The 144179-nt window shown below is 47.6% G+C and overlaps 1 protein-coding gene across 4 annotated transcripts; it reads left to right on the top strand.

Annotated features, from left to right (window-relative positions):
• The first annotated feature begins 77452 nt into the window (after positions 1 to 77452).
• Positions 77453 to 124545, top strand: SFXN1 (sideroflexin 1). 4 transcript variants are annotated; one of them, XM_066591269.1, is made up of 11 exons: positions 77453 to 77695; positions 94309 to 94481; positions 100882 to 101052; positions 109351 to 109449; positions 113418 to 113493; positions 116032 to 116117; positions 117772 to 117899; positions 120164 to 120213; positions 120304 to 120353; positions 121245 to 121292; positions 124113 to 124545. In XM_066591269.1, the coding sequence occupies exons 2-11, from the start codon at positions 94318 to 94320 to the stop codon at positions 124207 to 124209; spliced, it is 969 nt and encodes a 322-aa protein (XP_066447366.1). In that variant the 5' UTR covers positions 77453 to 77695; positions 94309 to 94317; the 3' UTR covers positions 124210 to 124545. The 4 variants fall into 4 exon arrangements, with proteins under 4 accessions (XP_066447366.1, XP_066447367.1, XP_066447365.1 ...); XM_066591270.1 differs by lacking the exon at positions 77453 to 77695 and adding an exon at positions 77860 to 77870; XM_066591268.1 differs by lacking the exon at positions 77453 to 77695 and adding an exon at positions 81936 to 82018.
• Positions 124546 to 144179: the final 19634 nt, after the last annotated feature.

Genomic DNA, 144179 nt, shown 5'->3' with positions numbered 1-144179 from the left:
CGGGGGACCGTCTCCAGAAAAGGGGCGGGTCCCGCCAAAAAACAAAAAGCAAAGAGGGATGTGGGCGGAAGCGGGGGACCGTCGCCAGAAAAGGGGCGGGTCCCGCCAAAAAACAAAAAGCAAAGAGGGATGCGGGCGGAAGCGGGGGACCTTCGCCAGAAAAGGGGTCGGTCCCGCCAAAAAGCAAAAAGGGATGAGGGTGGAGCGGGGGACCGTCGAAGCAAAGAGGAGTGCGGGCGGAAGCGGGGGACCGTCGCCAGAAAAAGGGCCGGTACCGCCAAAAAGCAAAGAGGGATGCGGGCGGAAGCGGGGGACCGTCACCAGAAAGAGGGCCGGTCCCGCCAAAAAGCAAAGAGGGTTGCGGGCAAAAGCGGGGGACCGTCGCCAGAAAAAGGGCCGGTCCCGCCAAAAAGCAAAGAGGGATGCGGGCGGAAGCGGGGGACCGTCGCCAGAAAAGGGGCCGGTCCCGCCAAAAAGCAAAGAGGGATGCGGGCGGAAGCGGGGGACCGTCGCCAGAAAAAGGGCCGGTCCCGCCAAAAAGCAAAGAGGGATGCGGGCGGAAGCGGGGGACCGTCGCCAGAAAAAGGGCCGGTCCCGCCAAAAAGCAAAGAGGGATGTGGGCGGAAGCGGGGGACCGTCGCCAGAAAAAGGGCCGGTCCCGCCAAAAAGCATAGAGGGATGCGAGCGGAAGCGGGGGACTGTCGCCAGAAAAAGGGCCGGTCCCGCCAAAATGCAAAGAGGGATGAGGGTGGAACGGGGGACCGTCGAAGCAAAGAGGAGTGCGGGCGGAAGCGGGGGACCGTCGCCAGAAAAAGGGCCGGTCCCGCCAAAAAGCAAAGAGGGATGCGGGCGGAAGCGGGGGACAGTCGCCAAAAAAAGGGCCGGTCCCGCCAAAAAGCAAAGAGGGATGCGGGCGGAAGCGGGGGACCGTCGCCAGAAAAAGGGGCCGGTCCCGCCAAAAAGCAAAGAGGGATGCGGGCGGAACGGGGGACCGTCGCCAGAAAGAGGGCCGGTCCCGCCAAAAAGCAAAGAGGGATGCGGGCGGAAGCGGGGGACCGTCGACAGAAAAAGGGCCGGTCCCGCCAAAAAGCGAAGAGGAATGCGGGCGGAAGCGGGGGACCGTCGCCAGAAAAAGGGCCGGTCCCACCAAAAAGCAAAGAGGGAAGCGGGCGGAAGCGGGGGACCGTCACCAGAAAGAGGGCCGGTCCCGCCAAAAAGCAAAGAGGGTTGCGGGCAAAAGCGGGGGACCGTCGACAGAAAAAGGGCCGGTCCCGCCAAAAAGCAAAGAGGGATGCGGGCGGAAGCGGGGGACCGTCGCCAGAAAAAGGGCCGGTCCCACCAAAAAGCAAAGAGGGATGCGGGCGGATGCGGGGGACCGTCGCCAGATAGAGGGCCGGTCCCGCCAAAAAGCAAAGAGGGATGCGGGCAGAAGCGGGGGACCGTCGCCAGAAAAAGGGCAGGTCCCGCCAGAAAGCAAAGAGGGATGCGGACAGAAGCGGGGGACCGTCGCCAGAGAAAGGGCCGGTCCCGCCAAAAAGCAAAGAGGGATGCGGGCGGAAGCGGGGGACTGTCGCCAGAATAAGGGCCGGTCCCGCCAAAAAGCAAAGAGGGATGCAGGCGGAAGCGGAGGACCGTCGCCAGAAAAAGCGCCACTCCCGCCAAAAAGCAAAGAGGGATGCGGGCGGAAGCGGGGGACCGTCGCCAGAAAAGGGGACGGTCCCGCCAAAAAGCAAAGAGGGATGCGGGCGGAAGTGGGGGACCGTCGCCAGAAAGAGGGCTGGTCCCGCCAAAAAGCAAAGAGGGATGCGGGCGGAAGCGGGGGACCGTCGCCAGAAAAAGGGCCGGTCCAGCCAAGAAGCAAAGAGGGATGCGGGCGGAAGCGGAGGACCGTCGCCAGAAAAAGGGCCGGTCCCGCCAAAAAGCAAAGAGGGATGCGGGCGGAAGCGGGGGACCGTCTCCAGAAAAGGGGCCGATCCCGCAAAAAAGCAAAGAGGGATGTGGGCGGAAGCGGGGGACCGTCGCCAGAAAAGGGGCCGGTCCCGCCAAAAAGCAAAGAGGGATGCGGGCGGAAGCGGGGGAACGTCGCCAGAAAAGGGGCCGGTCCCGCCAAAAAGCAAAGAGGGATGCGGGCGGAAGCGGGGGACCGTCACCAGAAAGAGGGCCGGTCCCGCCAAAAAGCAAAGAGGGTTGCGGGCAAAAGCGGGGGACCGTCGCCAGAAAATGGGCCGGTCCCGCCAAAAAGCAAAGAGGGATGCGGGCGGAAGCGGGGGACCGTCGCCAGAAAAAGGGCCGGTTCTGCCAAAAAGCAAAGAGGGATGCGGGCGGATGCGGGGGACCGTCGCCAGATAGAGGGCCGGTCCCGCCAAAAAGCAAAGAGGGATGCGGGCAGAAGCGGGGGACCGTCGCCAGAAAAAGGGCAGGTCCCGCCAAAAAGCAAAGAGGGATGCGGGCGGAAGCGGGGGACCGTCGCCAAAAAAAGGGCTGGTCCCGCCAAAAAGCAAAGAGGGATGCGGGCGGAAGCGGGGGACCGTCGCCAGAAAAAGGGGCCGGTCCCGCCAAAAAGCAAAGAGGGATGCGGGCGGAAGCGGGGGACCGTCGCCAGAAAAAGGGCCGGTCCCGCCAAAAAGCAAAGAGGGATGCGGGCGGAAGCGGGGGACCGTCGCCAGAAAAAGGGGCCGGTCCCGCCAAAAAGCAAAGAGGGATGCGGGCGAAGCGGGGGACCGTCGCCAGAAAGAGGGCCGGTCCCGCCAAAAAGCAAAGAGGGATGCGGGCGGAAGCGGGGGACCGTCGACAGAAAAAGGGCCTGTCCTGCCAAAAAGCGAAGAGGAATGCGGGCGGAAGCGGGGGACCGTCGCCAGAAAAAGGTCCGGTCCCGCCAAAAAGCAAAGAGGGATGCGGGCGGATGCGGGGGACCGTCACCAGAAAGAGGGCCGGTCCCGCCAAAAAGCAAAGAGGGTTGCGGGCAAAAGCGGGGAACCATCGCCAGAAAAAGGGCCGGTCCCGCCAAAAAGCAAAGAGGGATGCGGGCGGAAGCGGGGGACCGTCGACAGAAAAAGGGCCTGTCCTGCCAAAAAGCGAAGAGGAATGCGGGCGGAAGCGGGGGACCGTCGCCAGAAAAAGGGCCGGTCCCGCCAAAAAGCAAAGAGGGATGCGGGCGGCAGCGGGGGACCGTCACCAGAAAGAGGGCCGGTCCCGCCAAAAAGCAAAGAGGGTTGCGGGCAAAAGCGGGGAACCATCGCCAGAAAAAGGGCCGGTCCCGCCACAAAGCAAAGAGGGATGCGGGCGGAAGCGGGGGACCGTCGCCAGAAAGAGGGCTGGTCCCGCCAAAAAGCAAAGAGGGACGCGGGCGGAAGCGGGGGACCTTCGACAGAAAAAGGGCCGGTCCCGCCAAAAAGCAAAGAGGGATGCGGGCGGAAGCGGGGGACCGTCGCCAGAAAAAGGGCCGGTCCCACCAAAAAGCAAAGAGGGATGCGGGCGGATGCGGGGGACCGTCGCCAGATAGAGGACCGGTCCCGCCAAAAAGCAAAGAGGGATGCGGGCAGAAGCGGGGGACCGTCGCCAGACAAAGGGCCGGTCCCGCCAAAAAGCAAAGAGGGATGCGGGCGGAAGCGGGGGACCGTCGCCAGAAAAGGGGACGGTCCCGCCAAAAAGCAAGGAGGGATGCTGGCGGAAGCGGGGGACCGTCGCCAGAAAGAGGGCTGGTCCCGCAAAAAAGCAAAGAGGGATGTGGGCGGAAGCGGGGGACCGTCGCCAGAAAAGGGGCGGGTCCCGCCAAAAAACAAAAAGCAAAGAGGGATGCGGGCGGAAGCGGGGTACCGTCGCCAGAAAAGGGGCCGGTCCCGCCAAAAAGCAAAGAGGGATGCGGGCGGAAGCGGGGGACCGTCGCCAGAAAAGGGGCCGGTTCCGCTAAAAAGCAAAGAGGGATGCGGGCGGAAGCGGGAGACCGTCGCCAGAAAGAGGGCCGGTCCCGCCAAAAAGCAAAGAGGGATGCGGGCGGAAGCGGGGGACTGTCGCAAGATAAAGGGCCGGTCCCGCCAAAAAGCAAAGAGGGATGCGGGCGGAAGCGGGGTACCATCGCCAGAAAAGGGGCCAGTCCCGCCAAAAAGCAAAGAGGGATACGGGCGGAAGCGGGGGACCGTCGCCAGAAAAAAGGCCATTCCCGCCAAAAAGCAAAGAGAGACGCGGGCGGAAGCGGGGGTCCGTCGCCAGAAAAGGGGCCGGTCCCGCCAAAAAGCAAAGAGGGACACGGGCGGAAGCGGAGGACCGTCGCCAGAAAGAGGGCCCGTCCCGCCAAAAAGCAAAGAGGGACGCGGGCGGAAGCGGGGGACCGTCGCCAGAAAAGGGGCCGGTCCCGCCATAAAGCAAAGAGGGATGCGGGTGGAAGCGGGGGACCGTCGCCAGAAAAAGGGCCGATCCCGCCAAAAAGCAAAGAGGGATGCGGACAGAAGCGGGGGACCATCGCCAGAAAAAGGGCCGATCCCGCCAAAAGCAAAAAGGTATGCGGTCAGGAGCAGGGGACCGTCGCCAGAAAAAGGGCAGATCCCGCCAAAAGCAAAAAGGTAAGCAGACAGAAGCGGTGACCGTCGCCAGAAAAAAGGGAAGGTCCCGCCAAAAACAAAGAGGGATTCGGACGAAAATAGGGGACCGTCGCTGGAAAGAGGGCAGTCCCACCAAAGACAGAGAGTGTTGCGTACGGAAGCCGGGGACCGTCGCTAGAATATGGACCTTCTGATTTAATATTCAGAGCCAGTGTAGAAAATCCACCTTGAATGCAGGTACTCTTACGTAGCTACAGGCAATATTTTATCAACGACAGCAACAACATTTGTAGGAGAACTGCGATAAAAGCACAAATTCTGGAAAGACGCACAGTTTTTGCCATGTGGTCATTCCTGCTACACCTTCACCGTTTCATGTGTAAATGTGTGCCTTAGGCTATATTCACACTGTGTTTTTCTGAAGTGTAGAAGAAAAAAACATGCTTTTTTGTTTTAAGAAAACTTTTTAAACGTTTTTTTTTTACTGCAATTTTTTTTCACTGCATATCAGAAACGCATGAAAAAGACACAAAAAATGCTCAGTGTGACTGCAGAATAAAGCAATCACTGTACAATCCCCCCATATAAAAGGGCTTCCCATAATATCTAACAATCAGCTGTTCACTATATAAACATGAAGACACAATTAGTCTAGACAGATGTGAAAAATAAGATGCAGAAACAAAAACACTTATCTGCGAATGTCCACTTAGAGCGTCCAGAAGCTCCTCTCGGACAGGGATGATGTACGCGGCTATCAGCGAGTAACAGCGGCTATATCCACGTAACGTCCACCTAGAGCGTCCAGAAGCTCCTCTCGGACAGGGATGATGTATGCGGCTATCAGTAGTTATATCCACGTAACGTCCACCTAGAGCGTCCAGAAGCTCCTCTCGGACGGGGATGATGTACGCGACTATCAGCGAGTAACAGCGGCTATATCCACGTAACGTCCACCTAGAGCGTCCAGAAGCTCCTCTCGGGCAGGGATGATGTACACAGCTAACGATGAGGAGATGTTAAGGTGTAGCAGAGGCAGCAGAGCTCAGGTGACTGTTGTAGTGCCGATGCTGCAGGAACTGCCTGTGTAGATGGGTTCTATCTGCATCTAGAACTGGAAACCGCTGTGACCTCATAAGGTCTCCATGGAAATAGCTGCACAGTGGGCCTGGACTGTCCGGAGACCCCCCAAAACCAGCAAATTTCTATACACATTTTAGGCAAATTTCACACAAATTAAAATTTTGCACTAAAATCCACAACAAATTCTGCACATGATTTTTGTGAGGATTTTGGTGCAGATTTCACTCGTGTTGAGATGAATAAAATACACCCTGAAATATCCACAACATACAGAGCATGCTGGGAACGCGAGAACCGCAGCGAGATGCCAATCCTCAGCAGATTTTCCACCCTGTGAGTGAAATCCCCATTCACCAGCATTTTACTGTGCAACCAAATTGATGCAACCAGCACACAATGTGTTAAACCAGACTTCCTCCAATATTTGGCTAGAAGTACTAACGAAGTGTTCCATATGTAGACCAGCGTTATGCAATTTATGTCGCCAATTCTGTCAGAATCCTAAAAAACGCAACACTGTGGGGTTTTCACCATTGCAAGATCAGATCCGCATGACAATTCAGGGTAACGCAATCTCGTAGGCCAACGCTGCAGGGGGATCACAGCGCAATTTAGCACAAACAGGTGATACATTAAAACAGTGGAGTTTTCTCTTCCGGTGCTACAAGCGTCCCCCACCGCTCTCCTGCCCCCTGATGCCAGCGCTACCAACTTCCTCCACCGCTCTGTTGCCTCCCGATGCCGGCGCTACCAAAGTCCTCCACCGCTCTCCTGCACCCTGATGCCGGCACTACCAACGTCCTTTACCGCTCTCTTGTCTCCTGATGCCAGTGCTACCAGTTTCCTCCACCACTCTGCTGCCCCCCGATGACGGCGCTGCCAGCATCCTCCACCCTTCTCTGGGATCAAAACTGTCTAAAAGAAACTCTGTCCTGGTTGCCCATAGCAACCAATCACAGCACAGTTTTGATTTCTGAAACTGCTCTAGTAAAATGACAGCTGCGCTCTGATTGGTTGCTATGGGCAACAAGGCCTGTTTGTCTTCTAGATATATTACATAAATGAGGCCCTCTGTTCTTCTTGACATGTCCACACCACACGTGTCCTCTGCATTCATGCTGTATTGGTGACATGTCTACACCACACGTGACCTCTGCATCCATGCTGTAGTGGTAACATGTTCGTACTACACAAGACCTCTGCATCCATGCTGTAGCGGTGACATGTCCGTACCACGTGTCCTCTGCATCCATGCTGTAGCAATGGCATGTCTACACCACACATGTCCTCTGCATCCATGCTGTAGCAGTGACATGTCCACACCACACATGTCCTCTGCATCCATGCTGTAGCGGTGACATGTCCATACCACACGTGTCCTCTGCATCCATGCTGTAGCGGTGACATGTCCATACCACACGTGTCCTCTGCATCCATGCTGTAGTGGTAACATGTCTGCACCACACAAGACCTCTGCATCCATGCTGTAGCGGTAACATGTCTGCACCACATGTGTCCTCTGCATACATGCTGTAATGGTGACATGTCCACAGCACGCGTGACCTCTGCATCTATGCTGTAAGAGTAATAGAGAACGGCCGGGGACAAGGGACGTATTGGCAGAGGAGCGGCGAGTATTAATCCTCTTGTTATTTTACACCATTGTAGACTGTTCTTTATTCCTGGGATTGAACAATCCGACTATGGTGCCCACATACCCGCATACGATGCGGCGACCCGCAGTAATGGCCAAACCTGCAGGATGCTGCGATTACAAAATAAAGCCTCTGACCCAAGAAACGCCCGACTAAAGAAGAAAACCCCCCACAGAGGATCCCTGTATTGTTTATGGTGTTCCATACTTCGCTGTTGATCTGCTGCTAACATCCGGCCACAAGGTTTTATGGCAAAAATCACCCAGAAAAACGTCACTGAAAATGCACCTTTATTACGCTGGTGTAAAAGCGTCCTTAATAGAGATGAGCGAACACGTTCGGCTCCGCCCCTTTTTCGCCCAAACACCGAACTTTGCGAACACTTCAGTGTTCGGGCGAAAAAGTTCGGGGGCCGCCGTGGCAGCGCGGGGGGGTGCGGCGGGGAGTGGGGGGGAGAGGGAGAGAGAGAGGGCTCCCCCCTGTTCCCCGCTACTGCCGCCCGCGCCGCCGCGCATCTCCCCGCCCCCCGGCTGCACCCGGACACTTACGCGCGAACACTGCAGTGTTCGGCAAAGCCGGTGTCCGGGTGCGGATGTGTCCGTAACGGACACGTTCGCTCATCCCTAGTCCTTAACCCATTCCCGCAACAGGGCGTAAACTTACGTCCTGGAGATAGCGCGGGATCACATATGATCCAGCGCTATCCCGCAGCGGGAGCCGGCTGTCAGTCACAGCCGGCGTCTCGCTGCAGCAGTGGGGGGCATCGGAGATGCACCCGCCACTTTTAACCCCTTCCCTGCCGCGATCTAAGTAGATCGCGGCAGGGGAAGAGTTCACAGCGGGAGCGCGGCTCCCTCTGTGTCTCCGGCCGGAACTCGCGATGTCATCGCGAGAGCCCGGCCTGTCACCATGGCAACAGGACGCCAGACACTGGCGTCCTGTATTGCCTATGCCTGAGATCGCTGTATGAGCGATAAGGCATGGCAGAGCAGTAGCTCTGCCATGCCTTATGACAGCGATCATCAGGGCAGTGATTAAAGTCCCTCAGAGGGACGCAAACAGTGTAAAAAAAAAGAAAGATTTAAAACATGAATTAAAAAAAATGTAAAAAAAAAGAGTAAAAAAAACATTTTTTATGCTTTTTCTCAGATTAGCATAAAAAAAGGTAAAAAAAAAATAAAACCCCACATATTTGGTATTGTCGCGTCCGTAACGATGTGTACAATAAGTTGCACATGCTTTTCACTGTGCACCGAAAGAAACGCTAAAAAAAAAGCTAAAAAACTGAGGCAAAATGCTCATTTTTAGCATTTTGCCTCACTAAAAACGCAATAAAAGTGATCAAAAAAGTCGAATGTACGCCAAAATGGTACCAATAAAATCTACAGCTCGTCTCGCAAAAAATAAGCCCTCATAGAGCTCTGTACATCAAAAAATAAAAAAGTTACGTGACTTTGAATGCAGCAATTTAGAATAGAAAAAAGGTTTCCAAAAAAAAGGGTTTTTATTGCAGAAAAGTGGGAAAACCTAAAACAAATGTTAGAATGTTGGTATCGTTGTAACCGTACCGGTCTGCAGAAAAAATGGAAAGTCTCATTTATGCTGCATAATTAACGGTGTAAAAAAAAAATTAAAAAATCTATGGCAGAATTGATGCGTTTTCTCTCTCTGCTATCATTAAAAAAAATAAATAAAAATTTACAATATAGTCTATGTACCCAAAATTGGCATCGATAAAAACTACAGTTCGCCACGCAAAAAACAAGCCCTCATACGGCCGCGTCCACGGAAAAATAAAAAAGTTATGGTTTTTGAAAAATGGAGATGGAAAAATACCAAAAAATCGCTTGGTCCTCAACGCCAAAATAGGCCATGTCATGAAGGGGTTAAAGTGTCTTCACATGTCGCAGTCACAGTGCGGTTGAGAACCACATCAACGACCGCGTGTAGTTTTGCTGTGGTTTCGCGATGTTATCATTTACTTTAGGTTTCACCTGTGAAAATTATGTGGTCAAAACCATGTCTCACATCTGCGGTAAAACTGATGGGATTCTCAGATTTGGTGTGAATATACCCTTACACACAGCGCTCCGCACCATGTACTTTACACTGTATTTACACAGGCAAGTGCGATATAGGTCAGAGAAAATCAAATCTATATCTCAATAGTAAACCTGTGATTTTCAGGCTTCTGTGATACGTTTCCATGTTAGAAATTTGATAATCGCATCACTGCACGTACGTTTTTACGCATGTGAAAAAAAACCCAACGTGTTCAAATAGCTAAAATGGGAAAAAAGCATTGCACTCACATGCAAATAACATAGCATGTGAGTGTAATTTTTTTTTTTTTTTTCACGCTCCCATAGGAAAGCATGAGCAGTGGAATCGCCCCAAAATAGGACATGCTGCAATTCTTCGATCTGGCACTCAAGTGCACCATGAGGTTTTAACCAGTACATGCGCAATGAGTAACGCAAACCTGTCCACAAAAGGGACAGCTGTTCTATGCATGCACCAGTTGAAGACCTCACAGCACACACGCAAGACTTGGCAGCGCTACGTGGATGACTCCTACTGCATCATCCATCTCCAAGCAGGCGAGAGGGGTGGACTTTGGAATCGAGCAGGATACTAGCAGAGATGATTCAGCCCGCCCACATGACCATTCTGCTTATTTTGGCTATAAAGATGAAAAAAAATTTTTGAAATTGTTGTGTCTCCACTTTTATTTTTCCATTGACACGGCCGTATGAGGGCTTGTTCTTTGCGTGGCAAACTGCAGTTTTTATTGGTGCCATTTTTGTGTACATACAATGTATTGTAAAACTTTTAGAATTTTGTTTAGATGTCAGGAAAAGAAAATACATCAATTCTATTTTTTTAAAACATCGTTATAAATGACATAATTTTTTCTTGCGGGTCGATACGATTACAAAGATACCAAAATTATTATGTTTTGTTTTTCCACTTTTGCATTTTTTTTACCTTGTTGCATTCAGAGTCCCATAACTTTTTTATTTTCCATGGACGGAGGTCTGTGACAGGGCTTATTTAGACGACCGTATATTGGCCGGGTATTCACGCTGGCCGAAAAACGGCATCTCTCTCTGCAGGTGGAGGAGGCTGGAAGAGCCGGCAGCAGTGCTCTGAGCTCCCGCCCCCTCTCTACTTCCTCTCTGGGAATTAGCTCCACCCCTGCCCCACCTCCCCTCATTGCAAATACTGCAGAGGGGCGGGGAGGGGGTGGAGAGTTGGTGGAGAGGGGGCGGGAGCTCAGAGCACTGCTCCCAACTCTTGCAGCCTCCTCCCCCTGCAGAGAGGGACGCCGTATATCGGCCGGCGTGAATACGCAGCCGATATACAGTCGTCTGAATAAGCCCACAGCTTGTTTTTTCATTGGTACCATTTTGGGGTCAAACAGCTTTTCTGACCACTTTTACTGTGTTTTTTAGAAGGCAAAATGAAGAAAATAAGCATCTTGCCTCGTTTTTTTAACGTCTTTTTTAAAAAACCGTTTATTGTACAGGTGATTATGGATACGATGATACCAAATATGTAAAATTTATTTTTTATGCAAACGGGAAAGTGCGCAAAAAGGCTTTTTTGCCGAGTGTTTTTAATAGATTTTTTTACATTATTTTTAACTTTTTTTTTTACATATTTTTATGCCCTTGTAGGGAACAAGAGCTATAAAAGCTCTGATCACTATGATAATGCTTTGCAGTACTTGAATAGCAAGCACAGTCCATGAAAGGCCCAGGCACTAGAGTATGGTGTTTGTTTAGCATAGCAACCCATCAGCCCTCCGGTTTTCCCACTTTGAACTCTTTAGATGCCACAATGTACATTGATTGTGGCATGCAAGGGGTTAAGAGAAGGGACTGGTATTCTCATAAATTCCTGCTGTAGCAGTGGGAGACTGGCTATTAGTCACAGCTTGCTGCCACTGTGGTATGGCACGGGATTACTTCTGAACCCCTCGCCATCCACAGGACGGGAGTTTACATCCTGTTGCGTTAACTGCCACTCTGTCAGGGTGGAAACTTGGAGTTTTGCCCCCTGTGATGTTAAGGGGCTAAACTCCAATTACTAAGATATATAACTGTGGAAAACAGAGGACCGTCAATATTATAGAGTTGCTCTTGGATTACTTTACTGAAATGTAATGACAGGTTCCCTTTAAAGGGGTTGTTCCCAATTCTAGCTGTTTGCTGCAGGAAGCAGACTGCTCCATACATTGTACAGTGGCCCAGGTAGGTACTGCAGGCTGAGACTCATTCACTTCAATAGGGCTCATCCTGCAATACCAACTTGGGCCGCTGCACAATGTACAGAGCGGTCTGCTTCCTGCAGCTAAACAGCTAGAAGTGGGCTAACTTTTTTAAGAGTGAAAAGCAGCCTAACCGTACCGAGATGTCAGAGTCTGGTGTATTGCAGGATGTGTCTGTGACTTGGCGTACTTTTATATGGAGCGATTATTAGCTGGAATGAGTGAATGACGACCGAGTTATTTGCTTTCTTTCAAAGTATTTTTATTGCTTTTTTGTTAACATCACTTATACAGTTATTTCAAATATCATCGTGACTTGGATAACGCTATGAAAATACAACTTATGAAAATTAAACTGCAGTATATCTAAGTGCCTCAAATAATAAACTTCCTTTAACATCCAATTTATTTTGTCTGCGTTGTAACTTGTAGTTAACTTTTTGCAATAGGGGACGGGATTAGCGGGGTAGGAAGGAGGGGGGGGGGCGACAAACAGGGGAAGGCAGGGGTTAGTGCCGGGGCACTAGGTTGTGTACACTGTTTTGTCGTAGATACTCCTGGTTCGTCCAAGTCACTCACATGAACCCGTGTTTAGCCACCTCAGGAATCTAGGCGTGTTGCGTGTATCTATCCAGGCTGCCCACGTTCCGTAGAACTGGTCATATCCTGTCACCTCCTCCGCTAGCCTAAGTCTCTCCATGCGTTCTATCTCATCCATCGCCCCCACCCAAGCGCTTCTGGGTATACCTGAACTCTGTTTCCAAAATCTCGGTATCACTTGCCTTGTGGCCATGATGAAGAATCTCAGTATACCTTTTTGGAGAGATGGAGCGTCGCCTGAGGAGATGGATAGAAGCGCCAGTTCAGGTGTTAATGTGAGTGGTTCTCTACTTACTGCTACGAACAGGCGTTCCATGTCTTGCCAGATGGGTGTCACCATAGGGCACTCCCACCAAATGTGTAACATTGAGCCCGCTCCTGCCCGGCAACGCCAGCACACGTTCGGGGATGCGTGTAGTTTCTCTGGAGTCATGTACCATCGTGATATGATCTTAAAGTTTAGCTCTTGGAGCCTACTGGAGACAGACATTTTATGTGTGTGTTGGAATGCCTTGCTCCAGAGCTCCTCGGGGACCGGCCTGCCCAGCGTCTCCTCCCAGGCTCTTATCCACCTGGGTTGGTGATTTTCCAAGCTCTCATCCAGCAACTGATTGTAAAGTATTGAGACTGTATGTCTCGGGGTTTCCGTGGCACAACATAGCTTTTCGAAGGGAGTATAACTCATGTTCCATCCCGAGCTAGGTTTAATCTTTGTTAGATAACTGCGTAACTGAAGGTATTGCATCCATGCGCCCGGGGGGGGGCCCCCGTGTTCCCTCCAGGGACACTAGATCTTGTATGCCTCCGGGTTCTACCAACTCTCCCACCCTGGCCTCCCCTCCTGTTGGCATGAATCCCAATCTTCTCGCCAATAGTGTCGCCGGGAGTTGAGGATTCCCAACTAATGGTGTGAGGGGCCCCGGGACTGTTATCCTGCATCCTCCCCTCCACGCTCCCAGCATTGTTCTTATCATGCTTGATGCGTCTGCCTTTTCCCAATTGGTATTTCCTGGGATCCAGAAGACCCCCCTTGTCTCCACGATATTGTTTTCAGTTTCTATCTGCACCCAGAGTTTGTCTGTCCTATGGTGGAATAGATCTAGAATTAAGGTGCCTATGGTCGCTTTATGGTATAGACGCAAGTCCTGGAGTCCCACCCCCCCTTTTTTCTTCTGTTTTGTGAGACTTTTGTAGCTTAGTCTTTTGGCCCCTCCCTTCCATATGAACTTGAGCAGTTGACTTCTCAAGCTATTAAAGAAGTTACTCGGGGGGTTACATGGTGCGGTTTGGAAGATGTATAGCAATCTTGGAAGAATATCCATCTTAATCGTGTTCATTCTACCAAACCATGATAGTGGGGCACCCGTCCATCTCTCCAGATCCCCTTTCAAGGTTGTTAGAATGGGTTTATAGTTCAGCTCATATATCTGGGATAGATCTGATGGGATGTGGACCCCCAGGTATTTGAATGAGTTATATTTCCAAAGGAATGGGAAACCCGCCGCTAGGTCGTCAGCCTCCCTTCTGGGAATCGATACGTTGAGTATCACTGACTTCTGAGCATTGATTTTATAGTTGCTGAGTTTGCCAAATTTTGTAAATTCCTGCATGATGTTGGGAAGGCCTATTCGGGGCTCAGCTGCGTAGATTAAAAGATCGTCTGCGAAGAGTGAGGTTTTGTGTTCTTCACCTCCCACCCTTATTCCTTTAATCGAGGGATTACTTCTAATAGCATTAGCTAGTGTTTCCATCACTAGTATATAAAGGGTAGGTGACAGGGGGCACCCCTGGCGCGTGCCGTTCTTGATCTTAAAGGGGTCAGATAAGTTACCATTGACCCTGACCTGTGCCGAGGGGTCTCTATATAGTGCCATGATCCAAGCTAATGTCCTAGGTCCCATACCGACTTTCTGGAGTGTTGCCTCCAAAAATCTCCAGCTAACTCTGTCGAACGCTTTTTCTGCGTCGACAGAGAGCAAGCATAATGGGGTTTTCCTCCTCTTAACCCAATCTATTAGGGACAGGGTCCTGACGGCGTTGTCTCTCTTCCCGGTACGAAGCCGACCTGGTCCCCGTGTATAAGTCGGGGTATCAAGGTGCTCAGCCTGTTCGCTATGATTTTGGAAAAAAGTTTTAAGTCGCAGTTTATGAGCGATATCGGGCGGTAGTTGCCACACGCTAATGGGTCTTTCCCCGGTTTGGGAATTAGGACTATATGTGCTTGCAGGGCCTGTGGAGGGAAGGGGCAGCCCCGGGACACCGCGTTGAAGGCCCTCAAGATCACATCCGAGACCAAGCTCCCACATGCCTTGTAAAATCCCGGGGAGAACCCGTCCGGGCCTGGGCTCTTCCCCGTTTTGATTCCTTTCAATGCCTGAGTAAGCTCTTCCTCCTCAAAATCTCCCTCCATAGCCTGAGACTCCTCTGTAGAAAGGTGTCTCGTGACATGGAGCTCTAGGTACTCCTCTATCTTTTATGTTGGATGTCTGATTCCCTCTGTGCTTCGGGGATGTTGTATAGTGTGGAGTAAAATAGCCGGAATTCCTCCATTATTTCCCGTGGGGATTGTACTCGTTTCCCTGATGAGGAATTAATGGAATGTATGTGTGGTGGGGCCGATCTAGGGTGTAATGTTCTGGCCAGCCATCTGCCGCTTTTGTCACCGTATTCGTAGTAGCCGGCTTTGATTTTATCACTTCTGGCCAGGGCTTTTTGATCTAAGATATTTAAGATTTTGTGCCGGAGTTCTGATATTTCTGTTTGTAGGGCAGGGGTCGCTTGGGACTTATTTGACGTTTCTTTAGCATTTATTAGCTGGGTCAGTCTTGCTGTCTGATCTTTTTTGATTCTCGCTCCGTGGGATATGAACACCCCTCTCAATACACATTTCAAAGTTTCCCATTTTATCGGGGCGGGTGTAGGGTCATTAGCATGGTCTAGCTTGAAATTTTCTATCGTTTGTTTTATTTCGTTTAGGCAGGCCGTGTCCTCAAGCAAATGATCGTTAAGTCGCCATGTGGGTAGTTTCTTTTCTATACCCCCCGGACCCATGGATGCGAACACCGGGGAGTGGTCTGACCATAGAGATATGTCTAAGGAACACTGAGGGTCCCTGTGGAGTAGACTATGTGATACAAATATGTAATCAATTCTACTGTAAGAATTGTGTGCCATAGAATGAAAGCTGTAATCACGCTTACCCGGGTGGAGAGTGCGCCACAGGTCAATCAGGTTCATACTTGCTAGCGTTTTCTGAACCCTACGGATGGCTGGTCTGGTGAGTGCCGAGCGTCCCGTGGAGGAGTCTAGTCGGGGGTCGATGCACATGTTGAAATCGCCTCCCAGTATAATCTGGGTCCCCTCCGCGAAGTCCGCTAGTCCCCGAAGAGCTCTGGAAGCAAAAGCCACTTGTCCTTGATTAGGAAAATAAAAGTTGGCAATTGTGAAAATCCTGTTATCAATTGATACCTTTAGAAATATATATCTCCCATCTGTACCTATTTCTTGGGATAGGATGATAGGTGTTATGGATTTATGAAATGCTATGGAGACTCCACAGGTTTTATTCTCCGGGTGTGTGGCATGGAACCATGAGGGATAAAATTTGTTTTTCCCACATTCCGGAATTCCAGTACGTGGGAAGTGTATTTCTTGCAGCATGGCTATCGTAACCCGTTTCCTGTGGAGTCTGTACAGCACCTGGTTCCTTTTGTTAGGGCTGTTGAGCCCTTTTGTGTTAAAGGAGCATACATTTATTCTCTCCATCCTGTCGTATGGGGAGGTAGTAATGTGGGTCGGCAAGTACCACTGGTTGGGATCTTCTTCTTTCAGGGCACAACCTAGGTTGGGGAGGGGGAAGGGTCAAACACGAGGGTGAGGGGGAGAGGGAAGATAAGGGGAACATACATCCACTTGTAACATTTTGAAATCTGGTCATTTCTGGTATAAAGTGTGGTTCTAAGCTGGTACTTAATATTTGACTAGCGTCTTTGCAGCAACGCATTGCTGCGGTCCCTAGCGGGGGAGTAACTGAGTCCGGTCGGGTCTGGGTCCGGGCCTCGTCCACCCTCCCCACGGCGGCTGAAAAACATTGTGTAGGGCATCCAATCCTGTAAATCACTAAAATAGCGTGAGAGTAAGAGAGAGACGAAGTGGGGGGGGGGGGGGGGGGGGAGAGGGGAAGATATGAAAGATATAGAAAAGAAGGGCGAGTTGAGAACAGAGAGAGAGCATAAAGAGCGGTGCGCTCCCCGATTTGTCCAGCGGGAGTCTGTGGCCGGTTTCGGAGACACGGAAGGCAATGCAGTGTATGTTTCGGGAGTAAGATGTCTGTATTTTATCAGGGACGCCTGGATCTTTTAAGTCCTTCCGTTCCCAGGATGAGTCTGTTGCGTCACTTGGTCTTTGAGTCCAAACGGAAATCTTTTAAGTTATCTTAGGTGTGAGTCTCTCGTGGAATAGTGAATCGGCGTTTCCTTTCTTTCCTTAAGGTTGTTTCGTGTCCTCTTTACTTTCTCTGTTCGAGAGGTGCCCTGTTTGGAGTTCATTGTCTATGGGGTCTTTGTTGTTGGTCTCTGTCAGTCTCACTTGTTCTTCTTCGATTAGTGTCCACCACTTGCCACTGCCCCTTGGGTGGGGTGATTGTGGGGTAGCTCGTTTTCTGCCATTCCGGAAGTGTGACCATTGGCAGTTTGAGGACCGTAAGGAATTTAGGGAGGTCTCCGAGAGATCTGAAGGTGGCTGTCTCACTCCCTCTTCCCGCAACTAGTTGGAATGGGTATCCCCAGCGATAGGGGATTTCCCTCTCTTTAAGGAGTGCCAGTAATGGTCTAAGAGCTCTGCGTTGCTGTAACGTTTTCCTGGAGAGGTCGCGTAGAAATAGCAGGTTTTTCCCCCGGAATTTGATCGGTCCTTTGTTTCTGATCTGACGTAATATCTCCTCTTTTTCTTTGAAAAAATGGATCCGGCAAACTACGTCTCGTGGTTTTTCCGGGTCTATTGGTTTTGGGCCCAGGGCCCTGTGGATTCTATCAATTTCTATTATATCGTTCGGAGGTCTGCTGAGGAGGTCACCGAAGCATTTGGTAGCCCAGTTCTCTAGGTGTTTATTTTCAATTTCTTCACTTAAACCTCAGATTCTAATATTATTTCGTCTGTGGCGGTTCTCAATATCGTCAAGCTGGGTAGCTAGCTCTGCGATTTGGTTGGCGTGTTCGCTTAATATGTCATGATGTTCATTTATATATTGAAACATTTGTTCTTGTGTTTCTTCCGTTTCCTGTAAGCGATGACCCATATGTTGGATTTCTTTCTGCAAAGATTCCAGCGCGGTCCTTTGTGAGGAAGCGAACTGTGCAAAGTGCTTATCTAGGTCTGCCTTGGTGGGAATTGATCTGAGGTGCTCCTTCCAGTCCCAGTCATCTGTGGTGTTTCCGTTAGTTTGTTTAGGATTTCTCTTCTCTGCCTGGTCTTGGTTAGTAGTTAGGATCTGTTTGTCTGTTTTCTGTATGCTTTGCGGGTTCTTAACAGTGGCTGGGTATCTGTCATAGCTGTTTTTGTCGTTATCTATGTTGCGCCTGCTTGGCTGCGGTGGGCTGTTGCACCTTTCTGCCCCTCTTGTTGGGTCCCTGGTTGGGGGATCTGGCTGTCTCATTGGGCTTTGCATGGTGGCCTGGGGGCTTATCCTGCCCTTGTTCTCTTCCCTTCCAGGAGGTATGGGTGAGGGTCTCGGTGTGGTTGCCCACTCCTCCTCTTCTTCCCAGGTATGGTCCCTGGGTGAGGGTGACCTGTCTGTGCTGCCCTCTTTGTCCCCCATTTCCCCCCTTGCGCTGTGGGGTCTTGGATTAGCCTTTCTGGTGGTGGGGTGGCTTATGTGCGGTCCCTCCCCAGTACCTGTGTGACCTTCTGTCTCCCGCCGTGACTCCTGGGTTCCCGACGCTTCTCTCTGTGTCTGCAGGCCTCTGTGTCCCTCCACTTCCGGTTCAGAGGTTATGGAAGATGGCCGCCGGGCTCTGACTTCCGGCGCGGCTCTCCGCTCTCTCGGCTTCGGTGTCGGCTCCCGGCTCTTCTCCTCTGCTGGTAGGTGATACCCCGGGCGTGGGCGGAGGTCTGGAGCCGCTGTCGGGGGGGTCCCAGGGTCCGTCTGTGTGTCCGGCGCGTGGGGTGTTCGCGCGCTTTCTCCCGGCGCCATCTTGCCTTCTTCCGTTCCCGCCGCTCGGTCAGCTGTGCGTTGTGGGCTTGTGGGGTCTTCTCCTCTTGGTGGGGAGCCGTGCTCTACGTCCCGGTCTGCCGTACTTTCTGTCCGGCGTCTTCTCCCCTTCTCTTCCGTGGTTCCCTCCGGGTCTGCTGGGATCGCGCTCTCTCCTCTCTTCATGCGGCGCTCACCGCCGGCGGTCATGTAGCGGTCCAGGGGCCCGGAGTCTTCCTCCCTGGACCTGCTGGTGCTGGTTCCCCCTCTTCTCCTTGCCATGGCTCTGCTTGGGGAGTCTTTTGGTGGTTGGATGCCTCTTTTTAGACTCTTTTTGCCGCGGGGAAGACGGAGCGCAGGCACCACACGTCTTAACCCTCCATCAGTCAGGCCACGCCCCCGAGTTATTTGCTTTCAAACATCTGTTTACAGGCGCAGATCATCGGTAAAATTTTTTTGTAATTTTCTCGTCATAAATTGTTCAGTCAATTGTTGGTCTTCTCTGGGAAGTCTGGGAATGGCTGAGAATCAGGGGCGTAACTGTATAGAGCACATGTGTCAAACACAAGGCCCGCGGGCCGAATCCGGCCCGCTGCCTTGTGTTATGTGGCCCGCGGCGTGCCGATGGCCGCTCACCACTGTAGTGATTACCAGCTGGGGTGCCGCAGCTCCCCGCTGGTAATCACACTGACAGCTCTGGTCCCTTCTCCCCTGAGTCCCCTGCTCTTCAGTTCCGCAGGAGAGGACTCAGGGAGGAAGCGTGCCGTGCTGCTCACTGATGTCAGTGCACACCCGGACGCATATGAACTTTTTCCACAAGACTTCTGCACTTGTCAGCAATTCCAGCAATCTGATTGGGGAATCAGCCAACCCAGAGAACCAAACAACCAATCAGGTTGCTGGAATTGCTCAATAGTGCAGAAGTCTTGTGGGAAAAGTTCATATGCCACCCGGGCTCAGCACTGTTCCTCCTCGGATCGTGGAGGTAAGCACATGGCTGGGGAAGGGGGAAGTTAATATTGCTGCTGGGGGGTGAGGGTTAATATTGTTGTTGCTGGGAGAAGGTTAATAATGCTGATTGCTGCCGGGGCTGAGGGAGTTAATATTGCTGGTGTGTTGGGGGGTGGGGGTGGGGGTTAAATTGTTGCTGGCAGGGGGTTAATATTGCTGCGGGGGTCGGGTGGGGTGGTAATATTGCTGGTGGGGGTGAATATTGTTGCTGGCAGGGGGTTAATATTGCTGCGGGAGTCGGGTGGGGTGGTAATATTGCTGCTGGGAGGGGGTTAATATTGTTGCTGGCAGGGGGTTAATATTGCTGCCGGGTTGGGAAGGGGAGGAGGGGGGGGGGGGTGTTAATATTGCTGCTGGGTGGGTGGGGGTTAATACTGTTGCTGGGAGGGGGTTAATATTGGTGCAGGGGGGAGGGGTTAATATTGCTGTAGGGGTCGCTATTACTACTGGGGCCACTGTGGGGATCGCTATTACTAACTGGTCTACTGTGGGGGTCAATATTTTTACTGGGGCCCTTACTGTACTGTCTTATAATCGGCCCTTTGAAGTTCACCAAAAACCTGATGTGGCCCCTGGTGAAAATGAGTTTGACACCCCTGGTATAGAGGATGCAGGGGATGCGGTTGCACCCGGGCCCAGGAGCTTTAGGGGGCCCATAAGACCTCTCCTCTCCATATAGGGAGCCCAGTACAATGAATAAAGTATTATAGTTGGGGGCCCTGTTACAGGTTTTGCATCGGGGCCCAGGAGCTTCAAGTTACGCCTCTGCTGAGAATGGACTGGGAACGACTGAATGATAGCCTTTTACACAAAAAAACTGGCAAACGATAAATAATTTGTACGTTTACGTAAAATAAACAATATGTGAACGAATTACGGTTCATTATTCAATTGTTGAACAATAATTGTGCAGTGTAAACACGGACGTTTTCGCATGACTCAACGCTTATTTGAACAATAATCGTTCCATGTGAAAAGGACCCTGATTTGGCGCCCCGTTCATCAGCAAGTCTCCGTGTAGTTGCAGGAAGGCCAAAGCTATGAGGCAAGATGTTGCCGGCAGCTCCTCCTCAGCATCTGCTCAATGCTGCTCTGCGCTCTGATGCTGCGGGTAGTAAAGATGGGGGACAAATGACTTATTGTAGTAATAAACTATTGTGGTGACCCGAGCGGGAGGCCCGCCGCAACAACCATGGGGAAACAAGATGGAATGTCACAGGTGGCTCTGCGATCTCTCCCATTAGCGGTGCCAGCTTGGCCTAGCTGTACATAAACGTAGTATTAAAGAAGTAAATGTCACGTGACGCCAGCACCTCTTTTAGGGCTGTATTCATACGGTGCAAAATAAAGAGTCCACAGTCCAACAATACGTTTTCCAGAAAATCAACCGGAGGTACATGGTTCTACTTTACTCACAAGTAAAGTCGTATTATATTGTGCAGACATAACAATCTTCTTTACAGATATTCACTTCTCTTCCACACCTTCAATGTTACAGGCTTTTTAAGAGACACTCTTCCCTCTGAAGTTTAGATGTCTTCAGCCTCAGTTATCTGATAGACCATCCGTGGGTTATGCACTCCCGACTCATTAACAGCATTCACTCAAGTTTTCTATTTGGTTCTCAGACTTCTTAAAGGGGTTGTCCACCGCCGAAACTGATTTTTTTCCCCCCATGAATGCCCTGTAGAGGAGAAGCATCACACACTACAGCTTTACCCATAAAAAACTATATTTTGCTCACCTTTTTATTTATTTCCTTCCCTTTATAAAGCTTGTCTGAAGGATTTTTCAAAATGGCGCCGCTGGGTAGTTCCCATGATGCACTGCTGCCTTTCTCTCCTCAGTGCGCGCTCCCGATGACACCGGTCACATGACTGGAGGACCGGTGTCATGCATGCTTCACTGCTTTGAATGGAGCCGGCCGGCCCCATTCAAAGTAATGAGAGGGCAGGGAGAGCAGTGCGATCTGCTCCTACTGCTCTGACAGCAGTAGCAAGAGTTTCCTTCATCTCCCCGGCATGTCCCCTCATCACTGGACACTGTGAAAACAGTGTCCCAGTGTCCAATGATGAGGGGACATGCTGGGGAGATGAAGAAATCTCCTGCTACACCTGTCAGAGCAGTAGGAGCAGATCCTGATCTCTAGCGGCACTTTCAATAGCAGACGATGGTCTGCTATTGAAAGTGAAAGTAGCACTAAACATGCCCTACACACACACACACACACACACGCCCACCCCCCTTACAGTGCCCCCTCCACACTGCCCCCCCTCCACACTGTCCCCCTCCAGTTCCCCCCACAGCCCCCCCTTCACAGTGCCCACACACAATGCACCCCCCCACAATGACCTCCCCACAGTGCCACCAGCTACCCACCCCCCCCCTTCCCCACTCGGCATCTGACAGGCCGGCCGCCGTAACTACTAGCACCCCCCCCCCCCCCTTCCCCCGCTGCATCTGACAGCCCGACAGCACCCCCCATCCCCCCAAACCCCCCCCCTTCAGGTTCTTACCTTACCAAGAAGATCAAGCAGCAGCACGTCCCCTGCAGGCAGACCAGAGCTTCCCAGCCGCTGAAGCTCTACTGCACATGCGCAGTAGAGAGAACAACCAGGAAGCAAGAAGCGCGTCCCCGACGTCCCGTCAAGACCTGGAGCCGGCCCGACAAGAAGAACAGAAGACTTGTCGTAACCATGGACGATGGAGGAGCAACACAGGGGGGGGCACCCCTAAAGGTAAGTCAATAACTTCTGTTTGCATCATTTTCCATGCACAATGTATATTACAAAGTGCATGGAAATGGGCAAACAGAAGTAATGAGATGTAATGTTTCTGGCCGGACAACCCCTTTAAGTTTCGATGCAATTTTAACATTAGAAACTCCTATTAACTTTCTCCTGACAAAAATCGCGGGTAGCAGCGACGCGATGCTACACTTCTTCCAAGAAAAAAGCATCACTGACGCTACAAAATCATGTGTACATAGCAACAATATTGTAGCGATTCTGTAGCAGCGATATCGCTGTCGCCCGTGTAAAAGAGGCCTAAGGGTCCTTTTACATGGAGCGAGAAATCATTCGAACGTGCAAACAGTGACAGTCATTTGCTTTAAAATGCAGTTAGTTTACATGCAAAAATAATCTTTTAAATGTTTTTGTCATTCGCTCAATGTTTGATCTTCCAGAGGTCTGTGCCAGTCAGTGGGAACGACTGAATGAACTTTTTTTTTTGCATATAATGACTTGAAAACGACAGAATGATGATTTTTCTGTGTGTTGTGACAATGTCTGCGTGAGGGGTGGGGGTCGGCGACAACACAGAGGCTCATTCAGTCCGTGTAAAAGTCCAATTTACTTTTATTGTCTTCAATACTCAGCGGTAGCAAGAAAATCCAGTGCAAACACATCAGCCACTGGCAGCACATAAACTTAGTGCTATGAAACATAATAAACGCTTTACCATCAAGGCGCTAACTAAACAGTAGTTCCCTCACTACTAACACAGTTGCCTAGCACCACTACATGTACCCAACAAGGTGTCTGTTTGGAAGCGTCCTTCCCCATCAGACTCTTGGCCGTACTGCAGCCTGGTCTCCCACAGACATCAGGCTTTCCTTTTCCTTTCAGGGAGTATCTCCAACTCTCTGAGCCTGGCTCTGGTTCCCAGCATCAGCGCTGCTCTGGCTTGTTGCTCTGCCTCAGCTTGCAGCATGGGACTGAATGTGTTTGGAGTTTTTAGCTCCTCTAGACACACCCACACGGCTGTCCATGCTAATTAGCATACATTCAGCACGCAGAAGGCCTGGTTACAGCCCCCTGCAGGCCATTCTCTGCATAGCCTTGGCACACCGTGCAAAATGAACAACGACTGATAAAGGAACGCATTTTCATTTGTCGTCTAATCGTTAATCGTCTGCCATGTTTATACTGAACAACTATCTTTCAAATTTGTACGATCCAATAATTGTTTGAGTGATAATGGTTACGTGTAAAAGAGTCTTTATTTCCATCGTAGTCTGAACCTCCCACTCTCGTCTCCATGATTTTTCCCAAACAGCACCAGTTCTCTGGAATGCGCTAGTGTTCAGTTTGGGCTCTGCTATCCCAAAGACAAAAGATAGCAAGGAAACTTTGTGAAACCACCTTGAAGACCCATTAGGAAAGCAACCATCTTGAAGTCTCCAATTACCTCCCAACCATACTGATCGTACTTTAGAACTTGCAACAGGAATTTGACACTACTGTACTCCTCCTTGAGATGTGCAAAGTAAGCCAGTGGAAGGGATTAATGAAAACATTCAGACGTTTTCATTAATTGTGAACTGTATGGACATACGCTGCATTGTATAAGGACTTTGGCTCATGATTGGAAGGAATTTATTTTCTCACTGTGTATGTCCTTGAAATATTCGAAATTCAAAATCATATACTTTTAATTATCGATGTCCTGACTACAAAAGCAAACTTTTTTCAAAATGAGAGTTATTTGCCATTATATTTTACAATAAGCTAACAGGAACAAATAAACTTTTCTTAGACACAAAAACTGCATTGCCTAATGTTATGTAATGAATGTACTTAAAGTTTCAAATTTACAATGCTTCACCAGTTTCAAAGCTCCACTTGCTGTCGGTGAATGATCCTAATCTTGCATATAGAGTTACAGTTTTATACATTGTATCATTATGTATGCATAAACTACATCAGTCCAAGGTGTACAAAGCAGAAATATTTGGCCTGCTGATTAGTTGAAAGTGTCTCTCCATGATTCACAGCCCAATATCGCCCTTGCAGTTCTTCTGAAAATCCCTGGATGCAAAGCGTTTTCAAAAGAAAGCAGGCTCGCATCCCTATGGGACTGAAGGAATCCCCCATAGCGAGGAGAGAGAGGGAGGTGGAGGAATAGGGGATCTCCTACAGATCTTTCCATATTTGGAGAGATGGGGGGGGGGAGCTAAAGGGCTCCCCCAGGGCTTCCTGAGAGGACGGGGCTAGAGAGGGTTTTCATAGTGACTCCTCCCCAGCCAAGAGGGGGCGGGGCTGAAGGGTGGATCCTTCTAGCCCTGCCCCCTCTATTGGCTAGAGAGGAATCACTATGAGAACCCTCTCTAGTCCCGACCCCAGGGAATCCCTCTAGCCCCACCCCCTATCTCTCCAAATATGGGGAGATCACTAGAAGATCCCCTGTAGCTCCGCCCCTCTCTCTCTCCTCACTATGGGGGATTCCTTCAGCCTCGCAGGCTGTTTCGCGATCTTCTCCTATTGATTTCAATGGGGCCGGCGGGGGCTGCTGCTGGCCTGATTGAAAACAATGGGCGATATCACTAAAAGAAAGAACATGCTGCAATTTGTTTTCGGCATAGAAACGCAGTGCGGAGCTGTGCAGGAAAACATTGCGAATGTGAATGAACCCATTCAAAAGAATTGGTTTCATGTGTGTGTGAGATTTGTGTGTCTCGCAACACACAAGTCTTGCACAATTTTCTTGCCAGTGTGAAGGAGCCCTTAGGCTGCCTGTCTACGATATTCCGCCGCAGGGGAGCAGGGAGGAGAACTGACAGGTCTCCGCAATTTTCCGCGGTCAGCCTATCTATCAGATAGGCTTATCTGATAGATAGGTTGACCGCAAAAAATTGTGGCAAATCGCAGCATGCCACGATTTGAATCCCGCGAGTGGAGAATTACTATGATTCTTTGCTCGTGGACGTCGGGCTGCGCTTTCCATAGTTAAGTCTATGGAAAGCGTTCACTGCATTACCCGCGGCCACATTATCGCCACGGATAACACAGTGACATATTATCAGGACAGGAGGCTTACTCTTTCTCTCCTGATCTGATATCAGGTGTGTAGTGACCCAACTGTATGCTGGGTGGTAGAGTTGTTAAAGGGGTTGTCCCGCCATGACAAATGCAGCTATATACTTCTGTATGGCCATTACGAAGCACTTTGCAATATAATGTGTGCTTTGTAAATGAGCCATACAGAAGATATATACTTACCTGATCAGGTGCCCCCCCCCCCTATATTTACCTGTCCGTTGTCTATGGATACGACAAATCCAGCGGTGTCTCTGCATCTTCTAGTCACGCAGGCGCAGTAACTCTTGCCGACTGGTTGGGTCCTCGTGAACATGCCTGGTGCACGCGCATGTGCAGTCCGCTCACTCCATGGCAATGGCTTTACCGTTGCCAGCTGGCTCCCGCTGAAGAAGAAGAGCAGCTTTCACTGACGGACCGTTCTCAGCTGAACGGTAAGTATGAAGGGGGGTGCCAGGCTGCCACTGGTCCTGCGGGGGGTGGGGGATCGGGCTGTCACTCAGTGAGTGTTCCCCTTCCAGGAGCAGTACCATACAGATAACGAGGACTGTAGGGCCGGTGTTTCCTGCCTGACCTCAAATCTACTATCTTGCCTGCACAGGTGTGTTTACTCTGTAAAGTGACAAAGTTTTCAAGTAAAGTTTACCAGGCCCTGACCGTTCCCAGGGACTGAGGTACTTAATTACTATACAGTGTGTGGACTCTCTTTATTACCGCCGAGGTTTCATCCTGGTGGGTAAAGGAATGGTGGTGTCACATGACAACATATATTCCTGTTATACAGTATGTATATTGGCCATCCCTCTCCTATGGCTAACTAGAAGAGGCCCAGCGATGCTCCACCTGAAGCTGCATGTGTCCCTCTGGGGAGGAGTCTAGTAAGTGCCACCGTGACAAGTGACAGCTTTAACCTCCCAGCTCCTCAGCGAATGCCCTGTGTCCTGAGTTACCCTATGGGACGCTGCACTTGCACTGATGTCCTATTTTCTATGGAAAGCAAAAAGAAAATTGCACTCCCATGTAAATGCATGTGCAATGCGATCTGTATACTTTTACTATTGAGGGTAAACACCCACTTTTTGCTCGCGATTGTCGATGGGACTTTCTAATGTTAAAAACTGCAGTCCTGGCTGCTGGCAGATCACATGACTCTGCACCCAAATCCCACTGCGTTTGCCATGTGGACCAGAAGTTAGGCTCTATGCAAGTCTGAGAAACTCCCATTGAGGCATACGGGTAAGTGGGGGGTAAGGAAGAGGGAATTGGGCCAATAAAAGAAAAATCTTGTAGTGTTTCTTAAGTCCAATATGGTTATTACCTATGGGAACAGACTGCATCCCGAAGCACTGAAGTCACCTTCATGGTGCGGTATATTGGATACAGAGACGTAGACTTCTTTTATTTCACATTTTATTAATTCAGTGTAAAATACAGATATAAAACATTGTAATCCCACATGTAAAATGTACTGTACGTCGTCATGCTGATCTCTGGAAACATTAGTGTTTAGACGTTTTCTACATTCAACTTACAGCAAGACCCAGATACTGTACCTAGAGGTGGTCAGGCTACAGCGAGTATGTACTGCTTGTAACCCAGTGTCTTGACATTGAACACCACTTCTATATCACATTACCATTGGCCTTAGGTCTTGTCAGTTTCAGGACTGTGGGCTGGACGTTTTTCACACCACCCGTAATATGAGGCCGATTTAATCCATAGATGACATTCATGGGAAGGACAGCCTCACCAGCAAAGTCATTAGTGGAGAGCCAATCATGATCCATGACAGTAAAGACAATGCAGGCAGACTTCCTCCGACACTAATCTGACGAGACTGAGCTGTGGAAGACATTACAGTATATCAGGGGCACGCAGCTTATTTTACATATACTCATCAAGTGGAAAATGTAAAAAGTAAATCTATACAAAGTATACAGAGCAACATCTGCATGGAGTTTGCATGTTCCCTCTGTGCTTACACAGATTTCCTCCCAAACACTAACATACTTAAACGCGTTGTCTACTATGCACGGAGGGGCAAATTTACTATTGAATAGTACACCAGAAAACTGTCTTACATGCTTTACGGCACACTTATGATGTGACTTTTTTCAGTGGATGCAATTAAAAAAAATCAATACTTTTCCGGTTAGGAGTTGTGGCTTCACGGGAAAGGAGCACAACCTATCTGTGCCATTAGAAAGGGACCCTCCTAAGGGTGTGGAGTGCTGAAGAATATATCGCTGCCATATAAGCAACAGGAACTACATTTACATATGGGAACAATGCTGAGATGAAAAATAAAACCATGCTTTCTCTAAGAGCCCTCATCTGCCTCGCATTGCACTTTAGCCTATGGGATTCAGATGTAGGGTAAACCATAACGTAGGTGGAGCATGGGTCATGGAGTAAGCACTTCTAGACTCCTTACATGGTCCATAAAGAGAATGTGTAACAATGAAAACTCCCTTGCAGCTACTATAATGAGTAGAAAGCAGAAGAGCCAGATTCCAGTCATGTCATTATTATATCTGAACTCACTTTCACTCCCCGCAGTAAACCTGCAAACAATTTGTGCTCTGCATTATAATATATCCCCCAGACTCCTAAACTCTGACAAACACCACAGGGGACTCCTAGATGCTTCATTAGAATACAGTGCACAGGCTATTTGCAGGCTTGCTGCGGGGGAGTGAAAGTGAATTCAGAGATAATCATTACATCACTGAAGTTATCTCTCTTCAGCTACCCATCTATATATATAAAGACGAAAGCCCTCACTGACTCACTCACTGACTGACTGACTCACTGACTCACTCACTGACTCACTCGCCAAAAGTTTTCCAACTTCCCGATGTCGTAAAAACATGAAATTTGGTACAAGCATAGATTATCTCCAAAATAGGAAAAGTAATTGGATCCCAACTCGATTATTCAATTCTAGCGCAAAAGAATTGGAATCGAAATTTAACGTACATAATCTAAATCTCTCACTTCCCAATGTCATAGAAACGTAAAATTTGGCACAAGCATTGAATATGTCATAAATAGGAAAAGTTAATGGGTCGCAACTCGATTATTCAATCTATGCGCAAAAGAATTAGCGTCCAAATTTTACGTACAGAATCTAATTCTCTCACTTCCCGGTGTCATAGAAACTCGAAATTTGGCAGGAGCATTGATTATGTCATAAATAGGAAAAGCTAATGGGTACCAACTCGATTATTCAATTCTAAGCACCAAAGAATTAGTGTCCTATTTCTACGTACAGAATGTAATTTTCTCACTTTCCGGTGTCATAGAAACGTGAAATTTGGCACGAGCATTGATTATGTCATAAATAGGAAAAGCTAATGGGTCCCAACTCAATTATTCAATCCTATGCGCAAAAGAATTAGTGTCCAAATTTTATGTACGGAATGTAATTTTTTCACTTCCCAATGTCATAGAAACGTGAAATTTGGCACGAGCATTGATTATGTCATAAAAAGGAAAAGCTATTGGGTCCCAACTCAATTATTCAATTCTATGCGCAAAGAAATTAGCGTCCAAATTTTACATGCGGAATGTAATTTTCTCACTTTCCGGTGTCATAGAAACATGAAATTTGGCACGAGCATTGATTATGTCATAAATAGGAAAAGCTAATGGGTCCCAACTCGATTGTTCAATTCTATGTGCAAAAGAATTAGCGTCCAAATTTTACGTATGGAATGTAATTTTCTCACATTCCGGTGTCATAGAAACTTGAAATTTGGCACGAGCATTGATTATGTCATAAATAAGAAAAGCTAATGGGTCCCAACTCAATTATTCAATTCTATGCGCAAAAGAATTAGCGTCCAAATGTTATGTACGTAATGTAATTTTTTCACTTTTCGGTGTCATAGAAACGTGAAATTTGGCACGGGCATTGATTATGTCATAAATAAGAAAAGCTAATGGGTCCCAACTCGATTATTCAATTCTATGCGCAAAAGAATTAGTGTCCAAATTTTATGTACGGAATGTAATTTTCTCACTTACCAATGTCATAGAAACCTGAAATTTGGCACGAGCATTGATTATGTCATAAATAGGAAAAGCTAATGGGTCCCAACTCAATTATTCAATTCTAAGTGCAAAAGAATTAGCTTGCAAATTTTACGTATGAAATCTAATTCTCTCACTTCCTGATGTCATTTTATATAAAGGAAACGTTGCATGGTTACCTCCACGTGGTGTTTCCTGGGTAACGCAGAGAACTATGCAAAATGGTGAACATATGTTTTTCCGGTATCTCTAAAGTAACCACAACTACATAAGATTTTCCGTGTGAACACCAGATAAACACCAGTACCAAATTAACTCGGGCGAAGCCGGGTATATCAGCTAGTACATTATAATAGTTTAGTGACATTTTCCCTTTAAAATAGAAGAAAACTGTTACTCATATACTTACAAGTAAAACAGCTCATCATACACTGGGTGTAAAGTTTTAGCTTTAACTTGTGTTCGTTGACCTTTCACCATTGGGAAAATATGATGGGGACAGAGCTCAATGATGACGAAGGGATCACTAAGACCTATAGAATATTATAGCATTAGACATAGAAATCATCTGCAGATAGTCGATCACATATAGCATATATCTTAAAGAGGCTCCTAGTATACATAGCATATTATCATATGTACATTATATAATGCTGCAGAGATCATTAGAAGTAAACGGCCTTCTTTAAACTCTCGATACACAGTTGTTTGTGTCAAACTGTCACTTAGAGTACTGCTTTTTTGCAAATGCTGGCTGTAGACACAAATGCAACAGCACCCCCTTTCAAATTTTAAAGGGAACCCGTCAGCAGTTTTTGAGATAGACAGGGAGCATGATGGTCTAGCAATTTTTACAAGCATTCTACATATGTAGTTATTAAAATTGCAATTGTCTGATTCAACCCCAAAAACATACCTTCACAGCTGCATGTGCAATCTGTTACTTGGGCCCTCGAAGTCACTGTGGTGGAGCCAAAGCCTTCCCAATTGACTGTTTGTACAGGGACCATTTTGCTTACATTGACCCTCCATGTGCTTGTGACATCATACTAGAAGTGCTGCTGTAAAGGTTTTTTGGAGTGAACAGCACACAGACAATGTGGAGATGGACACAGAGCACAATAAGAGTTTGTCCCTCCCACTAGCTATTCCCCTCCTGCAGGCACTGAGATACAGTTTACCCCTCCTGCAGGCCCATAGCAGGCGGGCCTTCCTCCTCTCTAGGTCTCTGCGCTTATCCCCTAGCTGGGAGCTGAAATGAAGAAAATGAAGACACGGTGAGTAAACGGGATTCGTAAGTATGGCACTACCACCCCTCACCTCCCTACTTCCATCTCCCCCTCCTCCTAAGCAAATAAGAGGAGGTGAACCTCTCACTGCCGCTCCTTTAGGCTCTGACGCTGTGGTTGGCACTGCCTTACCCTGCGACATTACAGTTGCAGATCACTGGTCCTTTCAGGTACCACTAGCACTTTTGGGTCCTGTCATCGCAAAAGTGTAGATTTTTAACCATTTGTAGAGCTGCGCCATTTTATTGCTATGATTGTAAAGGCGGAAATGGCCTTTACTGATGGGCATTATGGACATGTTTTAGATCAGTGGTCCCCAACCTTTTTGGCACCAGGGACCGGCTTCAAGCAAGAACATTTTTACATGGCCCGGCAAGGTTGAGCGGGACATGGGCGGGGCTTTGGTTATATGGGGCGGGGTTATGAGGGGGGTTGGAGTTTAGTGCATTCTTATTTAATTATGACATTTAGAATGTCCTGGCAGTACACACATAGGGCAGTATATAATCTATCCCTCCCCCAGCACACACATAGGGCAACATGTAATTTATCCCCCCCCCCCCAGCACACACATAGGGCAGCATATAATTTATCTCCCCCCCAGTAATTAGCAGCCCCCCCCCCAGTAATTAGCAGCGCCTCTCCCTGTAATAAGTAGCCCCCCCTCAGTAATAAGCAGCCCCTCCCAGTAATAGGCAGCCCCCTCCCATAGTAATAGGCAGCCCCCCCTGTAGTAAGCAGCCCCCCCAGTAGTAAGCAGCCCCCCCAGTAGTAAGCAGCTTCCCCCAGTAGTAAGCAGCCCCCCCAGTAGTAAGCAGACTCCCCCAGTAGTAAGCAGCCCCCCCAGTAGTAAGAAGACCCCCCCAGTAATAACAGTAATAAGCAGCCCCCCCCCCCCAGTTGTAAGCAGCCCCCCCCATAATAAACAGCCCCCCCAGTTGTAAGCAGCCCCCCCCCCATTAGTAAGCAGCCCCCACCCCTCAGTAATAACTAGAACCCCCCCCCCTTCAACCCATATACTTACCTCCTCCCCGCTGTCATCGTCGGTCCCTCTCTGCTTGCCCAGACGTCAGTGTGCAGCCTGGCACGCTTCCTCCCCGAGTCCTCTCCTGCGGAACTAATGAGCAGGGAACTCGGGGAGGAGGTTCCTGGTTGCACACGGAGGTCAGTGTGTGCCGGGACCAGCGCGATTACCAGCGGGGAGCTGGGGCGCCCCCGCTGGTAATCGCCTCTGTGGTCAGCGGCGTCGGCACGCTGCGGGCCACATAGCACAAGGCAGCGGGCCCGATTCTGCCCGCAGGCCTTGTGTTTAGAAGAAAAGTTCCGCGGACCGGCGCTGACCTCCTAATGGCCCGGCCCCGGTCTGCGGACCGGTGGTTGGGGACCCCTGTTTTAGATGACGTGACAGCCGTTTGTCATCAGTATTTGCCTTTTGCGATCTACTGGGCAAATGTTGTCGGCATTTGTCCAATAGAAAATAATTGCAATACTGATGCAAATATGCTGATAGATCGTGAAAAGGCTGCAAACCTTCCACAGCAGAATTGGCTGCAGAAAATCCACAGGATTTTACAGAATCAGCAGAGTTGAAATCCATGACAAAGTTGGCCGGATTTGCACCAAAATCCAGAGCGGAATGCTTTACGATGAGGGAATGTAGCCTTTAGCTGTATAATTGGCAATGACCTTTTCTATTCCGTTGTCACCGGCATTTGGTATCTATGCAGTCTTAAAAAGATGTTTGTAATTTTTCAGATTAACAAATGATGAAAGTGATGAAGAAGAGTCGTCTGATGAGGATGAAGAAGAGGGTAGTAGTGATGCTGCGAAAGGAAGTGATGAAGCCTCTGGAGAGGAGAGTGAGGAGGAGGATGATAAGGCAGCCTGTAGTAAACCTGTTGTTTGGAAAGGAGTCAAAAAGAGACTCAGAGACTGAATTGGGAAAACCATGATCGTCACATCCCTCTGTATGAAATCATATATGTATAGTATTTTGTACTGTAAATGTACATGTTGAGTATTAAAATTAATTTAAATTTTCATTAGTCATCACATATAGGGCACTAATATTGATTTGTTTTAACCTTTGGTTGACAGCTGATGTACATCGGATATGCATGGGGTTTGTATGAAGTGGGCCCTATCTGGCTATTAACAAGTAAAGGCGCGTTTAGACAACGATTATCGCTCAAAAGCCGTCTTTTGAGTGATAACCGTTGTGTCTAATTACACTGACATTGTCCAGTTTTCGTTAAGCAGTCGCTAAACTTTCAGCGTGCTGAAAGATAGCGATCAGTTATCAGGCATTCACAGCGGAATACAGCTAATAATATTGTTTCAGTTGTATCCCGCTCGCTGAAGACAGGCGGGGGATATAAAGAACACAGCTGCCCAGCTGTGTTCTTCATCTCCCGCTCGGAGCGCTTGGCTGTATAACAGCCGGTCGCTCTGAGCAGGGAACAGCTGGATGCAGAAGACATGCAGCCCCGCTTGTTTTCTGCATCCCCCGCACGTTTGAGCAATCACCTTGCGCTGTAAATGGAAACCCGATTATTGCTCAAAAGACATCTTTTGAGTGATAGTAATTGTGTTTAAATGGGCCTTTACTAGATATGTGCAAGCACTCTTGGCAAGGTCAGTTACTCGAGCGAGCCTCGCTCATCTCGACTAACTGCCCTCTCCTCCGAGCGTGCGCGCGTGGTGGGGGGGGGGGGGGGGGGTGGGGGTGGAAGAGAGAGACATCCCGCTCCCCTCCGCTCTTCCCTGCCGACCCCCACTACCTCACCGAGCACGCTCGGAGAAGAAGGCAGTTACTTGAGATGAGCAAGGCTCGCTCAAGTAACTGACCTTACCGAGCGTGCTCTCTTATCTCTAGCCTTTACATCTTGTGGTCAGTACTGGCAGCAGCATTTAAATGGCCCAACAGAAGGGGCTCCCACTGTCTGCCGATCTCTGAGATCTCGGGGTGCCATTCATTGTGGAGGCCCGAGAGCTGCCATGGATTTTCGCCTATAGAATGTCTGCAAAAATACAATATACTGTGATACTGAGAAATTGCACTATGTTATAAGCATTCAAATGATTGCAAGTTTAAGTTCCCTGTGGGGACAAACAAAAAAATGTAAAAATTAGAAATCTGTTTACCTTAAGAAAAAAAAGGAAAGTTTCAACCCCCCCCCTTCTCATTTTTAACATTGGATTTATTAAAGTCCTATCAATGAATTTGTAAATCAAACAAAAAGATTTATCCCACACAGTGAAAAGAAATACACAACACTAAAATTGTGTTGTTTTTGGTCATCCTGTCTCGAAGAAAAGATTTAAGAAGCATTTAAAGAGTCATGATGTATCTGAAAATAATACCAATAGAAACTGCAGGATGTGCTGCAAACAAATGAGCCCTCCTACAGCCTCATCGACGGAAAAGTAAAGTCACGGGGTTAGAAGATGCCAATGAAACTTTTAGTACGTAACTTTTTTTTCTTTACAAAAAATATTTTTTTTGAAAGTAGTGAAAGAAAATATGGCCGTATCAAATGTATGCTTTATTCGTCCTGACCCACAGAATAAAGTCAGCATGTCACTTTTGCTGCATCAGGTATGCCGTAAACACAAGATGCCCCCCAAAATAGCACAAGGGCTTTTTCCATTTTATACCACGGAGAAATATTTTAAAGTTTTTCAGTACGATAAGTTGTACCATAAAAAACTACAGCTTGTCCTGCAAAAAACAAGACCTCGAGGCAGCTATGTCGATTGAAAAATTAATTTTTTTTTTTTAAGCCGGGCAACCGCTTTAATTTTTTTTTCAACAGCTGTCCATGCAATAAAATAATAAAAAATACAAACTGTGACCTCTGATTGGCTGCAGTGGTCACCTGACTTCCACTTTCAGTACAATCAGACCTCACAGGAGCTGCTGCACCGTTATCCAGGGGTAGAAGAAAGTTGTTTTGCGGGAAAACGCCTCAATGGAAATGGTGTCCACGGCATCGGGGATCCTGTGTGCTAAGGACACGGCTCCTACGGAGCAGGAGAGGTTGGTCCTATGGATGAGGAAGCCCAAGGTAACAGTAGTGCTGCATATTTCTTGTGTGACACCCTTGTGCTGGTGACATCGACGACGCCTGGAGTTCTGTGGTGTTCGGACGCAGCGCCTACAGAGTGGAAGGGGTCAGTGATGATTGCAGAAGGCCCATGAAACAAGTGCCTTATGGCCACCAGATCGGGGAGTTGCACATGACATGTATATGCTGGTCTGAGACGCCACATGATGGCAAACGCAGTGTATTATGCAGTGAAAAAACGTCCATGGGACTTACCCATAAGTTGTGATTGTGTAAGGAGATGCAGGGTTATGACACAATTCTATACAGCATGTGGAAGTGATGGGTACACATATGTATTTGCCTACTGACAGAGTTATACCCACATGCAGATCCGCGGCAGAATAGCCTTGGCATTCTGCTGTGCTTTTACAGCCATGTGAATACAACCTTCGGACATGTTCACATGTTGCAGATTTTCTGCTGCAGAGAAAAATCCACACTAAAATCTGCAATGATGCGCATTTGCCACAGATTTAACCCCCTCATTTGAAGAGTAGAAACTCGCTGTGAAAATTCGCAGCTCAAATAAAATGTTGCGGATTTAAATTCTGCGTCGCTTGTCATTTTATGCTGCAGGTCTTCCCCACAGCATGCGGACGGCGTTTCTTAAAATCCCATCTACTATCCATGTACTATAAATGCTGTGGATGTTTTCCACGTGAGAATGCACCTTAAGGCCACCTTCACACATGGCAGAGTCGCTGCGGCTTTCCGCAGGAAATTCACACCACATCCACAGCTAAATGGTGCCCATTTGGCTGCAGTTTTTTATTGCAGATCCTAACCCCTGTAGTTCAAGAATTGAATTCTGTAACATAAATGGACATTCTGCAGATTTGTCGCAGAAAATGTTCGCACCGTGTGAATATTTTTGAAAACTCCTGCCTCTGGATTGTACTGTAAGGCTGGGTTCAGATGGGGCGGAAATTCCGCCGGCAATCTTAAGGCCGAGCTTAAACACCAAAGTGGCCAAGATTTGCGCAACATGTAATGTCAGTAGCCCATTGATTTTTATTGGGCCACTCATACTTAGGTGTGTGAAAAAACACATCATTCACGTGAAAGAGAACTGCAGCATGCACTATAATGTTTGGAGATTGGCATCACGCAGCAAACAAACATCACTGTGTAGTTGTTGTGCAGCGCGCCGCTTCACACGGCCATAATAATGGTGGCCAAAAACAATTGTACTATATTTTTCAGTGTATCCTCCATATATATATGGCGGCAAATTCTGAATATGAATTCACATGAATAATGCGTCAAAAAGACGCGTACTTTGGAGGCAGAATTACCGTGGACATTCACACGTAGTGGAACCAGTGCGGATTTTCCGGAAGGAGAATTTGGACCAAAATCTGCATCAAATTCCATGTAAAAAAACCGCACAATTGGTGTGGACTTCGAAGGGGTGACGTCTGCTGCGGTGCCAAGTCAAAGGGCGAAATCTGTTGCAAATCTGTTTAATAAAATACAAAAAAAAATCAACAATGGTGCAGAATGTGATGTAAATATTCCGCTGTGGAAAACCTGCATCGATTCTGTTACGTGTACCCTATGGCTAGAATCACACAATCCAGAATTGCCGCGGAACTTCGGTGCAGACTTTCTGCAAGGAAATTCCACTGGCAATTCTAATCCCGGGATGAAGCAGCAAATTGGACGAGATTTGCAAAATTCTAGTCCACATGCTGTGGCCTAGCTGCGCTGAAATTAACATGGCGCACGGAAATCCAAGCCGCAGCATGTCAATATTATTGCCGTTTCCGCTGCGGCCAACTCTCTTCTTAATGGGGAAGAGCTGGCCGCAGAGGAATAAGCCGCTTGAAAACCCGCTGGACTTCAAGCTGCGGAAATCTTGTGAAATTTCCGTGCTGTCCCACTGCAGAAATTCACGTGAGATTTCTGCGGGATTTCCATCCTGTGTGACCGCAGCCTAAGGTCTCCCTCACACATGCGTTACGGTAAGCACCGCGATTTAAATCACGGTGGTTTGCCGCAATTTTACTTTCGCTTTTAGCCTCAGGGAGCTGCGGCTGACAGCGGAGTTTAACATACCTCACCATTGATGAGGTGCGCTAAACAGGCAAAAATAGAACAGCCACCGCTCGAAAATCGCGGCACTGCGATGGAGCTGCTGTATAAGCGGTCTCATTGAAAACAATTTTTTAATACAAAGGAAAAAGGGAGGAGTTAATGCAATTTATATGAATAATATCTACAATACATAGGTAAAAAGGATGAAAACGCCTGTGCTTGGTAATTTATGAGAAGAAATTCATCATGAGAAATTAGGGTAATACAATAGTGTTTAATTCATTCATGCATTTTTCCACCTGAACACCATAAGGCATTAAGCCTCAAGAGAGCGGTAAAACTGTATTAAAAAACTCCAGAAAAATGCATGCTGGGTCTTGGCCAAATAGTGCCTATAGTTGAAGAACAGGAAATTGCAAAGAAATTGCAAAACTGAAGCAAAAGATTGTCAGGACAGCACCAGGACTGACGATGAAATGGGTTAACCAGGCGTCCGCCATATAATGGGACACAGGCAGGATATCATTGCGCAGTACAAGTGTCTCTCCCTCGAGCGTCAGCTGTCTGAGGCTCCACAGTCCATCTTTACGTTGACTTTGGGCAAGAGATTTTGCCAATACTCTAGGACTGCATGATCTTTTCCGAATGTGACAACCAGGATCTTCATAAAGTCTAGCTGGATGGAGAAAGGGGACGTACTATGGACTCCAACCTCCCGCAGTTGACTTTGGCTCCTGTAGCTTGACCATATTGCTCACAGGTCCGGATAAGCAACATCACGAAGTTCAATGTCGAGCAAATACTTGGCCACCTGGTTCTCTGGATTTCTATGAATAGACTCTGTAAGGATAGACTCTGTAAAGAAATTCATGACACAAAAAAAAGAGAAGATGTGAAAGAAGGCAGTTTTATCTGAGCACAAAAGAGACCCAAGGTTAAGGACGGAAGCGGGGGACCGTCGCCAGAAAAAGGGCCGGCCCCGCCAAAAAGCAAAGAAGGATGCGGGCGGAAGCGGGGGACCGTCGCCAGAAAAAGGGCCGGTCCCGCCAAAAAGCAAAGAGGGATGCGGGCGGAAGCGAGGGACCGTCGCCAGAAAAAGGGCCGGTCCCGCCAAAAAGCAAAGAGGGATGCGGGCGAAAGCGTGGGACTGTCGCCAGAAAAAGGGCCGGTCCAGCCAAAAAAGCAAAGAGGGATGCGGGCGGAAGCGTGGGACCGTCGCCAGAAAAAGGGCTGGTCCCGCCAAAAAGCAAAGAGGGATGCGGGCGGAAGCGGGGGACCATCGCCAGAAAAGGGGCCGGTCCCGCCAAAAGCAAAGAGGGATGCGGGCGGAAGCGGAGACCGTCGCCAGAAAAGGGGCCGGTCCCGACAAAAAGCAAAGAGGGATGCGGGCGGAAGCGGGGGACCGTCACCAGAAAAAGGGCCGGTCCCGCCAAAAAGCAAAGAGGGTTGCAGGCGGAAGCGGGGAACCGTCGCAAGAAAGAGGGCCGGTCCCACCAAAAAGCAAAGAGGGATGCAGGCGGAAGCGGGGGACCGTCGCCAGAAAGACGGCCGGTCCCGCCAAAAAGCAAAGAGGGATGCGGGCGGAAGCGTGGGACTGTTGCCAGAAAAAGGGCCGGTCCCGCCAAAAAAGCAAAGAGGGATGCGGGCGGAAGCGTGGGACCGTCGCCAGAAAAAGGGCTGGTTCCGCCAAAAAGCAAAGAGGGATGCGGGCGGAAGCGGAGACCGTCGCCAGAAAAGGGGCCGGTCCCGCCAAAAAGCAAAGAGGGATGCGGGCGGAAGCGGGGGACCGTCGCCAGAAAAGGGGCCTGTCCCGCCAAAAAGCAAAGAGGGATGCGGGCGGAAGCGGGGGACCGTCGCCAGAAAAGGGGCCGGTCCCGCCAAAAACAAAGAGGGATGCGGGCGGAAGCGTCACCAGAAAAGGGGCCGGTCCCGCCAAAAAGCAAAGAGGGATGCGGGCGGAAGCGTGGGACCGTCGCCAGAAAAGGGGCCGGTCCTGCCAAAAAGCAAAGAGGGATGCGGGCGTAAGCAGGGGACCGTCGCCAGAAAATGGGCCGGTCCCGCCAAAAAGCAAAGAGGGATGCGGGCGGAAGCGGGGAACCGTCGCCAGAAAAAGGGGTGGTCCTGCCAAAAGCAAAGAAGGATGCGGGCGGAAGCGGGGGACCGTCAGCAGAAAAGGGGCCGGTCCCGCCAAAAAGCAAAGAGGGATGCGAGCGGAAGCGGGGGACCGTCACCAGAAAAGGGGCCGGTCCCGCCAAAAAGCAAAGAGGGATGCGAGCGGAAGCAGGGGACCGTCACCAGAAAAGGGGCCAGTCCCGCAAAAAGCAAAGAGGGATGCGAGCAGAAGCGGGGGACCGTCGCCAGAAAAAGGGCAGATCCCGCCAAAAAGCAAAGAGGGATGCGGGCGGAAGCGGGGGACCGTCGAAGCAAAGAGGGATGCGGGCGGAAGCGGGCGACCGTCGCCAGAAAAAGGGCCGGTCCCGCCAAAAAGCAAAGAGGGATGCGGGCGCAAGTGGGGGACCGTCGCCAGAAAAAGGGCCGGTCCCGCCAAAAAACACAGAGGGATGCGGGCGGAAGCTGGGGACCGTCGCCAGAAAAAGGGCCGGTCCTGCCAAAAAGCAAAGAGGGATGCGGGCGGAAGCGTGGGACCGTCACCAGAAAAAGGGCCGGTCCCGCCAAAAAGCAAAGAGGGATGCGGGCGGAAGCAGGGGACCGTCGCTAGAAAAAGGGCCGGTCCCGCCAAAAAGCAAAGAGGGATGCGGGCGGAAGTGGGGGACCATCGCCAGAAAAAGGCCTGGTCCCGCCAAAAAGCAAAGAGGGATGCGGGCGGAAGCGGGGGACCGTCGCCAGAAAAAGGGCCGGTCCCGCCATAAGCAAATAGGGATGCGGGCGGAAGCGGGGGACCGTCGCCAGAAAAAGGGCTGGTCCCGCCAAAAGCAAAAAGGCATGCGGACAGAAGCAGGGGACCGTCGCCAGAAACAGGGACGGTCCCGCCAAAAAGCAAAGAGGGATGCGGGCGGAAGCGGGGGACCGTCGCCAGAAAAGGGGCCGGTCCCGCCAAAAAGCAAAGAGGGATGCGGGCGGAAGCGGGGACTGTCGCCAGAAAGAAGGCTGGTCCCGCCAAAAAGCAAAGAGGGATGCGGGTGGAAGCGGGGGACCGTCGCCAGAAAAAGGGCCGGTCCCGCCATAAGCAAATAGGGATGCGGGCGGAAGCGGGGGACCGTCGCCAGAAAGAAGGCCGGTCCCGCCAAAAAGCAAAGAGGGATGCGGGTGGAAGCGGGGGACTGTCGCCAGAAAGAGGGCCGGTCCCGCCAAAAAGCAAAGAGGGATGCGGGGGACCGTCGCCAGAAAAGGGGCCGGTCCCGCCAAAAAGCAAAGAGGGATGCGGGCGGAAGCGGGGGACCGTCGCCAGAAAAGGGGCCGGTCCCGCCAAAAAGCAAAGAGGGATGCGGGCGGAAGCCGGGGACCATCGCCAGAAAGAAGGCCGGTCCCGCCAAAAAGCAAAGAGGGATGCGGGTGGAAGCGGGAGACCGTCGCCAGAAAGAGGGCCGGTATCGCCAAAAAGCAAAGAGGGATGCGGGGGACCGTCGCCAGAAAGAAGGCCGGTCCCGCCAAAATGCAAAGAGGGATGCGGGCGGAAGCGGGGGACCGTCGCCAGAAAGAGGGCCGGTCCCGCCAAAAAGCAAAGAGGGATGCGGGCGGAAGCGGGGGACCGTCGCCACAAAAAGGGCCGGTCCCGCCAAAAAGCAAAGAGGGATGCGGGCGGAAGCAGGGGACCGTCGCCAGAAAAAGGGCCGGTCCCGCCAAAAAGCAAAGAGGGATGCGGGCGGAAGCGGGGGACAGTCGCCAGAAAGAGGGCCGGTCCAGCCAAAAAGCAAAGAGGGATGCGGGCAGAAGTGGGGGACCGTCGCCACAAAAAGGGCCGGTCCCACCAAAAAGCAAAGAGGGATGCGGGCAGAAGCGGGGGACAGTCGCCACAAAAAGGGCCGGTCCCGCCAAAAGCAAAGAGGTATGCGGGCGGAAGCGGGGGACCGTCGCCAGAAAGAGGGCCGGTCCCGCCAAAAAGCAAAGAGGGATGCGGGCGGAAGCGGGGGACCGTCGCCAGAAAAAGGGCCGATCCCGCCAAAAAGCAAAGAGGGATGCGGGCGGAAGCGGGGGACCGTCGCCAGAAAAGGGGCCTGTCCCGCCAAAAAGCAAAGAGGGATGCGGGCGGAAGCGGGGGACCGTCGCCAGAAAAGGGGCCGGTCCCGCCAAAAACAAAGAGGGATGCGGGCGGAAGCGTCACCAGAAAAGGGGCCGGTCCCGCCAAAAAGCAAAGAGGGATGCGGGCGGAAGCGTGGGACCGTCGCCAGAAAAGGGGCCGGTCCCGCCAAAAAGCAAAGAGGGATGCGGGCGTAAGCAGGGGACCGTCGCCAGAAAATGGGCCGGTCCCGCCAAAAAGCAAAGAGGGATGCGGGCGGAAGCGGGGAACCGTCGCCAGAAAAAGGGGTGGTCCTGCCAAAAGCAAAGAAGGATGCGGGCGGAAGCGGGGGACCGTCAGCAGAAAAGGGGCCGGTCCCGCCAAAAAGCAAAGAGGGATGCGAGCGGAAGCGGGGGACCGTCACCAGAAAAGGGGCCGGTCCCGCCAAAAAGCAAAGAGGGATGCGAGCGGAAGCGGGGGACCGTCACCAGAAAAGGGGCCGGTCCCGCAAAAAGCAAAGAGGGATGCGAGCAGAAGCGGGGGACCGTCGCCAGAAAAAGGGCAGATCCCGCCAAAAAGCAAAGAGGGATGCGGGCGGAAGCGGGGGACCGTCGAATCAAAGAGGGATGCGGGCGGAAGCGGGCGACCGTCGCCAGAAAAAGGGCCGGTCCCGCCAAAAAGCAAAGAGGGATGCGGGCGGAAGTGGGGGACCGTCGCCAGAAAAAGGGCCGGTCCCACCAAAAAACACAGAGGGATGCGGGCGGAAGCTGGGGACCGTCGCCAGAAAAAGGGCCGGTCCTGCCAAAAAGCAAAGAGGGATGCGGGCGGAAGCGTGGGACCGTCACCAGAAAAAGGGCCGGTCCCGCCAAAAAGCAAAGAGGGATGCGGGCGGAAGCGTTGGACCGTCGCCAGAAAAAGGGCCGGTCCCGCGAAAAAGCAAAGAGGAATGCGGGCGGAAGTGTGGGACCGTCGCCAGAAAAAGGGCCGGTCCCGCCAAAAAGCAAAGAGGGATGCGGGCGAAAGCGGGGGACCGTCGCCAGAAAAGGGGCCGGTCCCGCCAAAAAGCAAAGAGGGATGTGGGCGGAAGCGGGGGACAGTCGCCAGAAAAGGGGCCGGTCCCGCCAAAAAGCAAAGAGTGATGCGGGCGGAAGCGGGGGACCGTCACCAGAAAATGGTCCGGTCCCGCCAAAAGCAAAGAAGCATGCGGGCGGAAGCGGGGGACCGTCGCCAGAAAAGGCGCGGGTCCCGCCTAAAAGCAAAGAGGGATGCGAGCGGAAGCGGGGGACCGTCGCCAGAAAAAGGGCCGGTCCCGCCAAAAAGCAAAGAGGGATGCGGGCGGAAGCTGGTGACCGTCGAAGCAAAGAGGGATGCGGGCGGAAGCGGCGGACCGTCGCCAGAAAAAGGGTCGGTCCCGCCAAAAAGCAAAGAGGGAGGCGGGCGGAAGCGGGGGACCGTCGCCAGAAAAAGGGTCGGTCCCGCCAAAAAGTAAAGAGGGATGCGGGCGGAAGCGGGGGACCGTCGCCAGAAAAAGGGCCGATCCTGCCAAAAAGCAAAGAGGGATGCGGGCGGAACCGGGAGACCGTCGCCAAAAAAGCACCGGTCCCGCCAAAAAGTAAAGAGGGATGCGGGCGGAAGCGGGGGACCGTCGCCAGAAAAAGGGCCGGTCCCGCCAAAAAGCATAGAGGGATGCGGGCGGAAGCGGGGGACCGTCGCCAGAAAAGGGGCCGGTCCCGCCAAAAAGCAAAGAGGGATGCGGGGGACCGTCGCCAGAAAGGGGGCCGGTCCCGCCAAAAAGCAAAGAGGGATGTGGGCGGAAGCGGGGGACCGACGCCAGAAAGATGGCCGGTCCCGCCAAAAAGCAAAGAGGGATGCGGGCGGAAGCGGGGGACCGTCGCCAGAAAAAGGGCCGGTCCCGCCAAAAGCAAAGAGGGATGCGGGCGCAAGCGGGCGACCGTCGCCAGAAAAAGGGCCGGTCCCGCCAAAAGCAAAGAGGGATGCGGGCGCAAGCGGGCGACCGTCGCCAGAAAAAGGGCCGGTCCCGCCAAAAAGCAAAGAGGGATGCGGGCGGAAGCGGGGGACTGTCGCCAGGAAAAGGGTCGGTCCACCAAAAAGCAAAGAGGGATGCGGGCGGAAGCGGGGGACCGTCGCCAGAAAAAGGGCCGGTCCCGCCAAAAATCAAAGAGGGATGCGGGCGGAAGCGGGGGACCGTCGCCAGAAAATGGGCCGGTCCCGCCAAAAAGCAAAGAGGGATGCGGGCGGAAGCGGGGGACCGTCGCCAGAAAAAGGACCGGTCCTGCCAAAAAGCAAGGAGGGATGCGGGCGGAAGCGGGGGACCGTCGCCAGAAAAAGGGCCGGTCCCGCCAAAAAACAAAGAGGGATGCGGGCGGAAGCGGGGGACTGTCGCCAGAAAAAGGGCCGGTCCCGCCATAAGCAAATAGGGATGCGGGCGGAAGCGAGGGACCGTCGCCAGAAAAAGGGCTGGTCCCGCCAAAAGCAAAAAGGTATGCGGACAGAAGCAGGGGACCGTCGCCAGAAAAAGGGCCGGACCCGCCAAAAACAAACAGGGATGCGGGCGGAAGCGGGGGACCGTCGCCAGAAAAGGGGCCGGTCCCGCCAAAAAGCAAAGAGGGATGCGGGCGGAAGCGGGGGACCGTCGCCAGAAAGAAGGCCAGTCCCGCCAAAAATCAAAGAGGGATGCGGGTGGAAGCGGGGGACCATCGCCAGAAAGAGGGCCGGTCCCGCCAAAAAGCAAAGAGGGATGCGGGGGACCGTCGCCAGAAAGGGGGCTGGTCCCGCCAAAAAGCAAAGAGGGATGTGGGCGGAAGCGGGGGACCGACGCCAGAAAGAAGGCCGGTCCCGCCAAAAAGCAAAAAGGGATGCGGGCGGAAGCGGGGGACTGCCGCCAGAAAAAGGGCCGGTCCCGCCAAAAAGCAAAGAGGGATGCGGGCGGAAGCGGGGGACCGTCGCCAGAAAAAGGGCCGGTCCCGCTAAAAAGCAAAGAGGGATGCGGGTGGTAGCGGGGGACCGTCGCCAGAAAAAGGGCCGCTCCCGCCAAAAAGCAAAGAGGGATGCGGGCGGAAGCGGGGGACCGTCGCCAGAAAATGGGCCGGTCCCGCCAAAAAGCAAAGAGGGATGCGGGCGGAAGCGGGGGACCGTTGCCAGAAAAAGGGCCGGTCCCGCCAAAAAGCAAAGAGGGATGCGGGCGGAAGCGGGGGACCGTCGCCAGAAAAAGGGCTTGTCCCGCCAAAAAGCAAAGAGGGATGCGGGCGGAAGCGGGGAACAGTCGCCTAAAAGAAGGCCGGTCCTGCCAAAAAGCAAAGAGGGATGCGGGTGGAAGCGGGAGACCGTCGCCAGAAAGAGGGCCGATCCCGCCAAAAAGCAAAGGGGGATGCGGGCGGAAGCATGGGACCGTCGCCAGAAAAGGGGCCGGTCCCGTCAAAAAGCAAAGAGGGATGCGGGCGGAAGCGGGTGACCGTCGCCAGGAAAGGGGCCGGTCCCGCCAAAAAGCAAAGAGGGATGCGGGCGTAAGCGGGGGACCGTCGCCAGAAAGAAGGCCGGTCCAGCCAAAAAGCAAAGAGGGATGCGGAGGACCGTCGCCAGAAAGGGGTCTGGTCCCGCCAAAAAGCAAAGAGGGATGCGGGCGGAAGCGTGGTACCGTCACCAGAAAAAGGGCCGGTCCCGCCAAAAAGCAAAGAGGGATGCGGGCGGAAGCGGGGGACCGTCGCCAAAAAAAGGGACGGTCCTGCCAAAAAGCAAAGAGAGATGCGGGCGGAAGCGGGGGTCCGTCGCCAGAAAAGGGGCCGGTCCCGCCAAAAAGCAAAGAGGGATGCGGGCGGAAGCGGGGGACCGTCACCAGAAAAAGGGCTGGTCCCGCCAAAAAGCAAAGAGGGATGCGGGCTGAAGCGGGGGACCGTCGCCAGAAAAAGGGCTGGTCCTGCCAAAAAGCAAAGAGGGATGCGTGCGGAAGCGGGGGACCGTTGCCAGAAAAGGGGCCGGTCCCGCCAAAAGGCAAAGAGGGATGCGGGCGATAGCGGGGGACCGTCGCCAGAAAGAGGGCCGGTCCCGCCAAAAAGCAAAGAGGGATGCGGGCGGAGGCGGGGGACCGTCACCAGAAAGAGGGCCGGTCCCACCAAAAAGCAAAGAGGGATGCGGGCGGAAGCGGGGGACCGTCGCCAGAAAAAGGGCCGATCCCGCCAAAAAGCAAAGAGGGATGCGGGGGACCGTCGCCAGAAAGGGGGCCGGTCCCGCCAAAAAGCAAAGGGGGATGTGGGCGGAAGCGGGCGACCGTCGCCAGAAAAGGGGCCGGTCCCGCCAAAAAACAAAGAGGGATGCGGGCGGAAGCGGGGGACCGTCGCCTGAAAGAGGGCAGGTCCCGCCAAAAAGCAAAGAGGGATGCGGGTGGAAGCGGGAGACCGTCGCCAGAAAGAGGGCCGGTCCCGCCAAAAAGCAAAGAGGGATGCGGGCGGAAGCATGGGACAGTCGCCAGAAAAGGGGCCGGTCCCGTCAAAAAGCAAAGAGGGATGCGGGCGGAAGCGGGTGACCGTCGCCAGGAAAGGGGCCGGTCCAGCCAAAAAGCAAAGAGGGATGCGGGCGGAAGCGGGGGACCGTCGCCAGAAAGAAGGCCGGTCCCGCCAAAAAGCAAAGAGGGATGCGGGGGACCGTCGCCAGAAAGGGGTCTGGTCCCGCCAAAAAGCAAAGAGGGATGCGGGCGGAAGCGGGGGACCGTCACCAGAAAAAGGGCCGGTCCCACCAAAAAGCAAAGAGGGATGCGGGCGGAAGCGGGGGACCGTCGCCAAAAAAAGGGACGGTCCCGCCAAAAAGCAAAGAGAGATGCGGGCGGAAGTGGGGGTCCGTCGCCAGAAAAGGGTCGGTCCCGCCAAAAAGCAAAGAGGGATGGGGGCGGAAGCGGGGGACCGTCACCAGAAAAAGGGCCGGTCCCGCCAAAAAGCAAAGACGGATGCGGGCTGAAGCGGGGGACCGTCGCCAGAAAAAGGGCTGGTCCTGCCAAAAAGCAAAGAGGGATGCGGGCGGAAGCGGGGGACCATCGCCAGAAATAGGGCCGGTCCCGCCAAAAAGCAAAGAGGTATGCGGGCGGAAGCAGGGGACCGTTGCCAGAAAAGGGGCCGTTTCCCGACAAAAGGCAAATAGGGATGCGGGCGATAGCGGGGGACCGTCGCCAGAAAGAGGGCCGGTCCCTCCAAAAAGCAAAGAGGGATGCGGGCGGAGGCGTGGGACCGTAGCCAGAAAGAGGGCCGGTCCCACCAAAAAGCAAAGAGGGATGCGGGCGGAAGCGGGGGACCGTCGCCAGAAAAAGGGCCGATCCCGCCAAAAAGCAAAGAGGGATGCGGGGGACCGTCGCCAGAAAGGGGGCCGGTCCTGCCAAAAAGCAAAGGGGGATGCGGGCGGAAGCGGGGGACCGTCGCCAGAAAAGGGGCCGGTCCCGCCAAAAAACAAAGAGGGATGCGGGCGGAACGGGGGACCGTCGCCAGAAAGAGGGCCGGTCCCGCCAAAAAGCAAAGAGGGATGCGGGTGGAAGCGGGGGACCGTCGCCAGAAAGAGGGCCGGTCCCGCCAAAAAGCAAAGAGGGATGCGGGGGACCGTCGCCAGAAAGGGGGCCGGTCCCGCCAAAAAGCAAAGAGGGATGCGGGCGGAAGCGGGGGACCGTCGCCAGAAAAGGGGCCGGTCCCGCCAAAAAGCAAAGAGGGATGCGGGCGGAAGCGGGGGACCGTCGCCAGAAAGAGGGCCGGTCCCGCCAAAAAGCAAAGAGGGATGCGGGTGGAAGCGGGGGACCGTCGCCAGAAAGAGGGCCGGTCCCGCCAAAAAGCAAAGAGGGATGCGGGGGACCGTCGCCAGAAAGGGGGCCGGTCCCGCCATAAAGCAAAGAGGGATGTGGGCGGAAGCGGGGGACCGACGCCAGAAAGAAGGCCGGTCCCGCCAAAAAGCAAAGAGGGATGCGGGCGGAAGCGGGGGACCGTCGCCAGAAAAAGGGCCGGTCCCGCCAAAAACCAAAGAGGGATGCGGGCGGAAGCGGGGGACCGTCGCCAGAAAAAGGGCCGGTCCCGCCAAAAAGCAAAGAGGGATGCGGGCGGAAGCGGGGGACCGTCGCCAGAAAAAGGGCCGGTCCCGCCAAAAAGCAAAGAGGGATGCGGGCGGAAGCAGGGGACCGTCGCCAGAAAAAGGGCCGGTCCCGCCAAAAAGCAAAGAGGGATGCGGGCGGAAGCGGGGGACCGTCACCAGAAAAAGGGTCGGTCCCGCCAAAAAGCAAAGAGGGATGCGGGCGGAAGCGGGGGACCGTCGCCAGAAAATGGGCCGTTTCCGACAAAAAGCAAAGAGGGATGCGGGGGGAAGCGGGGGACCGTCGCCAGAAGGAGGGCCGGTCCCGCCATAAGCAAATAGGGATGCGGGCGGAAGCGGGGGACCGTCGCCAGAAAAAGGGCTGGTCCCGCCAAAAGCAAAAAGGTATGCGGACAGAAGCAGGGGACCGTTGCCAGAAAAAGGGCAGATCCCACCAAAAAGCAAAGAGGGATGCGGGCGGAAGCGGGGGACCGTCGCCAGAAAAGGGGCCGGTCCCGCCAAAAAGCAAAGAGGGATGCGGGCGGTAGCGGGGGACCGTCGCCAGAAAAGGGGCCGGTCCCGCAGAAAAGGAAAGAGGGATGCGGGCGGAAGCGGGGGACCGTCGCCAGAAAGAAGGCCGGTCCCGCCAAAAAGCAAAGAGGGATGCGGGTGGAAGCGGGGGACCGTCGCCAGAAAGAGGGCCGGTCCCGCCAAAAAGCAAAGAGGGATGCGGGGGACCGTCGCCAGAAAGAAGGCCGGTCCCGCCAAAATGCAAAGAGGGATGCGGGCGGAAGCGGGGGACCGTCGCCAGAAAAAGGGCCGGTCCCGCCAAAAAGCAAAGAGGGATGCGGGCGGAAGCGGGGGATCGTCGCCAGAAAAAGGGCCAGTCCCGCCAAAAAGCAAAGAGGGATGCGGGCGGAAGTGGGGGACCGTCGCCAGAAAAAGGGCCGGTGCCGCCAAGAAGCAAAGAGGGATGCGGGCGGAAGCGGGGGACCATCGCCAGAAAAAGGGCCGATCCCGCCAAAAAGCAAAGAGGGATGCGGGCGGAAGCGGGGGACCGTCGCCAGAAAAGGGGCGGGTCCCGCCAAAAAGCAAAGAGGGATGCAGGCAGAAGCGGTGGACTGTCGCCAGAAAGAAGGCCGGTCCCGCCAAAAAGCAAAGAGGGATGCGGGTGGAAGCGGGGGACCGTCGCCAGAAAGAGGGCCGGTCCCGCCAAAAAGCAAAGAGGGATGCGGGGGACCGTCGCCAGAAAGGGGGCCGGTCCCGCCAAAAAGCAAAGAGGGATGTGGGCGGAAGCGGGGGACCGAAGCCAGAAAGAAGGCCGGTCCCGCCAAAAAGCAAAGAGGGATACGGGCGGAAGCGGGGGACCGTCGCCAGAAAAGGGGCCGGTCCCGCCAAAAAACAAAGAGGGATGCGGGCGGAAGCGGGGGACCGTCGCCAGAAAGGGGGCCGGTCCCGCCAAAAAGCAAAGGGGGATGCGGGCGGAAGCAGGGGACCGTCGCCAGAAAAGGGGCCGGTCCCGCCAAAAAGCAAAGAGGGATGCGGGCGGAAGCGGGGGACCGTCGCCAGAAAGAGGGCCGGTCCCGCCAAAAAGCAAAGAGGGATGCGGGTGGAAGCAGGGGACCGTCGCCAGAAAATGGGCCGGTCACGCCAAAAAGCAAAGAGGGATGCGGGGGACCGTCGCCAGAAAGGGGGCCGGTCCCGCCAAAAAGCAAAGAGGGATGCGGGCGGAAGCGGGGGACCGTCGCCAGAAAAGGGGCCGGTCCCGCCAAAAAGCAAAGAGGGATGCGGGCGGAAGCGGGGGACCGTCGCCAGAAAGAGGGCCGGTCCCGCCAAAAAGCAAAGAGGGATGCGGGTGGAAGCGGGGGACCGTCGCCAGAAAGAGGGCCGGTCCCGCCAAAAAGCAAAGAGGGATGCGGGGGACTATCGCCAGAAAGGGGGCCGGTCCCGCCAAAAAGCAAAGAGGGATGCAGACAGAAGCGGGGGACCGTCGCCAGAAAAAGGGCAGATCCCGCCAAAAGCAAAAAGGTAAGCAGACCGAAGCGGTGACTGTCGCCAGAAAAAAGGGAAGGTCCCGCCAAAAACAAAGAGGGATTCGGACGAAAATAGGGGACCGTCGCTGGAAAGAGGGCAGTCCCACCAAAGACAGAGAGGGTTGCGTACGGAAGCCGGGGACCGTCGCTAGAATATGGACCTTCTGATTTAATATTCAGAGCCAGTGTAGAAAATCTACCTTGAATGCAGGTACTCTTATGTAGCTACAGGCAATATTTTATCAACGACAGCAACAACATTTGTAGGAGAACTGCGATAAAAGCACAAATTCTGGAAAGACGCACAGTTTTTGCCATGTGGTCATTCCTGCTACACCTTCACCGTTTCATGTGTAAATGTGTACCTTAGGCTATATTCACACTGTGTTTTTCTGAAGTGTAGAAGAAAAAAACATGCTTTTTTGCTTTAAGAAAACTTTTTAAAAACCACGTTTTTTTTTTTACTGCAATTTTTTTTCACTGCATATCAGAAACGCATGAAAAAGACACAAAAAATGCTCAGTGTGACTGCAGAATAAAGCAATTACTGTACAATCCCCCCATATAAAAGGGCTTCCCATAATATCTAACAATCAGCTTTTCACTATATAAACATGAAGACACAATTAGTCTAGACAGATGTGAAAAATAAGACGCAGAAACAAAAACACTTATCTGCGAATGTCCACTTAGAGCGTCCAGAAGCTCCTCTCGGACAGGGATGATGTACGCGGCTATCAGCGAGTAACAGCGGCTATATCCACGTAACGTCCACCTAGAGCGTCCAGAAGCTCCTCTCGGACAGGGATGATGTATGCGGCTATCAGCGAGTATCAGCAGTTATATCCACGTAACGTCCACCTAGAGCGTCCAGAAGCTCCTCTCGTACGGGGATGATGTACGTGGCTATCAGCGAGTATCAGCAGTTATATCCATGTAACGTCCACCTAGAGCGTCCAGAAGCTCCTCTCGTACGGGGATGATGTACGTGGCTATCAGCGAGTATCAGCAGTTATATCCATGTAACGTCCACCTAGAGCGTCCAGAAGCTCCTCTCGGACAGGGATGATGTACGCGGCTATCAGCGAGTAACAGCGGCTATATCCACGTAACGTCCACCTAGAGCATCCAGAAGCTCCTCTCGGACAGGGATGATGTACGTGGCTATCAGCGAGTATCAGCAGTTATATCCATGTAACGTCCACCTAGAGCGTCCAGAAGCTCCTCTCGTACGGGGATGATGTACGTGGCTATCAGCGAGTATCAGCAGTTATATCCATGTAACGTCCACCTAGAGCGTCCAGAAGCTCCTCTCGGACAGGGATGATGTACACAGCTAACGATGAGGAGATGTTAAGGTGTAGCAGAGGCAGCAGAGCTCAGGTGACTGTTGTGGTGCCGATGCTGCAGGAACTGCCTGTGTGGATGGGTTCTATCTGCATCTAGAACTGGAAACCGCTGTGACCTCATAAGGTCTCCATAGAAATAGCTGCACAGTGGGCCTGGACTGTCCGGAGACCCCCCAAAACCAGCAAATTTCTATACACATTTTAGGCAAATTTCACACAAAATAAAATTTTGCACTAAAATCCGCAACAAATTCTGCACATGATTTTTGTGAGGATTTTGGTGCAGATTTCACTCATGTTGAGATGAATAAAATACACCCTGAAATATCCACAACATACAGAGCATGCTGGGAACGCGAGAACCGCAGCGAGATGCCAATCCTCGGCAGATTTTCCACCATGTGAGTGAAATCCCCATTCACCAGCATTTTACTGTGCAACCAAATTGATGCAACCAGCACACAATGTGTTAAACCAGACTTCCTCCAATATTTGGCTAGAAGTACTAACGAAGTGTTCCATATTTAGACCAGCGTTATGCAATTTATGTCGCCAATTCCGTCAGAATCCTAAAAAACGCAACACTGTGGGGTTTTCACCATTGCAAGATCAGATCCGCATGACAATTCAGGGTAACGCAATCTCGTAGGCCAACGCTGCAGGGGGATCACAGCGCAATTTAGCACAAACAGGTGATACATTAAAACAGTGGAGTTTTCGCTTCCGGTGCTACAAGCGTCCTCCACCGCTCTCCAAAAGCAAAAAGGTAAGCAGACAGAAGCGGTGACCGTCGCCAGAAAAAAGGGAAGGTCCCGCCAAAAACGAAGAGGGATTCGGACGAAAATAGGGGACCGTCGCTGGAAAGAGGGCAGTCCCACCAAAGACAGAGAGGGTTGCGTACGGAAGCCGGGGACCGTCGCTAGAATATGGACCTTCTGATTTAATATTCAGAGCCAGTGTAGAAAATCCACCTTGAATGCAGGTACTCTTACGTAGCTACAGGCAATATTTTATCAATGACAGCAACAACATTTGTAGGAGAACTGCGATAAAAGCACAAATTCTGGAAAGACGCACAGTTTTTGCCATGTGGTCATTCCTGCTACACCTTCACCGTTTCATGTGTAAATGTGTACCTTAGGCTATATTCACACTGTGTTTTTCTGAAGTGTAGAAGAAAAAAACATGCTTTTTTGTTTTAAGAAAACTTTTTAAAAACCACGTTTTTTTTTACTGCAATTTTTTTTCACTGCATATCAGAAACGCATGAAAAAGACACAAAAAATGCTCAGTGTGACTGCAGAATAAAGCAATTACTGTACAATCCCCCCATATAAAAGGGCTTCCCATAATATCTAACAATCAGCTGTTCACTATATAAACATGAAGACACAATTAGTCTAGACAGATGTGAAAAATAAGACGCAGAAACAAAAACACTTATCTGCGAATGTCCACTTAGAGCGTCCAGAAGCTCCTCTCGGATAGGGATGATGTACGCGGCTATCAGCGAGTAACAGCGGCTATATCCACGTAACGTCCACCTAGAGCATCCAGAAGCTCCTCTCGGACAGGGATGATGTACGCGGCTATCAGCGAGTAACAGCGGCTATATCCACGTAACGTCCACCTAGAGCGTCCAGAAGCTCCTCTCTGGCAGGGATGATGTATGCGGCTATCAGCGAGTATCAGCAGTTATATCCATGTAACATCAACCTAGAGCGTCCAGAAGCTTCTCTCGGACAGGGATGATGTACGCGGCTATCAGCGAGTAACAGCGGCTATATCCACGTAACGTCCACCTAGAGCGTCCAGAAGCTCCTCTCTGGCAGGGATGATGTACACAGCTAACGATGAGGAGATGTTAAGGTGTAGCAGAGGCAGCAGAGCTCAGTTGACTGTTGTAGTGCCGATGCTGCAGGAACTGCCTGTGTGGATGGGTTCTATCTGCATCTAGAACTGGAAACCGCTGTGACCTCATAAGGTCTCCATGGAAATAGCTGCACAGTGGGCCTGGACTGTCCGGAGACCCCCCAAAACCAGCAAATTTCTATACACATTTTAGGCAAATTTCACACAAATTAAAATTTTGCACTAAAATCCACAACAAATTCTGCACATGATTTTTGTGAGGATTCTGGTGCAGATTTCACTCGTGTTGAGATGAATAAAATACACCCTGAAATATCCACAACATACAGAGCATGCTGGGAATGCGAGAACCGCAGCGAGATGCCAATCCTCGGCAGATTTTCCACCCTGTGAGTGAAATCCCCATTCACCAGCATTTTACTGTGCAACCAAATTGATGCAACCAGCACACAATGTGTTAAACCAGACTTCCTCCAATATTTGGCTAGAAGTACTAACGAAGTGTTCCATATGTAGACCAGCGTTATGCAATTTATGTCGCCAATTCCATCAGAATCCTAAAAAACGCAACACTACAATTCAGAGTAACACAATCTCGTAGGCCAACGCTGCAGGGGGATCACAGCGCAATTTAGCACAAACAGGTGATACATTAAAACAGTGGAGTTTTCTCTTCCGGTGCTACAAGCGTCCTCCACCGCTCTCCTGCCCCCTGATGCCAGCGCTACCAACGTCCTCCACCGCTCTGTTGCCTCCCGATGCCGGCGCTACCAAAGTCCTCCACCGCTCTCCTGCACCCTGATGCCGGCACTACCAACGTCCTTTACCGCTCTCTTGTCCCCTGATGCCAGTGCTACCAGTGTCCTCCACCACTCTGCTGCCCCCCGATGACGGCGCTGCCAGCATCCTCCACCCTTCTCTGGGATCAAAACTGTCTAAAAGAAACTCTGTCCTGGTTGCCCATAGCAACCAATCACAGCACAGTTTTGATTTCTGAAACTGCTCTAGTAAAATGACAGCTGCGCTCTGATTGGTTGCTATGGGCAACAAGGCCTGTTTGTCTTCTAGATATATTACATAAATGAGGCCCTCTGTTCTTCTTGACATGTCCACACCACACGTGTCCTCTGCATTCATGCTGTATTGGTGACATGTCTACACCACACGTGACCTCTGCATCCATGCTGTAGTGGTAACATGTTCGTACTACACGAGACCTCTGCATCCATGCTGTAGCCATGGCATGTCTACACCACACGTGCCCTTTGCATCCATGCTGTACCGGTGACATGTCCGTACCACACGTGTCTTCTGCATCCACGCTGTACCGGTGATTTGTCCGTATCACACGTGGCCTCTGCATCCATGCTGTAGCGGTGACATGTCCGTACCACACGTGTCCTCTGCATCCATGCTGTAGCGGTGACATGTCCGTACCACACGTGTCCTCGGCATCCATGCTGTAGTGGTAACATGTCTGCACCACACAAGACCTCTGCATCCATGCTGTAGCGGTGACATGTCCGTACCACGTGTCCTCTGCATCCATGCTGTAGCAATGGCATGTCTACACCACACATGTCCTCTGCATCCATGCTGTAGTGGTGACATGTCCATACCACACGTGTCCTCTGCATCCATGCTGTAGTGGTAACATGTCTGCACCACACAAGACCTCTGCATCCATGCTGTAGCGGTGACATGTCTGTACCACACGTGACCTCTGCATCCATGCTGTAGCAATGGCATGTCTACACCACACATGTCCTCTGCATCCATGCTGTAGTGGTGACATGTCCATACCACACGTGTCCTCTGCATCCATGCTGTAGTGGTAACATGTCTGTACCACACGTGACCTCTGCATCCATGCTGTAGCGGTAACATGTCTGCACCACATGTGTCCTCTGCATACATACTGTAATGGTGACATGTCCCCAGCACGCGTGACCTCTGCATTTATGCTGTAAGAGTAATAGAGAACGGCCGGGGACAAGGGACGTATTGGCAGAGGAGCGGCGAGTATTAATCCTCTTGTTATTTTACACCATTGTAGACTGTTCTTTATTCCTGGGGTTGAACAACCCGACTATGGTGCCCACATACCCGCATACGATGCGGCGACCCGCAGTAATGGCCAAACCTGCAGGATGCTGTGATTACAAAATAAAGCCTCTGACCTAAAGAAGAAAACCCCCCACAGAGGATCCCTGTATTGGTTATGGTGTTCCATACTTCGCTGTTGATCTGCTGCTAACATCCGGCCACAAGGTTTTATGGCAAAAATCACCCAGAAAAACGTCACTGAAAATGCACCTTTATTACGCTGGTGTAAAAGCGTCCTTAAAGTGTCTTCACATGTCGCAGTCACAGTGCGGCTGAGAACCACATCAACGACCGCGTGTAGTTTTGCTGTGGTTTCGCGATGTCATCATTTACTTTAGGTTTCACCTGTGAAAATTATGTGGCCAAAACCACGTCTCACATCTTCGGTAAAACTGATGGGATTCTCAGATTTGGTGTGAATATACCCTTACACACAGCGCTCCGCACCATGTACTTTACACTGTATTTACACAGGCAAGTGCGATATAGGTCAGAGAAAATCAAATCTATATCTCAATAGTAAACCTGTGATTTTCAGGCTTCTGTGATATGTTTCCATGTTAGAAATTTGATAATCGCATCACTGCACGTACGTTTTTACGCATGTGAAAAAAAAAACGTGTTCAAATAGCTAAAATGGGAAAAAAGCATTGCACTCACATGCAAATAACATAGCATGTGAGTGTAATGCTTTTTTTTTCACGCTCCCATAGGAAAGCATGAGCAGTGGAATCGCCCCAAAATAGGACATGCTGCAATTCTTCGATCTGGCACTCAAGTGCACCATGAGGTTTTAACCAGTACATGCGCAATGAGTAACGCAAACCTGTCCACAAAAGGGACAGCTGTTCTATGCATGCACCAGTTGAAGACCTCACAGCACACATGCAAGACTTGGCAGCGCTACGTGGATGACTCCTACTGCATCATCCATCTCCAAGCAGGCGAGAGGGGTGGACCTTGGAACCGAGCAGGATACTAGCAGAGATGATTCAGCCCGCCCACATGACCATTCTGCCTATTTTGGCTATAAAGATGAAAAAATTTTTAGAAATTGTTGTATCTCCACTTTTATTTTTCCATCGACACGGCCGTATGAGGGCTTGTTCTTTGCGTGGCAAACTGCAGTTTTTATTGGTGCCATTTTTGTGTACATACAATGTATTGTAAAACTTTTAGAATTTTGTTTAGATGTCAGGGAGAGAAAATACATCAATTCTATTTTTTAAAACAACGTTATAAATGACATAATTTTTTCTTGCGGGTCGAAACGATTACAAAGATACCAAAATTATTATGTTTTGTTTTTCCACTTTTGCATTTTTTTTACCTTGTTGCATTCAGAGTCCCATAACTTTTTTATTTTCCATGGACGGAGGTCTGTGACAGGGCTTATTTAGCCGACCGTATATTGGCCGGGTATTCACGCTGGCCGAAAAACGGCATCTCTCTCTGCAGGTGGAGGAGGCTGGAAGAGCCGGCAGCAGTGCTCTGAGCTCCCGCCCCCTCTCTACTTCCTCTCTGGGAATTAGCTCCACCCCTGCCCCACCTCCCCTCATTGCGAATACTGCAGAGGGGCGGAGAGGGGGTGGAGAGTTGGCGGAGAGGGGGCGGGAGCTCAGTGCACTGCTCCCAACTCTTCCAGCCTCCTCCCCCTGCAGAGAGGGACGCCGTATATCGGCCGGCGTGAATACGCAGCCGATATACAGTCGTCTGAATAAGCCCACAGCTTGTTTTTTCATTGGTACCGTTTTGGGGTCAAACAGCTTTTCTGACCACTTTTACTGTGTTTTTTAGAAGGCAAAATGAAGAAAATAAGCATCTTGCCTCGTTTTTTTTACGTTTTTTTTCTTTAAACGTTTATTGTACAGGTGATTATGGATACGATGATACCAAATATGTAAAATTTATTTTTTATGCAAACGGGAAAGTGCACAAAAAGGCTTTTTTGCCAAGTGTTTTTAATAGATTTTTTTACATTATTTTTAACTTTTTTTTTTTTACATATTTTTAAGCCCTTGCAGGGAACAAGAGCTATAAAAGCTCTGATCACTATGATAATGCTTTGCAGTACTTGAATAGCAAGCACAGTCCATGAAAGGCCCAGGCACTAGAGTATGGTGTTTGTTTACCATAGCAACCCATCAGCCCTCCGTTTTCCCACTTTGAACTCTTTAGATGCCACAATGTACATTGATTGTGGCAGGCAAGGGGTTGGAGGTTGGGGTTGTGTGGCAAGAGAAGAGACTGGTATTCTCATAAATTCCTGCTGTAGCAGTGGGAGGCTGGCTATTAGTCACAGCTTGCTGCCACTGTGGTATGGCACGGGATTACTTGTGAACCCGCGCCATCCACAGGACGGGAGTTTACATCCTGTCGCGTTAACTGCCACTCTGTCAGGGTGGAAACTTGGAGTTTTGCCCCCTGTGGTGTTAAGGGGCTAAACTCCAATTACTAAGATATATATAACTGTGGAAAACAGAGGACCGTCAATATTATAGAGTTGCTCTTGGATTACTTTACTGAAATGTAATGACAGGTTCCCTTTAAAGGGGTTGTTCCCAATTCTAGCTGTTTGCTGCAGGAAGCAGACTGCTCCGTACATTGTACAGTGGCCCAGGTAGGTACTGCAGGCTGAGACTCATTCACTTCAATAGGGCTCATTCTGCAATACCAACTTGGGCCGCTGCACAATGTACAGAGCGGTCTGCTTCCTGCAGCTAAACAGCTAGAAGTGGGCTAACTTTTTTAAGAGTGAAAAGCAGCCTAACCGTACCGAGATGTCAGAGTCTGGTGTATTGCAGGATGTGTCTGTGACTTGGCGTACTTTTATATGGAGCGATTATTAGCTGGAATGAGTGAATGACGACCGAGTTATTTGCTTTCAAACATCTGTTTACAGGCGCAGATCATCGGTAAAAATTTTTTGTAATTTTCTCGTCATAAATTGTTTAGTCAATTGTTGGTCTTGTCTGGGAAGTCTGGGAATGGCTGAGAATCAGGGGCGTAACTGTATAGAGGATGCAGGGGATGCGGTTGCACCCGGGCCCAGGAGCTTTAGGGGGCCCATAATACCTCTCCTCTCCATATAGGGAGCGCAGTACTTTGAATAAAGTATTATAGTTGGGGGCCCTGTTACAGGTTTTGCATCGGGGCCCAGGAGCTTCAAGTTACGCCTCTGCTGAGAATGGTCTGGGAACGACTGAATGATAGCCTTTTACACAAAAAAACTGGCAAACGATAAATAATTTGTACGTTTACGTAAAATAAACAATATGTGAACGAATTACGGTTCATTATTCGATTGTTGAACAATAATTGTGCAGTGTAAACACGGACGTTTTCGCATGACTCAACGCTTATTTGAACAATAATCGTTCCATGTGAAAAGGACCCTGATTTGGCTCCCCGTTCATCGGCAAGTCTCTGTGTAGTTGCAGGAAGGCCAAAGCTATGAGACAAGATGTTGCCGGCAGCTCCTCCTCAGCATCTGCTCAATGCTGCTCTGCGCTCTGATGCTGCGGGTAGTAAAGATGGGGGACAAATGACTTATTGTAGTAATAAACTATTGTGGTGACCCGAGCGGGAGGCCCGCCGCAACAACCATGGGGAAACAAGATGGAATGTCACAGGTGGCTCTGCGATCTCTCCCATTAGCGGTGCCAGCTTGGCCTAGCTGTACATAAACGTAGTATTAAAGAATTGAATGTCACGTGACGACAGCACCTCTTTTAGGGCTGTATTCATATGGTGCAAAATAAAGAGTCCACAGTCCAACAATACGTTTTCCAGAAAATCAACCGGAGGTACATGGTTCTACTTTACTCACAACTTTTCAGCTTGGATTCTCCAACAAGTCGTATTGTATTGTGCAGACATAACAATCTTCTTTACAGATATTCACTTCTCTTCCACACCTTCAATGTTACAGACTTTTTAAGAGACACTCTTCCCTCCGAAGTTTAGATGTCTTCAGTCTCAGTTATCTGATAGACCATCGGTGGGTTATGCACTCCCGACTCATTAACAGCATTCACTCAAGTTTTCTATTTGGTTCTCAGACTTCTTAAAGGGGTTGTCCGCCGCCGAAACTGATTTTTTTTCCCCCCATGAATGCCCTGTAGAGGAGAAGCATCACACACTACAGCTTTACCCATAAAAAACTATATTTTGCTCACCTTTTTATTCCTTTCCTTCCCTTTATAAAGCTTGCCTGAAGGATTTTTCAAAGATGGCGCCGCTGGGTAGTTCCCATGATGCACTGCTGCCTTTCTCTCCTCAGTGCGCGCTCCCGATGACACCGGTCACATGACTGGAGGACCGGTGTCATGCACGCTTCACTGCTTTGAATGGAGCCGGCCGGCCCCATTCAAATTAATGAGAGGGCAGGGAGAGCAGTGCGATCTGCTCCTACTGCTCTGACAGCAGTAGCAATAGTTTCCTTCATCTCCCCCGACATGTCCCCTCATCACTGGACACTGTGACAACAGTGTCCCAGTGTCCAGTGATGAGGGGACATGCTGGGGAGATGAAGAAATCTCCTGCTACACCTGTCACAGCAGTAGGAGCGGATCCTGATCTCTAGCGGCACTTTCAATAGCAGACGATGGTCTGCTATTGAAAGTGAAAGTAGCACCAAACACACATATGCCCACCCCCCTTACAGTGCTCCCTCCACACTGTCCCCCCCTCCACAGTATCCCCCTCCAGTTCCCCCCCCCACAGCCCCCCCTTCACAGTGCCCACACACAATGCACCCCCCCACAGTGCCACCAGCACCCCCCCCCCGCCCCCTCGGCATCTGACAGCCCGGCCGCCGGAACTACTAGCACACCCCCCCTTCCCCCGCCACATCTGACAGCCCGGCTGCCACCAGCACCCCCATCCCCCCAAACACCCCCTTCAGGTTCTTACCTCACCAAGAAGATCAAGCAGCAGCACGTCCCCTGCAGGCATACCAGAGCTTCCCAGCTGCTGAATCTCTACTGCACATGCGCAGTAGAGAGAACAACCAGGAAGCAAGAAGCGCGTTCCCGACGTTCCGTCAAGACCTGGAGCCGGCCCGACAAGAAGAACAGAAGACTTGTCGTAACCATGGACGACGGAGGAGCAACACAGGGGGGGCACCCCTAAAGGTAAGTCAGTAGCTTCTGTTTGCATCATTTTCCATGCACAATGTATATTACAAAGTGCATGGAAATGGGCAAACAGAAGTAATGAGATGTAATGTTTCTGGCCGGACAACCCCTTTAAGTGTTGCGGAAATGGGTGGAGGACATTGTCTTCATTAGAATGGGCCTCCATGTGAGGCTGAAATAGTTTGGATTACACTACATTGGGCCTAAGATGATGGTGATTTTTTTGAACTTTGGGAGTGGACTCTGTGGATGAGGATCACACAGGTATTTTAATTGATTGATCATAGGTAGTCGCATCTAGGTCTGGGCCATAGAAATAAAAGTAGTTACGTTGAATCCCGCTATATTATTTTTGCACGGATTCAAAAGGGGGGAGGAAATGGAAACAGTAACCACTGAGCAGCCTGAAAATACTCTGTTTTTTGAATCACTAGATCCCACAGAACAAAATTACATCTGAGCATGTTAAAAAATAAACCAATTACTAATGCAAGGTTTGAGTTGGGGTAGAAGATGACTGGGGATTGAAATGGCAAGCCGCCTGCAAAAGCAATCTGCTTGTACCAGGGAACTTTGCTTTTGCCTACCTTAGACACAATAGACGGATTCTCCTTAACCTGATAACACCCAGATTGGGTTTGGATATTTTCTCTGTTGCTTATTGCAAAAACGAGTCTCTGAAGCAGACTATGATTGGTAGAAGAAAGAAGTATGGACCATACATTGACGGGGTCTGGAGGAAGGATAAACTCCTGTGCTTTTTCCCACATGTTCTACACCATGATGTCACACCTGAGTCATAAGCTACCCCATCGCTCTGAGGAGGTACTGTGTGGTATAGTGTCTTCTGTTTGATTTGCACCAGGGTTTAACACTGCTGCAACCTGGTTTGTACTGGGCTGCATGGTATGCGCCTGTTACAATCCTGACCAACTGGTCAACATACCCATGTCCTTCTCACTGCGAGACAGACTAACCATTTCAGGGACTGCAGATGACTGCATACAGCTACCAGAGGTAAGTGTCTTGAAGTTTATATTGGTTTGCATTTGAGGTGTGGCTTGTAGAATAAAATAAAAATAAATGCCAACACCAAACCTACAGCTAAGAGATTGACAAATAAAGTAATTATACATATATGTACGTGTTGCTGTGGAGGAAGGCAGAAGCCTGAAGCTGGTTCCTCTGTTACCTGTGACTACGTAAAACTGTGTACAGCAGCTTATATTTATTTTTTCTCGTTTTCTATTATTGCCCTATCCCTCATAGGGTTACCTAGTGGCCGAGGTTCGAGGTCAGGTTCGTCCTTGTCAGGACGGGTAATCTGCTGATTAGGCAGATCCTTTACCTGTTTTAGTTTATTAGGGAGAGTTTGTTCCTTTTTATGCTGTTGCTTTTATTGTTTTGTACTGTTTGATATACAGTAGCATAGTGTTTTCAGGTTATGTATCTAGAGTGTCTCGTGCAGACATGGCAACATGTACATATATGGTGTAGCAAAAGTCATGGAAAATAATAGAGGTACACATTTCCTTGGTCCTCTACTCAGTCAGACCTGTGCCTAATCATCAGACTGAGTTGAGTCCCTAGGAAGTTATATTTGGTAGGGCCCCTGTAATAGGCCTATACTTTCTTCAGATAAAACAAGAAAAGTTTAGTACTCTGTTAGCCAGTGAAGCAAAAGGTGACTGTATATACTTATATGTGTCTTTGGATCTCTTTCATTAGCCATGAACCCAAAGTAGGTTCAAAAGCTCGTTATGATATCATGTCTTTTTGTTAGCCATTAGAAGGTCTCATATCTACAAGATCACTTTGCTTTTCTTACTGAGAACAGTCCTGGCATGAGAATCTCACTTCCCATGTGAGTGTTTTATGATAAGAGTTAACTGTCACTCATAAATGTGTTTTCCTCGATTTCAGATCCAAACTTAAAGTTGTGTTTTAAGATGCCTGGGTTATCCTCAGAGGGACATATTGGAAAAAAAGTTCAGAACGGAGATTTGATGGACCATACCAGATCTAGTTGACGACTGCCACTTCAGTCAAATTGAAAAGAAAAGATAATTGGGTCAATGCCAACCATTGTATGCGAGTCTCCATCCGAAAGAATCAAATACCTGCTAGACTATGCATGTCTTTTAAGTTATGATTATAATACCATGGGTTCAGGCTTGAAACATATGTTAGAAAATAATTGAGACAATATGTGTGTTAAAATCATGAAGTACTTGTTGTAGGAAATTAAAGAACGGTTTTATGTATACCCATGCTCCTAGAATATCCCTCTCTATGCTTTTGTGTGCCTACCCCTTCTTACCCCATTATGAAGAAGGTCAAGTCATGTTTAAAAAAAAAAAAGTGTTTGTATGTATTCATTTTTACGTGCTTATGTGGGTGTATATAGATTTCCCAGAAATGATTACACATGGCTCGGTGACCCCTAGTTAGTTCTCATGAACTGGAGATCATCATGCCATCTTATTTGTGCAGGAAAAAGTGTCACTATAGACTGCATCCCTCCTGGACAGGATGTGTGTGGGCGGAACTCACAAAAAATGCAGTGCCTCAGTTCCAAATCACATCTCCTATGGGGATTACAATGGGCTATCTAATAACATAGTATACAATATGTGAGATTAAATGGTAGAAAATCGGGCCAGAGTTATGCTCTGCCTTTTAGATGACAAATTATCTTGAGCCCTAGATCACACGGTAGTAGTCATGCTAAATTTTGCATACATGGTGAGCTCTGGGTGCACACTTTCCCAGGGGAACTGCAGATAATTAGCTGAGGACAATACTAAGGGCTCATGTCCACGGGCAAAATAAGAATTAAAATCCGCAGCGGATTTTAACTCTTTTCCTGCCCGCGGATCCGCACCCCATAGGGATGCATTGACCACCCGCGGGGTAGATAAATACCCGCGGATGGTCAATAAAAGGGATTTTAAAAAAAATGGAGCATGAAAAAATCTGGACCATGCTCCATTTTCATGCGGGTCTCCCGCGGGGACGGCTCCCGCGGGCTTCTATTGAAGCCTATGGAAGCCGTCCGGATCCGCGGGAGACAAAAATCGGGATTTACTCACACGCTCCGTTTCTTCTCTTCGCGCGGCGCCATCTTCTCTCCGTCGCGGCCGGATCTTTTTTCTTCGGGACAGCGCATGCGCGGGGCACGTCACCGACGTCATCATGCGCATCAGCCGAGCCGAAGAAGATCCGGCCGCGACGCAGAGAAGATGACGCCGCAGCGAAGAGAAGAAACGCAGCGGATGGGAGGTGAGTTTATTCTCATTTATTGCTATTTTCAGCGCTCATGTCCACGGGGCAGGAGGGACCCGCTGCAGATTCTCCATGTAGAATCCGTAGCAGGCCTGATTTTCCCCGTGGACATGAGGCCTAAGTCTCATGTATTATTAATGAACTAGGCCTACTAAATGATTTTATTTGCCCAATCATACTATGAATGAGAAATTCGTTAATGCAAGCTAAATTATAAAATGCTCTGAATATTAAGGCTAACTAATAAAGATGAGCGAGCGTACTCGGAAAAGCACTACTCGCTCGAGTAATTTGCTTCATCCGAGTATCGCTGTGCTCGTCCCTGAAGATTCGGGTGCCGGCACGGAGCGGGGAGCTGCAGGGGAGAGCGGGGAGGAACGGAGAGGAGATCTTTCTCTCCCTCTCTCCCGCCCGATCTCCCCTGCTCCCCGCTGCGACTCACCTGTCAGCCGCAGCGGCACCCGAATCTTCAGACCCGAGCACAGCGATACTCGGATAAAGCAAATTACTCGAGCGAGTAGTGCTTATCCGAGTACGCTCGCTCATCTCTACTAACTAACCAACTGATGAATTCAAGATTAATTATTCAATTCTTTCGTTGTTAACTAACCAGTATACAATAGTGCTACCCTATTTCCCATAAAATAAGACATACCCCGAAAATAAGCTCTAGCATGATTTTTGAGGATGCTGAATGATTTTTCAGGATTTTTGAGAATACCTGCCCTTTTGAAATATAAGCCCTGCTCCAAAATTAAGCTCTAGTTAAAGTGAATAAAAAAGTAAATTTAAATAGTGTCCAGGCAGCTATATACGTAAAAAAGTTAAATCTTTTGGAGCAAAAATTAATATGACACTGTCTTATTTTTGGGGAAACAGGGTAGTATGTTTTGTATTTTGTTACATTTAGGTATTCTCATGCATCAAACACCTACAATTTAGAGCTACAGAAAATGCTGTGTACTGGTTGAAACCTGTGATAGACCTTTCACACTGCTGAGTAATAGAGAACTAACAGCTCTGAGAGCATCACTAGCGGGGGTCTGGGGAATGGCTATAACTAGTGGCAGGATAATAAATGGTATATCATGTGATTTATCAAGAGCACTTAATACTACCTTATAGACCTTAGACTTATTGCTGGTGGATGTACAAGGTACTTACGATGCTATTCTACAGAACAGAGCTACAATTGATGTTATTTGATCATAGATGTAAGAAATTTTGCAGTATTTGTTATTTATTCCTAAGGGTGCCTACCCATTAGCGATATTTTTCTGCGATGCAAGAGCGAGTGAAAACATACGACTCTGTAATATCGTTCATTGCTTTCAATAGGGCCGGCAGCAGCGCCAGCCCCATTGTAAACATAGGGAGTACATCGCGGGGACCACGGGGATGAAGTAATCCTCTGCTACAGCTGTGGCAGAAGTCCAGGAGTCCAGGATGTTATCTCGTTGCTTACAATGGGGTCAGCGCTGCTGTGGCCCCATTGAAAGCAGTGGCTGCTCTTTTATTTTAAATCCCCGTCTGCTGAAAGAGCTTTACAGTAGTGCCGGAGGACGCGCCTGAGCGGCGGATGGGTGAGTATATATCTTTTTTTACTTTTTTCACCAGCTAGGGATGTTTTTCAGGGAAGGGCTTATATTTCAAGCCCTTCCTGGAAAATCATCACTGCGGGGGTTACCTGCAACCCACAGCTTTCAATGGGGCAGCAACAGCGCCGATCCCATTGAAAACAATAGGATACCATCCTGGTCCCCACGGGGATAAAGCAAACCCCTGCCACAGCTGTTGCAGAAGTCCGCGATATACTCCCTATGTTTTCAATGGGGCTGGCGCCGCTGCTGCCGACTCCATTGCAAACAATGAGCGGTATCGCTAATTTTTTCTCTGTGCTGCAAGGCTGGAGTGAAAAATCACAATTGAGTATGAAACCATTGAAAATCATTGGTTTCATAATCATATGTTTATACTCACATCGCCAGAAAAAATATCGCTAGTGGGTAGGAGCCCTTATTGATAGTCTGGTTGACTTCCCAGTTCCTGGTTCAATGTATTCTTCAATTTTTGCTTATTTTTCTGCTTACTTTGTAGTGGTAAATATTCCTTAGTTGTTACATTCAGTGCATACCTGATCTAGTATTTATACAATAATTGGTTCACTGGTCCGTTAATACTCAGATTTGTAGTTTTATTAAAAATAAAAATATGGTTATGTTGTTTAGCTGAAATCCATTATGGACAGTTCCTAGGAACCTCCATCTTCCCGGTTAGGTAAAGGAACATATTCCCTAGTGATTAGCTCAAGTTTTTGGGATGAGGAAAGATGTCATGTCATTGAGCTTGATGATTCGGCCGTAAAAGGGGCAACTGTTAGTGAAATGAATATGACTCCATGTTCTATCTTATGCGTAGCCATTTTGTAAGCAAGTAGCCATGTTCCGTGTCTCTTTTCACTGTATTCACTTTACTCTTTCTCCAGAATTTATGGATATTAAATGATCTGATTTAATAAACCTTGAGTGAATCACTAAGACTTTTGCTCCAGAAGATAGCTACTGTGGCCTTTAGACTGGCCGGTGTGTCAAACTGACACACTCACATATGTGCATAAATAGAGATGAGCGGGTGCACGTTATTCGAGTCAAACTTTTTGTAATGCTCGATAGCTCGTTTTGAGTAACGAACCCCATTGAAGTCAATGGGAGACTCAAGCATTTTTCAAGGTGACGCATGCTCCGCATAAGGGAGGTTGTGTGAATCAACTGAAAACATCAGAAAGTGATGGAACCACCACAGAAACAGATAGGGAACAACAGGGGCAGCATGCATGGATGCATCTGAGGCTCCTAGGTTGCGCTATTAAGCCAAATTGTGGGCAAGAGCCTGGTGGTCACGCCCCTAAGAATGTAGTTGGGACAGACCATAATCAGCAAGGCACACGTGCTGGCACATCTTAGCTAAGTACCACACTAGGTGCAAGCAAGGCCAATCACTGCCTGCGGGTGACACCACTGCCTCTTTTCCTGTGTTACATGCTAGCATTGCAGTCCAATCCCCGGCACAGGCTTGCGTCCACAGCGTACTTAACACTTTTCCCAGTGCAGCGTCCAGCTATCCCCATCCCAGAGAGTGTAAGACGCACGCCTTCACCTTATTCGCCGACGGAGCTCCGCGACACTGTAGGCCGATCCTTCCGGTTCCTGACGTCCAACGACGCCCCCACACAGACCGGCCCGTGAAAGAGGAGCGACCCTCTCCTCTCGGGGGTTCAGGTCATCCCACCTTTGTCCGGGAGTACTGGCGGAGAGCTGGCGGTCTTTGACTTATTTTCTCAAAGCGCTGAGAAGTGGGGACGCGTACACTGGAGTCAACGCACCACAGCCGCCCCTCTGCCGCCTCCCTTTGGGACAGAGCCACGGAGTCACCAAGTCCCCACTTTGCTTGTCTGCTGCGGTAGCTGGCGGGCGACCGTCCGACCCTGGCACCCCCTCCGAGCAGCTGGGCACACGACGACGCCTCTTCCGGTTGAGGAAACATGCAAAGAGTAAAAAAAAAAAGAAGAAAATCTCTACCCGAGGGGCTTGTTAACCAGTGCCCCAGGGAAAGACAGCATGAACTATAAAGAAATTAGTGGCCAAAGATGGTTACCGGGCTGGGATACGTTTCTGTACCCTGTGACCCTTTTAAAATTTTGCTTCATAGCTGACAAATCGCAGACAATTTAATGTATGATTGTAAGTGCCATCACGTGCCACCTCCGTCGCAGCATTTCATTAGCCACAAACACCAGCAAAGGGAGGACTCAGAGGCCAGTACTTTTACATTTTTTATAGAGAAAATGACCCATTTAAAAATAATTTTTTTTACCGACATTGCAGGTGAACCTGAAAGATTTGTTAAGCGAGAGTGCAGGGTAATTGTTTACCAAGAGTATAGGTGAATCCCTGAAAGATTAATTTACCAAGAGTATAGGTGAACCCCTGAAACATTTGTGTACCAAGAGTATAGGCGAACCCCCGAAACATTTGTGTACCAAGAGTATAGGCAAACCCCAGCAGAAATTGTTTACCAAGAGTAGAGGCAAACCCCTGAAACATTTGTGTACCAAGAGTATAGGTGTACCCCAGAAAGATTTATTTGCCGAGAGTGCAGGTGAACCCTTGAAAAATTGTTTAAAGATAGAGCTCGTACTTGATTAATTTGTCAAGAGCCTGGAGGCAGCCCTCCAAAAAAAATTGTTTTTACAGAGCATTTTAGCCCTCTGAAGAATTGGATTGTTCACTGATGCCAACATGCTGGTTTAGGAGGAGGAAGACAGAGAAGGATAGACTAAGCTACTTCTACCATTTTTTTGGGTGATGGAGGGTGCATGGTTCTCCAGTTCCAGCTTAAAGATACTTTATGTTATGCTGCTTTCCACTGGTGAAGAAAAGTCAGGGGAAATCCAGGCTTTGTTCATCTTAATGAGTGTAAGCCTGTCGGCACTGTCAGTTGACAGGCAGGTACACTTATCCGTGATTATCCCCCCAGCAGCACTAAACTCCCTCTCTGATAACACGCTACCAGCATGGCAGGCCAGCACAGTTCGTGCCACGTGTCCATCTTTGACACCCAATAGTTGTATGGAGCAGAGGGATCACAGAGGACGTTGGTACGGTTGGCTATGTATTCCCTCACCATCTTTTTACAGTGTTCCCTCCTACTCAGCCTAGACTGGGGAGTGGTGACGGAGTCTGGCTAGGGTGCCATAAAACTGGCAAAGGCATTGGAGAGTTTTCCCCTGCCTGCGCTGGACATGCGGCCTGTTCCCCTGTCTCCCCTGCTAGTTGGTCCACTGAACTACATCCTCTCCCGCTAGCGTTGTCAGATGGGAACTTTAGTATCAGCTTTTCCACCAGGGCCTTGTGGTATTGCATCACTCTCATACTCCTTTCCTCTTGGGGAATGAGAGTGGAAAGGTTCTCCTTATACCATGGGTCAAGAAGGGTGAACACCCAGTAATCTGGGGTGGCCAGAATGCGTCTAACGTCAGGGTCACGGGAAAGGCAGCCTAACATAAAGTCATCCATGTGTGCCAGAGTCCCAGTACGCAACACATCGCTTTCTTCACTAGGAGGATGACTCTCAGTCTCATCCTCCTCGTCTTCAGCCCATACACGCTGAACAGATGTGAAGGAAGTAGCATGTGTACCCTCTGCAGTGTGGGCAACAGTCTCTTCCCCCTCCTCCTCCAATACATGCTGAGAAACAGACGTGAGAGTGGTCTGGCTATCAAGCAACGTATTGTCATCCCCCTTCTCCTGTTCTATCCGCAAAGCATTGGCCTTAATGCTTAGAAGCGACCTTCTCAGCAGGCAAAGCAGCGGGATGATTACGCTGATAATGGCCGCATCGCTGCTCACCATTTGTGTTGACTTCTCAAAGTTTCCTAAGTCCTGACAGATGTCAGACATGCATGCCCACTTCTCTGTGAAGAACTGCAGAGGCTGACTACCATGTTGCAGCTGGTATTCTACAAAGGCTCTATGCTGCTCGTAAACCTTGGCCAACATGTGCAACGTTAAATTCCAGCGCGTGGGCTCGTTGTACAACAGTCGGTGCACTGGCAGCTGGAAGCGATATTGCAGTGTCCTGAGGGTGGCAGCATCTGTGGTGGACTTTTGTATATTTGCACACACGCGACGCACCTTGCTGAGCAGGTCAGACAAATTGGGGTAGTCTTTAAGAAAGCGCTGAACCACCAGATTGAACACGTGGGCCAGGCATGGCACGTGTGTTAGTCTGCCAGGCTGCAGAGCCGCCACCAGGTTATGCCCATTGTCACACACAACCATGCCTGGTTGGAGGTTCATTGACGAAAGCCACAGATCTGTCTGCTCCGTCAAACCCTGTAACAGCTTTTTGGCGGTGTGCCTCTTGTCATCTAAGCTCAGGAGTTTCAGCACGGCCTGCTGACCCTTCCCCATGGCAAAGGTGACATGCTCACACATGGTAATTGAGAGGTGGAGGAGAAGAGGGGGGGTTTTGGAGGATGTGACATAATAAGCTGGAGAAACCATGACCAAGGTAGGACCCACAATCCTCAGTGTGGGTAGCACGTGAGCGGACCCAGGGTCAGATTCAATCTCAGCCTCCACCAGGTTAACCCAATGTGCTGTCAGGGAGATGTAGTGTCCCTGCCCACCAGCACTTGTCCACGTGTCAGTGGTTAAGTGAACCTTCCTAGTAACCATGTTGGTGAGGGCACGGTTGATAGGTCGGGGACGGCGCAGCGCAAAAAATAGTGGCAACTGGGGATCAAGTAGCGAGGGATGGCCACCGCCATGAGGTTGCGGGAAAGCCTCAGTTTCTACCAGCCTATATGGCAGCATCTCCAGGCTTAGCAGTTTGGAGATATGCACGTTTAGTGATTCTGCATGCGGGTGGGTGGCTGCATATTTCCGCTTGCATTCCAATGCTTGGGTTATTGACAGCTGAACGCTGTGCTGGGACAGCTGGGAGGTGAAGGTGTGGCTGCAGGGCGGGAGATGCTCGTGCTTGCATCCTGGGAAGGGGATTGCATCTCAGTGCCAGCATGTGACACAGGGGAAGAGGCAGTGGTGTAACCCACAGGCAGTGAATGGCCTTCGTTCCACCTCGTCGGGTGCTTAGCCATCATATGCCTGCGCATGCTGGTGTTGGTGGCTCCCCTGTTGATCTTGGTGCAGCACACCACTGTTCATCGGTCATCTGCACTCTCATTAAAAAAAACGTCCAGACCTTCGAACACCTAGCCCCCTGCACAGAGGCTTGCCGCGAGGAGGTGCTGTGTGGAACAGTTGGGGGATTTTTTGCTCTGGCCCTGCTTCTCCCTCTGGCCACCCCACTGCCTCTTCCAACCTGTTCTGGTGCTACACTTTCCTCCCCCTCTGAAGCCCTGTCTTCAGTAGGCTTACCGACCCAGGTCGGGTCAGTCACCTCATCATCCACCAGCTCTTTCTCTGTATCCTCAGTCTGCTCCTCCCTCAGACTTACTGCCCTAACAACCTCACTGACAGACAGCTATGTCTCATCATCATTATCCACAAATAGCTCGAGACACTACCTGGAAGTCCCCAGCCTCATCACCCTGAATCTGTGAAAGGTCCAAATTTTGGGCATTGGTCATGACAAACTCCTCAGGTGGCTGATGAACCGTTTTTTCCGACTCAGGGCAGGGACCCGAGAACAGTTCCTGGGAGTATGCCTGTTCAGAATCTCTCCTTTTCCTGGAGTGACCAGGCTGGGAGGAAGGAGGAGCAGCCTGAGGATTCAGAGGTATAGGCCCTTGGCTAGCATGAGTGGACTGCGTGGAAGACTTGGTGTTGGATAAATTACTGGACGTGTTATCCGCTATCCACATCATCATTTGATCGCACTCTTGTGCTTTTAATAATGGTCTACCACGCCGACATGCAAAATGTGAGATGAAGCTAGGGAGCGTAGATACGCGGCGCTCTACTAATCCCTCAGCAGCAGGCACTGTTTCACCCTGCCCAGGACTTCGGCCTCTGCCCACACTCTCATTCGGATGCCCACGTCCATGTCCTCGACCCTTACCCCTAGTCGTCTTCATGTTGTAGAATGCACTGGTCAAACTGCGAGGTATTTTGCGTATAAAGTTGTTAGATAGTGTGGATTGACAGGACCCACACAGGGGTATATAGTGTACGCTTTGAGCCCCCCCCCCCCCAAAAAAAAAAATTTACACAATGTATACTAATGTTAGATAGCGTGGATTGACAGGACCCACACACGGGTATATAGCGTATGCTTTGAACGGCCAAAAACAAAAATTTCAGCCCCCAAAAACAAAAATTTAAACAGTGTATACTGTTGTTAGATAGCGTGGATTGACAGGACTCACCCACTGATATAAAGCTTTGGCTTTGAGCCCGCCAAAAAATAATAAAAAGTAAAGATAGAAGTTTTGTTACTTCCTATCTACTCTCTGTACACCACTAGCAGTATACTGCATAAAACCGGTAACAGTATGCAGTATACAGCCGGGATGCTTGAGAATACTTTGTGCGCACTACTGCTCCCAGCCAGCCAAACTACTGATGCACACAATAAGGAGTTGTAGTCCAAGAAAGGACTGTTGGGTTCTTGGAACAAGGATCCCTGCCTAACCGCAACCTCTAACCTACACTATCACTTTCCCTGAATAGCAGCAGCTCTGTCCCTCAGCTCATGCAGCATGCATGTGAGGCGAGCCTAAGGTCACCTTAGTTTTTATGCCCGTAGGTCACCTGATCAGCCCAGCCAGTCACTGCTATAGACATGCACAGGGTTGGCACGTCACAGCAGGAGGTGCCAATTCCTTCCCTGCATGTTTATTGGCTAAAAAATGGCACTAAACATGCGGGGAGGAGGATGAAATTTTCTCTAGCACAGTGTAGTGCTCACTCGAGTAACGAGCACCTTTGAGTATGCTACCACTCGGACGAGCATGCTCGCTCTTCTCTATTCATAAATATATTATGTAAACAACTCATCGTTTAGATTTACTGTTTCGAGAAGTTAATCCTGTGTGGTCAACTCTGCGCCTGCGTGCGTTTGGTTAGCATTTCAGATGTTAAATCCTTTATCTTGCATAAGTTATATACTGTTTATGTTCTTTGTCCAATGGTAAAAAATGAATTATAATAGATTTGAATTATTGTAATTGAACATGTGACCCTATAAAAGGGTCGCTTGTCACTCAAATAAACAGATTACTTTGGATCACATTCTCTACTGTTTGATTTAATGTTAGTCTCCTGAGCTCAGCTTACCTCTAAACAATTCAATTTGGACCCCAAATGGCATATCATAGAGCAAATATTGGTTTGCACTAACACGTGTTAGTGAATGAAAACCACTTTTAAAACCAAGCATCAGACAACAACTGGGAGGGACTAGTTTTGTTAGATTCATTAAGCAACTAGCCAGTGACCCGCCCAGAGGTTTTATGGCTCGCTTACTTAAAGGAGATGTCCCGAGGCAGCAAGTGGGGTTATACACTTCTGTATGGCCATAATAATGCACTTTGTAATATACATTGTGCATTAATTATGAGCCATACAGAAGTTATAAAAAGTTTTTTACTTACCTGCTCCGTTGCTAGCGTCCTGGTCTCCATGGTGCCGACTAATTTTTGGCCTCCGATGGCCAAATTAGCCGCGCTTGCGCAGTCCGGGTCTTCTGCTGTTCTCTATGGGGCTCCGTGTAGCTCCGCCCCGTCACGTGCCGATTCCAGCCAATCAGGAGGCTGGAATCGGCAGTGGACCGCACAGAAGAGCTGCGGTCCACGAAGATAGAGGATCCCGGCGGCCATCTTCAGCGGTAAGTATTGAAGTCACCGGACCGCCGGGATTCAGGTAAGCGCTGTGCGGGTGGTTTTTTTAACCCCTGCATCGGGGTTGTCTCGCGCCGAACGGGGGGGGGGGTTTAAAAAAAAAAAAACCCGTTTCGGCGCGGGACATCTCCTTTAAACAACAACTCCACACTAAAACTGGACATAGAAGTGGGGGATGATACTATATGGGGGAGGGTGCACCAAAGTTGCACAAAATATGAGCAGTATTCAATCTAGGCAAGAGACACGTAGCATAGACATAACAGTGGAAATATGCAAGTATGTAGCAACAATGCAGATTACGCAGAGGCGAGGAGCACAGTGTTTTGGCTCTTCAGTTGATGATAAAAGTCTTTTCAATGGGGGGATCTGGATGCCTCTATGGTTAGTGGCTTTGGCAATCACTTCAGTCTTGGTACAACCCCTTTAACCCCTTACAACACAGTTTGTGACAGTTGTTAACCTGTGGTACATGTACCCAAAGAGATATATGCCATGTCTCTAAAGGGAACTTTCTTTGTCCCTATGCTGTGCTTGAGGACATATTCAGAAAGGCATATGCAGATTTTGCAACTCCCATCAGATAGCCCTAGGATGCACATCCATGTGTTGCCTGAGTGGCTGCAGCAGTAAACATTGCATGTCATCTGCGATGCAGACCAGTAGAGGGCATGCAATGATTTTTATTAACCAGACCATGTTTCCACGTGAAAATGCGCTCACATGAATAACCTAACTGGTTATAATGAGAACGCGTGCTGTCCGTGAAATATATGGACAGCACATGTACAGTTTATATGCCTGAATGGGCTTTTTAACCCCTTAATGAAGCAGCCCTTTTTTTTCCATTTTAGTTTTTTTCCTCCTCCCCTTTTGAAAAATTGTAAATCCTTCATTTATTCATCGACATTGCTATATGAGGGATTGTTTTTGCAGGACGCGTTGTATTTTTCAATGGTGCTATTTATTGTACCATATAACGTACTGAAAAACTTTTAAAAAATTCTAAGTGGAGTAAAATAAAAAAAAAAAAAAACGACATTCCGCCATCTTTCAGTGCGTTTTGTTTCTATGGCGCACAAACTGCAACAAAAATTACACAATAACTTACCCTGTTGTACAGCCTCTTGCTTGGATGCAAGATGTGATACAGCCGGAGATGGAGGCTCTAATACCCTGCTGCACCGCCTCTAGTTTGGATACAAGATGTGATACAGGCAGACATGGTGGCTCTACTACCCTGTTGTACAGCCTCCAGCTTGTATGCAAGATGTGATATGGGCGGGCATGGAGGCTCTAGTACCCTGTTGAACCACCTCTAGCTTGGATACAAGATGTGATACAGGCAGACATGGAGGCTCAAGTACCCTGTTGTACCGTCTCTAGCTTGGATACAAGATGTGATACGGGCAGGCATGGAGGCATACAGGTTCTGTATGGTATCCTGCGACATATCGGCTCACATTTGCTGTAACTGAGCCTTTAGATCACACAAATTTGTAAGCTGTCAAAGCTGGTGTCCAAGATGGTCTCATACATATTGTATTGGTAATAAATCTGGTGACTAGGCAGCCATGGAAGTGTGACAATGTTGTGGAGGCATTCCTATGACATCCTTATTGTGTGCAACCGAGCATTATCCTGCTGAAAAATTAGTCTTGGAAGTCCTGCCATGAGATGCATGCTCTGAGCTGCCCATTGTCCCTTGTACTACTACTAAGGGTGACCGACTGTCGCATGTGATGAGGGCAGTGTGCCACTCAACAGCAAAAGCAGGATGGAGGCCGTTGTCCGTGCGAAAACTAAACCTGCATTTGTCATTGAAGACAACTCAGTTCCGCTCCGTAGGAGTCCAGTTTCGTCGTTCATGGCAACACTGAAAATGGAGGTGACAGTGGGTGGGTGTCAAAGGCAGTACACATATTGGGATCTGTGAGACCAAATGTCCTTCAGCCAAGCGCCTGGAATGGTTCTGACAAACACAGGGCCTGTAACAATGGTGCCACCTGTCTCTAGATGGTAGACAATGAAACAGTTGGTCATGCTTATCGGACATTGAGACGATTCTCTCTACGGGTTGTACATTCTGGTCAAAACGGCCCAGGTGGCAGTAATTCTTCAATATGACCATCCAGCTTTTCGCATTCCAATAATGCATCCCATCTGAACTGGTCAAAATCTCTTTCAATGTGCCATAGAGGCGTCTAGTGGTCAACAAATTTCCACATAAGCAGAAAAAGAGGTCACTACATACAAGGAGCCTCTGAGAGGCATTTTATAGGCCAGGGTGGTACCACTTTTAGAGCCTCAAATGACAAGACCGTTCGGCCTCATGCCCACGGCCAGATTGGACTCTGCTGCAATATTTCTGGCGACCCCAGAGACCCTATACTTACCTATCCGAATCCGCCTCGAGTGTCTTGCCCGGCGAGCCACAGCGCATGACGCACCGGTGGTGGGCTATGACGTGGATTCCCACGATACTTCCGCTGTGTCCACTGCTACCTCGGTGTCCGCTTCTGTCCCTGTTGGCTCTATGTTGTCGGAAGATCTGTGTGATAATTCTGCATGGATTACGTTTTAGAAGCTGTAATGAAAAAAGGTTTGCTTCCGTGTGAGCAAAATGTGACGGTTGCCAGCAAAAGAAAACACGTAAACTTGAATACACGAAAGCTTTTACTGCTGAACAGAAATACATGATGTTAACGCCAGATGGGGTTGGTTCGGAAGCGCGCAAACTTCATGTATTTTTGCTAGCCATTACAAGCTAGCATATAATATATACACACACACCTTTCTTTTGTTGGGAACAATCATATTTTATAGAAGCCCTCATCAGTACTGCTTACAATTAGCACAGAGACAATGGTTGGCCGGGAGTCGGTAGGAGAGACAAGGTCAGTACAGAGACAGGTAGACTACATGTGCGGTGGGTGGGTATGAGACATGACATGTGTAGTGGGTGATGAGAGGAGGTAAGGTGACTACGTAAAAGGACACACACACGCATTATATATATATATATATATTATATACACACACACATATACACACACACACACAGACTTATTACACAGCAAATATGAATACCTGACGACGCAAATCTGCTGTCCCACATACGACAGCCAAATCTGTGCATCAAAATGGTAGCAAGGCACATTTGCGCAGTGCAAACATACTATGCTGCACGCGTGGACGAGCTCAACACTGCTAGCGCTAATCTGCTACACTGCCCCCGGCAGCAAACCAGGCGCTGCTATCTCTAATTTGCTACACTGCCCCTGGCAACAAACCCAGCTCTACTATCGCTAATCTGCTGCACTGCACAAGGCAACAAACTCAGCTTCCCTATTGCTAGTCAGCTACACTTCAAACCGGCGACAAACTCAGCTCTGCTATCGCTAATCTACTACACTGCACCCAGTGAGAAACTCTGCTAGTGCTAATCTGCTACACTGCACCTGGCGACAAACTCAGCTATGCTATCGCTAATCAGCTACACTTCCCCCAACGTCACTCAGCACTGCTAGCGCTAATCTGCTACACTGCACGTGGTGGTAAAATACAGCGATTCTACTTGCGGACGGGTTCCCATCATGGGGTTGAGGTACATCAGCTGCTGCACGTATTTATACGGTGTTTTGGCTTTCCCTCCGTCACGCGGCGCAGTTTTTATTTCTGGAACTGCAAAAAGAAAGAGGACACAGCAGTCAGTGCGGAGCAGCGAGATACAGCAGACCTCCTGCAGAGCGGCGAGATACAGCAGACCTCCTGCAGAGCGGCGAGATACAGCGGACCTCCTGCAGAGCGGCGAGATACAGCGGACCTCCTGCAGAGCGGCGAGATACAGCGGACCTCCTGCAGAGCGGCGAGATACAGCGGACCTCCTGCAGAGCGGCGAGATACAGCGGACCTCCTGCAGAGCGGCGAGATACAGCGGACCTCCTGCAGAGCGGCGAGATACAGCGGACCACCTGCAGAGTGGAGAGATACAGTGGACCGCCTGTAGAGCATACCAGCACCATAATTACTGAGATCAGCGCTGTGTGGCATGGTAGCGGCTCCACACTCCTCGCCAGACGTCGTGCTGCCAGGTGCTTGCACGCGCCCCTTACGGGTTTTGACTGCGCAGTTGCTCTCCCAGATGGCGGGGTAGTCCTCCAGCAGGGCGGTCAGTCTCCCATGGTCACATGGCTGCCCTGTGCACTCCTCTGCCCTGTACATATGTTTTTTTTGCCCTGTACATGATTTTCCGTCTATCTCCGCCTCCAAAAATCGCAATGAATCTGCGGATTCAGGCTTCATCTCCACGGGTGATTTTTCACTGCGTTTCCTGCGGCCGGATTATCGCAGCAGTGAACACTTTCCATAGACTTAAGGCTCATGCCTACGAGCGTGACAGACTCCGCGAGCGGAATTTTGCAGTGGACTCCCCCCCCAAAACCCCCATACTTACCACTCTGGATCCTCCGTACGCATCCCGCATGGAGGGCCAGCGCACATGCGCAGTACAGCGTGTGACGCACTGGCAGTGTCAGACGACGCGGCCGGCGGGGCCACATAGTCATGCAATACTTCCACTGTGCTACAGCAGAAGTATAGCGTGACAGCCGGCTTCCATTAACTATAATGGAAGCCGCCCATGCGTATTCCTGCAGCGTTTAGAACATGCAGCGGTTTGTTTCCCGCAATGGAATTCTGCAGCGTGAACACTGAGCTGTTAGGTTCAATAGAATCTAATAGCTGCGGGGCAACGCTGCGGATTTCCGCTACGTGCAACGCGGCAAAAAGCCAGCCGTGGGCATTAGCCCTTAGGCCTTCTGTCCACGAGCTCTGCGGTATCCCATGGCAGATCTCCGCTGGCGGGGAGAGCCGACCGCTCTCCGCGCTGAGCTTATCTGATAGGCTCACCGCAGAGAATCGCGGCATGCTGCGATTTAAATCCCGCGAGCGGAGAATCGCTATAATTCTGCACTCATGGAGGCTGGCACTGCGCTTTCCATAGTAAGGCTGTCAACGGGCGGGTTTTCATTGCGTTCCCCACGGCGATTTCCGCCGCGTTGCCCTGCAGCTATTAGGTTCTATTGAACCTGATAGCGCAATGCGGGACGATGGATCCGGAGGTAAGTATGGGGTCTCTGGGGGGCGCCATGATGGGCTCCTCTGCGGTATTCCGCTTGCAGCGCCCGTAACAGCCGTGGGCACTAGGCCATCGCGTTGCTCCACGAGTGGAGAATCACTGTGATTCTCAGCTCGCGGGCAGCAAATCGCATCATGGTCAGCCTATCCGCCAGATAGGCTGACAGAGGAGATCCGTCTGCCGGCTCCTGGGCTTCCATTCAAGTTGCCGCAACGCCCGTGGACAGAATGGAAGCGTTTTATCGCAGTGAGGGCTAGGCGGACTCCCGCGCTGGGTGTCATGGCTGACGTAGCAGGCACAGCCCGCACAGTGAGAACAGCCGTGGCTAGCGGCCACTCACACGGTACATGTGAGGACTGTCACACATCCCCAGCCGTCCTGATCGGCCCCACACACAGCGGTGTGACTGGATTGTCCTGAATGGGTCCCCGTAGCCTGATGACGTCACCGCACCATGTGACTAGGAGCTGAGCCACCGCGGCAGAGGGACTGACAGTGCTGGGAGAGAGGAGAAGCGAAGCATCTGCTGCAGGACTATAGTGTGAGTGCATCGCCGGCCATCCCTAGCCGTATATGTGCATCATGTATACCTCCACAGCCCAGCCTGCTGCAGAGGTGCAATCATCTGCAGGCTCTAGCAATGACCCCTTACTACGTGGTGATCCCCATTCATAGCAGCAGGCTGCTGCAGGCTCATACATAGCTGCTACCAGGAGGTTTGCACTGAAATGGATTTATTTGCATCATTTTCTTTTGCATGTATACCCATGTAATACCTGATCACCACTGGATCCCTGTGTGTATTGTAACCTGATCACCACTGGATCCCTGTGTGTATTGTAACCTGATCACCACTGGATCCCTGTGTGTATTGTAACCTGATCACCACTGGATCCCTGTGTGTATTGTAACCTCATCACCACTGGATTCTTTTATGTGTGTTATAGCCTGATCAGTAGTGGATCTCTATGTGTATTATAACCTGATCATTAGTGGATCTCTATGTGTATTATAACCTAATCAGTAATTGATCTCTAACTATTATAACCGCATCAATAGTGGATCTTTATGACTATTATAACCTGATCGGTAGTGGATCTCTGCATGTATTACTGGATCCCTGTGTGTATTATAACCCGATCAATACTGGATCCCTGTGTGTATTATAACCTGATCACCACTGGATCCCTGTATGTATTATAATCTGATCACCACTGGATCCCTGTGTGTATTATAACCCGATCAATACTGGATCCTTGTGTGTATTATAACCCAATCATTACTGGATCCCTGTGTGTACTATAACCCAATCAATACTGGATCTCTGTATATATTATAACCCGATCAATACTGGATCGCTGTGTATATTACAACCTAATCAGTAGTGGATCTCTGTTTGTATTATAACCTGATCAGCAGTGGATCTCTGTGTGTATTATATATAACCTGATCAGCAGTGGATCTCTGTGTGTATTATAACCTGATCAGCAGTGGATCTCTGTGTGTATTATAACCTGATCAGTAATGGATCTCTGTGTGTATTATAAACTGATCAGCAGTGGATCTCTGTGTGTATTATAACCTGATCAGTAATGGATCTCTGTGTGTATTATAACCTGATCAGTAATGGATCTCTGTGTGTATTATAATCTGATCAGTAGTGGATCTCTGTGTGTATTATAATCTGATCAGTAGTGGATCTCTGTTTGTATTATAACCTGATCAGCAGTGGATCTCTGTGTGTATTATATATAACCTGATCAGCAGTGGATCTCTGTGTGTATTATAACCTGATCAGTAATGGATCTCTGTGTGCATTATAACCTGATCAGCAGTGGATCTCTGCATGTATTTTAACCTGGTTTCAAGTCACAAAACCACAGAAGAATTTGGGAATATAAATTGATAACAACCTTTGACACGCTGAATACGGGGTTAAATTGTTCCCCAGGATTTATGCGTGAATGGGAAGTGTGAGATATTTATTATACAGATAAGACCCCCATCAACAGTAATTCAGGGACCATAAACTTTCACTCCCTTATCAGTGTTTAGCTAAAAATGTCTGTGTGCCTCTTGTAGCAATTCTAGCCTGCCGACCTTCCCCCCCCCCCCCCCAACAGTAATTTAGGGACCATAAAACTTTCACTCCGCTATCAGTGCCTAGACAAAAAAGTTTGTTTGCTGTTGCAGAATTCCAATCACATCCATATCTGTGCCTTGTCATAAGTATGTATGTTATAAGTGTGTATAACTATCCAATCCATAAGCCTGAAGAAGAACCCTGCGTTGGTTCACAAGTTCGCTATTATTACATCATGTATTTTTGTTAGCCATTATAAGGTATCATATCTACAAGATTACGTCGTTTCTCATGCTGGGAACAATCACATTTTAACCTGATTAGTAGTGGATCTCTTTGACTAGTATAACCTGATCAGTAGTGGATCTCTGCAAGAAATGAACAGGAGAGATAGTATTGATGGGTCAGTAAATATCAGTTGTAAATAGAGATAACATGACGGCTTGTGTGTATGGCGGGGACATAGCATTAAATATAGAATAGTTTATGGTGTAACTTGCAGGATTGCTTGAGGATAGACGTCTTACTGGTGTAGCTTCCTCTCCGGGGACGGGGACCTGTAGTGCAGTCCGCCCTATTAAGGACGCTTGCTGGCTCTTACTGGTGTAATACCAGGTACCGAGATAACCAAATGTACATAGTGTCAGTGCTGTCCTTACGCCCAAGTCCTAGAGGTGTCACATGGATGTGGCTTTAGACAAGAGTATGTAAGGAAACACGTCTTCACAGAGTACTGTCGGTACTGGTGCAATGTCTCCAGCGGATGTACTGGTTGAGACATGGGTTGGCCAGCCTGAGTTAGAGGGTATGCCTAGGTGATGTGCACAGCTGCGGATTGGCTGCTGCACACGCCTCCCCAGAAACACATGTACTGCCCAGATATTATTGTATCTTGACACCACCCGGAGCTAGGGGTTTTACAGGGGAACACCCCTCTCACACCCCCAGCTCCCAATCGGCTACATTCAGGAAGGTCCTAGCAGCAGCAGAGTCTGGATAGCTTGTTGCCTGCCCTGGAGGATTAGGGTTAGGTATCGGTGTTCCTGTGAGGCTTACTTTATTAGTTGTCAATGCTTGCATGCTATGGGGATTACATGGAAGCATGTGCAGAAAATAATGTAAGGCTAACAGGAATACTAATCCCTTACCGTAACCTTCCAGGGCAGGCTAAAAGCTATCCACAGTTTTGTCAGGGAGCATACACCTGGCGCCGCTGCCAGAAAACTAATCAGCCCTTCACACTGCGGCCCACGGCCACTCAGCAGCGCTCACATTTGGCACTGCAGCGCTGACATGTGGCGACTGTCTATCACCGAACTCCACGGCCACCGCTGACATGTGGGGACCACCGTCTCTCACCTTCCTCGATGGCGGAGCATGGAATGTGAAGGGAGGTGTCAGAAGAGAGCCGCGAAACCAAGAACACGGAGCGGGGCCGATCACCTTCAGTGCTACTGCAACGCGGCCAACTACAGGACCTGTAGGAAGGGGAGAGCCAGTAACGAACAGGGGGCATCAACCCCCTGTCAAACACCCTGTATCTTGGCTCCACCACTACTTCCAGTGGCGTCAAGATACAATAATACCTACTGCCCATCCCCCTGACAAGCTGATCTCCCCGCTGGACTCCCATCTCTGCTCCCGTCCCCCTGCTGCCGCAGCAGCCAGCCCCGCTGTCAGTCTCCTTGCTGGGCTCTGCTCCCATCCACAGCTGGCAACCCCACCAACCCCGCTCTCACCGTCCACAGCGCTACTGGCAAACCCCGCTCTCCCCATCTATATCCCCCCACTGTCACATTCCACAAGACGGCTTCACCAGGGAGACTGAACACCTTACAGTTTGCACTCATAGTCACAAAACTAAAAACGACATTTCTTAAATGCTGGGAAATACATTAAATATATCTAATGGGGTCACTCGCACATGCTGATTACAGATTTGTGCTCCATTTTTTAATTTAAAATAATGTCAATCCATTTAAGTGGTTTAATTCGCACTTCCATTCTTTAGCGGTTTTTTTCACGCGCCTGGTGTCTCTGAAATACGCAGCGCGGTCCAGCACATCCGGGTTGGTACGTTTTTAGCTTGGAGAAGGCAGTGAATTAGATTTATAAACTTTGTTCCTTTTTTTATCAACTGCATTTCAGCAAAATTACAAAAACGGCAAAAACAAATTACCTGTTTCACAAAAAATGGAACAGATACAGATGAAAAATGGACAAGTGAAAAAATATGGAAACAAAATCAGATCAAGGTTTAAAAAACAATCAGTGCTGTTCATTCGTTTTTGATATTTCGATGCACCCATGTAAGAGCAGGCTCATACCTGCGCCACCACTTCGCTTCTCTTCCTAGTGTTGGCTCTGTCCTACAAGTCCCATCAGCAAAAATACTGGAAGGGCCGGATTCAGCAGTACTCCATTTTTTTTCTTAAATCAACCCTTCAGTTTTGGGAAAAGTTCTCACCTGGGACCTCAGAGTGAAGGGGGTGTATATTACCTGCTGTTGTCCGTATTTGTCGCCCCAACGGTTTTGGGCCCTGTTTATGACCATTCAAGATAGCTGCAGTAATTTTCGAACTACCTTATGTGCACTGTTCTTTGATTGGTTGATCATGTGACCAGCTTGGCCAATCAGAGGGCAGGTATAATGCATTAGTAATTTAAGACTTCCATGCTCTGTAGGGATTAGATAGTCTGAAGATTGTGTTGCTCATTTTGGGCAGCTGAAAACTGGACCCAAAATCAACTGGTCGGAGGGACGACAAAGAACAAATGCAGGTATTGCCTCTCAAACCGCTGTCCCAACCCTCTTCCCAGATCCAAGACATTACTTTGCCCTGTAACCGGAAAATCACTTTAATGCCGGATCCACACAAGCGTAGGTGTATTTGTGCATGGATTTACATATGTTGTCTATTTGTGCGTGCAACATCACTTTTTGCCTGTGCCAAAAAAAAAAACACAGGTATGGTCTCGTACATTGAAATGGCTAATTAGCTCAATTAGTTTCATAGGTGCAAATGGGCAGGTAAAAAGCACACGCTGCATATATTTTTGCGTAAATTATGCATGCAAAATACCATCTTGTGAACGAATCCATTGAAGTCAGTGGGATCTATTTGGGTGATGAATGAGTGGAACAGGTTACCACGGGAGGTGGTGAGTTCTCCTTCAGTGGAAGTCTACAGACAGAGGCTGGACAAATATCTGTCTGGGATGATTTAGTGATCCTGCACTGAGCAGGGGGCTGGACCCAATGACCGTGAAGGTCCCTCCCAACTCTATCATTCTAGGATTCACTGCGTATTGCGCACACAAATTGTGAATCCTACCTAAAGGATTTGTTGGTTTTTTTTTTGCTACTTTATTGCAGAAATATGGATAATAAAAAATGGAACACATATGTACGTGTAAGCTATGCAGATGCCCACTGACTCCTCTCAGCTTCTATACGGGGCCATAGACTTCTATCAGCCTGTCTGCCCTTTTGTTTCATAAGTGGGGGGCCTCAAAACCTGAACCCCACCTATTAAAGGTTCTGACGTGTCACTCCTAGGGTTCATGCGGGTTTCCTGTTTGTAGATGAAGTAAGGATGCCTCCCTGTTACCCCCGGGGCCGGCAGCATGTGATTCAGTCATTTGTGAAGACTTGTACTTGTCAGCAGGTTGGCGATGCGGCACGCTGACAAACAAACCTTTGACCTCCTCTATAGTTCCTGTAAGGCAGCATTCATCTATTGTTCTCCTCCAACGTTTCCTTGTATCATCATCCAGAACATTGATTGTTGCAAGATGCTAATGACCTATAAATTGTCTTAAATAGCGTCTGGCGAGTCGTTGGACATGTGTAGTACAGATTTTCCCACAGCGTCGCTGAGCGATGACGCAGGTACAGTGACCTTTACGCAGTGTTAATTGTGGAAGGGCTGAGGGTTGGACGGCTTCCATTGACTTCAATGGAAGCCCTCCGTGCGGACACCGAATAAAAATAGAACATGCTGCGATTTTATTTCCTCCGTGAGCAGAAAATCGCAATTGATTTCCATTTGTGTGCAGCAAAAAGTGCTTTTCCATAGCATGCTATGGACGGTATTTGCTGCAGAACCCGGAGGCAGACGACCGCACTGGATTCTGCAATGCAAATATGCCGGTGTGCATATTTGTTAATTGCATATGGGTTAGTGATTGAATGCCTCTATTGACTTCAATAGAGGCCGACCGCGGTAAAATAGAGCATACTGTGATTTTTCTTATGCTTGCAGGATATGCAATTTGTATCTGCGAGTGTGAAGGAAAAATTGAAACTACTTGCCTTTGAATGTCTCCTTTTTGCAGCAGAAAGCCTGTGCGGAAGGCGATCGCGGATTCTGCAATTAAAATCGGTTTATGTGAGACCCCTCCCTAATGAAGTCCACTATTAATGTATCTTGACCTCACCTGAAGAAGGGGTGGAGACAAGATACAAGCAGCTTGACTGGTCGGTCACACCCCCTGTTCGTGATTGGCTCTACTGTTGGCTCCCCACAGGTCCTGGCACTGAGGTCTCCTGCTGTGAGTGTCCCGCTGCTATCTCCCCTCCCGCTTGGTTTGTACCTGCTGCCGCCCTCCCAGCAGCAGTGCTGTGACAGTGGCTTCCCATCTCCCCTTACCATGTTCCCTTAGCGGCCCTGCTATCACTCTCCCCCTCAGCTGCAGTCCCCTTTAGCTAGGCCGCTGTGACTGTCCCTGGTGGCTGTACTGTCCCAGCTCCGCTCCTTGTACGTGCCCCACTGTCGGACGTCCGGCTCTTGATACAAGGCAGCACAGACAGACAGCGATCGGCACATGTCGGCGTCCGTCTGTCAGTGGGTCCTTACTTGGGTTTATGTGTTTTCAGATTAGTCAGTTTTTCAGTCCAGTCTTGAACACTACCACACAAGTTCTTCAGAGGGGGGACACAGAAACTCCTCTCACAGTTAGGCCGGCTTCACGCGGCCGAGAAAATCGTACGGGATTTGTGTATCGTGAGACACAGAAATATGAACCCCGTTCTTTTGAATAAGCAGTCTTCTATCATGCTGCATGCTCTCGCATCGCAGCACCCACTGTTTTCAATGGGGCCGTCGGCAGCATCACAACATGTGGCATCAAGATTTTGCCTGATAAGAATCAGACAGGAGGCTGCACTGCATGGAAGGGGCTGCAATATACAGAGGAGACCCCCAGACTGCACAAGCAATCTAGTGAGGGGGGCAATAATGGAAAAAATGTGTTTTCGTCGGAGTGGCCCTATAACCCCTCCAGTGGTAGTTTTATTATTACCATGTCATGCTTCACAGGGCAGGTTTTTTAAATGAGTCAACAAGGCAATAAAAACTTCAAAAGATTTCAGATGACAGTTCAATGCTCTGCACATTTCAGCACTTGAGCTGTCCATGGAAATCTTCCGGGGTTTAACTGCATGGTCAGTGCAGCAAGCCCTGGAGATTTTCTGGGGGTTAATGGACAGTTATATTCTTGGACCCACTTTTTAAAGGGCTTTCCACAAATCGTGTTAATAAATGCTTTAAAGCACTTTCAGTTTATAACGTTTGTCCATATAGTCAGCAGTTAGCTATTCAGAAGAGCACAGTCCTGCGCCTGCGGCCCCCAGCATCACAGTTTGGGGACCAAATATCAAATGCATGTACAATATGTAATAGAGTTTATTCACAGAAAAAGCCAAAAATACAATACCTGAAGGTCTGCAAAGTAGACACGGTCGCCATAGGCACGATCGCCATAAGGCAGGGGCAATCGCCATCGGCACAATCGCCGTAGGGCAGGCGCAATGGCCATAAGCCCTGGAGATATGCAGTCAGCCAGACAATAATGTGGAGGAGCAGCTTGTTTTTGACAGGCTAATATGCAGTCACCCACTCAACCCAGCCCAGATTGGGGAGGAGTGACTGCATATACTAATAGCCTGCACATGTGAACGATACCAAAGATGCCAGCCATAGGTGGATGGTGACCCACCATACAGGATATCAACCCTGGCTGATATAACAGCGGGTTGCCCTGTATCTCTAAAGTGGGCCACACTGGCTGACATCTTGGGCTCCCCCACCAACTAGCAAACTACATACAAAAGTACTAATGCATACTAATAAAATGCGGGTGTTGGTACCCGTTCTTTTGAATGGGGTCATACACATAAGCAATCTTCTATCATGCTGCATGCTCTCGTATCGCAGCACCCACTGTTTTCAATGGGGCCGTCGGCAGCATCACAACATGTGGCATCAAGATTTTGCCTGATAAGAATCAGACAGGAGGCTGCACTGCATGGAAGGGGCTGCAATATACAGAGGAGACCTCCAGACAGCACAAGCAATCTAGTGAGGGGGGCAATAATGGAAAAAATGTGTTTTCGTCGGAGTGGCCCTATAACCCCTCCAGTGGTAGTTTTATTATTACCATGTCATGCTTCACAGGGCAGGTTTTTTAAATGAGTCAACAAGGCAATAAAAACTTCAAAAGATTTCAGATGACAGTTCAATGCTCTGCACATTTCAGCACTTGAGTTGTCCATGGAAATCTTCCGGGGTTTAACTGCATGGTCAGTGCAGCAAGCCCTGGAGATTTTCTGGGGGTTAATGGACAGTTATATTCTTGGACCCACTTTTTAAAGGGCTTTCCACAAATCGTGTTAATAAATGCTTTAAAGCACTTTCAGTTTATGACATTTGTACATATAGTCAGTAGTATGGCTATTCAGAAGAGCACAGTCCTGCGCCTGCGGCCCCCAGAATCACAGTTTGGGGACCAAATATCAAATGCATGTACAATATGTAATAGAGGGTCAATCACAGTAGATCATGGTCTCTAAATCCATTTTTTCTCTTCCTGTCAGAAATTGCTATATATATATTTTAGGAAATTGCCTAACTTTTCACCATGTGATAAATAGGTTTTATATGCTGAACTGGCAAAACCTGGTCATTACAGTATGTGCTGTATGCTGTCCCCGGTGCTGAGAATCAAACTCTCCACGACTTATGATTTCTGCCAAGTGGAAAGACAGATAAGCCAAGTACTTTACTACATTGTCGTAAGAACTGGGCAGACAGGTGAATCCATGGGACTTCAGATGTCCTTGTCTGCCTACTACATTTACCGATTTCCGGTACCTGGCACCAACTGATCCGATAAGGAGGCTCTCTGACAACAACTTCCCTCTGTGCTAAGAAGACTTGGGCTCCATTCACACTTGTACTATGGGTTATCATTTTTCAACTCTTGACATAAGGGGCGAACAATGAAAAAAATCTAAGTGCCAGATCCCTGACGGGCATAAGCAGCGCCTAATGGGGTCTATTGAGTTTTCCAACATGGTACTGAGATTTTACTGGAGGAAATAGTGCAGCTTATTGAGCTATTTTGTATGGCATTTTGTGCAAATCTGTACTGGAGGCTCAAAAAGAAGCTTCCGATCCATGTGAACATGGCTGAAGTGAAATTGACTTTTAACAAGTCAGATGCTGACTTGCTGGAATGCTGCCTTCCAACAGGTGGCGCTGTGACGGTATTGTTCCATCTTTCCATTTGCATATTTCCCAGAAGAGCATGCATGGCCTTATAAGTCTCCCCACACTTTCTAGGCGCTCTCCCTAAGGAAAAACTGTACCTCTCCCGACACTGATTCTGAGCAAAGTATCTAGCACTACCCCCTCAAGGCCTGCACTAGGAATTAGGGTATGTTTTACACTACGGAATTTCGTCACAGATTCGACGCAGAATCTACACTGATTCTGTGTCAAATCCGTAAACATCTGATCCGACTTTTAATGGGACTCAACGCTGTAGTCTGTACAGTGTAGATCTTTTTTTCGCACACAGATTTCAAATCCACATACGAGAAAAACGGTGACGTGAAACCTCTTGGCATGGTATCCGCGCCTGGAATTGCTCACACGGATTTGCCCATTAAAAAGGGCTAGATCAACAGCTATACTTTTGCGTAGCTCAAGCTGTGGATTTCTGCCATGGTTTTTCGAGTTGCGATCCCCACAGAAAAATTTGTCAGATTCCACTCTCTGAACAAAACCGTAAGGGAGCATTCACAGAGTGGACAACACAGATTTTCTTTAACATCTCAATTAAAGCTGGGCGACCACGCTCGGATAAGTCAGTTACTCGAGCGAGCCTCGCTGTTTTCGAGCAACTGCATTCTTGTCCGAGCATGCTCGGGGGCAGCGGGGGAGAGAGTGAGAGAGATCTCTCTCTCTCACGCTCGGACAAGAATGCAATTACTCGAGAAGAACTGACTTATCCGAGTGTGCTCGCTCATCTCTAATCTCAATCCATGTTAATGTGTCTGGTATTAGTGTATCTTGACGCCACCGGAAGCTAGGGGTTTGCCAGGAGGAACGCCCCTCTCACGCCCCTAGCTTCCTACTGGCTCAAGAGCTGAAGGTCCTACTACTCTGGATTTGTGCCAGAAGCCGCCGGCGCTCAGCTCCAGTGCTGTTACTGCAAGTCACTAACAGCCAATGCGGAGGTAGGGGTGTGACAGGGATGTTCCTCTATGTAAGCCCTGTCACACCCCTACCTTCCAGTGGCGTCAAGATACACTAATATCAATGTGTCTTTGGTTCAAGTTTTAATCCCGGGCATCGCGAGGTATGCCTGCTAGCTTAATAATCGCATACGTGCGGCAACGGCGTCTGCCCTCACGTGTCTGCCTGTATGTGTAGGCATAACCTATGATGTGCACCCCTCCGTCGCGCGGCGACAAAGCAGAGATGCGCCTGCGCATCACCATATTTGGCTTGTCGCGTTCCTTAGAGAGCTCTATACATTTTTGGGTTAAACATAGCCTATGTCCTTCCTCGAGATGCAAGCTATCTCCCTGCCAAATTTCACCAAAATCGCTCCAGCCAAATATAACGAGAACTAATAGAACCCTAGTAAATTGAACACTAAAGTGGTGTCTGTTTTCCTATACAAGCGAATGGTTTTGTTCTGGGGTTCCATCGCAATGCGAAACCCCCTGATGTAATCGCGCGGCGTAATAAAGGCAGGCTCACACGAGCGTGTGGTAGAACATTTTACCGCTGTGTGAGCCGGCATATGGCAGCGATTTTGGACTGCGCATGACAGTGTATCTCACGCAATGCAGTTTTCCTTTTTTATATATATATTTCCTGCACATATGCAATGTAATTGCATTTGTATAGCATTTATTACATGCCCATAATGAACCATAGAGCTCTATCGCGTGTAATACGTGTTAAAATAGAGCATGCTGTGTTCTTTTTTTGCTCGCGTATTATACGCAAATGTGACTGGATCAATGAAAATCAAAGTACTTTCATTAGGTCCATTTACCGTACATCGTGCAAAATACACAAATAAATTATGCTTGTGTGAGCCTTCCCTAAGGCGTCTATTCTGTAGCGTTTTACCGCTGTGGAGCAGGCCTATCGCTCCATAAGCAATTTTGGACCGGTCCTCCAGGTTTGTATTTTTGTTTAAATTTCCCGCTCTGTTTCTTCGTAACGGCTCGTATAAACATCGCCACCCGCAATATAATTGCATATGTACAGCATTGATTATGTGTCTCTAGAGATCAATACGTAATTAAATTACGCCTGTCTAAGGCCACCTGCAGACGGCCGGGTCGGATCCCGCTGCGAGAATTTTTGCAGCGTGATGCGGCCCCCTGCCGCTGCAAAGGCCTGCGGCTCACCCGCTCCTGGCATCTTCCGTCTCCTGTTTTGTGCCGGCGCATGCGCTGAGCGGAGCCGGCCCGTCAGTACTGACATTGCTGTGCAGGTCTTGCAGAGACATTTCGCGATTTGTTTTCCGCGTGTGTTTTCATGCGGACAAATCGCGGCCATCTGCATAGGATTGCGTTTTGTAATGCAATCCTATGCGGACGGGCATGGGTGGAAATCCTGTCGCGGAATTTCTGCCCGTGTGCAGGGGGCCTAAGGCCAGGCTCACACAAGCGGATCAAATTAAGTGACAGCATGGGTACCCCAAGCCCATCCGTAATGTTAATTGCATATGGGTTGCGGGTTAGTTGGCCTCTATTGACATCATTGGAGGCCATCCGCACAGAGTCCATGGCAAAATAGAGCATTCTGCAATGTTTCTTCCGCTCTCAGAATACGCAATTCATATCCACGAATGTGAACAAAAAAAGTGAAAGTGCATGACTTTCAATGGCTGCGATTTACTGCGGATCGCCCGTGCAGATGGCAATTTCGGAATCTGCAATACAAATCCGCCCGTGTGAGCCGGTCTATTTTTTATATGAACGCTTTTTATCACAGTTTATCAGCTTTCCCAGAGGATTTCTTTTGGTATTTGTACACTGGTATTTTTATTATTTTTTGTAGTTAGTTTTTTTGCCTACAAGATAGAAAATCGTAAGTATAAAATAACCTAAGTTGGCATTGTGTGGCTGTTATGTAGCATTCACTAGAGCTGACACGGCTTTTCAGATTTCGGCGGACACGGGCCTTGACATTGAGCTATTTAGATATCCGCATCCCAAATGTTGCAGTGTGAGTCATACACTCGCCTTCTCTTCACATCAGCCTCCGTACCGTTCACTGCTCTGGCCGCTCAGAGTTCATTCTGCGCACTGCTTGCTTATTCCTAGGTGGCATTCTTGTTCTTCACTTATGGGCTTCATCTGTTTATTAACTGAGCCTTGGAGGAAGATCGGATGGAGACAGGTAGCTAGCGAAGCCCTGGTATAATGCAGCTGATGCGCTTGTATGTCAGCAGTCATAAAGCATCTAACACACAACCTTATATAGAGCAATGCAGAAGACATTCTACAATATAGTACAGGCACCTAAACCTATAGGTCAGCCTACACATAGGGTTGATTCGCAATCTGTTTCTATGATATGGTGCACACTGGTCTGCATAGGAGTTGTAGACATAAAATAGTATATTTGTAATTCATATTTGCACTATTTTTTTATGCGTTGAAGCAATCCGAAAATGGGTTGAAAAAGTGCACATGGCCTTTAAAGGGAACCCTTCACCAAGTTCTTGCTGCCCAAACTACGGGCAGCATGAACCTGGGACAGGTACGCCCAATGCCCCCATTTATGTGTTGTTCATAAACGCTGCGGCATTTGACTCAGAATGGAGCTTTGCGCTGACCCCTCAGTTCTGACAGCTTTTCCCTATACACAAAAGTGGACACACTTTCCCGAATCCATGCTGCCTGTAGTTCGGGCAGCATGCACCTCTCCCATTGAACATGCAGATTGATCTGTAGGCAGGAGGAGCGGAGCAGGATGATATATAGTTTTGGAAAGAAGATTCAGCAGAAGGCCTCTTTCACACGAGCGGTTTATCGCGGCTATGCTGCCGCAATAAAAAGCTGGCCGAAAATCGCAACCATCTGAAGTATTGGATTCCAATGCGCTTGTTCAGGTGGGGGATTTTCCGGTGCGTAAAATGGGCCGGCCGAAAAAGATAGCGCTTACGGTGCTTTTACATGACACCAGAAAAGATAGGACTTGTCCTATCTTTTGCATTAATACGCCAGCCGTTCCCATAGACTCCTATGAGAGCCGTCAGAATAGGGAAGGGGAATGGAGTTTAGCAGCGGCTTGCTTTGCTAAAGTCCCTTCTCCTCAGCCGATGGGAGCTGCCGACAAGGGGAGGGGTAGGGACTTTAGCAACACGAGCCGCTGCTAAACTCCCTCCCCCTGCCCTTTTAGCATGGCAAGCGCCGATAAAGTCCCTCCCCTTTATGGCAGCTTCCACAGGCTTCTATGGGAGCTTCTATTGCCGCTATCAGCCGGAAAGGGGAGGTGAAGACACCTTAGCAGCACTAAGGTCTCCCCTCCCTCCCCACCAGCCCACAGAACTCCGGGCTGTGGTGTATATACGTCGCAGCCCGGCTGTGAGAAACCAGGAGACTTCGTCGCAGCTTTCTCCCGTTCATGCAATTTTCGTCCACAATGCTGAAAGTCGCAACGCCTATGTGAAAGAGGCGTCACTTGCATGTTACACCTGTAAATCCCTGCTCTGTTTATTCTGAGGAGTCCAGTGGGCGGGCCTACTTAGTGATTGACTGCTTTCCCTGTATAGAGAAATTGATTTTGAAAGTCTCACATGCGACTTTCACGCCAGTGTGAAGGCCGCCTAAGGCCAGATTCACATAAATGTATTTACACAAGAAACATTTGCACGTGCAATATGCGGAAAACAGAACCTACGTTTTCCATCACGCAAAAAAAAACATGCAGCACGCTCCATTGTCCTGCGCAGGGAAAGAACACGTCTCTAACTCATTAAACTAATTGGCCATTTCAATAGCTGAGAGTATCGGTGCTTGTTTTTTTTCATGTGCAATTGCGCACGACTTGTGCGTGCAAAAAGTACAGTACAAAGTGCAGTTGTGCGCACAAGTGCGCAACGCCCGATGCACAAATACGCTTGTGTGAATCCAGCCTTAGTCTGGAGGCTTGGGGTGATAGCTACTGTGTGTAATGTCCTTGGCTGATCTGATCGTACCGCCTGATATTAACGTGAGGTAAATTAAATTGTTGATCTCTTTCTGCGTGAAGTGCGTTACGGTTTTCTGTCGTGGGACGCGCGCTGCCTCCTCCTGGAGAATTCCATGCCAGTGAGTAATACAAGAAGGTCTCTTGTTGTTTACAGCCGCGGTCTCCTTGTATCTGACCTGCTCTTTAATATCCCTACAGAGAACACGAAATGATGCTGAGAAGAAACGAGCGTAGCGCAGCTTTACTCTGAGGAATTGTTGTAAGCAGGATGCGGTACTACATGTCCTCTGACTGACCTTGCCTCCGTGAGCTTCGGCTTTAGTCTCTGTGAAGGAAGCTTACATCCGCTCTATATCTGAGTGGATTTCACATCTACCTCACAGTACAAAGCAGGATATATACATAACTTGTTCTCCAAGTCCGTATTAGAAAGCGTGAGGCTGTATCCTCCCTCCAGTCAGTGGCTGATAATCTCCGGGGAAGCTTTATCCATTACCATTGCTTTGTACTGATTTAATGGCCTTTTTACATGGGCCGACAGTCGGTTAAACATCTGCACAAGCACTGGAGTCACTTCTAAGGTCGTCAGCGCTCGTGCAGAGCATTTACACTGATAGACTTCACTGCTGGGTTGTGGGCTTCCCGCATTCTATGTGAATTGGGGAGCGTTTACGCAGAACGTCATGCCTGCGATACAGCGATGGTTTTTAAGTTGACTGAAAAGTCAGCCTAAAAACCTGTGAATAACTAGTAAGCGATTTCAGTGTTCTTACACTGCACGATGATCGTTTGAACGAATTCTGAGCGATAATCGCCCCGTGTAAATGGCCCATTACTATATGGCTCCCTATGCAAATAAGGAAGATGGAACAATACCTCTGCAGCGCCACGTTTTGGATGGCAGCATTCCTTCAAATCAATGTCAGACCCTTTTATACAAATCTTTATAACAATGATTGGGAATAGGAAACCCAACCAGATAGCTATACACATACAGCTGTTTCGGGGTGTTTGCCTCTCATCAGTGTGCAGTAGGTTTCAGGCTTGGCTGGTGAGAGGCTTGTGACGTAAGTCAAGAGGGATGTCATCTCACCTTAAGGAGAGCACCCAAAAAGTGTGTGGTGACACCTAGGGGGTGAGTGGTTTGGGGGAAGGCATCGTCTCTCCCCACACACTTTTTGGGTGTTCTCCTCAAGGAGAGACAACACCCTTCTTGACCCATGTCATAGGCCTTTCACCAGCTTAGCCAGAATCCTACTGAACACTGATGAGGGGCAAACACCCCGAAACAGCTGTCTGTGTATGCAGTCTGGCTTGGTTTCCTATTCCCAGTCAATGGTATAAAGACCTGTATAAAGGGTCCGACATTGATTTGAAGGAATGCTGCCATCCAATAGGTGGTGCTGCAGAAGTATTGTTTCATCTTCCTTATTTTCATTAATTACCCAGAGGAGCGTGCATGGCCTTACAAGTCTCCTCACTCACCTCTCAGGTGTCTTCTCACATCCCTTCTGGGTGCTCTCCTTGGGAAGAGACGATTCCATCCCCCGAACTACTCAGCCCCTAGGTGTCTCCACACACTTTTTGGGTGCTCTTCTCAAGGAGAGACGACACCCCTCTTTACCCACTATATGGTTCCCTGTACTTCTCGCCAATTGTGTTAATATCAGAGAGGAGATTATCTACACCCAGAAGAATCCATTTAAAGTCCTCTTCATAAGATCACCACCTTTTAAGTGGTCACCGTGCAGATATTTCCGATGTCAGATAACCCGGGGGTTATACAAAGATGAGCTTGAAAGTACAGGCTGTCTCTAAAGTAAGTTCTATTTTTTACATGTATCAGTCAGCAACCGACATACATGAGAGGCTGTTGTCTGATTTATAGGATGCACAAGGATCCCAGGATTTAATCTGAACCCCCGTGTGTAACGCAACAAACATTGATGTGGTAATCAAACTCCTGCCAGACTCTACCTAACGAGTCTGGCATCACAATGGCGGCAGCTTTTTGAATTCCTACTCGCAATTCATCACGGTTACGTGGCAGAGGCGACACATAGGTCTTTGATGTTGCCCCACAAGTAATAATCCCACCCGAGTTAAGCCGGGCAGTCGCAGGGCCACTGCCTGAAGGCCAGGTCATTTCTTCCCACTGTTCCTATCCTGCTCAAGGCAGGGCGTCATTGGAGTAGGCATGACCTTGAAGGTGAAAATGGGGTGGTCCACGGTCCTGCTGGTAGGCGTAATCATTGGTGTCATTGAGTTGCGGCATTAACCAATTTTCCAGCATGTCCAGATAGGAAAGGCCGGTTAACATGGACGAGCAGCCCGCACGGTTAGCGTTGAGACATGGCACGGAAGACATTATTTTCATAGTTGTCCTTTACATAAGTGTACATGCCGTAAAAAGTCTTTTATGATGTTGTTGAGCAAGTATTTGTCGTCATATGGCTAGGGGCGTGCTAACATAGTTTTATCACTCCTCTGATAGCATAATTGGTATATGTTTTGATTTTGCAAATGTTTGATCTAACACTATATTTTTGTTTCCTCACACAGCTTCAAAAAATGTCAAGCGAATTATCCTTAAATATTAACATCAAGGAACCTCGTTGGGATCAGAGCACATTTGTTGGAAGAGCAAAACATTTTTTTACAGTAACCGACCCAAGAAATATCCTTCTGTCAGATGACCAGCTGGAGCATGCCAGACAGATTGTTCATGACTACAGGTACGGACTGCAGATGTACTCATCTACTCGCTACTAATCCGCTCTCAGCACCCCAGCAGGGCGCACAAACCAGTTTTGACTATTAAATAAACAAGAGCCTAGAAATGTCATGTATTCTTTGTACATATGAGAAACCTGAGCTTTACTACACCATCCTGCCGGCCCCTGCTGGCATCCAGGAGAGGGCTACATTGCATTTAAAGGGAACCTACATTATGGGGCTCAAAGGTGAGGGAATGGGGAGTCCGGATGTTTTGTACTCACCGGGTGCCCCTTCTAGCGCTGTGTCCTTGTGAAGTTGGCGCACGCACACAGCTTTGGGAAGAGAGCCACGCTGTGTGCACGTACCAACTTTGCGGGTACACAGCTCTGGAACGGGGGAATCTAACACTACCCCAGACTCCCCATTCCCTCACCTCTAATGTTGTTTATGAGGCTCAAAGGTGATGACAAGTTCCCTTTTAAAGTTTGGCTACAATTAAAAACCAACATTTAGGAAACTATGGAACAATTTTTTAATGAGTTTCCCTCCAGTACTTCTTAGAGGTGATTATGACAGGATGGCTGGACTTATGTGTACAAGCCCTTAAAGGGGTTGTACCAGGAAATGAAGTTATTCACAATCCACAGCATGGGGGATAACTATCTGATCCTTTGGCATTTGACCACTGGGACTTACAAGAACTGGGGTCTAGAAGATCCTTGCATGAACAGAGTGATGGTCATATGTGCGCACTGCTACTCCATTCATTTCACTGGGAATGCTGGAGATAGCTAAGTTGAAATAAAAGGAGCTGTGGTGCGCAGGTGTAATCATCACTCTATTAATTAGGAGCGTGAATGCATGAATATCAGTGAGTATCATTGGACTCGTCTTGGACCCGGCAGTGTTCACTTGTAGAACTTTGCTGAATGGATTGGTATACATGACAGACCGCTGAAATCAGCATGTCTTTCACTACATTGTGTAGCTCATAGCCAGCGAACCATAAAGCCCTTGACCGGTTCCCTTTAAGGCCATGTTCATTCTGCATCAGATCCGTGGTCAAAAGGGTACCGTTCATTTGGATGGAAATCTGCATCATAGTCTAAAGTAAGATTTCTGCCAGAGTGTTTCATAGAAATACGCGTTAGAAAAATTTCAATTATGTGATCATAGCCCAAGACGTATATTATATTATATTGCACTCACCTATGTTTTGGCTCTGTATTAATGTAAATTCTTTAAGGGGTATTCCAGGCTTTTAAAACTGATGACCTATCCTCTAGGTAGGCAATCACGGTATTAGTGTATCTTGACGCCACTGGAAGCTAGGGGTCAGACACCCCTCTCACACCCCCAACTCCCGATTGGCGCCATAGGTAAAGGTCCTGCAACCTGGTGGAATGGCTGAGTGGCTGAAGCGGCATAGCATATAAGTGAGGAGACCTCTGTGTGTGTCTTACCCAGCTCAGTGTAACTTTCCAGCAGCTGTAGCCTTCCGTCGCTTCGGGATGCGCGGTGCATTTGGCAGTCCCCAGAAGACGTTGGGTACGTTGTGTGCAGTGTCATCGCAGGTGTCCTCCTGGACGCTTGTTGTGAAGCGGTGGGCGCTTAGCGAGCGGGGCCAGCGTGTGCTTCAGGACTATGCGGGCGCCGGCTTTCACTGTCTCTCCAAGCGGTCATGTGGCCTCCCTGCTACAGCACACATGTGAAAGGTGGGGGAGTGGATCGGTCGCCCCTTCTCAGGCGGGGCAGCCCTGTGTTTCTGCAGCTCCCACTGTGTCTGCCGGCGGCCCTGTAGGGCTCCCCGCATGGGCGTGAAAATGACATCGGCTGTGACAGGCGGGGGGGCCCTCTTGGGGGGCAGCAGTATGGGGCCACGAGCAGCTGCTTCTTACTCAGGGGGGTTCTGGGTTCTTAGCGAACAAGCCCCTTTGCAGCAGCTGCTGCTCCGGGGGCTGCAGTATGCAGGTTTTAGCTACTTTTAGTGGCCTTCCAGGACCTACAGCCCAGCCTGCTCTTTATCCAATCAGGTACAGGGGGCGTCACCCCCCTGTGAATCTTGACTCCACCAGGACTTCCTGGTGGCATCAAGATACGCTAATACCGGCAATCACTAATTGATTGGTGAGGATCTGCCATTTAGGATCCTCACCGGTCAACTGTTGCCATCGCCAGAAGCGTCCTTGTGGCTTAACTCCCACTGAAATCCGTGGGAGTTGTGATCAGAATGTAATAGAAGCGCAGTGATCGCATTGATATCAGTGGGAATCAAGCCGCTTTGACACTTTGAGCCCCGACCAGCCATAACAACGTCAAGCCCTACTGCACTGACAGCGGGTCAGATGATCAGCTAGAAGTGGGGATCCATAGTGGGCAGATCCTCGTCAATCAACTGGTAACGACCTGTCCATAGGATAGGTAGGTTATCCGTTGTCAAAACCCGGAAAACCCCTTTTAATATAATTTTGTTCTACTTTCACAGTAACATTACTCTTTTGTGGAAGCTCTACCTCCGATGCACTGTCAGCGAGGGTTAATGTTTCACCACTAGGAGCCAAGTGATAACCTGCTATCATTGTGTAAAGCTATAAAGAAAACATGTTTGTCACATCTTCATTTGTTTGCTTTGTTACCTGCAATGACCAGGCTGCCAGCAGTGTAGTTTATATGAATGGAAGGAATCTGCCAGTGTTACTTATTAACATTGGGTTCTCCGGCTATCATTGTCCTCTCATTCCTGTGCAGGGTAGAAGCGGACCTCCAGGCTCCACCATTACTGGGGCTCCTCCATCTTCACCTTTATACCAATTTTCTGCTTTAGTTATTCTTAGTTTCTAATCATTCTATTCTTGCTACACTGGAAATGTTTTTCTCATTCACCGACCACCTGCAGTGTAAAGCATGGTGTAGGGATAGGGCAGCAGTCCGAGTCTTTGGTATGGCAGGAAGTAGATTTGTTGACACTGCAGTCACTGATCATTGCTGTACCCAAAGGGCAGCCTCACAGGAGCGCAATTCGCTACATATATTAGCGTGTGTGTACGTGTAATACGGGACAAAATAGAACATGCTGCAATCTTGCATGCACATTTTGCACAATATGTTCGAACAGCACCATGGGAGCCTATGGCAGATTTGTACAGAGTATTTCGTGTGCAAAACCCACACGTGTAATACGCTGGCACCACACGCTCATGTGAGGGAGCCCTAATAGGGTAGAGGTAAACTGCAGCAAACGCTGAAAACCCTAAATAAGCAGTACGTATCATCCAAAAGTACCGACTTGCATACAATGGTATAAGAGGATCTACTGTAAGACTGATGTAGGAAATTCCATTAACTAAGACCTCCTCCAGATGGGCGGAAATTCTGTGGCGGGATTTCCTGCACAATTTCCGCCCTTCCCGCTGCCATGGGATTGCATTACATAACGCAATCCTATGCACACAGCCAGGATTTGTTCGCGTGAAAACACGCGCGGAAAACAAATCGCGGCATGTTCTATTTCTGTGCGGGTTTCGCGGAGGCCCGCACAGAAACGTCACTAAGGACGCGCCAGCTCCGCTCTGCGCATGCGCAGGCTGGCCGGCAGCCAGCACATAGAAGAGCGGAGGAGACGCGGGAGCTGCAGGGGCGCAGGTCGGATCCTGCTGCGAGAATTCTTGGAGCGGGATCCGACCCGGCAGTCTGCAGACAGCCTTAGTTTGTTAAAAAAAAAATAACCATGAAATTTAATTTCGCTATGAAGAATAATTAAAGGATCTGGGAATGTTTAGCTTGCAGAAGAGAAGGCTGAGAGGAGACTTAATAGCAGTCTAGAAATATCTGAAGGACTGTCACAGTGCAGAGGGATCAGCCCTATTCTCATTTGCACAAGGAAAGACTAGAAGCAATGGGATGAAACTGAAAGGGAGGAGACACAGATTAGATATTAGACAGTGAGGGGGATCAATGAGTGGAACAGGTTACCACTGGAGGTGGTGAGTTCTCCTTCAATGGAAGTCTTCCAACAAAGGCTGTACAGACATCTGTCTGGGATGATGTAGTGATCCTGCACTGAGTAGGGGGTTGGACCCGATGATCCTGGAGGTCCCTTCCAACTCTACCATTCTATGATTCTATAAGGTGAACAATGACAGCAGAGCTGCTGCCAGGCCGCCCCTGTATATTTCCATATTGGTGTCAAGCACTTATCTTGCCTGCATAGAAACTTTAAAGACAAAAAAATGGCCATATACTTTACTATTGTGTAACATAGGAGGTGCAGGTAATGCATAGAAATTTTGTCAATATCTTGTTAGAACTTGAGACCCTAGAGCACATGGATCCTGCAGTCTCCAGAAGTTCTTACGGTTGCGGAGGACCCAAGTCTTCTGAGAAGCAAATGCCAACAAGTATTTGCTATACCCTACAGCAGTGATGGCGAACCTTTTAGAGACCGAGTGCCCAAACTGCAACCCAAAACCCACTTATAAGTGCCAACATGTCAGGGGGCGGGGCTTATCATGACATATGATTTTGACCTCCGTCATTCTAAAGAAAAAAGGGCCATTTCAAAATAGACAGGGAGGAGCGCCCCTTGTCTTATTTTTTTTAGCTGCAGCCCTGGAGTACCATTGATGTTGCTTTTGACTGGAAATCAGCTGCGTACCTGCAGCTGATTTCATACTATGTGGCGCTCCCCATCAACTCCCCATCAACTCCAGCTTCCAGCTGTCAGCGCTTCCTGGATTCTGGTTCCCAAGCCGCATATAGTGGCCTCACCAGACCAGCGGCGCCGCAATTGATCAGGCCGCTAATGCCAGAATAGTTGGGGTTTTTTGCAGATTTTTTTTTTTTTGTGCAAAAGTAGTAAAATAAAAAAAACTATAATAAACCTGTTATCGCAGTAATCACTCTGATCCACATAAGAAAATTATCATGTTATTTTTGTCGAGTGGTGGACGCTGTAAAAACAAAACTCAAAAACAATTACGAAATTTCTGAATGTTTCTTGCATCTCCCCCCCCCCCACCCCCAAAAAAAAAATGTCATAAAAGTTACACAACACATTCTATGTACCCCAGAGAGGTGCCATTAAACAATACAATTCGTCCCAAAAGAAAAACAAGCCCTAATAGGACCAGGGCAACGAGTTTAGGCTCGTGCAATGCATTCATGAAAGTTGCTTAGTCTTTAAAACACAAAATAGCCTCCGATAAAATCGTACAATTAAGGCTTCATGTCCATGGGCGGGTCGAAATCCACATGCGGAATCCGACCCTGGCGGCAGTGGCATCCGCGCGTACCTGCCATTCTGTTTCTTCACCTGTGCTGCAGATGGTTCGCACGGCTCGCTGTCGGACATGCACAGTACAGATTTACTTTTGTCAAACTCCTGCTTTTCCCGCGGAATCCACGGCCTGTCCACAGTGGCAATTTCGGACGGCTTCCATTGACTTTAATAGAAGCCGTCCGTGCGACAACTGCAGTAAAATGGAGCATGCTGCGATTTTTAATGTACAAGCGGAAACCGCACCGATACCAAGACGAGGGTTCTGCTTAAGAAAATAAGTTTGAAATAGTTTACCGTGTCAATGTTTTATCGGTGTATTTGGTGTAGGCAGTTTAATAGCCGCAGAATTAATGACAGATTCTGTTTTTAAGTGGATGTTCTGAAAATGAAATAAAAAGGACAGCAGGAGGCACTATAATACTTATGGAACAGTAATATCTACTGTGACAAGGCAGTACACAGAATGGCCTGCAGGGGGCTGTAACCAGGCCTTCTGTCTACAGGAAGGTATGCTAATCAGCAGGGACAGATGGACTGCTGTGTCTAGAGGAGCTAAAATCTCCAGACACATTCAGTCCCAGGCTGAGAGCCTAGCTGGAAGCTGGGGAAGTTGGCTGAAAGTTGTAGAGGGAGGCTGCATCAGGAACTAGGAGCGCAGACTGGGCCCCGTCACAAGGTCTGACAGGGAAGGACGTCCTCTAGACGCCCTAAGTAGGATAGGGATGGCGACCCGGTGGGTTGTGAACCCTATAAGTGTGTGCTGTACATAAAATAAAAGCTGGCAGGTCGATATGGGTCTAATGGTCAGATACCTACTAATCTCCGTTGTTGGACATGAATATGTATTGTAGTAAGATCCCTTTAATGACTTTGCTTTCTGGATTTCTTCAAGTACCTGCATGACCCCTACATGCACTGTGAATATAGACAGGCTGATATTGCAGCATTAGATGCCAGCTGCGTTTGCTACTATATCTTATCAGTGCCTGAACAGTATTTCGGGAGGTCAGTAAGCATGTGCAGTTAGCCTTACCCTGTCTATGAATGAGCCATAACAAGACTCACATGTTTCATTGTGACAACCAAGAACAATACATAAGAGCTGGTATAAAAGTCGCCTGCGTGTTCTGTCATTGTAGAAATGGAATTGTGCAGCCCGGACTCTCAGAAGATGAACTATGGAGAGCAAAGTACGTGTATGACTCTGCCTTCCACCCGGATACGGGGGAAAAGATGATTCTTATTGGAAGGATGTCAGCTCAGGTACCAATGAATATGACGATCACCGGATGCATGATGACATTTTACAGGTAAGAGTATAAAAAAAATGATGTTTATGACTATAAGGAAATGCCTCTACTGAGCTGGTCACTGGGAATCCTTAGCTTCATGCTCCCCAACCTTCAGGCAGTGTGAACCTGGGTCAGATATGCCCATTCGCCACCTGCGCACAATAGCTGCGATTAGCACTCCCACTGATCGTGGCTGTTAACCCTTTAGGTGCCTCGATCGGAGTTGGGGGTCCTAAATGCCCCACCCCAAACCCCCCGCAATGACATTGCTGTTTGATCACCATGTCAGCCAGAGATGGCCTTCGGAAAGCCCCCAGTACTGCCATCGCAGGTTGCCTGTGGTGTAGCTTAATAGACTGCCTGTCAGATCACGGTATAATGTAATACTATGGTATTACATCATACTGCAGGAGTGATCAAACCATCACAAGTTCTTGTCCTCTATAGGGACTAAAAAAAGATATAAAAATCAGTTTTAAAAAGTTTTATTAATAAAAAAAAAATAAAAGGTAATAAAAGTGTAAAAAAAGGCAAAAAATTATTGCCATATTTATAATATAATAAATTAAACTAAAAAATAAAAATGTACTTGTTATCACTGCATCCATAAGTCTGAACTATCAAAGTAATGTGTTATTTACCCCGCACAGTGAACCGTCATCAGAAATTTAAAAAAAAAACAACGCAATTCTGTTGTGTATTTTTTCGCTCACCCCATCTCCAAGAAAAAAATGTAGTAAAAAGCAATCAGTCATATGTACTCCAAAATGGTACCAATAGAGTACCAAAAAGTATTTCGTGATACTCAGCAAGTTTTAGAAAGCATTAATATTCTTCTATTCTGCTGAAGAATTTTGCAGATGTCATTAAGTTGGTTGTCTGAGATATTGAGAAAATTTCCAATAACCGAATAAAAAAAATATATATTGATCCTCCTCGCCAGCCTTTCTTTACACGATTTAACCCTTTCCAATCCAATTTGTATCCAGGTTTTCCTAGGGGGTTTACTCTTTTTCTACTATTATACAATGGCGCTAAATGCTGGCGAAAGCCAGTACTGCATGAGGTGACACGTTGGAAAGGCTCCGACAGCAGACAGACTGGCAAAATACAGTAAGAGAACCCCGACAGATGTCTTCCAACATCGGAGCTGTACAGCGTTAAGTCGTAATGTCTTTAGACGTCAGACAGTGGATTGGAAAGGGTTAAGTGGTGAGCTCTGTGTGTATATGCATGTGACAACTGCTGCCAATTGATAGCCTCAGTGGTTTGGTGCCCCATACACTACTGAGGCCAGTGATTGGTTGCAGTGGTCATATGTGTGTGTATACGGGCATATCACTGCTGCAGTCATCTAAATAAAGCCCAGGGGACAGCAGTGCTGGACAGGTGGAGGATCAAACTGGTAATTATATCTTATTTTGTTGTTTTATAGCTTTTCATGACCTCATTACATTTTTTTCAATATTCCACCCAACCCCTGTAAATTAGGCCACTTTCCAAAAACCATTGTGTAAGAGGTTCCTTTTAAAGTGGTTGTCTGAGATTAAAGAAATTATTTCTTTTTTTTTTTCCTCTCTTCAATGCCGCAGTTGTTTCTGGACCTGCTGCTCTGCTCTATTCTGATCAATGGGGCTGAGCTATAATACTTGGGTATAAAACTAGACTCCCCCCCCCCCCCCCCCCCCCTGCATTTGCTTGGACGAGTATGCAGTTACTCGAGAAGAGCGATGCTCGCTTGAGTAACTGCCTTTACCGAGCGTGCTCGCTCATCTCTACTAATCAGTTTTTAGCTTAGAGTCTGTAGGAGAGGGTCAAGCGAACAGTGGTTCTACCGGGCCGCTTTGCAGGTCAACAGAGCAGTGTTACTCTCCGATCTACCCCACGTAGGAGGGCGAATGGCCAGACATTGCAGTCCGTTGTCTGCCCTACCTGAAGAAGAAAAAAGTGGCACGGCTGGGGTCCAGCTCGTGGTCCGCCAGCCATAAGGCCCCCGGTGGAGCTGCCTCTCCCCTCCCTGTGGGGTATGGGGAGCAGGCTGGGGGACCCTGCTGGAGGCCAGGAAGAAGGAAGGTAAGTGTATAAAGAAAAAATAAAAAAAAACCTCTCACTTCCTGGCCCTATCCACACCACTGGCATGGGCTCTTTCCTGTGATCGGCCCCTGCCTGCTCCTCCTTTTTTTCTGACTCCTTCCTCCCACCTGCTATGTGGGAAGAGGGAGGTCTGGGTCTCTTGGCGTGCGGTCGCATCGCCCACGTCTGCCAGGGGGTGCACACAACAGCCGTGTCCAGGTCTCTCTTGCATCCCTGATGTTGCCTGGGTCCAAGAGTCGGTCCTCCAGTGCCCGGGGGACATGAGCACTTCAGGACAGCGTCCATGCATGGTGGTGAGTAGGTACTCTGTCGCTCTTCTGCCTCGGGACCGGAAAATTGATTTAGTGGTTAAAGCTTCGTTTGAAGCGGCAGGGTCGGCCGGTGGGTAAGGCCTCAACTGAGTGGGCGGGGTTTATACGCAGGGACCTATGGTCGAGTTTGGTAGAAGAGCTGAGTTCTCTGGCAGACCTGATTAGTCAGGCAAGAGAGTTCATCTGCGAGGCCTCCTTGGACAGCGCTAGGCTCCTGTCCCACATTTCAGCAACCTCAGTTGCATCGCAACGGACTCTCTAGCTGAAGTCCTGGGAGGCTGATGATAAATTAAGCTACCGTTTGCCGGGTCCAGGCTGGAAATTATCTCGGAGGCTACTAGGGGCAGGAGTTCTCTGCTCCCTCAGCATAGGCCTAGAAAGTTGAGGGTCCCACAACATAGGAGGCCGAGTTTTCCCTTGCTCCGCAGGCCGGGTCCTCAGTCCTCAGAAGGTACTTCATGGTCTCGCCATGTCCAAGGGGGCCATATTTCTTTGGATATGCTCTACAGTGGTGGAGGCATATCGGGCCAAGGGGGAGGCTCCACCTGGCCATGTCATGGCTCACTTCACCCGGACATTACGGGCCTCATAGGCAATGTGGAATGGGGCCTCTGCAGATATGATTTGTAAAGCCATGACCTAGTCGTCGCTGCACACCTTTTCTAAGTTTTACCAGGTGCAAACCTTTGCGTCTGCCGACGCCTCCTGTGGCCGATCAGTCTTACAGATGCCAGGGAGCATTCTGAGGAATCTCAGGCAGATGTTTCCCACCCCGGGTGACTGCTCTAGAACGTCCCACGGTCAAGCTGTTTCCCCCAATGACACGAATGACAAACCTAGATTTTTGTGTACTCACCGTAAAATCTTTTTCTCATTTCATTCACTAGCGGGGTTCGTTCTTTGGTTTTCTTGTCATGCCTTGCTTTCTTCCCTTGGTCGGGGTGACTCCTTGTTTATGGTGCATTGACGCTCTCCTAAGTTATTTTAAGCACTACTTTTTTGTAACAGCGGGGCACTCCTACTTCTTGCGTACAAACTGATTAGCTGAGTGCCTGCAGAGGGTATATAGCAAGTGAGAGGAGCCAATTCTTTTGTTCTACTTGGTGTCCACCTCCAATCAGCCGTTGCTATATACCCACGGTCAAGCTGTGTCCCTCAATGAACGAAACGAGAAACAAATTTTATGGTGCGTACACAAAAATCTACGTTCTCTTTTTAAAATCCCCAAATCCTCTTGTTTTTTTCACAGTTGTGACCAGTGATATAAGTCCCATCTACCAACTGGACGCCCTTCATGCTAAACTTGCCGTGATATTTCTACTGGATCACTTTTTTATCACATGAAAAGCAAAGTCCAAGGCAGCGGAGCATTCATATAAACCCTAGCGCTTATTCATTCTTCATAAAGAGGCTACAGATGGCAACTTTTTGGCCTCACACGACCTTTGTCAAGCTTCATAGAACACAATGAGGCTTGACAAAGGTCATCTGAGGCAAAACCTTGCCGTCTGTAACTTTTTATTCCGAATGAATAAATGCTGTTTTAAATGGATACTCCGCTGCCTAGGACTTTGTTATTCTCAGAACTGTAAAGGGGACAGTCACTTCACAACCACTCTGTCCTTCCTGCTTGCTGACTGGCCGCATCGGTGACCTTCTACAGCAGTGATGGCGAACCTTTTAGAGACCTGAGTGCCCAAACTGCAACCAAAAACTCATTTATAGCAAAGTGCCAACACGTCAGGGGGCGGGGCTTAGCACGACATGGTTTTTACCTCCGTTATTATAAAAAGGACAGGGCCGCTTCAAAATAGAGAGGGAGGAATGCTGTTTGCCTGTTTGCCTACTGGAGTACCATTGGTGCAGATTTTGACTGGAAATCGGCTGTATACTATGCAGTGTTCCCCCTTACCTCCTCAGTAGGCTTCCCGCTGTCAGCACTCCCCGGCTTTTGGTTCCCAGCAGCCTGTAGTGGCCTCACCAGTCCAGTGACGTTGCACCTGACTAGGCCGCTGGAAACCAGAATCCAGGGGGGCGTTGGCGGCAGGAAGCCTTCAGAGCAGGTAAGGGGAGCGACGCATAGTATGAAATCAGCTGCGGGTATGCGGTTGATTTCCTGTGGACACTCCACAGCATTTCTGCCACATGTAAACATAACCTAAGGGATGCTGCCATGTGCAGAGTGGCCTCACTAGTAAGAGTGTCCCTGATATCAGCCTCAGTAGTAAGTGTCCCCCACAGTGACCCCAGTAGTAATAGTGACCTCCACAGTGGCCCCAGTAGTAATAGCGACCCCCACGGCGGCCCCAGTAGTTAATAGTGACCCCCACAGTGGGCCCAGTAGCAATAGTGACCCCCACAGTGGGCCCAGTAGTATTAACCTTCTCTGTAGTAATATTAACACCACAGTAGCCACAGTAGTAATATTATCACCACAGTAGCTCCAGTAATAATATTAACCCCATAGTAACCCTAGTGGTAATATTCACCCCACAGTGGCCCCAATAGTGTTAATCCTCTCTGTAGCAATAGTGATCCCCACAGTGGCCCCAATAGTAAGTGACCCGCCACAGTGGCCCCAGTAGTATTAACAGTCTCTGTAGTAATATTAACCCCACAGTAGCCCCGTTAGTTATGTTAACCCCATGGTAGCCCCAGTAGTAATATTAGCTCCACAGTATCCCCAAGTAATATTAACCCTCGCTGTAGTAATAATAACCCCACAGTAGCCCCAGTCATAATATTAACCCCCTCAGTAATAATATTAACCCCACAGTAGCCCGTCATAATATTAACTCCACAGTAGTCCCAGTAATATCAACCCCCCCAGTAATAATTTTAACCCCACAGTGACCCCCACTAATATTAACCCTCTCAATAGTTATAACCCCACATTAGCCCCAGTAGTAGTATTAACCCCAGTAATAATAGCCCCCCTCCCCTTCCCAAATCATATACTTACCTCCTCCTTTTAGACAGCTCCTCTTCCAGCGCTGATCCCAGGTGCACTCTGACGGCAGTGTGTGAACCCGGAACATTTCCTCCCTTGTCCTCTCCTGCGGAACTAAGGCTGCCTGCCCACGGGCGATTCTCATAGCGTGATATCACACTATGAAAAGCTTTCCATAGGCTAACTAAAATCGTGGCATGCTGCGCTTTGCTGCGGTGCTCTGCAGTGAGCCTATCTATTAGATAGTCTCATCACGGAGACCTGTCAGTGCTCCCCCCTCCTCCAACGCGGCAGAATATTGCTAGTGATATTCCACCTCCGCCATGGACAGGGGTCCTTAGGAGGAGAGGTCAGGGGAGGAGGATCCCAGGTGCACACACTGACGTCACCTCGTCCGATAATCACTATCGTGGTGAGCAGCTGACTGCGCGCGTGCCAGCAGATGGGGCTTTGTGTGCCCCCCTCCGGTATGTGTGCCACAGGTTCGCCACCACGGTTCTATAGCCAGTCATGTGTAAAGGTCAGCAGCAACCAGGAAGGATAGAGTGGTTGTGGAGCAATTTTAAATAGTGGGAAAACCCTATTTAAAAAAAAAAAATGTGTCAATAATTAGAGTATTATTTATGGTGTTCTCCAGGGACATGTCTCTCTGATGTCTCATGTTAAAGGGATTGTCCTATTTATAAGATACGCTTGTTTCCTCTGTAAGGGTTCACTGTAGGGCAAATATTTGGCTTACCACAACTTCCTTTTGCCGAATCAGCTGTTTTTCAGGAGCTGCTCCAACCTAAAAACAAACTTTACTGTGGCTCAAGGTTCACATTAATCTAAAATGTACATGCGTAGTTAGTGTAAAAAGTCTTTTTCTCCCAATTTCAGATAATATTTCTCACTTCTGTCAAAACAACATAGTATGTAAGGTCAAAAAAACCATGTCCATCAGGTCTCCCGCGGGGACGGCTCCTGCAGGCTTCTGTTGACGCCTATGGAAGCCGTCTGGAACAGCGGAACACCCTACCTGAATTTCTGCTCTCCGTCGCGGTAGCGCGGGAGAGCAGGAGTTTAAAAAGAAATGGAGTGCCTGGCGCGTGCGCGCGGCACGCTGCCGGCGTGCCTAGCACATCCGCCGGGCCGAAGAAAAAAGATCCGACCGCGACGGAGGGAAGATCCGCAGCGTCCGGACAGGTAAGTTTAATCTTTTTTTTTTTTTTTAGCCTCATGTCCGCAGGAAAGGAGGGACCCGCTGCGGGATTCTGCATGGAGAATCCGCGACGGGCCTGATTTTCCCCGTGGACATGAGGCCTTACAGTCACAGTCCTGGGTATAAACAGATCAGGAGAGAGATCTCTGTATTGTTCCCGGATATATTTATATATAGTTATTAGGTCGCCCCTCAGCAGTCTTTATACTAAAATAAATAATCCCAATTTTGACCATCTCTCTGGGTATTGTAGTCACCTATTCCATCTATTACTTTGGTTGTCTGCCTTTGTACCTGGTTCTAGCTCTGATAGGTCCTTCTTTAGTACCAGTGTACAAAAACTGTCCACAATATTCCCTGTGTGGCCTGCCCAGTTACTTGTAAAGAGAAAGATCAATGTTTTTTGTCATGTGCCCCATGACCTCTTTTGATGCCCCCCATGGTCCAATTTGTCTTGGCAGCAGCTGCCTGACACTGGTTGCTCCAGTTAGGTTTACAATTAACTATAATCCCCAAGTCTTAGTTTATCCATTCAAGAAGGAAAAATGTGGGTCAAATCCTTTACTGGCAATCATCCGGCAAAAACTTACAAAGTACACACAGTTTTTCCCAGACTCTGTTTACAAGCCTGCAGGATTGAATCAGGTTATTTCTTGGGTTTCCTTCTCTATGACACTCTCTCCTCATAAGGGTGCATTCACACGGGCAAGTACAAGATCAGTCTGATCAGAACGATTATCTGGCTTGTCAAATTACAATATATTCCCAGGAAATGTGTTGCGATTAACGAGTAACTCGCATTACATTGCTGAATATGCAGTTTCTCACACGTTTTTCATGTGGATGACAATTGCGTGTATTTTCAATAGGAAAAAGTAAAAATGTCATTGCACTCTTATGTGAACGCGATGTGAGTGACATACAATTTTTTGTCTCCGTTATCGGAATCAATAGGCGAGATGTCTGCGGACACGTTGAAAAATAGAGCATGCCGCGATTTTTTTTTTCCTGCAGCATCGCTGGGAGAGACAAATCGCAATAGTAAATAAACATATTGAAAACAAGTAAATACAAGTTTTAACAAACCATGAATAATTCTACTCGGCTCCTTGCTCTAGAACTTGCTGTCCTAAGATCACGTTGCATCATCAAGTCTTAAAGCGACCCTCCATATAGTCCTGGTATTGTAGAGGTCCGTTACATTACCTACTTGTTGGTCTTCTGTGCTGATGCACCTCTGATCCTTCCAGGTCTCTTTTTCAGCTCTTCAGGATGGCCAACATTATCTTTAGACTACCTAATACCCACAATGCATTGCACCTGTTCTCCGATTGGCCAGCACTGTTCACATGATGCATTAGGTAGTTAATAAAAATTGCACTGGACAGCTGAGAAGAACATCCCAAGCCAGTGGATCTGAGGGACATCAGTATAGAAGAATGATGACCCTTCTTGTTCCGATCTTGATTTTTGTGTTCTGTGCTTATTATTATGTATTTCCCATGTAATTATTTGTTTGTGTATAGTTGATGGTCTTTGAGTTGACAAAATGATTGGTACATTTTAAGAGCCATCCAAATATCAGCTGGAGCAAATGTAACCAGCAAGGCAGACAATATGTGTGTGCATCTGCCAGAGAAATCAGCGGAAATTCCATATATGACTGCAGCCGGCTCCCAGATGTTCTTGTTTAGCCTTTAGAGCTGCTGCCTGTAAGCCATGTCAAATAAAGGCTTTACAATACTGTTTTCTATTCTTAGGACAACATCCGCCGTGATCTTTTGGCAGTGGATTAACCAGTCTTTTAATGCCATTGTTAACTACACAAATCGAAGTGGGGATGCGCCCATCACTGGAAGGTAGGAGGACGTAGAAACCGTGGCCGGGTGCCAGCAGCCTCCGCGCTGGCTGCCTCATTACCATGCCAGTAGTGGTTTGGAGTCCAGCCATGTGCACGGAGGAGATGAATGACCTTGTGTCAGAAACACACCAGGCTGAAGGGATTGTTGTCATTATATTGTCTGATAAACCGAGGGTTTTACAATGTAATGAGGGTTTTCTTCGAAAAAAAATATAGTCCCCGTTCAGAAAAATGACATTTATGGTGTAAACGACAGAAGGCCTGCGGTGGGTTAAGCATTTCACATAAAGCCTGGAGGTTCCTTGCGATGTAGTAAATGTCTTGTGTTATGTTAGATCAGAGATCTCCATTAGGCTACATTCACACGGGCGATGAGAAACTTGGCCTGATATCGCGCTTTCCAGCGTGCGTTTTTCTTCAAAAACTCCTCTGTTAATTTGCGGTCCTCAGGCGCGCGTTTCATGCTCTCTAGAGGAATGTGTTTCCCATTGATTTCAATGGGAAACATCGCATGTCCTTTAAGGTCCCATTAGAAACATTGGCCAGGGCGTTCCGAGGGACCGCATTGCTGCAAAGGGATAAAATTGCTCATGTAAATAAGTCCATTCAAAAGAATGGAGTTCATATTCATGCGTCTCGCAACGCACAAAACTCGTGCGAGATTCTCGCCGGTGTGAATGTAGCCTTACCTGGCATCGGTGGAGATATCTTTATCTAAAGTAGTTCCTTGCTAGTCTACAAAACCTTTTTTTACTCCCCAAAATTTAGTACCATGTGGTCATGGAAGTACTCCGCCAGTACATGTGTAGTTTACAGTAGCTTGGAATTAAAGGGGTTGTCCAGTTACTGGACAACAATTTTTCAACAAGGCTTACCCCTCCACCGCCGTCAGATTCCAGCACTGTGGTCCTGGTGTTTATTGCAGCAGTTGATGTCAAGTGACCGGCCAGCCAGCCAGAGGCTGCAGTATCGCATTCAGGATGTGAGCACCAATGCCAGGAGAACAAGCGCTGATGCTGCAGCAATCACCTGACTTTAGGTGACATCAGATGTTGCAACAAACGCCAGGGCTACAGCGTTGGATCCTGACAGCAGTTGAAGTATAGCCCTGTTTGTTATTTTACTACAGTCAACCCTACTGAAGGGATGTTGTCCATTAACCGGCCAACCCTTTTAATTTTGACTACTGTCAGGAGTAGGTAGAGATCGTGTACCTGCTCTTAGGTGTCCTCGGACAAGTGTTCTGGGAACCAAAAAATTAGAGATCGCTATAAACATTTCTTCTATGATAAGAACATTTGTTTGAGACTATATGACTGGTTAAATACTTTTGGTCGTTATTCTGCATGTATCTTCAACATAAATTCAAGGATTTTGCATTCACCATAAACTACATATTTTGTTTTCCTTTGTTCACCAGAAGCATGGTCCTGAAAAATTGCTGGTAGCCTTGCACACCATAAGGAATGGAATAAGCACAGTGGAGAGGTGTACATTGATAGTACTACTTCTTCTAACCATTTTCTAACACACTCATTCCTAAATATGCAGTTCCTTGCTATTAATATCATGGGTCAGTACTAGGTACCCAGCCTCCATACATCCGTCATTACTGCTTATAGCCTCCTGTAATACAATAACATGTTACATGAACATTGTAGTCTTTATTTTCAAAAATAGTACAATTTAACATGGGATGGAAGAAAAGGAGAGCAGTAATTGAAATACACCGTTTAATATTCATAGTTATTTACTAAAAAATATTGTCAAAAACCTTCAATTGAAAATCATGATTCTGTTGGGGTTCTACTGCATTTCTGTTCATATTTCTAGCCTGTTGTACCCCCATATCATACTCAAGGGGTGTTGCAATGCTGAAAGTGTTTGTACTAAAAAGTGTTATAGAGCAGGAGGAGCTGAGCAGACTGATAGATAGTTTTAAGGGAAAAGATTCAGTATAACTTGTGCTTTATTCATTTATATCTCTGAACATTCTGGGCTGAACAGTCCAATGGGTGGTCCTATCAGTGATTGACAGCTGTTTGTGTATGACTGTGCGAGTAGAAACAGCTGTCAATCACTGATAGGACCGCCCACTGGACCTCTAAGATCAGAATGTGCAGAGATATAAATGAATAAAATACAAGTTATACTGAATCTTTTACTATAAAACTCTACATATCAATCTTCTCAGCCCCTCCTGCTCTGTAACATGCTACCTGTAGATCAGACACTATTTTCAACATGACAGGTTCACTTTAGGAACTGTGTTTTTTTTTTACCCCAGGAAGTATATCTCAGGCAAATTATGCTTCACTCCAGAGGAACTTATATTTTTGGATTTGCCTGCAGTTGTCTCTTTTTAAGAGACATGGACAGAAGATGTAGAAAGAAAAAAAGCATTTTTGTTTACATAAAAAATATAGAAGACCTTTATTTTTGTTTTTAATAAGTCTTAAAATAATAACTTCCAACTTGCGGCCCTCTAGCTGTTGCAAAAGTACATTTGCCAGCATGTCGTGATAGCCAGTGGCTGTTAAGGCATACTGGGAGGTGTATTTTTGCCACAGGCTGTCCTAAAATTCCAATAGTCTTCATATACATCTATGTACATACGTAACTTCCTTCTCATGCCACGTAGGAAGTGTGTGTTTTATTTGACTAGTAGGCCTGTTTCACATGGGCAACAAAGTCGCGTGATTTTCTCGTGATGCGACAGTGCTACAAATCGCATGTATGTGAAGCCCGTGCGTTGTTTCACATTTGCAATGTTTTGTAGCATGCGACACTGTGAGTCAAAAACCTTACGGGTTTCGCGATATACTTGCGATGTTTTGTAGCCCATGTTTCCCTATAGAGCCTTCCTCTCTGTTGCATCGCATTGCACAAAAATGTGATTTTCGTGCGGTGCAATGCTACTTTGACAGTAGGAAATCCTACTGTTAGGCCGCCTGTAGACGAGCGGGTCGGATCCGACAGCGAGAATTCTCGCCGCGGGACCCGACCCGAGAGCCTGCAGAGACGAGCGCGTACTCACCCGCGCCTGGCGGCCCCGGCTCTGTCATGTGCCGGCTGCCGCGCAGCCGGCGCATGCGCAGACCTGAGCCAAACCGCGGCCGTCTGCATAGGAGTGCGTATTGTAATGCACTCCTATGCAAACTTTCAGTGGCGGAAATCCCGCGGGAAATACCGCCGCGGGATTTCCGCCCGTGTGCAGGCGGCCTTAAAGCCATAAACTAAGCCCTAGCTGCAGAAAAAAATTTAAAAAAAGCACATACATCACCTAGGAAACGCTTTCCAGCTTCAGCCTGTCTTCTCCTGGTCCCCGACACTGGTCTTCAGCATCTCTTCTGGCCGGGGATTGGAAAATCCCCGCCTACAGAAAGCGCTGTCTCTGATTAGCTGAGGGCCCCTGCCCAGCCAATCAATCAGAGCCAGTGTTCGAAAAATCAATCACAGCCAATTAATGGCTGTAATTGGTTCATTGAGCTCTGGCTCTGATTGGCTGAGCGTTAGAGTGCTCGGCCAAGCAGAGGCAGTGCTTCCTGGAGGCGGGGATTTTCCAATTCCCGGCCAGAAGAGATGCTGAAGACAAGTATCTGGGGGGAGATGAGCTGAACAGCACTTCTTAGGTGATTTATTATTATTATTTTTTTTTTTTCTTTCAACCTCGAAGTCCTGGGAACCCCCTGTATTCGGAGTCCTTGGACAATCCCAAGTCAGTGTGTGGAGGAAATGTATTTAATAAATATCTATACGAGAAGATAAAAAATTTTCCAGATAGCTTTTATGTGTTTTACAATGGCTCAATATCCATCTGCAGCTACTAAAGCCCTATATTTTGAGGCAGTAACTGTTTTTAGCATTAATCTAAGAATCCCTTTCCCTCTCATTAGTGACATTTATTGACATGGTTTCCTGCTTCTCTCGTTCATTTGCAAACACTTTTACCTTTTGTTGTTTTAGCCAACTGGGAACAGCTTATGTTTCTGCCACCACAGGTGCTGTAGCCACCGCTCTAGGACTTAACGCACTAACCAAGGTACTTCATGTGTTCCTACTTATATTGTGCCTCAAATGACTCGACTTACTAATAACCCATTTCATCACCATTTGCTTCTAACACTTCTTGTCCAACAGGTGATGCTACATGCAGATATCCTAAATATGGGCAGTGCAATTGCTCACAATCCCCCAATAATGTACAGTGCTGAATCTAGAAGAGTTCATTTAGCATTTGTAGTCAACAATACATACATATAGGAAGTTGGACTGTGGAGCATGTATCATAATATGAAATGATCTAATGCAAGGATATGAGAAAAGGAAGGGTAGAGCAAACCCAGTAATGTTAAGGGTCTGAGATCCAGACAGATATCCAGGGCTCAGAAACCTCAAAATGGGCTGAAAAAAATGTATATGTGTAAAATGAAATAAACTATGGAGGCGCTGCCAACCAGATGGACCCACCAATGATGGTCGAGTGGAATATGTGAAGGCTAAAACCTGGTATCTTGGCGCTGCTCTCCAATGAAAGTCACAAGACAGTAGGATAAAATTATCCAAATTCTCTTTTATTAAACAAATTGAAAACCAGCAGATACGGGTTTCGGCGCAAGCCCCTTCATCAGTCTTTCTGAGTAGAACATCACTCATAGAGCTGGTGGATATGGGCCAAAAAGTGCTGCTGGTAACAGTTCTCCTGGTGCTCTAAATTCCAGCTATTCGCACTCCTGGTACCACTGGCAGTTTGGGGTCCATATGCCCCAGCCTCAAGAGTGATGTTCTATCCAGCTTGACTGATGAAAGGCTTCACCCAGAAACTCCTATTTGCTCATTTTAACCCCTTCCAATCCACTGTCTGACTTCTGAAGACATTATGATTTAAGGCTGTACAGCTCCGATGTTTGAAGACGTCTGTCAGGGTTCTCTTACTGTATATTGCCAGCCTCTCTGCTGTCGGAGCCTATCCAACGTGTCACCTCATGCAGTACTGGCTTTAGCCAGCAGATAGCGCCGTTGTATAACAGGAGAAAAAGAGTAAGCCCCCTAGGAAAACCCAGATACAAATTGGATTGGAAAGGGTTAAATTTATTTAGTAAAAGAGAATTTAGATATTTTATCCTACTGTCATGTGACCTTCATTGGAGAGCAGTGCCTAGATACCAGGTTTTAGCCTTCACACATAATGCTAGGATATGACATCACTGACTGGTCATGGGGGGGGGGGCAGTCAATCATGATAATGAAGTCACAGCTCTGTCAGTAACATATCCTAGCAATGTTCTCAGTTATGGTAGAATTATTGGAGGCTTGACTTGGAAAAGGAATTCTGAATCCTTAGGCTGGGTTCACACAGGGTGGAATTGCTGCGGAATGGCTGTGTGGACTTTTTTGCACAGAAATTCCACCCAGGAATCCCCGGAGTAGGTAGCAAAGTTGACGAGATCTGCAAAAATCTCGTCTACACACCGCGGCCAAGCCGCGCTGAAATTGACATGCGGCGTGGAAATCAAAGACGCAGCATGTCAATTCTTTCTTTGTTTCCACAGCGGCCTCTCTATGGGGAGAGATGGCCACCGTGGAATGCAGGCGGCGAAGCCGCTCCAAAATCCGCGGCAGGTTTTGAAGCTGCTCTTATCTTGCGGGAATCTCGTGTTTTTTTCCGTGTGGTCATTCCGCAGGATTTCGGTCCCGTGTGAACCCAGCCTAAAGGTGGGTTTTTAATTATACGGCCGATTGTATTACAAAAGCATGTAGTTAACTGCATGTACTTTTGTATGGAAAGATCCTGCAAACTCTGATCGGATCTCCAAGAAATGCAAGTGTCCTCCTCTTCAGTTGTCTTGGAGTCTTTCTTGTATGCAGTACACAATGGTTTGTCCATCTGTTGAGGCTTTGGGCATTCTCCAGAAAATGACTCTTCACTTCAGTATGTCTTCTACTACCTTCTGCTGTTGTGAGGCTTGGCTTATGATATGGAATCACTATGTGACAGCACATAATTTGACTTAACCATACTGTGTATTCTTTAAAGCAGTTGAGTCAAACTGTACATTTATCTCCAATCCACAGGATAGGGGATAACTCTATTGTTGGTGGGAGTCTGACTGCTGGGACACCCACTGATCCCGATAATGGGGTCCGGTCAGTTTCCAAGTGAATGTAGCGGAGGCCGCATAGGGGCATTGCTGCTCTATTCACTTCAGTGACCGCACCAGAGATTGCCGAAGTGCTTAAACTCAATGATCTCTGCTGCTGTCATTGAAGTGAATGGCGCAACGACACACCCTCCGCTCTGTTCACTCAAGGACTGACCGAAACCATCGCCCCCCCCCCCACCGTTCTCGGGATCGGTGAAGATCCCAGCAATCAGACCTCCACCAATCATAGTTATTCCCTATCCTTGAATAGGAGATGGTATAATAACTTAGCACAACCCCTTTAAATTCACGTTACATTGTATATATCAACAAGACTAAACAAAAAGAAGGCCAGGGTGTTGGTGATGAAACATATATAGCATTTGACAGATGACAATCACTATGAACATTTTCCAGCATCTTTTTTCTTTTTCTAGCATGTTTCGCCACTAATAGGAAGATTTGTTCCTTTTGCTGCTGTTGCTGCTGCTAACTGTATCAACATCCCATTAATGAGACAACGGTAAGATACATCATGCTTTGAGTAGGTAGAACTATTGTTCAAGAAGTTTGGTTTTTGGTTGTTTTTTTTTAAGTTTCCTATGACACTTCTTTACTAGAACATGTTTCTGTAGGCATATCTGCTTCTGTGCCTGTTCTAAACTGAATGCTAACTATTAAAGATTTGGGGGAGGGGCATAAAATAATACTCCTGTGGCTTTGGTTATGTCAGTACTCCCTGCAGCACAGTAAGCAATATGACCAACAACTAAAATCTCACTTTTTTTCTCCAAGCTTAAAAGTGTTTTCCCACTACTTAAAGTTGCTTGACAATCACTGTGTACCCACTGGTTGCTACTGACAAGGACATGTGATTGCTTCAGCCAATCACTGGCTATAGAAGATTACTGCTGTGGTCAGTGATTGTCTGCAGTCACATGACTTGGTCTGCAGCAACCAGTAAGTACAGAGTGGCTATGAAGCAATTGTAAGTAGTGGGAAAACCTATTTAAGGATGATTTTCGATTTTATTCCCTCTTTTTCTCTTCCGTTTTTATTTTTTTTTGCCAATGAAGCTGAAAGAATACCAGCATGCACTGTTTTAACATTAGGGAATTGCATGCACAGTAAGACCTTAATACTGTATATACTGATTATCAGAATTGCCCCTTAGGTGCCATGTCACCCTCACTTGTAAGGCTATGGTTACAGCACTGAGGCTTTCTGTTGCATACAACTCAGTGTATTCTTTTGGACCGCAGCTGTAGCTTGATAGTTAAAAATCAACCAGTAGTGCAACAAAACTTTTCTGTGTGTCCTAACGTTATAGGGGTATTCCCTTCTGAGATATTTGTGGCTTGTCCACAAAATATGCCATAAATGTTTGTTAGATGCGGGTTCCACCTCCCGGTCCTACTTCTAACTTCAGAATTGGGGTTTTGGTGGAAAAAGAGGTGGCCACATTCACTTTAATGATCACTTCCTTAGTACAGATACTGTAGCAGATGTTACCTGCAGTCCTATGTAACACCACAGATGGGGGGCTGACTTATTTGTGCCAAATTACAATCTCTGCTTTTGTGCTGGGAGAAGTATAGAGATCTGGCCCCTTTCTTTCTGCATCCCGCTCCAGTTAGGGCACAGTGCATCACAACTGCTCTCCAGCGTCCTCTGCATCTTGCAGCCTGCCCTGCTGCCATCTCCCATCGGCCCGATATTAGCCCCTCCTCCAAGAATATCAATTTCACAATTTCGGATAGAAACCGAATCAAGCTAGATTGAATTGGCAAATTTAATCAAATGAATTAAATTAATCGCCCAGTCTTAGTGCCTGTTTACCTGATATTTTGGATTATTAGCAATAGGTCTTAGAAAACTATATAGAAGCTGACCCGTTTTAGGTAAGCAGCTTGGTACCTGTGGTTGTAGGCACAGGGCTGCTTTCATAGAAGTCTGTAACATTTCCCGTTCACAATAGGCCAAAATTATGGCTAAGTGCTCCATTTTTCATTTGCACCAGTTTTAAAAAGTGCATATTCCTTTGCACCAGATTTATGAAGAACCTGTTATAAATGAATGGGGTTTGTCTTGCACCAATATTATCCATCGTATGACAGAGTCCCATTCTAGATGACATGGCCATATCATTGAACTTGTTTTCATATTGTATATCGCAGGGAATTGAAATTTGGCATTCCTGTCACAGATGAGAATGGAAACCGGATTGGAGAATCTCCCAATGCTGCAAAACAAGCCATCACTCAGGTGGTCGTCTCTAGGATCCTTATGGCTGCTCCAGGCATGGGTACGTAGTTCGTGATAACATAAGGCCCAGTTTTGTAGCTGAAAAGCAGCAGAGACCTCTCAGTATTGAAAGTATTATATGGGCAGTGCATGCAGGAAGTGGGTCGAGTGAGAGTCTGTGTTGGGAAGTATCAGCCAGTAGTGCGGGAAGTTCTGTTAGGGATCATAGAATGGTTGGAAGGGACCTCCAGGGTCATCGGGTCCAACCCCCTGCTCAGTGCAGGATCACTAAATCATCCCAGACAGATATCTGTCCAGCCTTTGATTGAACACTTCCATTGAAGGAGAACTCACCACCTCCTGATGGAAGCTGTCAAAATGGGATGGGGCATCATTTTTGGCAGCTTCCCATATACAGCCCAGTAGTTATTTGCTATGGGACCATGGATGTAGTATATAGCACCTTCTAAATATTTAGAAGGCTAAAGTTAAAGAAATAACAACCTAATTCATTATATGAGCCTAGTAATCCTATTTTATTCTTCATGAAAATTCGCCTAGAGTCTCATTTTAAGGGCAAAATTAACTGGTGTGGTCCAGATAAAGGGATTGCTCTGCTTTAAAGAGGCACTAACTTTTCTTTTTTTTTTTTTTTAATATGTAAATCTTTATTCAAGGGTTTTTTTATAACAATACCATTAACATTAAATGGGCCCTGGTCAGTTAAGGGTCATGTACAGTACACTTCAAGACAGATAAACAAATCCAAATATAATTACGTTACTTTACCTATTTTAGGCAACTACCCTCAAGGGTTCCTGGGTCTCTCAAAATTAAGGTAGCCTAGAGCGCGGCTACATTTTACAAGCTAAGAACATAACACAGGGTAGGGGGGTAGGGTCAGAGGGGGGGGGGGTGACAAGGGTCTGGGGGGTGGGGGGAATGATGATGGCACCTTATCGTTTACCTCTCAGAAAAGATTCCTCACAGACATCGATCCCATCATCCATGCGACGTCGGGGTCAACCTCCTCCGCCTGTTTTTGATGTGAGTTTCACATGGGTCATTCTCTCTCAGGTCATCCCTCAACATCCGGGGTACTCCTCCCCAGTGGGCCAGGCCGCTGGGGTAAAGGCGCTCACTACAGAATTAGGGTAGGGGTGACTCCTCCCGGGATACCCGGGGGAGGGAAACCCCTCCTCTTTTGTTGAGTTAATTCCTAGATCTAGGTCATGCGCTTCCACAGCTCCCAATCCTTTATGAATCTCTCGTGGGTATTCCTTTTCCAGCAGGCACTAACTTTTCAAACAACTTATGCTCATCTACTAGCTTTTGTTAGTCTCATCATTCTGTAATAGGAGTCTCCCTTCTAGCTTCTCTGCAATCCACTGTCTGTTGTTAGGTATAGAGCTTCCTAGTAACAAGGACACAGAAATGTTTCCTTAGCAATGAGGGAAGGGTCTATCTTCACAGGGGCACTCTGCTGGACTCAGAGGCTGCAGACACTGTGATCATGATCTCTACAATCTCTGCCTCTCCTGGTAAGGGGTTGGGGAGTGTTTGTGTGTACATGTACACATTGAATTGGCTTTACTTACCTGCCTGAATTGTCCTGGGAGAGCAGAGGAGTGGGCATTCAGATACTGTTCCCCTGCTGCTTGGATCACAGACTGTCCAATGCAGCATGGGAAGTCAGGGTAAGGAAGTGCTGGACAGTGAACTACTGGCAGAATCCTAGGCTTGCTACATACCCCTGTATGAAAGTGGATGGCACAGAGCATCAGGACTTGCAGACATGAAGCAGGGTGCAAACAGCAGCAAATAAAAAGGTAAGGAGAACCTGGTGTAGTTTAGAAAACTTGTTGAAAACTCAGGTACGCTTTAAACTATTGAGGGCATATCATCAGGATCTGCAGGGGTCCACTGCCGGGGACCCCTGCTGACCAGCTGTTCATGGATGCAGTGAGCTGATGCGTGCAGGACTTCGCTGCCACTGCAATAGTCAGGCTTGGTATTGAAGAAAAAGTTCCCATTTACTCCAACAGGAACTTTGCCTGTAATACCAAGCCTGGCAACTGTGGTGGGACCAAAGTTGTCTACTTCCTGCTGAAGCCGTTAAAATATGTGGATACTTGAATTATTTGGGTTAATCAGAGTATGACCACAAGTATAATTTATCTGTTATATCTTTATATGTTATAAAGGTGTGCACAGTGTTAGAGATCTCTAATAACAAACAATACAGCATTAGGAGACCTATGGAAGTGTTGGTGCCCTTTAACTGTGGAAGGAACTCTTACTTCACATGTGTCTCTTCATTTACAGCAATTCCTCCATTTCTAATGAACAGTTTGGAAAAGAAAGCTTTCCTCAAGGTAATGGGATCAGTTTTTAATCTGCACATTAGTAGTTTCAGGCTTGCTGGTCTTCATGTCTCACACAGGTTTCACCTTTTTTGTCTTTAGCGCTTTCCATGGATGAGTGCCCCCATACAAGTAGGATTAGTGGGATTCTGGTAAGTACTTATGCTATTTTGATCTTGGTATAAAGCCATCTATTGTATGCAGATATTGGAGAAGTGCAGGGGGTGGCAGTGGCCGGAAAAGACAATCCAGACCATAAATTATTCATCCTTTGTTTGGGTTTGTGATTTTCAGTGTTGCATAAATGTAGCATAATTTTATATGTTAAAAGGACAATTCTGGTGATTTTTTTCATCCATTATGTAGCTATGCCCCCAGTGTATATAAGTGAGCTAGTGTTATTCTTTTTTTTTTTCTCAGATGGTCATTTGATCTGACCAGCTCTGATGTACTTGGGGTTATGCTGTCTGAAACTAGTCAGTTTCTCAGTCTGTGTGATGCCGTTACATGGACCTACACCACTAGATGGGAAACAGACACTCCTATCACTGTTACTGATGATGATCACACAGTTATAATAGAGGAGATCACAGCTCCTGACTGTGTACTTATGGGTCTTATTTAGGTGAATATAGATGGTGATAATGATTAAACTGTCCCCCCATGAAGCAGAAATGGTACAACCTTCTGCTAATGCTGTGCTGATGAATCATGGGACAGGTTTGAAAGGAAAAGCTAAAAATCTCCCTCTGAAGATGGTGATTGATAAACCTTATACAGGGGGCAGAAATGCATGGAAGTGGCTGCAGTGCACAGAGGAGACCTCCAGAGTGTGACAGATAATCAGGTGAGGGGTGCATGGATGGGAAAATGAAATTTCGCTGGAGTGGCCCTTTAAATGTTTACCCTCATACACATCTCTGAGTTTGAAGATCAATGGACTAATGGAATGTTCTCTCAAATCCTGATGCAATATGTTTAAATGTTTATATTTTATGCCCATTAGAGATTTAAGGGATATTTTTTTTTATTGTTTTTTTTAGCTTGGTTTTTGCAACACCACTCTGCTGTGCATTATTCCCCCAGAAGAGGTAAGAGTCCTTACAGTCACTTTCTGCTGCTTCTTGGAATTACTTGAATTAGCTTGTATACTTATTGGTATTACATTTCACTAGGCTTATATTCGCACTACCCCTGGTGCCTCTGTCTATAGGCCTGGCAGATGTGACAGGAAGAATAGCACTGCTTGTGGTGTTGTTCTGTCTGTCAAAGTGACAGAAGCCATGACAGTCATTGTGGATCCATCAACTATAATTCAAGTGTGAATGAAGTCTTTAAAGAAGTTGTCTGAAAACAGTGCTACACTTGTTTACTGGTTGTGTGTGGTACTGCAGCTCAAACTCCTTCACTTCAATGGAGCAGATCTACAGTACTAGACATTATCCATGGGCAGGTGTCATGATGTCTCTGAAAGAAAGCAACCTTGATTTCTAATCCTGAACAACCCCTTTAAGCTGGCCATAAAATTTAAGGTAGGGTTCAGCCGACCGCTCTTTCTCCAACTTCACCACAAACATTCACATTGCGCTCAGCGATGCATAAATGTTTTGTTTAGTGGAGACAAAGCTGTCAGAGGGATCTAAGCAGCCGTTTGTCTTATGGAACCAAATGAATGCGTGTGTTGAAGTCCAACATTCCCAAACCCATTTTCCTCAAACCCTTCTTTAAACAGAACATGGTCAGCCAATCCCAACTAAACTCTTGAGTTTAGCCAACGTATTTGTTTATGGTCAGCCTGTCATATTAAAGGGATTTTCAGGGACTATACTATTGATGACATATCCTCAGGCTAGGTCATTAATAGTTGATTGGCAGGGTCCATTGTTTGGTATCTCCGATTGAAGAGACTTCTCAGGCCTATGACATCACGTATATTGGTGACTCAAGTGCTCCTGTCATTTCAGTCAACTGATCGATGGGGATACCAAGCGGCAAACTCCCACCAATCAGCTATTGATGACCTGTGTGTATGGATCCTGTATGCCTACTTGAGACACCATACTCATTTCTATTTTCAATGTCCCCACATTTTCTTTACCTTTAGCCAGTTTCACACAGGCAACAAAATCGCACAATTTTCTCGCAATGCCACAGCTCTGCAAATCGCATGTATGTGAAGCCCATGCTTTCTAATGGGTTCTTTCACATTACCGATGTTTTTTAGGCTGCTACATTTACATTACGAGAATACAAAATCACAGCATGCTCTATACAGCCGCGATTTGCGATATTTTGTAGCCCCTGTTTCCCTATGGACCCTTCCTTTGTGTTGCGGTTTTCATGTGGTGCGAAACAACTTTTACAGTAGGAAAAAAAAGCAAAACACAATGCATCACCTGACAAGCACTGCTGTTAGGTCCTCCGCGTTTCTGCATCTCCAGCAGACTTGCTTGTAGTTTTCAGTCAGCATTTCCTAGTTTGGAGGTTCAAAATCCCTGCCTCCAGGAAGTGTTGGCTGGTATCAGTGTATCTTGACGCCACAAAAAGCTAGGGGTTTGACAGGGCTTCCATAGAGGAATGCCCCTGTCGCACCCCAATTAGATTCCAATTGGCAGAAGATCCCTAGGTCCTAGAAGGTGATGCGCGCTCCCTCTGTGTTCCCCGGCGCAGTGCTGGCCCCTGCTACCCGGCTTTCTGTCACATTAACTCGGTGCTGTATCCTGGCAACTTGGTGGAGGCTTTTTTCAGTTAGCGGATGATGCTGCGGTGCTCTGTCCTCCCCTGTGCTGCAGTACTCCGCTCCCTGCTGTAGTCTGCGTACGGCGCGCTGTTGGTTCCCCTGTCCTGCAGTACTATGTGCCATTGCCAGTGTTTCTCCCCCTGCCGCGGTCTGCTCCCTGCTCCCAGCCGGGTTATCAACAGGGGTTATAGGTACGGCGGCCGACATTTGTAACTTACATCCTGGCGGCAGAGGTGAGGCCGTCCTTCTGCGGCAGCGGCGGCGATGAAGGTTCTTCACGCCGCTGCTGGCTCCCTGCTTCCCAGCACGCTGTGACCTTCTATGCCAAGGAGGGTGCTGCTGCCGCTCAAGGAACCCAAGATACGTTCCGGTTGGGCCAGTGTGCCTGGTCAGGGGACGGTGTATCCGAGATCCATAGTGGGCTGCCAGGACCTGCTGTCCTGCCAGTTCTGCAGTCAATCACATACAGGGGGAGTCACCCACTGTCAATCTTGACTCCACCAGCACTTGCTGGTGGCGTCAAGCTACACTAATACTGTGTTGGCTGTGACTCATTCTTGAGCACTATGGCTCAGCCAATCACAGCCATCCTATTAAATGTCTGTGATTGGTTCATCAAGCGCTGCAGTGATTGGCTGAGCCGTTGCGCTCGAGCACCAATCACAGCCAGTGCTTCCTGGAGGTGGAGATTTTGAATCTCTGACCAGGAATAGCTGGCTGAAAACTACAAGCAAGTCTGCTGGAGATGCAGAGGAGACATGCAGTGGACCTAACAGCGCCTGATAGGGGATGTATTTATAATTTTTTTTTAATAAGCCCACCCCTCCCTCCTGCCCCTGAAAATCTCAGCAAAAGAGCGCTACAAAGTCGTGTGACTTTGTAGCGACACAAAATCATGATATCGCCATGAGAAAATGCAGTGATATCGCTGCGATTTTCTCACGACGATACTGCTGTTGCCCGTGTGAAAGAGGCCTTACTAATGTTCATTACTTTTTTCCCCAATTAGTGTTTTTTGTTTGTTTGTTTGTTTTTTATTTCTACAAGTAAATATTTAATTTTGCAAGACTCCACTGTTAAACTGACTTTGTTGCCATCATTTTTTGCGTCCCACTGAGTCTCAAAGGTTACACTTGCCTTGTTAATTAATAATTTCCCTTTTTTTACATAGCTCAATGTCTGTGTCCCGACTGGAGCCTGAACTGCAAGCACAAATTAAAGAGAACAGTCCAGGCCTAGAGAGAGTGTACTTCAATAAAGGATTATAATCCCGAGCTCACAACAGTCCGACAACCCTCAAGGCCATGCGTGTTCAGAAAATGTATGTTGTTGAACTCCTGGGAGAAAGAAAGCAAGTCCTAAACCCTTTAACACAAGAACACAAAGTATTTTTTATAGGTTTTAAAAAAAATACTGGTTTTATTTTTAAATGAGTATTCTCTGAGCATACAATAGAAAACAGTATTTCATTATTTTTACAGTTTGACGGGGGTGTACATTTAAATTAGACTTGGAATTCATAAAGATGACTAAACGTAATCCGAAAGAACTGGTAATTGAAACTAATGAAATCGGTTAGCATTAAAATAACAGAAAAAAAATAACCAATTTTTATGTTGTACATAACGTCTCACAGAGGATGTCCAGGACTTTATTTGTTTTGTTTTTCTTCCTTTATTTTCCCAGAAATGGCGCCATTTGTGTTCATGAACTGTATCTGGTATTGTATCTATTAGAGTTGAGCGAACGTACTCTGTTGAGCTTGATGCTCGTTCAAGTATTAGCGTACTCAATGGTGCTCGTTACTCGAGCGAGCATCAAGCCGTGTTCAACCCCGCCCCGATTTTTGGCTCCTCCCCGCTGTGACGTGCCTGTTTTGGCGAAGCAGCGCACGTCAATGGCAAATTTTTTGTCTGGGAGGGAGGAAGGGGGAGGGGGGAGACGAATGAACCAACCAAGAAAAAAAAAAAAAGCTCGGCACCCGGCGTCCCACATACAAAAATGTTCGAGTCTCCCATTGTAGCCAATGGGGTTCGTTACTCGAGTAGAGCTCTCGAATTTTACGAAAAGCTCGACTCGAATAACGCGGACCCGAGCATTTGGGTGCTCGCTCATCTCTAGTATCTATCCTATTCACTTCAGTGGGGCTGAAATGCAATACCAGACAGCTCATGGACAAGTATGGTGCGGGACCTCCCCTTTAAATGTGTGCAAGAAACGCCAAATTCCACAGTTGCCCACGGATTGTTGTACATATCCATTCTTGTTTACATCAGTATAGAATTTATTTATTGCAAGCTTTGACTTTGTAACTAATTTGCCAACGATACAATGTATCCTTTTCAATGTGGTTTAAAACACATACCTCTGTTAATAAATCGCCAACTGGGAATCGTCACCCTGACTGCCAAAGGTCACTTTAGTGTGACCCATACCTAAACCACTATGTGCACAGATTGAAAAGGCTGACAACATACACTTTAATGGTCACTTTATTAGATCCCCCACCTAGTAGTTTGTTGTACCTACTTTGGCCTTCAAAACTGCAGCAGTTCATCATGGCATTCATGCATAGGTATGAGAGGACCCAAAATGTGCCAAGAAAACATTCCCCACACCATTATTCCACCTTCACCAGCCTGAACTGTTGACACCTGACAGGATGGGTTCATCGATTCATGCTGCTTGTGCCAAATTATGTCCCTCCCATCAGCTTGGTGCAATAGAAATAAGGATTCATCTGTTTTTCCACTGCTCAGTGACCCAATTTTTGCACACTTTTGCCTTCTGGAGTCTTGACTTTATATTTCACTTTGACAGCAATGGCACTTAAAATGGTCACCCATCTGTGTTAAGGATGGACTGTCTGCTGTTCTAGCCCATCCGTACTATGGAACAATGAATTGTTCATTCGGCCACATTGGTTGGAGGATCACCATTTTATTCAGTTCAAATTTGCTTAACTGTGCACTGCCTGTTTGTCAGATTGATTCTTGACATCCTCATCTGACCCCTTACGTCTACAGGAATCCCTTTCGTTGGATTTTTTTTAGTCAGGCCATTCTTTGTATACTCTCAACTTCCTTGCACAAGAAACTCCACCAGGTTGTCCGTTTTTGAAGTACTGGCCCTGGCTAGTCCAGCACCAATGGCCTTGCCTTGTTCGAATTGCTCAGTTTTCCCATTCTAATGTGAATTCACGCTGAAACGAATCCCCAGGAAATTCCTCGCTTCATTTTTGTGCTACACTCCAGGCTCACTTGTCTAATTTTTACACAGGGGATCATAAAAAGTCAGGTTCCTCTAATAAACGGGCCATTCGTTGTATGTTGCCATAACCTTTAACCCCTTGAGTGGCACGCCCGGAAATTTTCTGGGCTGAGCTTCACTGCCCATAGCGATATAGCCCGGAACATTTCTGGGCTATGTATCATTATGAAAGCTGCAGAGCACAATGACACAAGCCGTGGCATTGTGCTCTGCCTGCACAGTCTCTCATAAAACAGTTCAGGACTTTGAAAAACAGAAGCTGGAAGATATTGCCGATCTGCCGGCAATCTCCCGCTTCTGAATTCAAAAGTCCTGCAATGGTTTGTTTAAAGGTTGCCATAGAGACCATGGGCTTGTCAGAAGCAAGCCGATGGTCTCTGTGGCAGGGAGAGCTGGTGCTTGGCTGTCAGAGGACAGCCAGGCACCAGCTCTTACAGAAGAGATCAGAGAAAACCTCCGATCTCTGCTGTGTTAACCCTTTAAATGCTGGTCTATGTGACTGCAGCATGTAAAGGGCTGTCACCATCAGACCCCTGGAATGTGATCAGGGGGTCCTGACGGGTCTCTGTGAAAGTCCCCTAAAGGGACAAAAATTTTAAAAAAAGGTTTAAAAAAAAAGCAAAAACATTATTAAAGAAATAAAAATAAAAACACTTGTCTCCCTTTACTTTGTAAAAATTAAAAATTAAATTACACATGTGGCATCCATGCGTCGTAATGACCCAGAGAAGAAAGTTAGTATATTATTTAACCCCTTAATGACATGAACCCTTTTTTTCTTTTTTTCCTATTTCTTTTTTTTCTCCCCTGCTGTAAAAAATCATAACTCCTTTATTTATCCATCAACGTCGCTGTATGAGGGTTTTTTTTTTTTTGCGGGACGAGTTGTATTTTTCAATGATGCTATTTAATGTGCCATATAATGTACTGAAAAACTTTTACAAAATTCTAAGTGGAGTAAAATGAAAAAATAAATGGCATTCCGCCATCTTTCAGTGCGTTTTGTTTCTACGGTGCACAAACTGCAACAAAAACGACATGACAACTTTATTGTACGGATCGGTACGATTACTACGATACAAAACTTGTATAGTTTTTTTTTTTGCTGTTTTACTTGTGTTTTTTTCAAAGACATTTAATTTTATTAAATTATTTTCTGCTGCATCTTCTGCGTGCACTAACTTTTTAATTTTTCCGTTGACATACTTGAGCAAGGGCTCATTTTTTGTGAGATGTCCTGTGGTTAACGTTGGTACCAATCCGGAATACATACGACTTTTTGATCGCATTTTATTGCATTTTTTCAGGGAAACAGGATGACTGAAAAAGTGCATTTGTGGCGTTCTTTATTTTTTCCTTCGGACTACGTTCACCGTGGGGGGTAAATAATGCACTACTTTGATAGATCGGACTTTTATGGACGCGGCGATACCAAATATGTATTTTTCTTTTATGATTTAGATTTTTTTTTATTATAGATATTGCAAAAGGGGGTTGATTTAAACTTTTAGTACTTAGTTTTTTTTCTTTTTCACACTTAAAAAAAAAATAAAAAAAATTACAATTTGGTATGGGCATAATCATACTGGCCTGTAGAATTACTTTAATACATTATTTATACTGCTCAGAGAATGCAGTGAAAAATTAAAAAAAAAACATGCCAGAATTACAGATTTTGTTAATCTTGCCACTAGAAAAAATGGAATAAAAAGCGATAAAAATTTTACATGTTCAAAAAATTTGATAAATTAAGACTAGAGTTCATCCCGAAAAAAACAAGGCCTTCTAGAGCTCTGGCAATGGAAAAATAAAAATAATACGGCTCTTGAAATGTGGCGACACAAAAACAAATGTTTAAGAAAAAAAATGTTTTAAATGTACAAAAAAAGCAAAACATAAAAAACTGTATAAACTTGGTATCCCTGGAATCATGTGACTCAGAGAATAATGTTATCACATCATTTATTCTGCACACTGAACGCCGTAAAAATGAAATCCAAATAACAAATGGCAGAATTTTTTTTTTTCCCCTATCTCCTTACAAATGTTTTTACAAAAGTTATGTAATACATTATATATACCAAAAATGATGCCAGCAAAAAGTACAACTTGTCCCGCAAAAAACAAGCCCTCATATGGCTGTGCCAATGGAAAAATATAAAAGTTATGGCTCTTGGAACGCGACTGCAAAATTAGTTGAAATTACATGATTAGACCATTTAAAAAACCTGCCCTGGTGGTTACGACAGGGTGGTAAGAAACCCGCCACTGAAGGGGTTAATGATACAGCATTCCAGTATATTGTTACTAATAGTATAATGGCACAATCATTGCCTTTTTATCTTAGACACAAACTGTTTGCACTCTCTATGCAGACTACCCATACAGTACCATGCTAGTGTATCCCAAGATGCATGTCATTGCTCATGGCAGGGGGCACACGTGGCTTCTAAGGACAAGAGTATTTGTGAAGCTGCTGAGTAGATGCTATCACCTCAACAGCAACTTAAATTGAAAATCGCCATAATTCAATTTTTCTTACAGGCAGGCCATGTACATAGACCGCCTTACAAAAACATTCTCCACCCTTGGCCGTCTTTCCTGTTGGGTTTCATTACAACCAGGAATTAACGTAGATTTTTTTTTTTTTGAGGGGAATGGGGGGGGGGGGGGGGGGGAGAGTATACTACTTGGCTTACACCATTCGCTCACCCCTTTGAATTACAAAATATTTTTTTCCTGCGACTTTCCACGATAATTCCATGTTTCCCTTTAGTGCCCTCCGGTGTAGCTTTAATGGTATGTTTAGGGTCATTATCCTGCTGGAAGGTGTACGTCCATCGTAGTCTCAAATCTCCGGCAGACTGGATGAAAGAGGTTGAACTGCCTTGTATTTACTGCATTCAGCTATCCTTTATTCCCGACCAGTTTTCCAGTCCCTGCCAATGGAATCTTCTGCACAGTATGTATGTGCCACCATCGTGCATCACTGTGGGAATGGTTTTCCTGGGATGATGGAAGTGTTGGGTTTGTGCCACAAATAGTACTTCTCATGATGGCCAACAAGTTCAGTTTTATCTGACCAGAGAACCTTCTTCTGTGTGTTTGGGGAGTCCCTCACATACTCTTTGCAAACTCCAAACGCTTTTTTTTATGCCTTTTTTATTCTTCCATTAAGCCCCACTTTCTATGGACTGTACGGCTTATAGTGGTCTTATGGACTGATAATTCCATGTCCGCTGTGAATCTTTTGGCACACCTTCAAAGATTTAGTTGGTGCCTTTGAGTCTCCGATTGCCCGGACTGTGAGTTTTGGTGGCCATCTTCGTAGTCGTGCTATAATGGATATAATGGTGCTCTGTGGGATGTTCACAGTTTGGGATATTTTTATATAACCCAATTCTGATCTATACGTCTCCACAACGTTGTCTCTGACATGGTTGGAAAGTTCCTTGGTCGTCTTGTTGCTTGCTTAGTGGTACAGACTTAGGGGCCTTTCAGAACTGTTATGTTTATACTTATGATATGTAACATGGATTGCACACAGAGGGACTGCATTCCCCTAATTATGTGGCTTCTGAAGTTAAGTTGTTGGACCAAACTTTATTTAGGGATTCCATAGTAAAGGTGGTGAATACATATGCACTCACACCTTTTTTTAAAGTTTTTAATTTTTAAACAAAGGTTTTTTGGGGCGGTTTTTATTTAGCAGCATGTCCTATTTTTATCACAATTGCCCATGTACATACACTCTTAAAGGGGTTGTCCAGCTATTTAAAATTCTTACCGGAATACGCAGAGTCAGACCAGCCACTTCCGGTTGCATTCCGACAAGAGCTCATGTGGTATCGCGGCCTCCATTGTCAATAACATCATAGGAGAGCGACAGGCTGTCGACTCATTAAAATAATTAGGCAAGGCCCTTTTTTGTTACAGGATCGGCTGCGTATAGTCAAAAATACTCCTTCCATACACCGCAACAAACAGAGTTTTTCTTTAAGGCTGGATTCAGACGAACGTATATCAGCTCGGTTTTCACGCCGGCCGATATACGGCGTCTCTCTCTGCAGGGGGAAGGGGGGCTGAAAGAGCCAGGAGCAGTGCTCTGAGCTCCCGCCCCCTCTTTGCCTCCTCTCCACCCCCCTGCACTATTTTCAATGAGGAGAGGCGGGACTTGAGGGGGGCTAATTCTCGTAATTTAGCCCCGCCTGCTCCGCCTCCTTTCATTGCAAATAGTGGAGAGGGGGTGGAGAGGAGGCAGAGAGGGGGCGGGAGCTCAGTTCCTGCTCCTGGCTCTTCCATCCCCCCCATCCCCCTGCAGATGAGGACACCGTATATCGGCTCGGCATGAAAACCGAGCCGATATACATTCGTCTGAATCCAGCCTTAGGCTGTATCATAAATCTGCCCCTATGTTTTCTTTGAAATACCGCAGTGTTCCATAGTATAACCCAGTACTTTAGGCCTGTCACTGTCATGCTGCACAAAGCTCTGGCAGTATGAAATTGCTGGCAGGTTCCTTTTTTAAATTGCATTTGACCATGCCCAAAAATAATAAGCTATACTCGCTCGTCCCAGTTCCCCTCAGTTCCAGCGCCTCCATTCTCCCTGCCAGCGGTCTATTTACAGGCTACTCAGTGGTTGACATCCCGTTACTAGGTTCCATGAAATTGTGCTTCTTGCAATAGTCCTAAAACACTAAACTTGTGGTACAATTGTGTCACTAATTTATTATCCTATGAGCAAAGCATCACTTCTGATTGGTTATTATGTGTACCTGTGGTGCCTACGATTTAACCCCCGATGTACTGCCTTTTCCCAGCCTGTGCCATTACATGTATGTGTTCCAGGGGCTTCTGACTGCATAGGAACCATTTTCATAAGTTGTGTGCAGTTTTTGTAGGTATGTCTTCATTGGTAATAAATCTTGAAAGCTCGTTTCTTTTCAGTATTATTGCTGCAGGATTTCCCTAAAATAATTATATGGAGAACATGAGAATAGTTTTGTTAAGTAAGTATAGGATTTTTGAGGCAATCTTTACCCCCACAGCCAAAATTAGTTGTTTTTTTGTTTTTTTTTACCAGAAATCTTGGGTTCATCACAGGTTAAGAAACTATTTTAATATGTCGAATTTTACGTAGGTTTTGGATTATATATCAATCACAATGTAACTGGGACCAAAAGCAAATCTCGCAGAAGCTGAAAGATCCCAGGGTAAAGTTTATACATGTATTCTACAGACTGGGCTTGTATGATCTTTGTTGTCCGTAATTCAATATTTCTGAACCAATTGATTGCTTTCTATGAATAGATAGATCAAAGAAAAAAAATATATATTAAATTGTTCCTAGTTTGTGGTTATAAGAGATCCCACAACTTATACGAAGTATATAAATAGTTGTTGTTAGCTGCTACTCTGACTATATACATAACTAGAATGTACTGTATTAAAAAACTTTTTAAGAACTAACATTAAAAAAAGTTGCAGTGTTTGGTCCCTAGTGGTGTCCTCTTCACATAGGAATCTACTACTGGGCATTATGGGTTCTGACTTTGCTGCTTACTACTGTAGGGAATAGGGCCAGTTGACGTTGCCACTGCTGTGATCCTAATGGGGGGTTGCTGTTTGTCACGCACAGTGTTAACATTACAGGGGCATGCTGCGTTGGCTGTTTTCGGTTCCTTTCGGCATCTGAAGATGGCCCCTACAGCCCCAAAAAGCGCTTATATAGCCCTATATGGGCCGTCTTCAGCTGCTGGAAGGAGCTGAAAACTGTTGATGGAACAGGAGCGCTCTGAAGTAAAAGTGCAGGTGCTCTTTAACAGATTGCAGTAAGATCTAACAATAGCTTGGATACTGTCTGTTCTTAGGACTTTCAGCAGGATACAGGGTATGCTTAAAGCACATTTAATTCCCTTTTTTAAAATATAGCATATGTGGTGCTTACCTTTAAAGGGGTTTTCCAGTTGTAAGCTACTAATGGCCATCAGTAGTACTGCAGATCAGTGACTGGCCACTACCCAGTATGCTCATGCACTGAGCTGATTTCTGCTTCCCATTTGCTTCATTGGGAACTTTGCCTGTAATACCAAGTCTGACCACTGCAGTGGCAATGGAGCTGTTTGCTTCCTGCAGAAATCAGCTCTGCACACAAGCAGATCAGCATGACTCTCAGATCATCTATGGGGATCCCGGGCAGCAGATCCCCATCAATCGACTATTGATTACCTATCTAAGGATAGACCATCAGTAGTTTGCAACTGGACAACCCCTTTTAGTACATAGGTCTCTATAATGATGAATGCTGAGGTTTTTTGCTTATAAGCTCAATAGCAACCTATATTTGATTATTGCCTGCATTAGGAAGATCGTTTTGTAAGAAATTAATGTACGCATTTGCCTGGGAAATCGTTCCTTAAGTTATTTTGAACCTTACTTTTTCCTGACATCTTCACCTTCTCGTCAACCAGAGGTTTGGTGTTTGAGGTTTTGACTTTGTCTACTCCTTGAGTGTTGGACTGTTCTAAAATGGTTCATTCTAGTAAATAAAATCTGGTATCAATGATTTGGTGAAGCTGGTTTGTTTGATTTCCTGCTTGTTTTCCGCAGCAGCATTTCCCCAGAATCCTCTTGAGTATTGTGGTGCTTTGTAGGAATGAACAAGATTTATGGGCAAAGGGGGACTTTAGTATTAGAAGATGTATTTATAATTATCTTATTAGCTGAAGACTGTGAACTATTGGAATAACCTAGGAATAAAAGCTGCGATAAAGAATGAAAAAAACCTTGTTTTGTGATCCTGCATTCTGTGAGTTGTGCTATAGACAGAATAGATTACTTAGGTAAGTTAGTGAGGATGGCTGGTCTTGGCTAACCTAAAAGAGTGATGTGCGGAGAACGTGCAGCCATGTCATGTGCTGATTGTGTGAAGAAAACATTTTACAGATCTGAAGCTTTTCTACTCTCCTTTGTTACAATCAAACCTCCCTTTGCTACAATTGTTCAATGTTAACCCTTTCCAATCCACTATCTGACGTCTAAAGACATTCTGATTGAAGGCTGTACAGCTCCAATGTCAGAAGACGTCCGGCAGGGTATTCTTACTGTATATTACTGGCCGCTCTGTTGTCGGGGGCCTCTCCAGCATGTCCCATACCGCAGTACTGTCTCTAGCCAGCAGATGGCGCTATTATATTCTGGCAGAAAGACAAAAACCCCTAGGAAACCCTGAATCCAAAATTGGATTGCAAAGGGTTAAGGCCTAAAAGCGTTTGCCATTATATTCGTTCTCCTGCTTGCTGACCCACTTTATGATAAATTTCAAAAGCTTTTTTCATAACCTCATTTTTAAAAGTTGTAGTATTGATGGATGACCTTTCCACAAAACCTAAAGAATCCACCATCCATTGCATTTCATTAGGGATTCCGGCATCCATGGTCCAATTTATAACTCAGGGTTTAAGCAGATAATGCAATAAATATATCCAAGACTGCATGAGCACCACCAATACAATTACTACCAATCCAACAGCTACCTGGTTCACTCAAGTGTGAAAGCCAAAGTTCCCACTTTAACAATAAGCAAGACATCGTTCAGGAACCCTCACTCTAGGCGATCGTTACTGGTTTCAGCGATTTTTGTTTCAACTGACTTCAAAATGTGATTTTGGAAGTCTGTTGATATGTTTAAGTCTGATCACCAAGACCCAGTATGTACGCCAACTCTTGGCTTGAACTAGAACAAGACATTTGAGGTATGGTCAATGTAGAACACGATGCCCAATGGTTGACATTCATAATATGTGCCATTCTTCATTCTCTTCACAAAGCTTTATTTTCTCTTCCCTGAGATATATGTATGTATGTATATTTTATATTTAAAAAAATATTTTTATTCTTTTTTTTGGGTGTGTTGGTAGAGGTTAATCAAAAAGAAATTTGTATCCAGAAAAAAATGTGCTATAACATCTAAACTACAGAGTGTTGAGATTGAGTAATGTTAGATGTAACTGAAGAGTAAGGGCATATTATGGCTTTATAATACAGCACCATAGCATGGGAATATACTGTATTTCTGTATATGTCTTATTTTGATGCTCAGCATGCTTCATCGAATGACAGTCTTAGAAGCATTGGGGAAGATTTACTAGGTTAAATGTGGCGGAATTCTGACTCATTTTGGTTTTGTTCCAAAAAACTGGGGTACGTGCTCTGGACCCCGTTTATTATGTGTTTAGAAACTTTTTGTGCTTCATTCAAAAAGTGCATCACTTAGTAGGAGAGGGGTATGACTACATGAAGAGGTGTGGTTTCAAATGCAGAAACCACAGGGTGGGCCACAGAAAAGTACGGTAGCTCAGTACTAAAAAAAAATAAAAATCTTGTTATTTGTATAGCCAACTTATTCCGCAGCGCTTTCAGGTAATTATTATTTATTACCCCCCACCAAGCTGGGTTCTCATTTTACCGACCTCGGAAGGATGAGTCAACCTTGAGCCAGCTACCTGAATCAAGCGGGGATTGAACTTTTAACCTTCAGGTCATGAGCGAGAGCTTACACTCTGCACCACCACACTCTTAGTGAAGGAAGGGGGCCATGGACAGCGTTCATAATACAAATTAAATGAATAGGTGGTATAAGCTTAGATAAAAATGCTAAAGGGCACATTCACACTGGCAAGGGCGATATCGGGCCGTGATTCACGGCTTGATATCGCCCTCGCAATCCTTCTGAAAAACCCTGGATATGAGACGCTCTCACATCCAGGGTTCCTCCCCACCATTGCAGGAGATCGCTGCCGCTGCCCCATTGAATATGATGGATGATATCATGAAAAGAAAAGAACATGCTTCGATTTTCTTTTCTCGCAGCATCGCAAGAGTGAAAACATCGCAAATGAGAATGAAACCATTGAAAACCATTGGTTTCATAATCATGCATTTCCACTGACTCTCACATTGCACGATTTTCTCGCTAGTGTGAAGCCGGCCTAAAGATGCAACAAGCTTCCCATAGCCTGAGTCAGACCGCTTTCACATGGGTGACAGCAATATCACCGCTACAAAACGCAGCTGCGTTCCCGCGATTTTGTAGCTTCAGTGATGCGTTTTTCTTGCGAAAAATCGAGCATCGCTGCACTGCTGGCAGCGATAAAATCATGCGATAAACCAATCACGTTGTAGATGCAAGATTTATAAATTGGCTGAGCTGCGATATTGATTGGGCAATTCATAAATCCCGCCTCTACGACGTGATTTGGTTCTTCAAACTCTGCTCAGCCAATCAATGTAGAGCTGGATGAACCAATCACAGCCCTCGCATTGGTTCATCGAGCGCTACTCAGCAAATTGGAGCCATCGCTTCTTCTTCATCAATTCTGGAGGCAGACTTTTTGAACCCGCCATAAGGAAGTGATCTTCTATGGGTGAACGAAGACTGCAGGACGCTCAGCGGAGCTCTGGAGAGCAGTGGGAGGACCCGGACTGCGGCTGCTAGGTAAGTATTTCATTTTCTTTTTTTTTTTCTGGGAATGCAGCTAGGGCTTATTTTAGGATAGGGAAACGCATCGCATCTCACGAAAATCGCTAGTTCATGAGATGCGATGCTTTAAACAAGAAGGCTGCATAGGGAAACACGGGCAACAAAACATCGCAAATCACAGCAATATAGATCATGTCGCAATTGTTTTCTCGCAACACCGCATCAGACAAAATATCGCTAATATGAAGGAACCCATTAAAAAGCATGGGCTTCACATATACATGCGATTTGTAGCATTGTTGCATCGCAAGAAAATCACTCGATTTTTGTCGCTCGTGTGAAAGCGGCCTCACTGTGATAAATCTGCCACATTTTGACTGCCTGCTCCGAGTCTCCGCTGTCTAAATATTAGATGGAATTAGCAAATCTGCCCCATTGATTCTAGGTGAGAGTAAGAAAACTGTACGAATGCATGAGGCCCGAGCCCACCATATTGGGCAGACAGCCTTGTTCTTGGCAAACACCACATGAAACTAAAGAGGGAATGGGGGTGTCGTAGTCGGGTGGGCATTCCATCTAAAAATGTTGGATACTTTTATAGAATTCAGCTTAAGATCACACATCAAAAAAATCTGAACCAAAATCCACATCAAATATCCCATTTGATGTGAATCCACAGCAGATCTGTTGCTTCTTCTTGAAGGGGTGACATCTGCTGCAGCTCCATCGCAAATTCTGCACCAATGGAGCTTGTTTTTTAAGCAAAATTTGACTGATTTTGGGGTAAATTTTTGCGCTGCCAAAAACCTGCCCAAAATTCGCTACATGTGAACGTACTCTAAAGAGTTACTTTAAAAAAAAAAAAGCCGCTTTTTTTTTACCCCCCTCATCGAATGTGGCTTGTATTGTAATTTCATTCTAGTCACATTTAAATGGTGATGTTTCTGGATAAAAGTTTTTTTTTTCTAATTTTATACATCACCCTTAAATATCCTTGAGATGTTTTTCCGTTGGAGGTATTACTAATGCATAGCTCTGTGTTATAGTCGTAGGGTTTCATACATGTATTCCCTCCCCATAGACAAGCATATGTACACAGACGTCCCCCAATGCCTGATCCTTCCATCATAGGTGTGCTGCTGGACGGCAGCATTAAACCCCAGATTTAAAGCGGTACGTGTTGTTGTCTGTTTATTTAGGTTTTTTTTAAGACTGTTTCCATAAAACCATGAGATTCCTCTAATCTTTTTTTTATTTTGTACACACCATGTATTTATTTTCTTTGAACCAAAGAACATTAACTTTGAGACGGTCATGCCCAAAGCTTCAGTCTTTTAATGTTTTTTTATCAATCGTTTGATTTTTGTGGTATAATGAACAAACTGGAAACATAACTCATGTAATTGTAGAATATTCTAGAGGGAGACGACTCCAAGTCATGTGCAATAAGATCCAGATCCGGGCTAAGAAAATGTGACTTTGTCTGCAACGTTATCTACACAATGTTAAACCGTGAACAACTGCATTTTATGTTACGTATTAGTGGTAAGAAACTGTTGGAAACTCTTAAATGTTCTTAAATCGCAATTAAACTAGTTGAAATTAAATAAAACCAAGGCTGGACAAATCCAGAATCTGTTTGTTTGGAGTTTTGTTTGTTTGCTTTTTTTCTTAAAGGGAGGGGTATTCCGGGCACAGACTAACATCCTCACAATACGTCATTCAGTAATAGGATCACTGTACCCAGTCTAGTTACTTTCTGCATTTTCTCTCTGTCACAGTTGGTGCTAGTGCGTTGTAGGACCTGTGAGCTGTGGGCGGAGCTACAGTGCTGCCCAGTAAACAAGCTCTATGCATGCTGGAAGTTATAGGTATCCGTCTGCTGCTGTGTTTACTACGGAAGTGATGTATGTAAACAGCGGCAGATCGGTGGCTGCACGGGATGGAGAAGAGGGTGCAGAACAAAAGTACAGGCTGCTGCTTATCTATAGATTTCAGCATTTTCATGTCCCAGATTGGTAATTTAAGGATACAATAATTTTGGGGATTTGCATTTTTCTAAAAACATTTTTTATTTTTAATTTTGCCATAGCTGTATGAGAACTTGCTTTTTGCGTGGCCATTTTTGGGGGGGCAGGGTGAAAAAACTAATTCTACAATTTTTATTTTTTCTATGGCATTCAATAAGCAGTATAAGGGCTCAGTCTGACAAGCGGATATACGAGCATTTGTCTGCGTGGAAGAAAAACGTACTGCATGTACAGGCGAAAATCCGCAGCTACCAAAGATAGGACATATGGGTGGCAATAAACGTGGTCATGCGGATTTTTTCCCACACAAGCATTGCTTTTTTTTTCCACACGGAAAAACACGCGAATCTCTGCTCGTCTGACTAAGCCCTAAGGGCTTATTTTCACAAGCGTTTATCAGCCGGCCGTCTAAGCAGTTCCCTCGCCCAGACTCTTCCTCTCTCCTCCAATTTTGCCCACTCCCATTGCAAACCGTTCGAAGGGGAGGAGAGAGGCAGAGAAGCGGTGAGGGGGGAGGTAAAGGGGGACTGCTCAGATGGAAGCATATATCGTCCGGCCATGAAAACGCTGGCTTATATACGCTTGCGTAAATGAGCCCTTAAATGGCATAACATAGTGACTTTTTTTCTGCAGGTTGATTTCAAATTTATACACATTTTTATTTTTTTAGACTTTTCCACTTTTTTTTTCTACAATAACCCCTTTTTGGAATTTTTTTTTTTTTACTGCCACATTCAAAATCCCATAACTTTTTAAATTTTCCATGGATCATGAAGCTGTGGAAGAGCTTCTTTTTTTACTTTGACAAGCTGTAGATTTTATCGGTACCATTTGGGCATGCTTTTAACTTTATCTATTCTATTCCATTTTCTTGGGAGGCGAAGTGCGTAAAAACATTTTGTTTTTTATAGGGTTTGCTGCGTGGGATAAAAAGTATTTTCAATTAATTTTACAGGTCATTATAGATACGGCGTTACCAAACATAGCTTCTTCTTTTTCAAACAAAAGAAGGGAAAAAGGCCTTTTTTTCACCCTTTTATGTCCCTTTAGGGAACTTTAACCTACACTCTTATGATCACTTAGATAATGCACTGAAGTACTTCTGTACTGAAGTGTATTATATCATTTTTTTGCCATTGTTTGCTATGGCAGACGCGAAGGGCATTGTAAGGCCCCAGCTTGCCATAGCAATATGTCAGCTAATCATGGAGGACCGATGACCTCACAGAACTCCCTCTCAATTCCATACATGCCTTGATTGCGGCATGTAGGGTGTTAGCATCGGAGATCGCTGTTCTCACTGATCTTTGCCATTGCTGTCAGTCTCATCCAGCTCCTGCTACAGAAGGCAGAGACTCTGCTCAGCTGATGTAGTCATATGTCAATTCGCAGAAACCGTTTTCAACTAATGACGTACATATCCATCCTAGGGCTAATAGGGGATAAATTATTTCTACCTCTGGTTTACACAGCACAGGAGTGAAAAACTTTACCACCTCTGCTTTTGAAAACGAGACTACTACTACACGGACAAATGATTACTGATCTACTGTACCTGTAACTGGCCATACATTTGGCTGCAAGGGAAACAAATGGTTACCATCCAAGGCCTTATTCACACAAGCATCTTTACGCAGCTTATTTAGCCACAATAAAAAAAATCACGACCATCTGAAACATTGAATTCAATGTAATCATTCAGATTGATGATTTTTAGCCGCGTTAAAACATTGCGCCAGAAAAAATAGGACATCAGCTACTGAAAACGGTGACCGATTTTATACGCTGCCGGAATAGGTAGGTCTTGCCCTCTCTTTTTGTCAAAATATACTGGAAGCTCCCATGGACTCCTATGGGAGTTGGGGAAAAAATGCAGAAGGAGGGAGTTTAGCTGCGTCCAGCACTGAGAAAAGATTACAGCTGGCTCTAGTGAAGCATTAGAAGTCATACCGAGGATTTTTGCCGAAAACAAAAAACATGGAGAAAGTGGCTAATTTTGCCCATCCACCTTACCAAAACTGGAATAGAAAGTGATGAAAGAGTTTTAGGGATTAATAAATGATACAATTAAAAAGTACAACTCGTCACATAGCAACATTGACATAAAAAGAAAAATGATGGGAGTCTATGAATCCGCCAATAGAAAAAAAATTGATTAAGATAAAAACTCTATATAAAAAAAAAAACTGTGTATAAGGGCTTATTCACACAAGCGTATATCGACCGGCCAATATACGCTACTGTGTGATGCATGGGGCGGCATATACGCTTGCCAACTCTCTGCAAGCGAAAGGAGATGGGACAGTGCAGGAGCTAGTGTACTGAGCTCCCGCCTCTTGCCGCTGTTTGCAATGGGAGGGGCTTAGCTCCGCCCCTCCCATTGCAAACAGCGGAGAAGGGGCAGAGTTTAGCAGTCACGCTGCTAAACTACCTCCCTTCTCCTGCCGCTGTCATTGGCTCCTATAGGAGTCAATGCAGCTGCTGTCGACGTAAGTGACCGGTCGGGAGCTTTTACGCTGCGGAGATCCCCCCCTGTGCACTGATGCATTGTAAACCAATGCATCAGAGGGGCAGCGTGTATCGGTCAGGGCGTGAAAAGCTGGCCGATATACACCCATGTGAATAAGCCCTAAACTTGGTACTACCAGATCTGGCTGACCAAGAGATTACTATCACATTATTTATTCTGAAGGCCGGCATTGGGAGAACTATTATTCAAATAATCACTTGAGTAAATATAAGTGACAGTTGTGATGAGTGAGAATTTGTTTACTAGTCACTTCTAAGGCTTTATTACACGGGCCGATAGTCTTTCAAACAACTGCATGTGCGTTGACCTCACCGCTAAGGTCATTGGCGCTCGTGCAGAGCATATAAACTAAAAGACTTGCCTCCCACTCATAGGATTGTCGTCCGCTTCTCGCTATGGGAACCATTGAGCGGGGAGCCAACAAGGTTTTTTAAAGCTGACTGAAAAGTCAGCTTAACCCTTTCCAATCCACTGTCTGACGTCTGAAGACATTATGACTTAAAGGGGTTGTCCCGCGGCAGCAAGTGGGTCTATACACTTCTGTATGGCCATATTAATGCACTTTGTAATGTGCATTGTGCATTAATTATGAGCCATACAGAAGTTATAAGAAGTTTTTCACTTACCTGCTCCGTTGCTAGCGTCCTCGTTTCCATGGAGCCCGTCTAATTTTCGGCGTCTAATGGCCAAATTAGACGCGTTTGCGCAGTCCGGTCTTCTTTTCTCAATGGGGCCGCTCGTGCAGGATGCCGGCTCCGTGTAGCTCCGCCCCGTCACGTGCCGATTCCAGCCAATCAGGAGGCTGGAATCGGCAATGGACCGCACAGAAGCCCTGCGGTCCACCGAGGAAGAAGATCCCGGCGGCCATCTTCAGCCGGTAAGTAAGAAGTCACCGGAGCACGGGGATTCAGGTAAGCGCTGTGCGGATTTTTCTTTAGGTCCCTGCATCGGGGTTGTCTCGCGCCGAACGGGGGGTTGAAAAAAAAAAAACCCGTTTCGGCGCGGGACAACCCCTTTAACGCTGTACAGCTCCGATGTTGGAAGACATCCGTCGGGGTTCTCTTACTGTATATTGCCAGCCTCTCTGCTGTCGGAGCCTATCCAACGTGTCACCTCATGCAGTACTGGCTTTAGCCAGCATATAGCACCGTTGTATAACAGCAGAAACAGAGTAAGCTCCCTAGGAAAACCAGGATACAAATTGGATTGGAAAGGGTTAAACAATTGCGAACGACAAGTGAGTGATTTTTCTTTCGCATTCACACTGAATGATTATCGCTCAAATTCGTTCATTTGAGTGACCCCAGACCGAACAGTCCGGCTGGTCTTCAATTACAGGCAGTTCAAGGCTCAAACAAGAAAAAAAAACACTCAAGTCCTTGCAGGTGAGAAGACTGAGAGGCAGCAGCACCGACTGTTCAGCTGAAGCAGTGAGTGTTCACTCAAAGACCACTTGCTCGTATTTATGTGCGTTTAGCGCACTTGCCAACCAATGAGTGTGCAGTGGGAGGGGTTACAATGTCAAATAGAAGCCTGCCAAAGAACCTCACGCCCCATCTCAGCATTCGCTGGCTGAAATGAGAAACCCACAGCTGGTTTCCAGACTAGTTTGTTGGGTTTTCATGGAAAGAGCATAGCATAAGTTGTTTCCTTAAGGGCGGACTCACACGGGCGTGTTAGTGCACGCAAGATCTGCGCCTGCAATGTGCAAAGAATGCAACCTATTGTTTAAAAAAAAAACCGCAACATGCTCTATTTTGGTGTGCACTTGTGCATCAAAGGCACCATAGGAGTCTATAGGGATGGGCAATTGCTCAATGAACGGCCCAATTTAAAGGGGAAATCAATACACTGGCGACTATTTTAGGCCACACAGTCTTTTAGATCACGGCCGGGTGTGTCCCGCGCTAATGTGCACGATCCCCAGCAGCGCAAAAAATACAGTAAAAAGCACAGATCGTGTGCGATAGCGCGACCTTTAATGCGCAAAAAGCCATGCCCTCGCAAGTGTTTTTGCGTTTACACTCGTCTGAAGCCGCCCGAACTCATCTAAAACTCACATCCAATATATTTCCCTTAGTTGAAACACTTTTTGCCAGTTAGCTCTTGAAACAGTCATTAAGGCCTCTTTCAGACAGACGACAGCAACATTGCTGCGATATCGCAGCTTTGTTCCAGCAATTTTTTCGCGTTATTATGCCATTTTCTTTCCAAAACATCGCTGGCACTCGTGGTTTTCTTGTGTTCTTTTTTTGAGGGGGTGGGGAAAGAGAATAGGACTTTCTAATGTTAAAGTCACATCACACAAAAACCATGATGTTATGCGTTGCAAAGGGTCCATAGGGAAACATGGGCTACAAAAAAAAATGGGGCAAGGTAGAGCACACCATAATTTTTTTTTTCTCACAAGATAGCATCAGAGAAAACAGCGCTAATGTGAAGGAACCCTATTGGAATGCATGGGCTTCACATACATGAGTTTTCTGGTGTTCTCGCATTGCAGCAAAATCGCACAATTTTGATGCTCATGTTAAAGCAGCCTAAAAGGCTTCATATACGGAAACACATATATGGCGAGTTTTTACAGCTGACCGCTATACGCGACGATCTGAAGCATCGGTATTGAATGCGTTCACACGGGCAAACATACACGACTAGAATACAGCAGCGGAAATTATACAGTGGGTAAAAAATAGTTCTGGAACTATCTTTTGACCGATATACGGCGGCAGCTCCCATAGACTCCTATGAAAGCTAGGGGAAAATGGGAGGGGGGGGGGGCATTTTAGCAGCATCCAATGCTGCACAATGCTTACAGGTGCCTCTATATAGGCATTTAAAGGCTTCATGAGGGCTTTCCGGGGTGCAACGTATTTTCTCGCTAAAAACGACTCACAGTCGTGTGAATGAACGAGAAAACGCTACTTATCTTTGGCCATTGATTGCAGAAAATCGTCCATTCATTCAAATTTACAGCGCGGACGAGAGAACGTAAAAACGCATACAGTCGTGTGAAAGAGCCCCAACACAGAGGTTCACTTAGTTTTTCTCACTGCTCTGTCCGTGTTAACTCAAACTGCGCAACAAAAGACATGAATGTTACATGAGTGTTTCTGTCATTAGTTTAGTTAGAATTAGAGATGAGCGAGCGTACTCGGAAAAGCACTACTCGCTCGAGTAATTTGCTTTATCCGAGTATCGCTGTGCTCGTCCCTGAAGATTCGGGTGCCGGCACGGAGCGGGGAGCTGCAGGGGAGAGCGGGGAGGAACGGAGGGGAGATCTTTCTCTCCCTCTCTCCCGCCCGCTCTCCCCTGCTCCCCGCTGCGACTCACCTGTCAGCCGCAGCGGCACCCGAATCTTCAGGGATGAGCACAGCGATACTCGGATAAAGCACATTACTCGAGCGAGTAGTGCTTTTCCGAGTACGCTCGCTCATCTCTAGTTAGAATGTGTTTGTCTATAATTGTGACTAAGGCCCAGTGTCCACGGGCGGATTTTAATTATAAAATCTGCGCTTGGCAGACCCGCGCCGAGCGCATCTGCCGGGCAGAAGAAAGAAGATCTGGCCGCGACGGAGGAGACACCCACAGCATCCAAACAGGTGAGTATAATGTCATTTCTGGCCCCATGGCTGCGGGCCGGGTGGAAACCGCTGCGGAATTCCACCGTGCGTGCCCGTGGACATGAGGCCTTAGTTAACAATTAGATCGGATTTTATTAGTAATCAATGCAGAAATCCAAGCAATTCCAATGGTTTCACTTATTTCTTCTTGAAACTGGTTACATATATAACATACAACGTCGATTTGCTGTTTTGTTTATATATTTAATAAGATAGGTAATTTCCAAACAAAATCATTTAATGAACTATCAAATTTGACCACTAGATGGAGTTCTATCAACTGAAGGTCCCATAAAGAATTT

The sequence above is a fragment of the Eleutherodactylus coqui genome, chromosome 2, assembly GCF_035609145.1.
Source record: "Eleutherodactylus coqui strain aEleCoq1 chromosome 2, aEleCoq1.hap1, whole genome shotgun sequence".
NCBI classification, from domain to species: domain Eukaryota; kingdom Metazoa; phylum Chordata; class Amphibia; order Anura; family Eleutherodactylidae; genus Eleutherodactylus; species Eleutherodactylus coqui.
Note: the sequence above shows the minus strand (reverse complement) of the source record. Positions and strands in the feature narration are given on the sequence as shown.

Coding starts and splice junctions, on each gene's coding strand:
- SFXN1 (XM_066591267.1), top strand. Junction 94,482..100,881: donor CAGATTGTTCATGACTACAG/GTACGGACTGCA, acceptor CTGTCATTGTAG/AAATGGAATTGTGCAGCCCG. Junction 121,293..124,112: donor GCATTATTCCCCCAGAAGAG/GTAAGAGTCCTT, acceptor TTTTTTACATAG/CTCAATGTCTGTGTCCCGAC.